The sequence below is a fragment of the Perissodus microlepis genome, chromosome 13, assembly GCF_051167445.1.
Source record: "Perissodus microlepis isolate ML-2025 ecotype Zambia chromosome 13, ASM5116744v1, whole genome shotgun sequence".
Taxonomy (NCBI): Eukaryota; Metazoa; Chordata; class Actinopteri; order Cichliformes; family Cichlidae; genus Perissodus; species Perissodus microlepis.
The window spans coordinates 15,658,671-15,802,849 of NC_140473.1; the positions used below are offsets into that span (position 1 = coordinate 15,658,671).

At 40.2% G+C, this 144,179-nt stretch overlaps 2 protein-coding genes across 3 annotated transcripts; both read left to right on the plus strand.

Annotated features, from left to right (window-relative positions):
- The first annotated feature begins 2,728 nt into the window (after positions 1–2,728).
- On the plus strand, positions 2,729–15,521 carry sfrp5 (secreted frizzled-related protein 5). The gene is made up of 3 exons (XM_084949054.1): positions 2,729–3,730; positions 10,672–10,749; positions 13,666–15,521. Exons 1-3 carry the CDS (start codon positions 3,175–3,177, stop codon positions 13,992–13,994), a joined length of 963 nt encoding a protein of 320 aa, XP_084805180.1. The 5' UTR covers positions 2,729–3,174; the 3' UTR covers positions 13,995–15,521.
- Positions 15,522–46,459: 30,938 nt separating this feature from the next.
- On the plus strand, positions 46,460–104,287 carry LOC146374926 (zinc finger matrin-type protein 4). 2 transcript variants are annotated; one of them, XM_084947912.1, is made up of 7 exons: positions 46,460–47,609; positions 63,785–63,901; positions 70,739–70,831; positions 78,408–78,585; positions 84,141–84,398; positions 90,633–90,729; positions 102,796–104,287. In XM_084947912.1, the coding sequence occupies exons 2-7, from the start codon at positions 63,791–63,793 to the stop codon at positions 102,815–102,817; spliced, it is 759 nt and encodes a 252-aa protein (XP_084804038.1). In that variant the 5' UTR covers positions 46,460–47,609; positions 63,785–63,790; the 3' UTR covers positions 102,818–104,287. The 2 variants fall into 2 exon arrangements, with proteins under 2 accessions (XP_084804038.1, XP_084804039.1); XM_084947913.1 differs by lacking the exon at positions 63,785–63,901 and having other exon boundaries at positions 46,538–47,609.
- The last annotated feature ends 39,892 nt before the right edge of the window (positions 104,288–144,179 follow it).

Consider the following 144,179-nt stretch of genomic DNA (forward strand, 5'->3'; position numbering starts at 1 on the left):
TCTTTGTTGTCGCTTTACAAGAGTAGGTTGAGTGTGTGTGTGTATGTGTGTGAGCATGGTGAGGAGAAGCGGGTTCATTCAAAACCTGTTACTGCACAGATAAAGTCTCCTCCGCTGATATTAGATTTACTTCTTGTTCACTGAAGTAAAATATTTTGCAGAGGAGCATCTGCTGAGAGGTTTGAATCTGTCTACTTTCTGCTCATTTCAATGCATGAATACATTTTTGAAAGGTTACGGAAAATCTGATGAATTACCCATGCTCTACAGCACTGAAAAACATTCTGGTAGACTTTTGAGCTTTTCTTTACTCAGCTGACTTGAGTATAAGTGACGTAACGCAGTACTGAACTTGGTTTGTTAAAGACACTCCCTGCACTTTTTGTTGCTTGTGTGCAGAGAAAGACATGCAAAATGCTGGCATGTCTGTTGTCTTTTACATCATCTCCTCCATCTTCTTGTGTGGTTTGGTATTCAAACTCTGCTTGGAGGGAATATCTGGGCGGCTAGCCACCTCACTCACTCTCAAGCCTTTCCTCTTTAGAATCACTGTGACACACACACACACAACCATCCATACCCACTACCACCATCTCCAAACAGACAGGCATACTCACACAATTGCCGAGACACTCTTTTCAAACCATGCTAAATCTTTCGGCCTAACAATGAAAGCTGGACCTAATCTTATAACCTCCGTCCAATCAGAAGGCTGGAAACTGAAGAGTGGAATTGATTGGTCGGTAGCCACAGGGGCCAGTTAGGGGAAAGAGAACAAGAGGAGACAACCATTGTTGATTGATTACCATGAAAGACACTTTTGTTACTGACTTGAAGGTAGGACACTGTGCTTGCATCGAGAGGAAACACTAGCAGGCCTAAAATAGGTCACCAGTGCGCTAACGTGCATACAAAATCCTTTACCAAGATAGTGAGGTATGCACAAGACCGTCCCACCACCCCTTGTTAAAAGAGTAAGGTCCACAGATCATTAGCTGGGAGCTACGTTGATTAGTTGTAGTGCAAAGGTTAGCAATCAGTACAGCATGTTGAAGGATGAAAGTGTTACTGCTGGGAAAGACACAGTGAGTCAAATAAGTCTTGGCTGTGAGGTTCTGAAAACAAAATAAGTGCTTTATGCTCACTCAACAATGCTTTTATTTATAATTTTCCTTCAAAAATGGCTACATCAGCTAACAACCATCTTATCTTTCTTCATTTGAAGGTTATGCAAACTGCAGATTTTGTTCGCTCTGTTGGCAGCTTTTCCAATCCACCGAAAAAAGTATCCGCACACACTAAGGGCGTACTAACAGGGATTTGAAGCGCAGCCCAGCATGATAAAGTTGAAACACATTCAACTCCATTGTTGAGTAAAAAACGATTTGATGGTGCAGTAATCTTCTTCAGTGCCCCGGGTTTGGTCATGATACTATAAAACTCTACGGGCTCTTGGACTTATTTTATTGATGTGCTTGGTTAACTGTTATTAAAACATGATTTTCTCTATTTCATATCATCTTATTGAATTAGATTCCAAGGACTCACTGCTGTTTCTGGAATTTTATCTTCCACCCTACAGGCGCAGAACAATACTGTTCCTGATTCCCATCCAAGTACACCACCAGCTGTTTGCAAAACACACATGCACACACTTTCCCGGTCCCCTTGTTTGTACTGCCACATACAGTTTGTTTACTTCGTTTTAGTCTCTCCACAATCCAGCCGCAGGATGATCTATATGGTGTCTTCACAATCCACATATATCTTGATATAGTACAGAAAACAGTCACTTTAAAATCATTTGTATTGGCCTGCATTTACAGTCTATTCACATGAGGAAAAGCATTAATGCGTGACGCAGATCAAATAGCAAATGCAGGAACACCCTCCAAGTGAGCCACTGATCCCACATCCTGTTCACAATGCTACAGGCTTTTGAATCTGAATGTGACCCTTCTAGGGAGTTTGCTCCAAAGATGAAGGCCCTCACTGTGTCAGTGGCACTGATAGAAAGAGACAGATATGCAGCGTGCCTCTTTTCACAGCCAACATACACATTAGCATAACTCCCTTGGCGCGGATAAACCACCTAGCCACCTGTAGTTGCACAACTCAGTAACCTCACTTCTCCCATGCTGGTGCCCTTTCCCCCCTCAACTTCATTCATATTCTCCTCCTGCATCTCTCACGTTTACAGTTATGCATGTGAATGTGTGCGCTTGTAAGTTTTCTCACTGCTGATGCCAGCCAAAGCTGCTGCCAGACTGTTTTGAGCTAATGAAGTGAGCGTGCTTGAATTGCAAGCACACATCCTTTGTTACACATAGAGCAATCTGCAGGGAGCCCGTAGAGTCTGTCTCTCACAAGTAAATGGAAGTGGGCTAAAGAGTTTAGAAATCCATCACAAAAGCAACATGAGTAAGAGGATGGCAGTGTCTTCTGGGTGTGTTTCCAACTAAAGAATCGTGTGCATATTCGAGAGATCAATATAAAAATGCAGCTGTAGAAACTTGCCACAGGCTGCTCTCTCTTTCTTTCCTGTTAAGCTCTTCTGGAGGAGGGCTTTTGGTGAAAATAAGGGGCAGAAGGAGTGTCCTGAGGGCCAGTGGGAGCCTCCCCCTGGGGTTGTGATTGGCTGGAGCTGTTCTGAGTGAGTCCAGGGGAGGCCAGTAGGAAGGTGAATGGTCTGGACGCCTGCTAGGGGGCAGGCAGCAGACGAGAGCAGCTACCACTGCCTCTTAAAACCTAGGTACTCCTCATTACAGACTGATAGACAGAGAGCAGGAGAGAGCTGGAGGCAGTTCTAGGAGAGCACCAGGGAAAGAAAGTGAGAAACTGTGAACAGGGAAAGTTAGGAAAAGTAAGAAGTCCTACTTGTAAGCTCACTCTTCCCTGACTGCTGCCTCCCCACTCCACTACCTGAGGCACATACACACACACACACAGGGAGGTGTTTCAGGGAGGCTTAGAGGGTCGACTCTCCAGGGAAGAAGGGAATTAAACACTTTTGTTTTCAATCTGCTGCGTTCATACTCAGGAGAAAAAAGGGATTACAGCTTTCACGCCTGCCCCCCCTTGTTTCTCTCTTCTCCTTGCATTTTGTCTTCACTGAGTTACTTTGGAGACTTTGGATATAACCTTCTTGAATTGTTGGTCTGAACTCGTAGAGGCATGGCAAATGGACAAAAGAGCCCCAGGTGGGCATTAACCCAGGGCTCCTTCAGCTTGGCACTGGGCCTGTCGCCCTTCTCCCTCCTCCTCCTCCTTACCGTCTCGGCCGCAGATGAGTATGACTACTACAGCTGGCAGTCGGACAACTTCCACAATGGCCGCTTCTACACCAAGCAGCCCCAGTGTCTGGACATACCAGCTGACCTGCGCCTGTGCCACAATGTGGGCTACAAGAAGATGAGGCTGCCCAACCTCCTGGACCATGAGACCATGCCCGAAGTTAAGCAGCAGGCAGGCAGTTGGGTGCCCCTCCTGGCCAAACGGTGCCATGCTGATACGCAGGTCTTCCTGTGCTCACTGTTTGCACCAGTGTGCCTAGACAGGCCCATCTACCCTTGCCGCTCACTGTGCGAGGCTGTCAGGGACAGCTGTGCTCCAGTGATGGAGACCTACGGCTTTCCCTGGCCGGAGATGCTGACCTGCGACAAGTTCCCCATTGATAACGACCTGTGCATCCCCATGCAGTTCACCGGGAACCATGCGACCCAGCCACCAGGTAGGCCACCTTCATTCATGCATGCTCATGCAAAATACAGTGAAGAGAAATGTCAATGAAATCATAACCAATTTTAATTTGCATAACTACTGAAGAGGCTACTGGTTAAAATTACAGCTTTTCCAGCAGCAAAAAGATAATCTGGTGATTTCCACAAAATGTAAATATAATGTTTTAGCAATCTCTTTAAAAAGATTTAATAATTCAATAAATACTCATTTAATAAATCTTTGAGATTTTTTGAAATAAAAAAGCAGTGTTTCAATATTCTGTCCTGGTATATTTGATAAGATCTAGTTGAAAACAAGAGATATATGAATGCGCATATGTTTTAAATTCGACAGAAGGAAAAGTTGCCCCGAAAAATATGTTGTGTTTTGCAGACGCAGGCGCTGAGATGAAAAACTCAGCAGAAAGTAAACGAGGAGATAAAGTTCTGAATTTTTCATTGTTTTCATAATATTACTTTAGCAAATGATCGTTCAAGTCCTTGCAATCGGATACACTGAGAGTCTGTAAACTGTGAGGATGAGAGAATCAGATGGCTTCCATACATTTCCACAATGACAGACAAGAGATTAAGTGGAAAACTAGCCAAAGGAGGTCAGCGAAAGAGACGGGAGCAGGAAGATGCTACAGGGGAAAGTCCTAAGTGGACAGTTGAGGACGGCTCTGGCCATCTACATATGCCTCAGGGAGGTACGGAGACAGACCAAGAGAGCCAGGAGACTTGGAGACTCCAGCAGCCAGATTGCGCATTGAGTTAAGATAGATGGACTGAAGGGGTATTAACTGAAAATTACACAGAGGCACATCCATGGACACACACCCTTATCAGTAGTCATCCATCTACAGCTAAACAGTCAAAGAGTGAATGAATCATGTTTTATTTCATGGTTTGCACAGAGTCAAATTACCAAATTAACCTTAGCTGGATGACACAAAGGACAAATATTTACCAAGGGTTTCTGAGAGTGATTTGATTCACAAAAATAGGAGAATATATTATTTTTCACAAGCAATGAGTAAGAGTATCAATTGTGAATAGTGGGACTGAGTGGGAACTAAATCCAAAGAGGTGTGCAAATGCCTGTGTGTATGTGTGTGTGTGCATGTGTGTGAGAAGCACAACTACTTAAGCAGCCTCTTCACAAAAGCAGTCAGTGCTGAGAGGGAGAGAGAGGGAGTTGATGAGAGTCTTTAGACAGTGGAGGGGGACAGTCCCCACTGTGTCCCAGTCTGCTCAGCCATTGTTGGGTCTGGCAGCCAGCAGGCCAATTAGCTAGAAGGCCAATTACTGAGTTCCCACTAATTAGTCGACATGACAGGACAAGAGACGCAGGCAGAGAATGGGAATCGCTAAAGTCTGATTGTCCCTGAGAGAGCAGAATGAAGAGGAGTGAAAGGAGAGGGAAGCAGGAGAGTAAAGACCGGCACACAGCGAATAAAAGAGGAGAAAAGCTGCTTCCTGCAGCATAAGAAGTGTTTGCCTCTGCTTTCAATGAGAACCTGAAGAAAACGGTTTAGATCCGGTTTAGAAAACGGTGCAGATCTCTTAACTATTCCTAGAATTAGATCTAAGTGTGCTGGAGGTGCTTTTAGTTACTGTGGTTGTGTGTGGGTTGGTGGTGGGGGCAGGTGCCTGTTGAGCCAAAGTCAATTAAAACTCTGTCCAAAATCAAAAACCCTCTTTAAATTTTTCATTTTTTTTATTTTTTACAAACTAAGCCTTAATTTATCTTTTATGTTAAGGACACTGAGTTTGTACGTGCTGAAAAATGCTATATAAATAAAATGGCCATTGCCATATTGCTCACATTACTTCACGATTTGCTTTCAACCATTTAATCTCATTTTTCATCTTCTTTCGTTTATGGTGAAAAGGTCTTTTTTTCACTTGAAATGTCCTTTCTGTTACTTGAGACGTTCTTTGACAGATAAACACATTTCCTAAAGCGCTGAAAACCAATCATTACAAAAACAATGTCAGTCAGTTGTGTGACATATCTTTCCTTTTTATCAATAATGGTCACAGCATACTGACATCTAAGTATCTAATCTGATTTGCAAAAAGCAGTGGGAAAAAGACCAGTGGAAGATTCTTGGGTGAATTAATGCAGTTCTGACTTTTTCCATTAGGGAAAATGGCCGTTCTGTTTTTGTAGGACTCGTATCAAGTATGTGACATTTTGGTTTGCGGAGTTATAATTCATTCTTCTACATGCACTTTGAGAAGGAGGCAACTTGACGTTCATCTGCCACCTCCCCAAACAGCCAACTGTTTGTTGATCCCATCTATTCAAATAATGATCAGAGGAGGATAGATTACAGAGGGTCCTGAAGAATCAGTGGAAATAAGGATTTTTAGTGTTAGGAAATTTTACATACAAAGAACAAAAGAAAAAATATGCTGATTTTAATTTTTAAAGAATAAAATGACACTCAAAAACAAAAATGAAATAACGGTAAAGTCAAATTTGGGTGTGTGCTTTTTTAGGCGTGTGCATGTGCGTATATTCTTGTGAGTGTTTCAAACTGAGAGTGAACCCATATCACTTCTAGCCCGGAGGCTCAGCCACTGACATTTCGCTAAGAACCAGAGATTCTCAGATGTGCCGATGAGGCCATCCCGAGGACAAGCTTTTGGCTTCTAATTCCGCACGGATGCACACCCGCACACACACACACAGACACACACACACACACACACACACACACACACATGAAAACACAGCCAGCAATAATAAAAAGGAATTTCAGCTAAGAGCTCTTAGAAGTGAGTTTCCCGGGAAGCTTCTATGTCACTGGAGGACACTGACGATTTTCTTTACATGGGATCGCATGAAGAATCTTGTGGTAATCAAGGTGAATCTTTGGGAGTTGGATCAATCACAAGAATTAGTATAGCTTTACTCGCTGGTCTCCCAGTCCGGGAGGCCCCGATGCTATCTGAGCTATTCTGCAATTACATGATATAGCACGGTTCGAGGACTCTTGTGGAAACTAACAGTACAGAGCAAGATTCACTTTCCACCTCTGTGTCACAGCCAAAACTGGCAGAAACTCACCACCACCTGAGCTCAGGTTTTGTGCTGGCACTTGTGCCTTTACGTACATGTGTGTGTGTGTGTGTGTGTGTGTGTGTGTGTGTGTGTGTGTGTGTGTGTGTGTGTGTGTGTGTGTGTGTGAAGAGCCCAAGGGGTGTGATTATGTGAAATACAAGTCTGTATATTATACCACAGAAGACAAGCTGACTGCTGACAAAAGAGGGCCCAGGCATCCCGGGAGCGGAAAAGGCCAGCCGAGCTCAGTCTGTCAGACAGGGAACAATTAATGCCACACCATCAACTACACCTCATTGTTTTAATGATGCCACTTTTAGCTGCTGTCAGCATCTGTAAATCAGTAGGCATGATTATCACAGACTGGATTCTGGTTTTGTTTCTTAGTTTTGTTTCTTAACTTAGTTTGCATGTTTGCACCAGAAACGAACACTCGAGATATGTGCATGCCAGTGAAATTGCATGGGAGGAAAGGTCTGTCCTTGCTGAAATCTGTGATGAAATGTGACTAGTGTGATTTACAACCACATTAAAAGAGACAGGCAGCACTGTCAGGACCCCAGCAGCACAACAGTCACTGCTCATATGAACTTGGTTACTATATGAAAAGGAAAATATGATCCAATGCTCTGGGTATGGAGCGCTGCCGAGGCGTTATGAGGATGTATTTTCTCTTCTGTGTAGGCTTCCTACAGATGCAAGGAGCATGCTGTGTTTTAGGGGCCCCCGTGGGTTCCCCGAGTCATGCTTTAGTCCTCCTCCGCCCCGCATTTCAACAGATGTTTGGCTCTCCGATGTAAATCACGCTGAATTTCATCTCCGGGATTGTACCATTTTATGTCATAAATGCTGCTGCTCATAACTTAAAAGACCCAAATGAGGCATGAGATAGTGACCGGCGCACATTCTTCTTATAAAAGTCGCTGTGGAGCTCGGGCAACGAGCAATAAGGTACAAGAAATGTCAGAGAACCAGATGACGGTGCTGTTAGATGTGGTCGTCAGATGTGTGAAGACACGTGTTTGTGTTTATTCAAAAGTGCGCATAAGAGAAAGAGGCACCGGCTGCATGTAACCTCTTGCATTTTTACCCAACTATAAAAATGATTCCAAGCGAATCAGTCAAATGAAACAAACATAAAATATGATTTGTAGTGTTTGTGATTTCAGCTGCATGTTTAAAGTAAGTTAATTAGGTTGTTAAATATCATGTGATGATAAGCGGTGTCTATTAGGAATTCACTGTGAACAGGCACGATGATTTGTGTTGTTGCCCAATAAATTTCATGCCAGAAAGCAATTTCCTAAGCTAAGTAAAACAAAATAAGAATGACTATGTCATTAAAGAGAACAGATATTCCTTTGCATTGGTACACGGTGCCACTGCTTTGTATTCCAAATTTATTTTGCAAATGAGTTTTCACTTTCATAAGTTTAATAGGTTTTTCTTGGAGATTTCTTTATAGACAAAAGACACTGCAGAAAGACTGAAATGTTATTAACCTCGGAGCTATGAGTAAGTGAAGTTTTGGAGAAGTTTCCCCCTCTTGCTGTGCACCATTTCCACCCTGGCTTGCTGTTTAAAGATTAACAGCAGGGCCTTCCACAAGACCTCCTCCCTACTCACCCCGTTCCCATTATCCCTTTCCTTTTATCCTCAATCATCAACTCCCAACCTCCTCATCCTCCACAGGTTCTGTAAGCTCTGTAAGACAGTAACATTTGTCATAATAAATTGGAACATTAAAATTTCTGTAATTAAGTTTATAACCCAGTAGGTAAATGCCAAAAGTAGCACACAAGAGGTGGTCAAGTCCAAAGTCAACCAGAGTGAGAGCAAGATTTTCACAATTTAATCGCATGGTAAAAAATTCTTCAGCTGCTTTGAGATGATGGCAAAAAATATATTAATGAGCTCAAAGTCAAAATATTTACTGAGCAGAAATGTGTCCAGGAAAAAAAGTACCAAGCCACGCAGCAGTGATTCCCATCAGAACATGACGGTGATTCCCTCGACAGAGACCGACGATGAGGGCAGTCGTCCCTTAAGTGATTTCTAAGCGCCATCCAAACGCTGGTTTTCGGTCCAAGCTCAACTAAGTTTCATGGAGGGACTTCTTTCTCCTGACACATGCTCTGGCATCAGCGCAACCGGGCCTTCTGCCAAAATACCACCCCTGTGAAACCAGAATGAATTACCACCGAGTCTGAATAAGACCGAACGGCTTCAAGGGAACCATTCAAGACGGACAAATCCAGAGAAGTTTTGTTGTCTCTTGTTCTGTGTCTGTGTGTGTGTTTCTGTGTGTGTGTTTTTCCATGCTTCTGTCCCAGTCTTCATGTCAGCACCAAACAATTAGAAGCCTGACCTTGCAGGCCTCACAGGTCTCCTGCCTATGAAAGCATGGGAACCCTCAGAGGAGAAAAAACTGGCAGTTGCTCTACAAGAACATGGCTCAGCTACCTCCAACACACACATAGGCAGACACACACATGCATAGACTCACTGGTGGTTAGGGGGTTCACCTCCCCATGACCCAAGCAGCGAAGCATGTTAAACTTTGACCCATCTCATTATCTGGCCAGACGCTGAGGTTTGGGCTGAGGTGATAACCTCTGAACCCTGACTTTTAACCCAGGGCCTGCACAGTGCAAGGAGAGGCGTGTCGTTTTGCATAGGTGTGTTTCTGGAAAGTGGGAGACACAGAAGGAAAGAGAAAGCACAGGGAACTCAGGGGGAATAACATATTTTGGATCTTGCAATGTGGGAATGTCAGAAAAACTAAACTCTCCTATAAGCAGTCATCTCGAGAAAAAAAAAGGCTGCTAACTCAGCAAAAGTTCTGCACTGTTTTCCCTTCATGTAGTCAAATTTATCCCCTAGGTGTATAGGTATGTTGTCAGGGCAATGCTTCTATACCACATCCTTCTCTCTGTGGCCCTTTCTAATATTATACTTTTTTTTTTTTTGCTCTCTGTTTGGTGGATGAGAGGCCTGATATTAGATGTGTAGAGCTGGAAATACTCTGGAAATACATGGAATCGAAGCAGTAATTGTTTTGATAATGTTTCATATCGAGGGGAAAATTACAAGGTGGTGTGTGTTCATGTATGTGTGTGTCAGAGAAGTCTCTGACGTTTTATAAATCCTATTAATTGAATGGCAAGGCCTTATTTGTCCATTTCAGCTATATACATATAAAAGTATGGGAACATGCAAAAAATACATAAAAAGGATTTTATGCAGGGCTTGTATTTCTTCCCTCATGTGCTCTGTCTCAACTGTGTGGGCAGACAACAACAACAACAATCACAAAGTCCCATATCAAACTTAGACAGGCCAAACACGCTCTTGAGTAAAGCATGCATGACCGTAAATTTTGAGTTAAAAATAAACTGAACTTGTTGCTTTGGTTTCCCCATCGCTCTTTCACAATGTGCGGTTGCTGTGTGGCCTAAGTGATGGCTACGTCTGTGTACTGAATCACTTTTTACCATGTTCAGCAGCTCCCGCCTCACCGTTTACCTTTCTGAACAGCCGAGACCACGCCTGCGCCACCAAAATATACAACGGGCCAGAATAAAAACATTTTCTCCAGTGTAATTGCAGGGCAAACATCAGTCAGCCTACTGGACTCTGCGTTCACTCAGCAGCAAATAGCCTCTGACAAGGGGGGGGGGCGGGGGGCGGCGGCAAATAAGTGCCTCAGAAGTGCTCAGGGCTTAACGATTTCATACTGACACAACTTTGGTTTTGCTCACTGCACTTGACCTCAACGCTGCCGTTAGATATGAGCTAATCTGGTCTTAAAAGCACCAAATGAAACGAGATTGAATACAGGTGACGACAAATTCTTCTTCCTTCTTTTTTTCCCCTCAGTGTCAAAGGTGTGCCCACCGTGTGACAATGAGCTGAAGAAAGACAACATCATGGAGCATTACTGTGCAAGTGACTTTGGTAAGTAGTAAAAAACTGAAAAACATAGTACCTGACTATGGATACAAACGGTCACTAGCATACAGCAGGGTTATGGAAACTTTCTTACCTATCTGCAGTCTGGTAAACTGGAGTTTGCGAGAGACTGACAACACAGCAGAAAAGTGCAATTGCTTTGTGTACAACAGTCAGCCAAGTACAAGAGTGCAAGCAAAACATTTCACCACGGTGTTGATTTGGATTTACAAGTCTGTTTCATGACGTAATAATAAAATCTGTTTTTTAATATTGTGTTGAAAAGTTGTAATAACAAACTAAAAAGTCAAAGCACTGTGTCCTTAAAAACTCCCATCAACATAAATGGCATGGACATAAATTTATAGCAAAATAGCAAAATCACCAAAAACGAAAGCTTAACTTTGAGCTGTCAGTGGTTACATAATATGAAGATTAACTGGTATTTACGCTATTTTCCTTTGATTATGAATTAAAAAGCACGTGCAACCACACAGAGAATCTCACCTGCACATCCCTGTTTCTCACTTCTGATCCTCCCTTCGGTTAAATCTTTATTGCAGCCGTTTCGCGTTAATTTCGCTGCTAGAATCGACTTTTTCTTCACATGAGCTGATAAATGACTTCATTTCGTAGCCCCAATTTCAAACTTTCCACTTTCCAGCCTTCGTGTTTCACAATAGTAATGACCTTAAGATGATGCCAGAGTATAATTATATAAATATTCTGTTATTTGAGTTCATCACAGCAGCTGAATTGTATACAGTGTTTACAGTTAATGATGAACTGCTGTCTATTTGCTCTGTTCCAAACACGTTAAGCACCAAATGAGGAATGGTGACAAAAAGTTGTGAAATTACAAAAGCATGTGTGGCCAGGATCATTTTTTTCTCTGCATATTTCATGTTTTCCGCAGAGGCGATGCCTGCAGTATAAAACAGTTTTACAAAATAACCACATGTACAAAAGAGCCAGAATATACAGAGCATGACCCATAATAAATGATAAAACCACATCCAACAACAACAAAACACGTCCGTGTGCACCTTCCTGACTCTCTGAGCCGCAACCAAAATGCAGACACGTCTCCTGTAATTCATCGTGACGTTACCAAATCAGGGATATTTATTTGTCTGATTAATTGCAGGATTATATATCTCAATCTTTTAACATGAGGTTGCTTCAGGAATCATAAAGGAAAACACAGATTCTTTCTGTTCATTAATATGAAACATGATTGCAGATAGCCGCAGAAAGACGTTTTATTGGCTCAGCCTTTATGTGGCTGGAGGACACAAGGGAATGCGTCGAAAAGATAAGTGTGACATATGGATTTGGAGATCAAGGAAGGAACAACTCTACAATGTTATTCTGTAGTGCGAGAGCTTGAGCTCATACCTCATGAATGCTGCTACCTATTCATCTTTGGACACTGTTTTTGCTACGGTCTGCTTTTCATGGGCGATCTCATGACATTTCTTACTGCACTATCCAGCTGCTGTACAAATGACAAGAGTCTTGTCTAGCCGACACCTTGTTGTTAGAGTAGATTGCTTGCTTCAGCTTGAAGAAAACCTGTTTCTCCTCAAAACGACGGCACACTCCTCACTCCCTCTCTTTCCAGCTGCTTCTACCTCTACGCCCTCCTCTGCTCACTTTAAAGAGAGCGACTTTGTATAAAGACGTGGGCACAGCTTGTCACAAAGATGCTGGCCAGGCAGCACAGAGGGCCCCACTGCATCACTTATGACTAAATATGACTGATTACGGGTGGGCATTTAAAGTGAAGCAGAGGGAGATGACTTATCCTCCGTACCTTTACTGAACACACGCCGTACATACACATGAATGCGGTCTTTCACAAAAACACACGCGGCTCAGGCATGTAGGCAGGCAAATACAGCGCATAAACACACTCTCGGCGAAGGAGCTGGATGTGAAACAGGATGTGAACAAGGGGCAACTCAATGCACACATTCCTTTTTGAACACGCTATCACTTCACATGCACTGTATACCTATCTGAGTGTACCGAGGGATGTTTATGCAACCATAGACAAGCAGGCGAGAAGTGAAATGGCGATCTTCCAGCAGGCCGGGGTACATAGCGATGCTTCATACCGACCCCATACCTTTGCCCGACCCGTGATAAATTTCACCTGTCAAAATTCTCACCCAGAGAATTCCTCTTTTGAATGTTTGGCAGTTCAATTTTAATCTCTCGCATATAAAAATATGAACTTATAAACAGAAGGTGCAATGGGAGATTCAAGTCAGTACTTCATTAGGCTGATAAACTTTGAGTTTGCTGTAACCAGATCCTACATGTAATAAAAACTGTGCACAGAGGTTCTCTGTTCTATATATGTTTTCGCAAAACACTGCACTGCAAGTGTGTAAACAATGACACAGGCAGGGCAGAATGACAACAGATGATAATGATTCCATGTAGCAATATTAATCTTATGCTGCAAGCAGTTTTTTAGACTTATCGATGTTGCCCTGAACCTGACTATAAATCTGACTTTGTCTGAGACTTGAAAGCAAAATCATTTAAGATGATTTTTGCTCAGGAATAGCCCAACAACAACAAAGAGAAGACTTGTGATTTATATTGCCAAAATATGTACACCAAATTCCAAAAAGATGTTGGACTGTGGAGTTTTTCCCGAGTCAGACATTCACAAGGATGCAGTTTTTGCACACTGCTCAGGAAAGTCTAAATGATGATACTCGGGGGAGGTGTAAAATAGCTACTGCTTTAGAACAGTACAGAGCTCAGTACTAGACTTCCAGAAGTTAAAAAAAAATACCACAGCTGCTTAAATAAGAGTGAATCACTGGGATCAGAGTGACACATTAAGACCTTTAGGGTTTTACTGAATAAAAATACATTTCAATATCTTCTTCTCTTCTCCTTTAGTCCTAAAGATGAAAATCAAGGAGGTGAAAAAGGAAAAGGGTGACCGGAAGCTGATTGCAGCACAAAAGAAGAAGAAAGTTCTGAAGCAGGGCGTGCTGAGGAAGAAGGACCTGAAGAAGCTGACCTTGTACATTAAAAATGGTGCCAACTGTCCGTGCGCCCAGCTGGACAGCCTGGGCTCCAACTTCCTCATCATGGGCCGCAAAGTGGACCAACAACTGCTTCTCACGTCCATTCACAAGTGGGACAAGAAGAGCAAGGAGCTCAAGGTCGCCATCAAATACATGAAGTCCCATCAGTGCCCCACCTACCACACCGTCTTCCAGTGACGTGCTTCACTGCAGTGTTCGCTGAACTTTCCACAACTTTGCTTTTCAGATTCAACCTTTGTTTCACTTAGATTATAGCAGTTATTTCACTAATGCATCCCTGAGTCATGGATCCTATAAAATCTTTTACCAGCCCCGAAGCTAAACACGAATCAGGTAGTTGTCCTTTTCTCCTTTGATGTTAGAGATCATTATTATTATTATTGGAGAGAGGAAAACTGCTTTTTAAATAAGTCAAGTCCCTCCCTTCCATAAAAAAAAAGACAATAAGAATGATTTCATATTGATTCACACCCTGGAATCTAATGTACTCTTCATTAATATGCTTGCCTATTCTGATATTATAGAATCACTTAAATCATATCCTAAAGCAATCTTCTTAGACATCAGCATTAAGAAATGGAAATTTAACTACTGGAAAGAAAACACGCTCGACGCTGTAGTGAAATGAAAATTATGGGAAGGTTTGTTTCTGTGCAAAAAGTGCTGAGAGCAATGAGAGAGTGAACGTATGTGGGTTGTGTGATGTACCAGTGCACACGCTGGCACAGTGCTCCAAGCAACAACATCAAAGCACAGAAATATTGATGATCCACTTAACTGCATGTTGTAAAAAGTAGGTAATTCAGACCAATACTAAATGCTTAGAAAACTGGGATTTGTTTTTTTTCTTATCCATGCTGGGAACGAAGACTGATGGAATGAGACAGACTGACTGATGCTTCCACTGACTTTGTACAGAACCATTTCTGTGGCCTGAAAGAGGGAAACTTGAATATTTTTTACTTTTTAATTTCGAAAGAGAATAAAGTTAGGGCAGTGAAGGCATCGTCTGGAAAACAAGTGGAGAATAAAAGAGAAAGAAAGAGAGAGAGACTCTGGACACAACCAACAATGTTGGATTCATAAGTCTCTTGTACTCGCTATTTTTCACTATCAGTCTTCAAATGTTTCTTTTCTTGTACTTTTTTTTTTTTAAATGCTTCAGTTAAACATCTATGGTATGAAAACAAAAAATCATACACAAAGAGCACCTGAATACACTGTTGCTGTAACAATGAGAGATTTTTTTTCTAACCTATTAACCTGTAAGTAGTTCTGTTACTGAAATAGATCTTTGTTTTACAGAAAAAGTTAATGAATAAAATATATTTTAAATTTTTATAAAGAACACCTGCTTGAAATGTCATGTTTCACATTTATTACCAATAAACCACAAAGTGTATATTCATGCCTAAAAAAATTATTTTCAGACTATCATCTGCATAAAATGTTCGACTGGTTTAAAAAAAAAAAAAAAAAGCATGTAAGTAACTAACACACTTGAATGAGGATGCTCAGTATTTTACGACTTCATTTATTTTTTTAACATTTTTCATATTAAACAGATACTTTTCTCACTGGCCAATTAGATGCAATAAAATGGGACGAATAGAAAAGGAAATTACTCTGATTTACACTTTTTAAATTTTTTAATCTACCACACCAACTGTCAAAGCATAAAATAAAGTTGACAAGTTGAAAATGTCTTGGTCTGATGTTTCTCAATGTTCACTGTAGGCTGTAAATCAAAAACAGTGATTTTTGTTTGTTGGTTTGGCCATCCTATTCTCTTATGATGTGTTTGACATAAAGCACACTGTCTATTTATCATTTAAATTCACATTCCAGCCAGAACCTCCTGGTTTAAAACAGAAGATTTTTCCACAAACAGTGACGTAGCTACTGCAGGATTGTGATTTAACTGCAACATAGCTGTAAAAACACTGCAAATATTCAACAATCTGCCTGAGATTGATTGCAGTCAGTCCCAGATCCAACCACAATTATTTGGAGACAGGTTTCCTTCCACCAGGCGACTCGTAATTACTCTGTGACTGAAAGTGGTCATCCAGAGTTTGTATTAAGTTTTGGAATTGGTCTCTGAAAGTGAAAACAAAAAACAAAACAGGGCAACCACAAATAGGTTCTCATCCTATTTTTACTATAGTGTGACTGAGCTATTAGTATAGCTCTTAGTACAACTGATTCACAATCTCAGTTTTACATCATTTAAAGCAAGTGAGTCAAAATAAGCAAATCTGTTTTGTTTTTTTGAATGGGGGTATTAGCCACTGAGACCCAAACAGTTTCGGTAACAAACTGACAGTTTGTTTGATTGTTTGTTTCCGCTGGTAAGGTGGACATTTAAACATGGAAGCTGATGTGGACTGGCTTGCTTGTGGGGCGAGTGGTCATTTGAGGAACAGGCTGGAGATTATTTTAGGTTACCAAAGGCAGTGTTACACACACTCAATATAAGCTGCAGCTTTTCCAAAAACATCAGGGGATAAGGATCGTGAAAGTGCGCATGGGCTGCCACACACCTTTATTTCTATTTGCAAAAGGAAACAAAGAAGTAAAATCTCATTTTTGCTCTGCTCTATTCCGAAACCTTTCAGATCCACACTGGGCCCTCAGCTCTAAGCAAAGCCTGGGCAACAAAGCCACTAGTATTTATTGACAGAGTGAAGGGGTGATGCAGATAGACAGCAGGCTGCGATGAAACTGACCAACTTTATCAAAACCATACATAGCTTGAACACTCCAGACACATACACTACTAATTTACTACAAAAAAAAAGAAAAAAAGATTTGGAATCTTTGTTCTCCAAAATGCAAAACGGATCAACTGTGACACTTTACAGTGTTTATTGTCTTCCACCCATATTTCCCGGAATGTGGAGAGTTTTGGAGGCTGTTTCAAGCGTAAACGCCAGTGGAGTGGCGACCTATTTCCAAGTGATCGTTGAGATAGAGCACAGTCTCTAGGCTGTGGAATGACAGAAACAGGATGGGACAGGCATATTGGGTAGAAATATGCTGGACAAGAGTTCCTTTACTGGAAACTTAATCAAAACCGATTAAAGACTGAGATAAAAGTTTAAATGCCATGAAGCTGAAGTGAGGAAGCCTTTGTTGGAAAGTGTTGACCTCTCCTTTAGAAGTGAATCAGCACACGTGCAGTAGATAAAATGTACCTTCAAAGAAAATGATGAGCAGCTTTCATTAATCAAGACGTAAGTTAAAGCAGGGGAAGGCGCAGAGGGAAGGTGGAAAAGGAGACAAGGGATAGCTTGGCTGAGTCCCAAAGACATCCATCAGCAGCTCCTCAAAGGTCACTTGTGTAGTTAATGAGGGCCTGATGAGGGAGCGACCAGTGACACACGTGGAAAATGCTCACATCCATTCAAAAGACACATATGTTGGGAATATGTAATAAGATGACCAACTTACATTGACATCCCTTGTTCTAATGAGGCCTCCATTCAAATACACTTGATTGGGTCCAGAAAAAAAATTGTGGAAAAAAATGGATCACCACACACGTGCGTGCCCACACATATACACACCATAGAAGAATGGCCACATTGTGTATTTTTATTGCAGAGTCCTGATAAGCACGACCATTTTTTTCAGTTAAATAGTGGCAGTCTGTTAGGCTGTCAATTGTAGGCACACATGTGCAAGCGTATCTTAGATCATGGCCCCTCACACCCTGTCATACAGTGTGCATTGCAAATTGATTTTCCTTTAAAAAAAAACCCAACATGTATATTTTTTAACATTTTCCAGCATCCACCCACTTGTTTTCTTTAGGCTGTTGATTTCCTGAGTTTTCACTAATTTCTTTTGACAAAACCCAGAGAGCTGGGTGTGATCGACTTACAACCACTTTTTCTTTCAAAATTTGAAAAAATATTTTGCATATGTGATAACGTTCATTTGGGAAATGAGCTTACAAAGCATGAATGTATGTGAAGTCAGTGGCTATTAAGTACTGACTCTTTTTTTTTTTTTAAATAATCCTAAAACTGTTTATTACTTAAACTTCATCTGATTTCTTTTTGAGTTATGGGCAATGAAAGAAAAAACCTCCATTGATCCAATACTCAGGGTGGGAGAGAGCTACAGGAAAGTTTGGATGGAAATCATCACTCTTCAATTTAACTGACAACAAAAAGACTCACATTAAATGCTCCTGGAGAACTGGGAACTGGCAACAAGAAACATTTTTTCTTAATAAAACAAAAAGACCATCCATTTTCTTAACCATTTATTCAATTTAGGGTTACAGGGGGGCTGGAGCCTGTCCCAGTTGTCATTGGGCAAAAGGTGGGTTACACCCACGCTCACATTCATACCTATGGCCAATTTAGAATCACAAATTACCCTAATATAATGTCTTTGGACTGTGAGAAAGCCAGACAGAGAGAACATGCAAGTTCAAACCAGGACCCTTCTTGCTGTAAAGCGAAAGTACTGAAAAATATCATTCACACCTGAAATTGTGTATTTACAAGAATAAGTCTCATACGCTCATATTTATCAGGACAATTATGAATAATCTCAATATTTGTTCAGGTTTTTAAAATTTTTTAAACAGAAACATGACGCAGACTCAAATATCCACTCTCAGACCAGTCAGCATATGAATGAACACGCACACGCTCACAGGTTAATCAAATTTGACTAGTCTGCCTGCAAAGAATGAGACCATTATATAACATCCTGGAGAGTCAGAATAATTTCTATTAGGTGCTGCATGCCTCCCTCTAACCACCACACAAGGTACCATTAAAACAGCATTAGACAGTAAGCCAACATCCTTCTGGTCTGAAGCACTAGACCACCTTTCTGCAGGAAGGGTGGACACACAGACTTGTTCTTTCATTTAGAAGAAGAGAGTGAGAGAGGGAGAGAATGGAATGGAAACAGCAGCGCTCTGACAGAAGCACTGCACTGTCTCAGAGCTCCGGCCTGCCTTGTTCAGTAAAATGCAATAAAGACGTAGCATGTTTTTGTTGTGTGATTGTGCATGTGCATAAATTTACTAAGAACATTTGTTTAAAAAGGCCTAGAGCAAGCCAATGAATCATTTTCTCCCTTTAATAAAGTCAAAGAAACTTTTTACATGTGGTCCTCCCAGTGAGAAGTCTGTTTTCCACAGCATTGTTCTTATTTACATGCATACTCGCTCATGCTAACACACCAGTTCCGTTTGCTGCACTCGTCATCATTTATGCGTCATTATTTAAAGGTGATCACGTTTGTTTACATGTACCGGGTCCCATTTTTCATAAAAAGATAAAACGTGTATTATAACTTTAGATAACTCATCTGACTGCATCTGTCTTGTTTTCCCTGTACGTGTTGCAACTCTTGAAGGTGTGACTGCTAAAAACAATCTGTCAGAAACATTCTGATCATTTAGTAGTTTCTTTCTTCTTTCGTCCTCCTTAATAGAAATGCCATCTGATGACAATGTATAGGGCTAATGCACATAGAAAACCCATAAAATAAAAGCACATTCACATATTTTAAACTGGTTAGAATACAAGAAGCCAACTACTTCTTAGCCATTCAACAGCAGTTCCTCTAAAGTGCTGACTGAATTTACACTTTAAAAAAAAACCTAACCAAAAATGTAGAATGTGAACAAGTGTGAGCGGCTTCTCCCACACTGACTCACCAACACAAAAATACTAATAAAATCACATTCACAACCTATCAGCTAGCCTGCAGCACAGGGATTACATCCACAGATCACACACATACACAACACTGACGTAGGAAAAAGAAAACAGGGGACAGGGACTTGGGAAAACAATGAGGGGGAAGACATGACTGGATAAGAAAACAACCAAGGTACTCTCAAGGGACTTTGGCAATCGGAAACAATCACATTGGCCTCAATGCCTCCTCTGCAGTGGAAAATGAATAAATTAATAGGTGGAGTAGAAGGCCTCCCATGGGCAGGGCCTTGACGCCATCTGTGAAGGCCATCAGTGTGTCCCAAACCTGCTGTTTCACTACTGAACCAACATGTCAGTCTGGAGATTTACTGCCACATGGAAAGCGCGCACATAAACACACGCCCACACACCGACACCCTCACACATACAAACATCAAAGAGGATCCACCCACAGGTGCAGCCAAACACGCATCCATGCGTATTTATACAAACTCTTGCCAGGATGCAATGGCTCAGACAAAACAAATATTGGCATAAACACATAAGCAGAAACTAATGCTCATGCTCTTCGAACGCCCACGTGCGTGCACAAACACTTGGCTGGAGTGGAGATTTACACCCGTTTGGAAAGACAAGCATCGGCCAATAAATAAATCTGTTTCCCTGGCGACCTGTTGACCCTCTGTGGCTCTCTTTTTTTTTTCACACGCACAACAGCAGAGGTCAAGGTCAGTCAGAAGGTCGGAGGGAGGTGAAAGTGTGTTGTTGAGTGTGTTTGTGTGTGGGGGGGTTGGAGGCTGACAAAACTGTGTGCAGAGTCAAAGCCCTCATTTGCAGCTGGGGGTTAGGAGCCCCCATGTTTTGGCAGCGAGGTCATGAACTCTGACCCCATCAGACCCTGAGAGACAAGGCAGTTTGGTCAGGTGGGACTGTGGCCACTAAATGACATAATCTCCCATCTCCCACTCGCCAGTCTCTTTTCAAACAGACCAGTGTGTCTCAGGGAGAGTGTCTTTGGGTGGCATACCACTATTGTGCAGTGAAAATAGTCCCTGGGTTATTGTTCACTCTGCTGTCGGGAGCTCTCCTTCTCTTCCTTAACGGACCTGAATCTGAGCAGACTTTTTACTGAATCGCTTGGTTAGAAAAAATCAATATAATCAGAACCAATCGTGAAAATAAATTGCCTAGTAAGATTTGGTTTCCTTAATAACTCTGGAAATGTTGGCGACATGTGTTGTCAGGCCAACTATGGGGAGGCTTGTGCGGTGTGTTGTGGTCCAAGATTTAAAAACTAATTAAAGGGTTTCAAATTGGAAGGCAGAAAATGAGCCATAACAGATGTCACTTTTAAAATGCAAAGAAATGAAAAGAGAAAGAACATGTACAGTGTAGTTTCCTTTTGATTTATAGGCAGACAAAGAACTTGGCAAATGGATTCCTTCACATTTGTCTTTCTGTAATCTTATGGAAACAATTGTGCAGTATGCACCATTCTAACAGAAAAGCTGGATTTACTTGCACAAGTGTTCTCATGGTAATCAGCTTTGTTGAGCATTGTTTCAGCTGTTTTAAACTCTACCTAACCCTGTTTTTGCATCTTATTAGGCTTTCGGTCCTTTGCTATATTTTCACTTCTTCTTATTTTCTTTTGCTTCTCTTTGCCCCGATGACAAGCCATATAATTAATGTTTTATTCACAGTCTTTTTGTATCACTTTTCTTTCAGTACTCTGAACTTCATAATATATCACAAAGACCTGGAAATCTTTGCCAGAAAATTTACAATAAAGTGTAAAGCGGTAAATATTCACACAAATCTGTTTTAACTGAGGTTCTTAAATGTTTCCCACTGCTATTTGTCCTTGGTGTGAATACAGACTGCAAAGCTTTAATCATCAAAATCTTTAAACTTCTGAATCCTTTCCATGAGCAGATCATTTGCCCAAAGAAAAAAATAGAAATCTTTACTTTCCCCCTGCTGCCTAAAACAATAACCCCACCAAATGTAGCTCGGTTTCAGAGAAATTGCTCTTCAGTGTTTGAAGTGTTTATGGACATTAACGGTCCAACATTTCAAAAGACCAGCACATGTTTGGCATAGTGGAGCACTTGGGTAAGCAGACAGAGCGTGCATCAATGGGAAAATGTTTCATCAGAAGAGCTGTGTTGTTTTATAGTGTGGGATATGAGGGTTGTGTGGTCTAGGTTGGGTGAGTACCCCAGGGATGTCAAAACATCAAGTGTCTAACCACAGCGACATCTAAGACGACCAATGAAAAACAGGTGTTTAAGTAGACGTCAGAGCTTCTTGGACACAAGCGCAGGTTTCAGATTTACAGATGTCATGCTCTCCTCTTGTCAGATCTGCTCCTTCATTTGATATATGCTGCTGGGATACAACTATTTTCTCCTCTGTCATTATCAATCAGTCTGTTAAGCATTTTCTTGACTGATCAGTGGCCTCATAAGTATTTCCCAAAAGCCAAACATGACATCTTCAAACTGCTTTTTTTTGTTGTTGTCCATTTTATGTTTTGTCGATTGAAATTGTGACATAAAAAACCAACTAATTTTAAATTTATAGCAAAACATTGAGCACCACTGCAAGACAGAATTATCTTGTTTTAATTAGTTAGTTACATGCGTGTCCATTTGACACTTTGGAGAGGCAAAGCGTGAACTTTGCTATTACAAGTTTTTAATGGGATACTGTGTTGGTAAAGTAGCATTTAGCTACTGACTCAAAACAATCATGATTTTTATTCTGTTGATAGAAAGACTATCAAAAGGAACTTTTTATATTATATTTTATTTTTGCTTCCTTTTCTGTGTCGTCGTGAATTTATCAGGGAAAGAAGCCATTATAAGGTCTCACATTAAGTTAGTAGGTTTAGTATCAGCAGCACCTAGCTACTATGTACCCTACTAACTTGTTTGAAGAGGTAAGACTTTATTTTCTAGTGGACTGTATGCATAGATAATGAAATAGTTAACCCGAAACCTTTTTATATGTTAAAAAACACACATACAGAAAGTATGCAGCCATGACATTCAAACAGTACAGGCACGCCATTCCGTTCTACCATGGAGGTTTTGTGGTCGTCTAGAGCAGTGGTTCCCAGATGGGGTGTGGCAAGTCCATTTGTGCCATGGGAGTTCATTACAATTATTGCATTACTATTGCAATATACAACTGCACAAAAACCCATAAATTGTTAATTTATTTCATAATTTAAAGTATTTATCAGTACTTTGTACACACACCTTTCCCCTCTAAGACCCATTTTTGGAAATGGAAACAAAATATCCTTTATGAGATGCTTGGGATACTTCAAACAGCACTGGATCTGTAACCAAAGCTGACAAGTCAGTGGAGGTAATGTAGTTGTGGCATGCTCGCAAAAAAAAAAAAAAAAATGTAGGTGTCAAGGTGCTAGGACCTTATACCTAGCATGACAAATGAGCTGTCAAAAATGCATTAGTCTGAAAAGAAAAAGGGATACGATGTCAGATAACGCAGGCTATTTTGCATAGATATGAATAGAGGTGTGCCATGAAATCTTGGCCCATCACCTTGTGCAACTTGGTAACACAAAGTTTAAAATCCCTAGTCTAAAAGGACAGATCAAGTGCCACATTCTTTACAAAAACGTTTTACATATAATCATTCATAAATCGCGTAAAACCTGCTTTCTCTGCATGACCTACTGGCAACCCCGCTCACATGTGGTAAAAATATGAAACAGCGGAACAGACTCTAAGAATGTCTACAGGTTTTATGTGTAGGTACAGTAAAGGCAAGTGCAGCTGAAAGCATTTATGTCAATCATATATAGCCGTGAATTCATTCCTCATGGGATTTCTTCAGTAACTTAAATGAGTTGCAAAAACACTGAACTCAACACATGGCATGTTACAATGTTCTTTATATCAAGTTTTAAAAAAAGAGCCATCAATCTCCTACAAGAAGCTGTGGAACACTTGAATCACCTTGAAGCACTTTAAATAAAGCCATCATATATAGACTGTATATGAAAGATGACTCTGAAAAGTTAGGCTAATGTTGAGCCCGCATTGTTCCTAATGGCTAGCAGGGGGCAACTCCTCTGATTGTCTTTTTACTATAAACACAGGGTAATAATTGCACTGCTGCTGGCATGATCTATGACCTCAGTAACACTTTCCCATATTTATGGTCTCAATCACTAGTTTCAAGTCTTATTTATTAAATGATGAAGTAAATTGCAGGCCTGTAAAATAAGTAGTGTAAAATAGATCATAAAGCACTTTGTGGTTTTCCTGTGATTGTTACTCATTACCAGTGTTACTCAGACCCATGTTTGTTATACATGGGTCCAAGAAACCAAGATGATTGTGTTTGAGGCTTCAGAATGAGACTACACAAACCAGTGGGATATCCTCAGTGGTGTTATGTCCATCTTTTAAATACAGTCTAAAGATTTCTCCTGTCGTATTCGCTGAGAGGGAACTACATTAAGGCACGCTGCACCACAAAATGTACAAGATGCAACAACTGCAACTGCAGGCGTTGGGCAGAACAAGAATAGGTTTATTATTCCTGTTAGTTCCTAGATCCTACATGTACAGTGGCTCATCTGCATGATCTACATGCTTATGGCTGCCTCACAGTGAAAACAGTTCAACCGCTACGAGTTTAAAGAAGCAGATACACGGTTATAATCTTGAGCTTGGTTGAAATCCTAGTTTATGACTTTCTAAATATTTTAACTTGTCTTGTTCTTGTCTTGTCTAAGTCTTGTTCTTTTTTCCTCCATGTTAAAAGCAACATGTGCTTTTAGAAATCATTAATAAAAAGCATAGAGATGATTTTATAGTTGTATTTTCTTATAAGTACTGTAAGGAAGAGCACAGTGGTCTGTGTAGTTGACGTGAAACCCTAGAAGGTGGTTTTGACCTTCAGCTATCTGAAAGAGCTTCCCTGGTTCTTTAATCATACTCTAAACAACCTCTGTCTCTGTCTGTCAACACCAGCTTATAAAGATGAAAAGTCATCACAGGACGACAGCACACACAAACATACACTCATTTTTGATTGTCTGCCCTGCCATCATTGGTTTCACTAGCATCTTGTTTTGCAATTAGTATATTTATAGTCTTGTCTCGTCCTGCTTTAGTTGTCAGCTTGTTTGTGTTCCCTGGCTGCCTCTGGTCATTGCCTGTGTTTTTTAGATGTTGTACGTTTCGTTATGTTTAGTATCCTGCCTCTGTTCATTCTCTGTGCTTCTCGTTGGCTTTTATTTATTTTTTATTATTGGATTCTGCACCGGCTTGCTCACTCAGTGTTTTTATTTCAGTAAAATTCATCTTCTGAAGCCTGTTTGTGTCCTGCATTGGTATCCTGTCTTTTCTCTCTCAGATATAACAGACTGGCACAATCAAAAGGGAGATTCCTAGCCTATGAATGTGTGCTGCCAGTAAAAGAGGGTTATCTGCTTTGGGTGCAGAACAAACACTGCCACCTCACTGCCTCACCCCTTCTTGTTCTGTATTATCCCTTAGACCCCTTTCCTGGAAACACAGCCCTCCCTTAATATACATTTATCAAATATCCCCATCCATCCTTACATTCTGACTCTGACCAGCTCTGACAAGCAACTTTCCTTTTATTCACCACTCAAAGGCTTGGATGAGCTGTACTTGCTGGATGTGTCACTGGTGCTACCAAGGGGACCGACCCTTTGCCTGGAAGGCACGGCGTCAGGTTTTAATCCAAGCCAAGACTCACCACTCAAAAATTCATGTGTAGTGACCCTATTCGTGTAAGTTTCACTCACATGAGCAGCTTCTGTCATATGCTTTGTTCTCTGTGTGCTAAGAGTTTGAATAGCATTATAAGGATCAGTTAAATCAACATATGCCCCATATACCCAAATGCAATTAACATGTGTTTAATCTCTGTCAAAGTTGTTTAAAATAGATGCAGCGTATGACACATGGATAAAGTTATTGCAGTGTACTGTTAGCGGTGAAAGCTCTTGTGATAAAAGTGGTGAAAGCATTGTTATAGACATACAAGTGTGATCTAAACCACATGAGCTGTTACAATGCCAAAACGTTTGGTTAAGTGACGAAAATGAATGAATTAGAGTCGGATGACTGATGAACTACACAGTGGGTGACATTTGCTGGCACCAGACTGCAATGCGAAGATGTTCATATTGAAACGGGTTTGCACTCTTAGAAACTGCAGCCCTAAATGAATGATTAATGCATACGTTGACTGCTGTCTGGTGTGTGCGTGTATCCTCAGGACACAGTTTACAGGAGACTATGATCCGTTTGATGCCAGTCCCGCACTGTGGTCCAGCCCAGTCTCTGCGCCCCTCATCTTCTCTTCCTCTCTTTCTGCCATTTCACTAGCTGTAGATCAACTGCTGGCAGCTCTGTTGGTGTAGAGGGACAAGTCAACAAACGAGCAGCTTCCTGTCCTGAACTCATCATACAACACTCAAACTGTGCTCCACTGGCTCATCCACACATGGACAGGAGTTTGCACACATACGTATGCATACTAGCAGCACAAATAAATACAAATGCCTGTAATTAGTCTCACGGTTACACTTGAAACACACAGAATTGTCATTGATATGTTTTTATCTATATTTACCCTGCACAAACATGACACAGTACCTCACTTCACAGCCAGCAGCTTGGCAGCTGCCTGATTTAATTTTTCAATGGCTTAGAATAGACCTTTACAAGTTTGCCCTATGCCAAAGCAAACACCAACACATTTTCACAACAACAACAAGAGCTCTGAGAGTCATTCACATCAGCCAGAGATTCCAGTAAAAGCCAGAGCTACTGTAACTGAGTCAGCTCCTAGCATGGGGATTCTCAAACACAAAAAACACAGCCATAGCTGTGCTTATCATCTGTTCCTCTACTTTCTTTGGTTTCTAAAATGTAGTACAGCCAAAGGAACAGCATATACAGGGAGTGCAGAATTATTAGGCAAGTTGTATTTTTGAGGAATAATGTTATTATTGAACAACAACCATGTTCTCAATGAACCCACAAAACTCATTAATATCAAAGCTGAATGTTTTTGGAAGTAGTTTTTAGTTTGTTTTTAGTTTTAGCTATTTTAGGGGGATATCTGTGTGTGCAGGTGACTATTACTGTGCATAATTATTAGGCAACTTAACAAAAAACAAATATATACCCATTTCAATTATTTATTTTTACCAGTGAAACCAATATAACATCTCCACATTCACAAATATACATTTCTGACATTCAAAAACAAAACAAAATCATGTTTTTCTTGAAGGATGCAGACTTCTTCCTGTACCACTGCTTGAAGAAGGTGTCTTCCAGAAACTGGCAGTAGGACTGGGAGTTGAGCTTGACTCCATCCTCAACCCGAAAAGGCCCCACAAGCTCATCTTTGATGATACCAGCCCAAACCAGTACTCCACCTCCACCTTGCTGGCGTCTGAGTCGGACTGGAGCTCTCTGCCCTTTACCAATCCAGCCACGGGTCCATCCATCTGGCCCATCAAGACTCACTCTCATATCATCAGTCCATAAAACCTTAGAAAAATCAGTCTTGAGATATTTCTTGGCCCAGTCTTGACGTTTCAGCTTGTGTGTCTTGTTCAGTGGTGGTCGTCTTTCAGCCTTTCTTACCTTGGCCATGTCTCTGAGTATTGCACACCTTGTGCTTTTGGGCACTCCAGTGATGTTGCAGCTCTGAAATATGGCCAAACTGGTGGCAAGTGGCATCTTGGCAGCTGCACGCTTGACTTTTCTCAGTTCATGGGCAGTTATTTTGCGCCTTGGTTTTTCCACACGCTTCTTGCGACCCTGTTGACTATTTTGAATGAAACGCTTGATTGTTCGATGATCACGCTTCAGAAGCTTTGCAATTTTGAGACTGCTGCATCCCTCTGCAAGATATCTCACTATTTTTGACTTTTCTGAGCCTGTCAAGTCCTTCTTTTGACCCATTTTGCCAAAGGAAAGGACGTTGCCTAATAATTATGCACACCTGATATAGGGTGCTGATGTCATTAGACCACACCCCTTCTCATTACAGCGATGCACATCACCTAATATGCTTAATTGGTAGTAGGCTTTCGAGCCTATACAGCTCGGAGTAAGACAACATGCATGAAGAGGATGAAGTGGACAAAATACTCATTTGCCTAATAATTCTGCACTCCCTGTAATATGGCATGTAAATATCTGGTGGATTTAACCAACTACCACTGTTCATATTTTATTAGCTAAGCCAAATGTTTGAGAGTTTCAAAGACTTTTTTTCAAGGATTAAAAACACTCACATAAGAAAAGGAACAGCATGCTTGAAGGGATGTGGATGTACCAATAAAAATCAAGTAATGATAAAGGCTGGTTGCAGGCTTCAAGAATGCAAAGTGGGTCACGTCTTTGTCAAAGGAACTACAGGGGAAGAAGAATGTGTGTATTCAGAAAGAGACGGGGACAGAATGGTTACAATAATTCATCCTGTCGCCCCAGAAAATGATGGCTTTACTGGCCACTTGTCAACAAGAAATGCCTTTGGAGAAGATACCGTATCAGAGCAGGGCAGTTATGCGTCTGTGTGTTGGTGTGTTATGACCGGTCATGGTCAATGGCAAATAGCAATCAATTAGGGTGTGTGCTGAGGTTTCTAGGTAAAGGTTCTTCCTCCTAGACAAGGTCAAAAACATCAGATGAAAATTGTCACAAAGTTTCATTTAATAATGTCATTTCCAACAAATAAATGGCTAAATGATGAAAATGTCTTTTATTCACTGAGACATGTGACTCAACTATTATTAAAGACTCCCATGTGGTGAGGCATTAAGACCTAACCTTGAAGAACAGCTTGCAGTGTGTCACCTGTGCATGTGTGTGTGAATGTGTGTGTGTGAGTAACAGCATGGGCCTCTCAGAGCACTAATGGCAGCTGATGATAGGCTGAGAAGAACAGCTCTTTGACTGATGAAAGCTGCTGCGACGCAGAAGCAGAGGAAGGGGTCAGATTGTGGTAGGGTGCACCGCAGCATATGCAAGATAACACTAATGACAGAGCTATTTCACTATTTACTGCTTGGCCAACACACTGACAAAGAAAAATAAAAGCCGCACCAATGACCAAATTAGATTATGGACTTGGAAACCTATTTTCCAAATGTGATAGATAGTGTCCTAAAATTAGAAAAGTTTTGACTACACAACAAATGGCTATTCTAGTATATTTGTGTTTTTGTCTAAATTATTTTGTGTGCGTTAAATAATTATGTAACATATATATAAACGTAAATGCATTAAGAGTCAGTAATAGACAGGTCTTAACCATAACATTTCAAATTTAAGACGCAAATACCCCCTGGAATGCTTTGGTCACCAAAGAAATGTACTTGGTTGCTGGAGCTTGCTAGTTATCAAAAATTCTTGTATGAATGTGTGTGTGAATGGGTGAAGCTGTATGAAGCACTTTGAGTGCAAGCACAAAAGCACTATGCAGAGACAAGTCCAATCACCAAAAAGCAAAACATTTGCTTTAAAGTCAAATGGTCTCTGTTTATGGTTTCTGTCACATATTTCACAGTTTGACCACACTTGATAAATTGTTTACAAGTGTTTGCAGACAAGTCAACATCTTTAATGCAACCAGTCAATCTGCAAGAAGATTTTCAGTGCAAGTCCATATACCTCTTTGCAACCTGCATCACTTACTGACCGGTTTTTGCCAAGAGGGGGGTCACTCACTGGTCTCTAGGCCTGAGTGACTGACTCTTAACACACTGTTTATGTCTGTGTTTTATCACAATGTGTGACCAGCAGTTTTGTGGTTGTTTTGTTAGTTTTTTAATAGACGAGTTTATTTAGAATCTGGTCTTTTCGGGTGTCAGTAGTCTTGAGGTAGATGCATGCCACTCTCTCATCATGTGTTTTAGATCCATGCCACCAGGGAGTGATGGCAAGCAGGATGGAACTGGTCAGACCATCAGGTCTTGCTGATCTCAAAAATATGTTAGGAGAATGGAAATAACATGAGGTATGCCATGGTGCATAGGCAAATCTAACCAACTGTTAACAGCAATGAATAAAAAACATTCTTAACTCTTATGGAAAAAATATTGTCATATCCAGATCTAGCATGACAAGAAGATTTGAATCATTTATCTTTGTAAGCAGTATTACAATATTACATGATAACCATTGTATCGTGATGGTGTGATTCTGCGATAATTGATAAATTGCAAGAAAAGATTATCTATGATACAACAGGATATAATTGAGAAGAAAAAAGAGCCACAATTTTTATTTGCTTGTTGCATTGTCTTTTTGCTGTATTGTATTGTATTGAATTATTTCAATACAGTATTTTTCATTCTTTCAATTAAGTTAATTAGCTCTTTGATGTGGTTTCTCGAATCTTCTATCATTTTTCCCAATGATTTTTTTGAATTTCTTATTTTAAATGCCAGTTATTAACTCCTGTTCACTTTATCTACATTTGTGATATTTAATGAATGATAAGCACCTCCATGAGGAGGTCTAATGGGAGAATATGTGGGGAGCTCATTCATGTTTACTAAAAATATCAATATAAGATAGTAGTGTATTGCTAAATATATCACGAGTGTAAATGATAAGATATCCATGAAATTATTATGTCTCACCCAAATTGTTTTCATTTTAGTGTAGCTTTTAAAAATTCTTTTTTGAGAACCTGATTCCAGAAAATACTTAACTTCTTGAAGCATGATGAGGGCGGCTGGAACAACGCTGTGACAAATGATGACTGACCTCATCAGCATCAAAGGCCAGCCAAGTCTCTACTGTATAGCCTAAGGCAGACTACTCAACAGTCTGGAGACAGCACTGAGGTGGTGCTATACATTCAATAGATAGCATCATACATCAAACAAACCCTGGAAATACAACCCTGCTCTTTGGCTGCAGTGGAAAGTGATCTGGTTTAAGCCCACACAAGGCTTTCCATGGAAAGCATGCATGTGGAATGTTTCAATATACTTCAACAGTTTCTATAACTGTGAACATCCAGCTTCAGCATGCGCTTCACAATCTCGCTGCACAATCAGCACCCTGAGCCTACGTATTGATTTTAAACTCATGCTACAAGGGTACACAGTAAAACAGGATCTGACAGCTGTTTCTTCTTTAAAATCAAAGGTCTAATGTACAACTGCTGCATGCCTGCTAGGAGTATTTTGAACATTCAATACTCCTTCACTCATTCCTTTGGTAAATAGTTGGAGGGTGTGTTAAAAGGGAGTAGGAGTTACACCCAAAATGAGGGAGAACGGGATGGTGGTCATCCCCTTGCTCAATCACACTTGATAAGGGCAAATTTGGATTTTATCTGATGTAAGAAAAATCAGCAATATAAACCTTGATGGTGTGTGGTACTGAAGACATGTACCACACACCACAGACAAACGTGCACACAATAAGTTGTAGATGCAAGAGGCACGGAGATGTTTAGAAATATAGAGCTGTGCACTCTAACCTCACTAATCTCACTTCAAACTCATTAAAGGTGATATACCGACCATCTATTATTGTCCACACAGAGAGAACTGTATACACTAGATGACAGCATACAGACGCTCACTTGAGTACAGTCTACATAGACAGCAGACAAAACTTGTAAGTATTATACAGGACATGGCACCGGGGAGCCCACACAGAGTCTTCTGCCCTCAGGCTGAGAGCAAAAGTAGCTTCCATGGTGAAAAGCTGTAATTGCAGCCTAAGTATGCAGCACAAACACAAACAATTTGGTCATATCCTGTACAGATAAAAACAAAGACAGGGGGAGGAAAGACACAAGAACATCTGATGCTGACAAGTCCACATGCTTTTACAGACATTAACGGAAGTGTTAACATTTTCAGACTGAAGACAAATAGGTATCTGATTGGTGACAGGACTGTTAGCAGAGTTATAAAAAGGGCAAGACAGAAGTAACAAGCAGAATGAAAGCAGGCATAAAGTTTGGAGAAGTGAGGGAGAAAGGGGTGCTTGGGGGTGAAAGAGAAATGGGAGGGAGAAGGGCAATGTCTGAGTTTAGGAGACCTAGGAATGTTAATCCTCTTTGTATGTCTCCCAGCAATGATTAAACTTTTCTAATATCAAGCATGACAAGAAAAAATGGGTCAGAAATGGGTCAGCTGTGGGAGAAGAGGAAAAAACAATGGCAAAGCTGGTGGTTATGCTTCGCAGCATTAGAGCTTTTTAAAAAAATCACACAATACAAAGCCGCAAGCAAGCTGGACTTATCTCTAGGCGTTTGTGCAGAGCATCAGAACCAAAGCCTGTTGGTAGCATGTTTCAGTTCCACTCGACTGGCTGTAGATCTGTCGTACAGTGGGCATGCATATTTGGACCATAAGTGAAACCAAGCTACCTTAATTAGTAAGCCATACCAGTTTATCACAATACCTGGGACAACATGACTTTAGAAATAGATCGTGCTTGCTGCTACTGTGTGGAAAATGCTTTAGATCTGGCAGGCTTAGCAGAGGAGTCACAGAGAACCACTTAGCAGCTACGCAAGGCTAATCAGAGGTGGGAGGTCACTAAAAAACTGTGTGTGCATAACCCCTGCGCTTCCTGGAAACTGTGCTCTCTGGAGAAGGATGAAGAGACGACGAGCACACATTTTCCACAGTTTGAGAATTCCCTGAGGCTCTGGGGACTGGATGTATCCCTCTCTTTCTTTTCACTTTTTTTTCCACTCACAGTCTTTCTTCCCCTCCTCTCACCACTTTCAATGAGCTGCATCATTACCAGCAGATTTAAAGGCAGGGCAGATGAAGAGCAGCACAGGAAAGTGAAAGGCAAGGGGTGGGTTAAGGGGGCATGTATGCGTCTGTTACGCACCGGTGTCAGCGGGGAGACAGATTGAAGAAGTATTTCCTTGCCTTTCAGAGGAAAGGCCCTCTCACAGCAGGGCTCAGACACCGTAAATCCTCCCTGATTTTTTTCCATGCCCTTCTCTCTCTATCTCTCTCCTTCTCTCTGAGCCCAAATTCTAGTTGTAGTGTCAAAAGGAACTGAATCATAATCCCCCCCTGCGTAGCACAGCATAGCAAGCCTCGCTTTCACACGGGCTATTCATCAGTGTCTGTGGTCACACACTTAACCGGCATTAACTTACAGTACAAGCCTGCCCAGTACCCAGAGCAGCCACACTGGACTCTTTCCTTTGATATGTCATTAAACTCTAACAGTGCTGTTTATCTCTGTGATTCTGCTGTGCATCATGTTAAGTATTACAAGCACTTTATTGCCTTTATTGTGAAATACCATAGACACCCACTTTCCCTTTCACACGCTTTCACTTGACTCTATATATATTCTTCCATCAAAAGCAGAGCAGCCCTGATCATTAACATTCTTACATTCAAGGGGAGTTTTATCACTCCAACCACACAAAGCAGCCCCTTCTTTGAAGCTGAGTTATGGACAGCGTCAGATGAGCAAAAACAGTTGAATCTGGCTATTTGAGAAGGAAAAGGGCCACTGTGTATCTGCTGAGTACGTGACAGAAGGATTTACACCCTCACCACTGGACCGGTTCACTCATCAGGTCATACACGTTCCTCAGATTCTTTGCTCTGCAGGGGAAACCCACTGCATGAACCCCTCCACCCCCACAACAGATAAAATCACACATACGGACACATAAGACATTTTAGCACGCAAAAAAAAAGCTTTATCTGTAAACATAGCCGGTATTTATTTATCCTGCACATGACTGCCCTCTTCTGGCCTTTTAACCTTGAATTGAATGGCTTAAAGTGTTTTCCTTTATTAAATTAAGGGAAGTTTGGAATTACTGATGTCGTTTTTTGCAATAAATTACTATTCATCTCTGTGATTTTTGCACTAAAAATCAAAAGATTTTAAAAATTGTGATAGGTAACTCCATATTTTGTCAGTTCAGCTCATTTCAGTTTTATTCACATGACACCAATTCACAGCTGTTGCCTTAAGATCCTTTACATTGTACGCTATAGACCCTAAAATATTAAACAAAAAAAAAATCAAAGTTAAGAAACAATAGTGATTTATCACATACTGGGCCTTGGTGCAGCCCCTCAGTTCCTCTTCCTTCCTTCTCATTAGCTCTTCCTTGCAAACAAAAGACTTGAACATCATGTGAGTTGGGACTGTTATGTTAAGAGCCAAAGCGGTGTGCCTGAGATATTTAAGAATAGCTTCTGTCTTTGACTTCTATCCCTAGCATCCTCTGTAGCGCCAACATTCTGCATGTCCTCCTTCACCACATCCATGAATCTTCTCAGTGGACTTCCTCTTTTCCCTTCCACCTGGCAGCTTGGTCTTCAACATCTGTCTGTACTCTATTCCCTATACTCCTCCATAATTTCAGCCTTGCCTCTCTAACACTGGCTCCAAATCATTCAACCTAGGCTCTCCCTCTGATGTACTCATTTCTAATCCAGTCCATCCTGGTTACTCCAAATGAAAATCTGAGTATCTTTGCCACCTCCAGCTCAACCTCCAAGTTTTTTTTGCAAGGGCCACCATCTTCGAACCATACATTATAGCAAGTTTCAGTACTGTCTTGTAAACTCTCTCACTCTTTGACAGCAGTTGAAAAACTGAGCAATTAAAGCAGTCGAAAGCCTGAGTTTTTGGCTCCCATGGATTTCTTGCACCTACTCTGACCTCATTATTCGAATCTCTGGCAATATTTAATATGGCCATCCATCACTGTAACAGTATATATATGACAGAATGTAGGAAATGTATAATAGGTCCACTTAAAGCTCAAGTGGACCTATTATTAAAGCTCAGATAATGTAATAGAAATGTGTGCATCACAGAAAACTTATTTTTCCCTGTTGCTTGCGAGAGACCCCGTGTGCTCTGCCAAACAGGGCCTTTTCTCCATTTCTAACAAGAAAGGTTTGATTTTAAAATTTTTCCTCTCTTGTCTGCCATCAGGAGGCACGGAGGAGCTAATGTAATAACTCACAAAATATGTTTTATTTCAATAACGCAACTGTGCTCCAGGCTAGGGTGCTTTTGAAAACTCACCTAATACAATTTTCCTCCAGAACCAGTTGTCTTAGTGTGCTTTTTGTCTCGTACTATGTTTTACTCACGAAAATAGCACCTTTTCATACAACATGTCTACTTGATGTTCCTTTTCTTTCTTTAAATGTATTTATCACTTGGGACTACACAGAGCATGTATGCTTTTGAATGACATGTTCAGTAATATGTAAAATACCATTCAAGGTGTACATAAAAGGTCATTTACTAAGTCTTCTGTTTGCCTTTTTGTCTTTCTTTTAACTTCCCTCCCCCTCTCAGGAACCCGAAGAAGCAGAGAGGGTCCCATGTATTCTTTCATCCATCCCCAGACTCACATTCCCTGAATAAGCACTCTCCAAAACACTGCTAGTTGCCATGGCAGTGCTAACAGCATAAGTAAATAACAGAGAGGGGAATAATATCCTTAGAGCTCAAGAGTGTTAAATGTGGTGGTGGACATTAAAGTATGTGCATGTGTCTGTTTTTGCCACTGTAGTGCCCCTTGGGAGAGCTGCCTGTTAGCATCACTGTAGTCTGTGCAAACACACACTGACATCCCAACTTGCCACACACAAACCCATGCATGTCTCATCCTTGACTCCACCACAAATGGTCATTTACTTGGTGTCAATGTTAAGCAGATGTGCACCACTGAACCACATGCACTCATTACTGTAATTGCGTGTTTCCGGATGTCTGTTTACAGAATGGCTACTTGTTATTCTGAAATAAACCACATCTACTGTCTCTAACTCTTAATCCTGTTTAGTCTCACACACGCGCATGCAAACACGCAGGTAAAGCCTGTTTAGTCTGGTTATGGTATTTCCCCTCTAATTTCCTCTAAATGCGACGTCACGTTAAATGAAAGCAGCTCAGATGGTCCAGTTGCACAAAGCACGTTAAGAGTATGAGTCAGGTAGATAGATACTAATTACAAATCACATAAACAACTGCACACACAAACACGCTTGAAGATTGACGATGATTGTTATCTGACTGACCCCTATTGAAATTTCATCAGATGACACGTTTGTAATAAAATGGTGAAGAAGTGACGTGGTGGATGTTCAGATATGTATTCATACACACAAACACATGCATTTGTTGCTTGTCGGGTCCCTCATTAAAAACGCTGTACTGTAATTCTGGCTGGGATTGGTCTAAAACATCAACACCAACAAAAAAAAAAAAACCACACCCATGTTCCCTGTCTCTCTCTCGCCTTCTTTCTCTTTACCTCTCTATCTGACCCAGCTCCACTGAAGCAGCTAAATGCCAATTAGACACTGATGAAAGACATGAACAGAGGAATTTGCTTACTGAAAGTTTAATCCTTACTTGTCCAATGTTCACTGTGGGTTCCCTGTTGAATGGTCAGTTTCTGATCATGTACACATAGTACATGCATGCACTTATATCAGTGTATGGTATTTGTGCATGGTACAATGTTTGCCACATCACAGGTGCAGACTGTATGTGCACTGGCTTTCTTATATAAAGTCACTGACTAACTGCAGCACTGCAGAGGAAAACAAAAATCGCTCTGGTCTTTTAGGGATTTAACTCATTTGTGATGCAGCGGTGTCAAATACCAGGTTTCATCTGAAATAGTCTCTGATTCAGTTTGGCCTACTTACCATACTTTTTATTTTAGATCTCTTAATCTCGTCAGTTTTCTGAAGTCTCAGTTCTTATGCCAGCCACTCTTAAGTGTACATTAATATAATATATTGTGAGAATGCCAGCTTCATCAAAGCACTGAAAAGACGATACAGAGCACCTTCAAAAGATTTGGGGCTTTTGCTGTGAGACAAATTCCTGAAGAAAAGCTTAGAGATCAAAAAGTTTTCTTTATATACAAGAAGTGAATTATCAACTGAAGCTAAATACTGTGCAAACCTTTTCATATTGGGTGTTTTGGACGGCACCTATTTTTTTTTCTTCTGAGCTGCCATGCATGTTTTTCTTTCCATGTTGGATATGAAATGCAACAGAGAGAAAAGGCTTGAAATTAAGTTAACTAGTTCCTTGGTTACTACTTGGTAGCTTAAACACAACCCATAAAACACACCTCAGTGCACTTTACAGACACATAAAGCATGTTTTGTATACAAACTGGACCACTTCAATGACAAAACTACCCACTTCCTCCTGAAAAAGAAGTGGCACCGTGGTCTACCTTGATTATACACATACTGTATGTATGATATATAACCCTGCGCAGCACTCACTTCTGACCCCATAAGAACCCTCGGGCAGGTAAAACTGGCCCTCCATTATGTGCCTAATTATCCGGAATCCACATCTGGAGCTAACCGAGCCCTCCGGGCCTGAGGTGACCCAAAGTGTAGCCCGTCATGGTCAACACATGCTGCAGGAGAAAAGCTAAAGCACCTGGGTTCAGGATACCCGGGCTCAAAGCCTCCAGATGAATGATACAGCACAGAGTGAAGCTTCAGTCTGCACCTTAAATGCTCTTCTCGGATTGGTAACATTTTAATGATCCATCTGCACCTTATAAATCACGTGTAAAATTCATGTCAAACCCTCCCTCTCCCTGTCTGTTCATTTAGAATGTGTTACTGTTTTACAGACAGAAGAATGGCAAGGACATTTTCTCTAAGCGTTTCTGTGTGTGTGGTCGTATGTGACTGTATGCACTGGCCTGCCATACATATTGAATATATATGTGTACCTTGGGAACTTCTTGGCTATAAGTGTTTATGATTATTCGTTATCTAAAAAACTGACTGAGCATTACCAACGTGAGTAAGGCTTGTGTCCGCCTCAGCACCTCATAAATCTCCTTCCCCACCCTGTCCCTGCCTGATGACACATTTCTGTGTCTCACTAAGTATCTTGCTCCAAAAGGATACTTGTTCCAAATGCCACGTCATTAAGGGACACATTTATATATACAGCATCCCCACACAGAGACACACACACAGGACATGCCAAGTCATTAGTGCAGAGAGGTGCACAATACAAAAAAAAGTTGTCCCACAGTTACAGGAAAGAGTGAACAGACAAATGGGTCTTTCTGCTACGCTAGTGAGGAAACAAGGAGAACAGCTTCAGAGGAGCAGATGTGAAGCAACAGGATGCAGAGGAGCAACCACAGAGACACAGTGCTGTGATGTGATGGCGTGGCCAGCAGTCTTCTGCGTGATGGATCTCCAGTTGTGATTAAACAAACAGCCTGTTATCAGAAGCTGTAACGGCTGTAAAGTGCAGTCCCAAAGTCTTTTCCCCTGTTTACTTTACATTCACACTCTCTTAAGAGACATCACTAAAACAGAGAAAAACAACACTACCGATCTCTGCACCATCTGATATTTCCCCCAGAAACTGTGTGTCCATCTGAGAGACATAAATCACTGCCACTAGACCTAGTGAGTGAGCGCCAAACACAAGAGAGCCACCTTGGCACAGCAGTCAATCATGTTTTGGCAAAACACACCAGAAGTGGAGAAGAAAAATGTAGGAAATGATGGATATCGAATTAGTGGAATAACAGTCTTCACACTCACAGACACATACACCACAAAATACACAAATGGTATAGGCCTCACAGGTAATTCTCCTTGATGACTTCGACAAGTCACCACTTCCATTTTTCTTGGACTGTCTGTTTAAACACTTGCAGTGTAATATAAAATTTTATGTTTGTTCAGGCCAAACTGGAACAAGGTAAGAAGTGTGCACAGCAGATTCCAGTGTGCGCAGCAGACTGGAGTACCCTCGCAGAGTGATATTGTCACATTTATTAATGCGCGAGGAGTGACGGGAGGAAAAAAGACTGAGTATTTTGACTTAAAATCATTTTTAAATACACCTGCCCAGAACAGATTTGGGTTTGCACTCAGATCGGTCCAGGGTTCACTTCACAAATTGTTCTGCATGTCTAAGACATTTCTCCATATCAGATTTTCTTCATTTCCCCCCACTTCCTTGGGTCAAAAATACTTGACAAGCAAGTTGATCCTGTCATTAACATAGAATAACTGCTTCTGCTTAAAGCTTTAAGCAAATTTTAACCTATAGGTCAGATTTATAGCTAAATTTGTCTGAGACTGCATTTTCTGTAGAGACAGATGCAAGATTGGCCTGATAATAATATCAGTAAATAGAAGTCTATTATAGACATCTATGATAACTGGCGATGTATGAAATTTTACAGACCATACAAAAAACCAAGTCTGTAATAATTTAGAACTGGTGCCGTCAGACTTCCACTGACTCTCAACGCTGTCTGCAGCACATGAGATGGTGGTGCACGGCTGCACGGTGAATTATCAAGTTTGTGCAATATATTTCTCATAAATAAATGCATTTAAAGTTAATCCATTTCCTCTGCTTTCTTTGTCTTTTGTCCTTTTGAAGCCTGATATAACTCTAAAAAGTATTTGTTCCAGCTGTGCATTGCTTCAAGACGCACAAAGAACCATATTTCACTGAAATAAACATTGCATACTATCCCACATAAACCAGTGTCCAAGCCTTGGAACATTGCCATGTGAAGGTTTAAATCTCTTCTGACTCAGTTAATCTTGAAGCTTTTCAGAAAATACCACATTTGTCCCGAGTTCCTTTGGTCGAAACGTGTCTAACATTTTGAGGTTTGCGAAAAACATGTTTGTTTTGTTTCTTCTTCTTTTTTCCCCTCTCTCTTAATCAAATCAAGTCCAGATGCGAAAGGAAGCATCATGTGCGTTCAGCTTATTGACACAGTTTTGAGACTTAGACTGTTTGGCTGTAATGTCCAAATGAATTTGGCAGCAAACACAAAAACAGGAAACAAGCCCTTATTCTGCAGGGATGAGTGTCCAACAGCTATAATGCGCCTGTGAATAAACTGTATTTGTTGGTATGTTCTTATTGTTGGTTTTAAGTGCAACTGAGGAGAAGGGTCACAGTGTAAAGTTTCACTTTCACCCAGGCTGCTCTGCTCTAAGTCTCCAGTAGACTGTAATCCTATCATCTGCTAGAACGACGAACTGCCGGAGACGAATTGTCAAGGTACAGTTCAAAACCCCAACAAATATGCAGTAACACCGCACACACATGCACACAGTCACCAGCACAAATACATGGATGCAACTACACAGAGACCCCGCGGCATACGGTCTCTGTTAATGTTTTTGTTCAGTTACAACCACGAAACCATGAGTTCAGTCTTGTTAGCGGGAAAGCTGAGTCCCTTTTGTTCAGAAGAAAGAGAATAATGGCTTGTTGGAAAGGGTTACCATGATTTACTGTCAAGCCAGTGGTTGTTACAGATTTCTGGGGATTTAGAATAAAGCCATTTGAGGATCATGTCATTGTTCAGAGTGGCATGGATACACGGGGAATGGAAATTCACAGAGATTAGGTACAACTTGTGGTTAGGCATGTTTGGAAAAGATGATGGTGAGATTAATCTACAAATACATCTGTAGGTGTGTCTATTTACATTCTGAGCCATGCAAACACATGGATTTCAGTGCATGTGAATAAATTGTGCATTGTACAACCTCAGTACAGCTTAAATATCCCAGAGAGATCTAGATAAGACCTGGATGTGCAAAGGGAAATGTTTCAATTGGGAAGTCCAAAGGTAGAAAGTGGGGGCTGAAAGGATTAAAATGTCCCCACTTCCTCAGCAAGAGGGGAACCAGATCATGAGTCACACAGATTGTTGGTCAAGGAGCAAAGTACTTTACATGGCTGGGAACGTCAGTGATGCATTGCAAAAACATGCTCTTCAACCGGTATGGCAAAGAAGACATACCACAGTGCACACAGAATGTAAATACCTACATGCACTGTAAGATAATTAAGAATGATCTGGGTATAGATACACAGACGAGCATACACGCACACACACAAACCCAGGCACAGGGAGATGCACAGCGACTGAACGCAACCGTCTAAATTCCAAGGAGACATGTGTAATGAGGGCTGAGTCATTTGGATGTAATTATAGGCAACCAAGTGGAAAAGATGAAGTAAATCAACTCAAAGTGATTTCAGTATAGAAAAACTCAATTCCGCTGTGTAAACTCAGTTTGCCATAAATTGAATTAATGTTGGTTTAAATGGAAGCGCTCGGCCTATTGTGTGTCATAAAACATTGCTGAGGTTTTGACTTAACTCCCTCTGTCTCTCTTACTCTTGTACTCTAATTTGTCTTTCCTCTAATCTCAGCTCAGCCAGCATGAAGTGAAACTGCAGCTCTCTAGCGCCATCTTGTGTTCTCTAATTACCCCTACAACAGTTGAGACTGTCCTCTGCACTTGTTTTGAATGATTACATTTTTGGGGTTGGGGCACAAGTATAAAAAACTGAATGCAGTTCAATACAACATCTGTGCTACAAATGATAAACTTTCATTTTCTTTTGGTAATCTTAAAAATGTGACAATGCTGGTTTCCTGTTGCTTACATTTTTTTATATTTACATATCTCTTGCGCACCGATGCCTTCTTGTTCCAGTAGCCCACTTCTTGTCAGGGTGTCCTGGTTCCTCAACACCTGAAGCGGACCTTGTTGATCCGGGCGACGTCCGAGCCGGCATGCCTTCATATTTATCTGTCTCGCTCATGTCTCCGGTAGGCTCACTTAGCATGGGGGGTCTAGCTTTAGGACCCTTACTGGATACAGACACCCCAGGCGGGAATCGAACTTGCGCTCCAAAGGCATGTAGTCTTACCTTACCGGGGAATTTTAAAAAAAACATTATATATATATATATATATATATATATATATATAAAGTGGCCATTAAATACAAATTCATGAAAGCAAAAGGTTTAATAGAGAAATGAACTTGAAGTTTTAATTTCTGTGACAAAAGCATCTACAGACGCTTTCACACTTGTCACATGTACTTAGCGTGAACGTGCTCTTGGGCAAATGCCAATCAAGATCCGTGTTTGCTGGGCTGTGAGCACAGCAAACACGGAGGGCCCTCGTGGAATCTGATTATGACAGTTTGAGCAGAAGCATGCACATGAGTAGCCTGCTGGAGGTCATTTTGCAGGACTTTGGGAATGTTCCTCCCAACACGGAGAAGCAGATACCTCTCCTCCTGAGATTAGTGGGACACAAAGAAAGACTTCTTGCAACAGCATTTATGCATCTGCAGTTTTGGGCAACCTGAATGAGCTGAATAAGTATGACCTCATGGTACCAGCTGTGACAAACACACGCACAAAGTAAAACTAGAGAAAAATGAGTCTGGAACGATAAGGAGACAGCAATGATCTCTCCCGTTGCTTCTCCAGTGCACTTGTTGTCACCTTCATTTGCACCAAAGCGGGTCGAATTGATTCACAATGGTTTATGCTTCCTAAATCGACAGATTGATGTCACTGAAGTTTGATTTTGTGTTATACTGTGATGACTGAGTTTTCCCTTAATGTTTTTGAGCATTGCAATTTATATGTATATGTATTTGTATAAGCATTTTCCCCCACAGACACTGGTATAAAAAATCAATCTTACACGCATTTCATACATTTTTACAACAAGTTGAGCCCGAAAGAGTGAAACAAAGAAAGGCAAATGATAAAAAGAAGAAATAACAAAACAATCCGTTTGTCATAAGCTCCATTTTTTGCTTCATTTTCTTTGTTTTTAAGCAACTCTGCCCACATTATTATGAAGAATTTTCCTCTTGTAAATCATGTGCAATTTGGGATTATGTGTGTACTAAATCTTTACAGAATGTTCCTGTTATTGTTGTTATCGATAACTGTGGTTCTGTAAATACTAACCATCTGCTTTACTTGCACGAACTGATATTTGTTTGTTTTATTTTGTCTCTTATTTATAGTCCAGCTCTTTTCTTTATGATTGAACAAGGAAGTGAATCAAAGACACGTTTCTTTTTCACTTTTCTCTTCTTAGTGTGCGTTTTTGATATTTGGTAAATTTTGGCTTCTTTACAGTTGTCCTACTTGCAATTTGTAGTAACTCGTGAAACAAACAGTGATTTTACATGCAATTGAAGATTGAAGATTACATGCAATTCAAGATGGCTGAGATTCATTAAAGAGGGTCGCGAATTACCTAAAAATCTTGCAAAAACGTTGCACATGTACATTTAGATTTCGGAGTGAATCTACACAGAGTTTTATGGCACATGGAGATTAACCCCCTCTGGGGACAAGTCATACGATAAATGTCAGAAAATTAACAGGATTGTAGGAAAAAAATACACTAAAAATTATATATATCACATATATGTTCACATGTTCATCATAACATTGGGAAGTGAGTGATTATTTTCAGGTGAAAACCACTAATGCAGTGTGAGAGCTTTTAGTGTAAGGCATGTGAACCCTCACTGTACTCATTTTTCCTCTAGATGGAGACAGCTACCAACTACACACTAGACTGATAGAAGGACACAGCATTTGCAGCACCACAGGACTTATTAAAAATGTGTGAAGGTCAACAAAAGCCATTGTTCTCTAACTGCAGCACACCAGTCATTATATTCTAATCAGCATTACATAAGCTGTAACTCCAGATTTGTGCTTGTTATTTCATCAAAGAGCACAAAAACAAGGAAGAAAATGAGGAAATTCACTTAGAGAGCTGTGGGAGGCTATAAAATGAGCAGCGTTGGTATTTTATAAAAACAAATATGACAGAAATTGATTCACAAGAGTCCAGCTAATTTGTTTTTCACACATCAGGTTCGTGACAGAATCTCATGCATATTCTAGACCATTACAAATACAGCTCTTGGCATCTGATGACAAGTATCGGGTCTGTACACTGGGGCTGACATAGATCTGTCTGTCACCTCACAGTAAATCATTTTCACACACTCGGAGGTCACACGTGTTCGGTGATGGGTTTTGAGGAGAAAAGCCGAATATTAAGTGGAATAAATAAACGGGTAGAGCTGACGGTGAAAACACTTGTAATATTTGCCTTAGAGGCAAAAATGGGGCTTCATCTTTGAATCGCTTTTAACAGGTTTGTTGGTAAAAGGAATAAGACACCAATCACAAAGATAAATCTGTAGTGGAGCCGACTTTGTAGATATCAATTACTTTTCTGTTCTCACTCCATCTTCCCATCCCAGTGTTCAGGGTGGTGACAAGATCATGTTAATTTTGATTTAGCTTCCTCTGTACACCCTCAGTGTCAGCTGTCCTCTATATATGGCTTTTTGTAAGCGATCCAAGCTGTAAGTGTACGAGCTGCTGATGCTCCTGAAATTAAATATCTCTCTCTCCCTGGATTTGCTCTCACCTGTTGCCAATAAACACCTTATTGGAGAGAACATCGGACCTTTATTTGCCAGTATCTTCTTAGTTTTACATTCACTTAACTCCTTACACACACGGGCACGCTGCACATTCAAGCTTCTATTGATGCATTTCTGCATCTCTGACCCGTGGTCTACAAACAGCCATATCACTTTTTCAAATTCTTTGGGGACCACAATTCTTGGAGCTGGCTTCACTCCTTTTTTCTTTTTCCAGATATAATGGGCAATCCACCCTGCTCGGCTTGCCACCAACTGGCAGCGCCAGCAGGCTGCCCCCAGACCTTGGAACGGTATCAAGCAGACCGGGCCAGTATCCTAGCAGCCAAAACCCAACAGATGCACCACACTGAAGACAACATCACAAAATCAGTGGACTTACATTTAGAATGTTCTCCCTCACACATAAACACACTCATATTCTGAGCTAAATATAAACACTGCCTCAGCAAGGGAGTTAGCAGATGAGTGGAAATAAAATCTGGTGTCTCAGTTTAATCTCTGCTGTTTTCTGTTTGTCCTTGCAGGTGCTTCGCTGTTTTATAAAAAAAAAAGAAAAAAGAAAATAAAAAGCTTCATTTGTTTAGATGAGGGTTTTACTGTATGGTTGAAAAGGTCAGAGTCAATAATGATAGTATCACAACTTCGTCTCAGATATTCAATGAAAAAGAAGATACTTTTTGCTTGCTTTAAAAGGGCATTGCAGTACACCTGTATTAATCCATGGTACCCTCAGGAACTTCCTCAGGACTGATTTACATGTGTGTGTTATATTTAATCCACTCTTTGAGGCCACAGCAAAGAGATTATTTCCAGTGCATAAGCTTCTCCTCGAGTCACAATGATCCACATCCACCACAACTGTTCTATATGATCAAAGATCTGCACAAAATCATTGAAATAAGTGAATTAAGAGTGCAGTTACATCGTGATTGATTTGTGATTGAATTGCTTTGTATTTATGTCTCTCTTGTTTCACCTGAAAAGCAAAAACAGAAAGACAGTTTCAGAATTCACTTCATCTCAGAGCTGACCAGTGCCACTTAGCGAGGACATCCTTGCACGGCAATATGTCGTGAAATCCCTTTTGCTTGTCACTTCAACACAAACTCTTCCCAAGCACTGCTTACTTTGTCTGCTTTGCGGCAGTCTAATAGTGGATTCATTTGGGCTTATAAATGCTGTAAAACTCTGACAACAAACATCGATCTTGCAGTTTAATGAGAAATAACATGGGACAGACCCCTCTATCATCGCTCCCTCCCTCTCTTTAGCACCCCGGCTCTTTCTAACAAATTCATGTGCACACTTTCTTTTCTTGGCATTAAAGCACCTGGCAATCAAAAGAACGACAAATTCCCTGCTTCGTGCAGCCGTGTCAGCAGGCATCAGCTGCTGATGCATTTTACCTGAGAAAATTAGCCCAAGGCAAAAATGCACATTATGTTAGGAAAATGATTTTACTGTCAAGGAAAGTCACAGAAAGTTGCACACAAACACAGAAAGAGAGGCACATCCTGTCCTCTTTCTACAGACCAGTGCTGACACTATACGTCCTCGGGCCTGCCTTAGCTGGTGGTTTGATAAATTGGCCCTTTCATCTCGTCAATGTGCATTGTGTCAGTGGGTTTGTGTGTATTTGAATCTGTGAGTGCATGCATTCGTATGTGTGTGTGTGTGTATGTGTATGCACGTCTGCCTGGGTACATTGTCTGAGCTGTGAAGTGTTTGGCTTCCTCACTGAGGGCTGCTGTCACAGCCTCTGAAAGCGTGTAATAGGCGCCCATTCTGCCGGAATGAATACACATCCATACACTAGTGAGAAAATGTGGCATTTCAAAAAGACTCGGGATAATCGAACAGAAAAATTATAAAAAAGAAAGGATAGGGGGGGCATGGCAATGTCATTCTTTTCAGCTAAGCTCTAAATTTGGTGCATGATTGCTTTGGGAACTGTTTGCAGGCCACAGTGAATTAATGCCATTTCTAATAGATCAAGAGCCGGGGGGGGGTTTCTGTTGTTGGCTGTGGTAAACATTTTGGCTTCAGATACTGGGTTCCTGTGAGTTTCACTGGGATTCACGACTGTGTTAAATTGCCTCGGTTTGATTGGGGTTCAAAGGTAACGGTTTGTTTATTCAGATTACACTTCAAAATAATTCCTCTTGAAACATTGAGTTCATTTGCAGCAATTTGTTTTTTCTTTTTCTTATTTTTTCTGAGATAATCATTTTATGGACTCTGTGGCTGAGGGAAAAAAAAAAAAAAAACCTGTTCACAGAGGAAAAGTCACACTGGTTCTATGTTTTGCAGGTCTGCAGGATGTCAACCCACCTAAACAGTTGCATCAGTGGACGGTGAGCAATATAACAAAAGACTGACATCCCTGTTATTTTTTTTATTTTATTTTTTTACCTCACGGCATTTAGATTTAGAGGACCATTCTGGGTTGAAGAGAACAAACTTTTTAACATAGAGCGTGCTGCTTCATCTCAAACTCTATTGGTAGATGAGTAGATGCACGTCTCAAAATCTCACCATTGTCGCTGCAAATGTGGCAAACATGCATATAGAAGCCCAGCTGCACAGGTCGTCAGCAGAAAAGTAAAGGTGGATGAAAGAGATTATTATGCTATGAGTTGTGTGTTTTCTGATTCTTTGCAGGTGTAAGTGTTTGCAGCACCCAGAGCCCTAACAAACCTTTAAAAGTTATCATTCAGATGCATTTCTTGGTAAGTAGTACATTTTGTATACTTTTTTCCTCTTGAAAATGAAAAAAAAAATCTGGATAACTTTTCTCCCAAACGAGCACAGTGGAACTATTCATGACTAGTCTTGTAAGTGTTACATCAACGCATTGATTTAGCCTACAAATGGAATTTGCAGTCTGGTGGTTTGTTTGACAGAGAGGCCTGGGATGAAGTCAAATTCCCAGCCTTGATTACGGTTTCGGGGCACCTCTGCACATGAACCCTATGGTTCTTCTGAGTGCTTGATGAAGACCACACAGCTGGAAACTACACAACATCTTCTCAACAAGACAGTAACAGTGCATGATATGCCTTATAATGAAATGGTGGGGATTAAAAAGTGAGTGTGAGCAGAGACGCGTTAGTTTGTAAAGGGGGGTCATGGAAACAGAGCATCGATATTACAGTGACTGGAATGACAGGGAACCTGGGTGCTCTCTCGGTTATGCTCGTGTAATATGACATGCGTGTGGGTGCGAAGACCTACTCACTCGACCAGTGCTCCCACTCACTCACTCTACAAATCGAGCGTTCCGTGTATCACTCACACGCTGCGTGAGCCAGAGCGCTTTCTGTCTCTCATTCATCCCAGTGAAGGCTGCTCACACTTTTTTCTTCTTCTCTGTCCCCCTCTCGCTTACTTCAAGCTGGGATAGCTCGCTTTGTGTGTGTGTGTGTTTTCTCTCCCTCTATTTGTTTCCTCTCCGCGGTGCCTTTCGCGCGGAGTAGTGGTGGATGATATCAACAGAGCTTCGTTCCTTCTTACCTCCGCGATACCGAGGATTGGAGAGGAGTCGCTAGGGGATAAGCGCATCACGACAGACGGCGGCGCGAGGGAGTTTTTCTTGGAGGGGGACATCGCAGCTTAAGACGAGGAACAAATCAAACAGCTACACTGGGAGGACTGGCGCTAAGTTTTGACGGATTTCGCGGTGCAGGTGCGCAGGTGCATCGGGTTCGCGGAGAGGAGTCAGTACCTCTGCTGAAGGTGAGCGATGGACTCTAAACTCCACCGTCGCTATGTCCCCCCATCAGTTTGTTCATTGGATGACTTGTTGTATTGATTGGCCTTGTTTGATTTGTGTTGTAGAATACCTAAGTTTTTACACCACTCAGAGCATCACGTGGAATTGCTGGGATACTCATCGTCGGTTTGGGGAAAACCTTTGCAAACTTTGTTTTTGTTCTCTAACTGTAGGCAAACCAGAAACGTGGTATCAGTGTATGTTGACGTACAGCCATGCTGCTGCATGGTGTCACAGGTTTTCATCTAATGCTCATAACATCTTTCTTAGCTGCTTTATTATTTTAAAAAAAAGCAGCACTTTGAGTTATTTATTATTCATTCATCCACTGGGGCCATCTCTGAGTGTGTTGAACATGATAAGTTAAACTGATGTGGAGAAATCTGATTTGGGTCTGCAGCTAAAAAATTGTTTTCATTGCCGGTTAATCTAGGTTGTTAATTTATTTCTCTGATCTACAAAATATCAGAAAAGCCGTCAGTCACAGGATGACAGAGTCTAAACATTTGCAATCTAAAGAGTGGAGTGACACAAAGAGAGCAGATGCAACAACATGAAACCAGAGAACAGATGGACTGCTGGTTAAATGACTTTAATGAACAGTGCATTGCTGAAATAGTTTTAGAATAATTTTCTTATTGGAATGATTTAAACATCCCAGGTCGAGTTCACTTTTCAGTTAAGTTACAGAAAGTTGAGCTTGAGTTTAAATTGTGTGCAGGAAATTTTCTCATTCTGAAACTGTTCAAAGCATCTGGTCCACATTCAATGACTTCCTGTGAAACATGAAAATGAGACGCGTCGGATGTAATATGGATTAGTTTTGATGCTGCTTCACTGCTCCATATCCATTCTCATTTAGAGCACTCTTGTTGCTAGCATCTGTCACTTTGGGAGGAATGGCCAGTCAGCTTGATACCGGGTGTCTGTAGCAGAGTGATAAGAGCTTATGGTCTTTTCAGGCATTCACCTACCCGTCAACAGGACAGACACACACATACAGACACACATAAACAGCACAGGCTTTCCTTAAAAATCCCTCACTTAAGCACGATGTGATGAAATATGAATTTGGACAATTACACTTACTAATATCACATGCGGCCATCATCTCAGTGTCCTTTTCAGTCTTTTGTTTTGTCCCTAAAATGAGCATATATGACTTCCACTGAGTGTCACTGGTTCGGTTTTTCCCACATTTGCCTCAACTGTCCGAACAGCACTGAACCTTCATGCTCTGTTTACATGGAGTTACACTATCGATCACAAGTCATCGCAAGTGATCTTCAGTCCTACACTGTGATCGATTCAGCCAGCGCTGACTTTTACTGTACTTTAGGTCAGTGCAGCAGGAAGGCAGGCAGGCGGGCTGGGTCTCTGAGCACTGGAACGGAAAAGAAAAACACCCTCTGAAGGCAACAACTAACTAATCGTTCATATCACTGTGAAATTTGTTAAATAATTACAGTAAAAGGTTCCCAGTTCCAAAATATGAGAGCTAAAGCAGATGAATTATTGCAAAGTGCCAGTTTATGGACATAGATTTAACAAAAAGTATCTGAGAGGATTTAAAGTACATAGAGTGCTAAATCATCTACCTCTGCTTTACAACATATTCATTTATTTACAATGCTAAATAGGTTTTATGCTTTACATTCTATTGTATTCTTCTCTTTCGGGTTTATGAAGAGTATAATGGCTCATTTAACGTATTGTTATTGACGCGAATAGAATTGTTCCAGCTATTTGTGCCAGTTCCCTCTATGATGAACAACAGAGTTCATAGTCTAATTAAAGTTTTTAAATCACCCTTCAAAAAATAAAGCAAATTAACAGGCATGCTCATTATGCCACACATTATGCCGTGCCGTTGTTCTTCCCAATTCTGAGGCGTCTGGAAGTATGGTAGCCTATTTCATTCTCCCCCTCGCTTTCTCTCTGAGCCTCTCTGGTGAAGAATCTGATTAACCAACTGGCATAATTCACTCTGTCCTAAAGGAACAAATGGAAGAGCAATGTTGTTCTTGAAGAATGGCCCCTTTTTCCTTTCTAAATATAAATAAAACATATGAAGGAAAAGACACAAACGCTGACACACACACACAGAGTCCGAGGGCAATAACTGAAGCTGTGATGCTCTTGAAAGACGCTGCAGCTTCATTACTTTCTTTAATAGGACAATGATTGATTGAGTGTGTGCGTATGTACATGCATGTATATGTGTGTTTATCTTCCCGGGTGTGCGATTGCTCCATTTTCTTTAGGATTGATAGAGCATCATGTGTAGGTGTGCGTCTTTGTGTGTATGTTTTCCTCTCAGAGTGCTCCATAGCAACAGGCAGCATATCTTCTTCAAATATCTTTTTCTCAGTCACTGTGAGCCCTGACCTTACTGCTCACTGTGTGCTGTCTTTGCACGGGTGCATCTGCTTCTGTGTTAATAAGTGTACGTGCAAGAGAGACCATGTACAGTACATCAGTGTGTGGGCCATTTGGCCTCTCATTAATAGCAGCATAGTAAGTAATATGGACTCGCTCGCTCTGACTGTCTACACAATCAAGATATATGAGTCCGTCTCATAGCAGCATCAATGCATTGCCAACTAGAGCTTTTTGTTCTCCTTTTTCTCTCAAACAAAGTAGATATCATCAAAACTATACAATACTGACATTCATTTGTAATGCTTTGAACAAGTGGCAGTTTATCATTTTTAGCCTTTTTTATGTATCTCTCAAAGGAAACAAGAGCGACATCTCAAATATACATCTTGACACGGTTGTCGTGTTGTGTTAATATCGGGGTTAGACTAATAACTGGTTACGTATTTCATATCCGGGCATAGCAGCTCTTTAGAAATCAATTTTCTTTTGCTCCATCACCGTGTTAGGAAACTGGCCTGCTGCCAGATAGGGAGGGAACATGGGGAGGAGAGGGGAATATTGTGGGTGCATTAGTGAATGAGCAAAGAAAAAAAAATGCTTATCAGATGTAGAATTCATGCTTTTGCTTTTTATTTCTTTTTCAGACTCAGTTCTCAAAAACACACTCACACCAAAAGGAACAGATGCAAGTCGAAGAAGCAAAGACACTTTATACAGGCTATTTATATAGGCTAGGTGCTGCAAGGTCATGCCCTATTTACTTCATGCCAGTGTGTGTCTCTGTGTGTATACATCTGTTTGTGTGATGCACAGCATGTTTTTTACATTCAGTCATATCAGTGTCACATTGCTTTGTGAGGACGTATGTGTGGCCATCCATGCACACACAGCGTGAACACAGTGCTGCAAGTGTGCTAACTTTGTCGATAGCAGTACAATGTTCATGTGGAGGCTGTACAAACCCATATACCTATAACCTTGCTGCTCTATAAAAGAATCAGTGCTGTACTCTATTGAAAATATTTCTCAAACGCAAAATAAAAACCAGCTTTTCATTTTTAATTGGATTCCCAAACTCACACGAGGTGCAACTGCAAAGTTCCATAACTCCGCTTGATTTAAAGTAGGTCAATCTCCCATTCAAGGTCATCTCTTGTTGCAGGGCTGCACCGCTCCCAGCTGTTATTCTTTGATCACTGCCTGCAGCCCTGTTCTGATCTGATCACATCTATAAATTAACCATCAAAGTGACACAGAGAGAAAACGACTTCTCTGGTCAAACTTACCTAGCTTTTATATGAAGGATCACCACTGATGTTTAAGCTAGGTCTCTGGCTTTGACCCAAAACCAAAACACTCACTCCAAAAATGCCATGGAAGTGAGTGTTTATTAACGTTTAATGCTTTACCCCCTGAAAGCTTGCTTGACCCCTGAAGCTCTTTTTTCAACTGAGCAGATTCTGTCATATTTCAGGCCTATTTAGTTAGCAAGTGTGATCTCTGCCTGTGGAGTTTGACTTGGAAAAAAACCTGGAAACAATTCTATTGCTCATATATCCACATCTTTATTGGCACATACTGAAGTGTCAAAACATGTGGATATCTGGATTGAATGAATACCTGCCATAGGGGGAGAGGCGGGTTACACTCTGGCCAGGTTGCAACTCTGTTGCAGGGCTAACACAGAGATATACATATGGGCAATTTAGAATCACCAACTCAGCCTAACCTAACCCCACTAACTGCATGCAAGCCAGAATACCTAGATGAAACACATGCAGACACAGGGAGAACAGAAAGCAAGAAAGACCTTGTTGTGAGGCAACAGTCCTAACCACTGTGTCATCATGCTGCCTTGTAGAGGAAAGCATTATTTTAAAAGTTACAGAATGTTTAAGTTTTCTTAAAATGGCTTAAAGTTTTAGTTGCTTTCTTGTCTGGTTAATTTCAACATGGAGTTTATTCCCTTTGTTTCAGGAGTTGAGCTAGTTGCAGTAATCAATCTCATTAATTGCTTCCCTGATCTTGGAGCTGCAGCTGATGGAAGTACAATTCTCAAACAAACACCCAAGGGCCAAGCAAGCTCTAACAGTCAAGCCCAGAAATCTCTATTTGTACTGAAATTTAAAAAAAAAAAAAAAAAAAAAAAAAAAAAAAAGCACCCTGAAAAAAAAATCTCCACAGTGCAAAATTTATACAAAATTAATTGTCAAATTGGAAGTTGCAGGCAGCATCCTTTATCACAACTGCAGTTACCAGCTCTCTGCGCATACACTGGCAATTAGTGGTGTACAGTATTTGTACACTTTAATGTTGCATCAGATAATATTGCCTGCTGACATGCAAGAGTAAAATTGTCACGCAAATGTAACATCAATGGGTTTGTCACTTCAGCTTGCATTCACACACTTTACACAGACACACATTACACACATATATAAAACAGAAGCCCTGTGACTGACAGATGATCGTACCATGATGTCTTTGTAACGTCCTCTGAGGATGTAAATAGAAAATCAACTCTCAGCTGTATTGTACTGTATCTACTCACACACCTGCTTCATAGTCAGACATGCGATAAGAAGACATGCGGTTATTTAACTGAATGATGCTGTGGGATAATCTGTATGTATTGATGCTTCTGTGAATTTTGAAGCTAAACAAGCTTGTTTTAGTAATTAGAAAGAGCGATTGGCAATTAGCTTTATGAAATCATGTCAGCGTTATGTGGCTTGTGTCGTTTTAGTTGTTCCACTAAATTTTATGCCCGATTAATTTTTTACTTCTGTGTCTTTCCAGTATGTTCTCGTATTGTGTGCATCTCCCTCCTGCTTGGTCTCAAATGTATATCTTTCGCATTGAGGTGCATGTTGCCTCTTGGGAAATCTGTCTGCTTGCTCACTTCTGCTCTAATCTGCTTGTATAATATGGTTTCTATGTGGAAAAAAAGGAACAATATTATTCCTGTATGACTTTTTGTTTGGGCTTGGGAAAATATATTCATGAAAATACTGACTTATCTTTAGTGCCTTGATCCCACTTCCATTCACTGCCTGTCAGAACGGGTCTCTGTGTGTATAGCTGCTGCCATAATGTACACTGAGACAACCATTAAAAGCCAAAATCCTTGCAGCATGTTCCTTTGTACAAAGTTCCTCTCCACTTTCGTGCTTATATTGGATCTTCAGACTGTTCTTTGATGTCAGATAGTTTTTTGGGGGGTGTGCCATCCAAATACCAAGTCTGCATTTTGTCAAAAGTTGTTTTACCTTTTTCAAAAAGAGATTTTAAAATGAAAACATGTCCAGAAAGTCCCATAACATAGAAAAAGAACATCTGGCCAAAAGGGGGCAAACTATATAAGCATATAAAAGGAAAATCCAATCAGTTGCTAATGAAACTGGTAAACTCCAACAGTTTTGTTGCTTTCTAACATGGCATTTCCCATATGTTAACGTAACTTAACAGCCCCCATTCAAATTTCAGGCTGCCTTCGGTCTCCCACCATTAACTCAGTTTGCCTAGAAGTCTGGTACTGAATACACACACACAGGCAGAGAGACACTACGCGGAAATGTGAGCTGTTAAACTGCAAACCTAACTTTGCCCAGGATAATGGTCTTCTTTCTCCCTCTAATGAGCCCATATTATGGCCTAAAGGGTTAGATCTGTTATTAATACCATTAACAACTAATGGTCCACTGAGAGAGATTTTCAGAGATAAAACTAACAGAGTACCCTCATGAATACAAGGGTCTCATCAAGCCAGAGAGGTTATAAAATATAAATGCATTGATAAATAGAGATGACTAATAGACACTTTCACTTATGGAAAATCAGACACACACAAAACACAAAAGCACCACTGAAGCATTTGATCTATTCAATCCACACCAGTACCGATCTGCCTTCAGTATCACTGCCTTCAGAACCAGTCTGTCTCTCAGAAGTACAGAGGAGCTGAAAGGAGAGCGTTCAGATAAACTGTCTTCACCAAGCTGACTGACAGCATAAATATTCTTAATGGAAACAGTAAAATGAAGCAATAAACAGTGTTTATAGATTTAGTCGTTTCATTGATCGCTTTGTATTGACAGCAAAGCCAGAAAACAGGTGCATAATCAGAGTCTAAACTCTAGTAGTCTGTGTGGATTGGTGCATTTAATAGAAGTAAATATCTATGTACCAGTCTACCTTAAAAAACTGAATATCATCAGATGCATCTTACCTGTGCGAACTGTGCTTTCATCTGAAAATGCCTCTTTTTAGATTTAAAAGAATTTTGTATTTCATTTGGAAATCGGGGTCCCAGAAACTGGAGGAAGGATTGAGAGGCACAGAATCCAAAGTGTTTGAAGTCCAATGTGAAGTTTCCACAGTCTATGATGATTTGGGCTGCCATGGCATCTGCTGGTGTTGGTGGTGGTTGGCTCACTGTGTTAGACAGCAGCCCATATTGTGTATTCTGCTAAAAAAGACATAACGCCAAAACCATAAACATTGTAAAAAGGCTCAGTGATTCTAATGAGAATGAAATCAGCTACAGCTACCTGAGCTGCCAGCCATCTGTCAAAGCTGCCAAACCCCTGATAAGTTACACTGAAAAATTCTTGTGCGCTGCACAATAGACGTAATTGAGTCTGTATGCTAAAGGCTGACTAATCAGGAAAATGTGTTTTTACAATTTTGTTTCGTTTCTGTTAAGCTTATTTTGTTAAGTCACTATTACTGTTATTATTACTATTATAATGATCATCTCCTTGGCTGGGATAAGCTCAGAATTCACATATACATCCATCTCAAATATTACATAAAATACCAGTATATACCTCTCAGACAAATGTGAGTCTCCAACTTTAAGTTTCACTCAAATTCATTCCAGTAGTAAGGTGCATAATACTGCAGCTTATCTCCTCTTCTCTCCCAAGAATGGATAAGTCGAGCCTACACCATCTTTCATGAATAATCCCTGCCCTAAAGGGCATATTTCCACCACTGGGAGAGAAAAGAGGCAAATGAGATGAAGATAAGAGACAGTGAGATAAAAAGCATACTGTGACTGTCTTTGACTAACAGTATCAGAATTAGGGATGAGATTGGTTGTACCATGTGAGTGATTACACACTCGTTGTTTTCCAAAATAAGTGGCCAAAAATGGTGCTGCAATCAGTATTTATGTCATTTAAAATTTTTTAAACAGTTGATGTTATGAAATTTCTTACTTTAACATTGCAGTGGCAGTTGTCAAGCAGTCACGATTGTTGTGCGTTTATATTGTGTGCTCTTTGGTCATGGCTGACAGAGAAGATTGTTTTAAAAGTGTGGTATTTTCTTTAATTAATGAACAAAAAATTAAAATGAATTAAAAAAGGAAAGAAAAAAAGTCAAAGATTATGTGCATGCAAACAGTGTAATACCTACAGGGTCAACATTCAATTCAATTCAATTCAAATCAATTTATATATTGCCCATTTACAACAACAGTTGCCTCAGGCCGCTTTATATCATAAGATAAAGACTCTACATAACACAGAGAAAAACAGAGAAAACCCCAACAATTAGATGACACTCTACGAGCAAGCGAAAACTCCCTTTTATCAGGAAGAAACCTCCAGCAGAACCAGGCTCAGAGGAAGCAGCCGTCTGCCATGACTGGCTGGGGTTGAGGGTAGGAGGACAGGACCTGGAAGACAGCCAGAGATTAATAATAAGTAATGATTAAAATCCTGACATTTTATAAATCTAGAGCAGTCCAGCTTTTTTGACTTATACAGCAAACTGGCTGAAGTACTGACCTCGGTTCAAGGTGACATTCACTCCTCAGTCATTATAGAAGGAAACTCGGACAAGAAGTATAGCATCTCAGAGCTGTCACCAAGGTTATTGTGAGAAGATTTCAGGACTTGACGGGGCGATTGTCGCTCAGATTCGCAACGCAAATTGATGTGTGAGAACTGTAAAATGTATTAAAAAGCACAAATGCACAGAAAAAATGCAGACATAAACTTAGAAGATCACACAGCCAATTTTGGAATAAAGCATTGTTGATTTTCTTTCTGCATCGCAATCACACACTCTCTTCTTTTACTTCTTGGTTGAACTTGTTGAATTTAACTCTGGGGAACAGACGGGACCTCTGTTTCCATATCTTAAGCTTTTGGCTTTATTTTTTTTAATTTGACAGCAAATCCATGTGCCTGTACCCACGCTGTATTTGAGGTTGTGTACGTATGCAGTTTGCAGTATTTAACAAGAATAGTACAAAGCAAGCTCCTGCAGTGCAAACAGAATGAATGTGTATTTGGATTCAGACTCTGGCTTCAGCTCCTTTGAAGACTTTGTTCCCTCAGTCTATTACCTTTGATTGCTACTGTACAAAGGGGAGGGTTATGAATCTTGGAGTGTGTGTGCGTGTGTTTGTGCGTGTTTGTGTGTGTGTAGGGGTTTGACAAAGGGAAGACAGTGTTGGGAAAGATTACATTACCAGGCGTGAAACAAGAAAAAAACTGTAATGTGGAACATCAAAGTGACACGCCACAGCGCCTTTGCGATATAGGGTTCCATATTATTAACCTCCAACCCTTGCTCTTGTCATTGCGGCTTGTGACACATTCGACAGGTCATTGGCTCACAGGCTGATGTCAACATTTCAACGTCCATATGCATAATTTGACAGTTAAATGAGGGGAGCACTTTATTTTGAATGAGATAGAAGCTGTATGAAAATGTGAGCACAGAAAATGGAAGAGGAGGAGAGACAGTCCAGTTCACAGCAGCTACCCCCTGATGGAACATAAATGAATAAACTGAGAAATGGGGGAAGGGAAGATAGGATCTTGTAAAAAAAGTCTCAGTTTTTTTCTTTTTCACCCTCTAAGTTCATCTTAAGGACACATTTTACCAATAAAGGCGTGCTGTCAGGCTATAAAAAAATGTATCTGTGATAGGAGTAGTGTCTCTAAAGTTCCCCACTGGGCAAACACTTGATGCTATATGTTTGTCTACAGTAGGGTAGGGCTTTTGTTTATTACACTATTACACTACATCTAGTTGCAAGTAATATTACAAACTAATTAATATTCTAAGCTTATGTGACAAAAAACAGCCCCACTAGCTGCATTTATTAGAAAGAACAAAAAGTTCCTTCTATTCCAAGGCCAGCTATTTCATGAAGAGTGGGCCAGAGGCTGAGATTCTAAGGAAGTTTCAAAGTTCACATCGATGTTAAATACTTGATGTGGTCTTAAAAGAGCGTTCCCTTTTGTCTTTATATTCCTTCCGATGAAGACGGAAGGTTTGTGCATGTGCCGGCTAAGACTCATTTACTTTTTAGAATTCTGTCCAATTGAGTTTGGAGGTTTTTTCATTTTTAACTGGAGATGCTGTTTTTGTTTTCTGTCTTCACTTTAACTCTTAAAGACTTTTAACTTTCTTTCACATTTTAATTCTGAGCCTTGTTTTTGCTCTCATACACTATATTGCCAAAAGTATTGCCTAGTCTGCCTTCACACACATATGAACTTGAGTGACATCCAATTCTCAACCTATAGTGTTTAATGTGACGGTAGACCATGCTTTGCGCTATAACAGCTTCAACTCTTCCAAGAAGGCTTTCCACAAGGTTTAGGAGTGTGTTTATGGGATTTTTTCTTACCATTCTTAAGAAGCTTATTATTGGGGTCAGGCAATGATGTTGGATGAAAAGGCCTGGCTCACTCTAATTCTTCTCAAGGGTGTTCTATATGGTTGAGGTCAGGACCCTGTGCAGGCCAGTCAAGTTCTTCCACACCAAACTTGCTCATCCATGTCTTTATGGACCTTGCAACAACCCCACACCATAATCCCTATTCACCAAACTTTACACTTGGCACAATGCAGTCAGACAAATACTGTTTCAAATCCAGACTCGTCGATCTGAAGGCCACACTAAGTCTGGAGGTTTGTGCTGATTGTTTATATGAGATGTTCATAGAAGCAGTCTACCTAGGTGCTTGATTTTATACATCTGTGGCCATGGAAGTGATTATAACACCTGAATTCAATGATTTGGATGGAGGAGTGAATACTTTTGGCAATGTAGTGTACTTTTCTCAAACCTTGTGTGCTACCCCATCAGGTTCCAAGCTCTTCACATCTATTGCTCTACCAGACCCTTCGAACCCCTGTCCACATCTGCATGGGTATTCTGAAACACATCTTTTCTATGTGTTTTGGCCTTTGGTCCACACATTCATTGCATTTTAGGTGACTAAGAGTTTTTGAAAGGTTCCATCTTGGACAAAGAAAATGAAGATTTTCTCTTGAAATATCAAGCCAGAGAGGTTATAAAATATAAATGCATTGATAAATAGAGATGACTAATAGACACTTTCACTTATGGAAAATCAGACACACACAAAACACAAAAGCACCACTGAAGCATTTGATCTATTCAATCCACACCAGTACCGATCTGCCTTCAGTATCACTGCCTTCAGAACAAATTAACTGATCTTCTCCATAGTATAATACAAAGCCAACAACACAAAGCAAAGGTGAAAATCAGCACAAAGACAGTGATTCTACTTCAGAAACACGAAGAGGTAGAAAACAGCGGCTGCAGCCTGACTGCTCATCAGTTTTTTAACTGTTGAAATTCAGGGCCTGGCTGCTGGGCTGAGGTAGGCATTTACTTAGTTTTAACATCACTCTGGGTTCCTGGCCAGCATCCTGTCTGTGCAGATGCTGTGTCAATCAGCAATATTCTTCACTCTCATTGGTAGTTGATACAGTGGCTAGCTTGTTGAGAATGTCACAGAATGTCATTCCCTTTCATGGTTACAGCAAATCACTTCCAGTGTGTATCTAGCTTCATTAAATCATCTGACAACTTCACATCAGAACCTTTTCTCTAGAATGTCACAATGAGATTTCCATTGTGTAGGAGGACCAGGCCTCAAGGGCTGGTGTCCTGCAGTATTTAGATGTGTCCTTGATCCAACAGCTGATTTAAATGGTTAAATCGCCTCCTCAACATGTCTTGACGTTTTCCAGACTGGTAATGAACTAATCATTTGATTCAGGTGTGTTGACCCAGGGTGATATCTAAAACCTGCAGGACACCGGCCCTTGAGGCCTGGAGTTCCCCACCCCTGTCCTACACCAAAGCAATAAAAAGGAAGGCAAATACATTTCCTGTGTAGTAGCATGACTTTATACTTGTAGGACAGAACAGGTAGATTGTGAATAGGTAGACTTCTAAAAGGACAATTATTGGTGTTATCAAATGTACAACCTTTTGTTGCTCCCATCCCAACTATTTTTTAAATGTGTTGCAGCCATTGAATTAAAATTACTTTATCTTTTTCTTATTTCTATATTTTTCAGGGTTCTATAGTAAATACAAACTAGAGTAACCATTGTCATTCTGAAATCATTTTATTTTGTTTTTATTTATATTTTGCAGTCTCCAAACTTTTTTGGAATTAGGGTTATATATTGAATTTTGGTTTAATAAGTAAAATGACTGTGAAACAGTACTGTTACAGAATTTTCAACACTTTATTTATTTATTTATTGGACAAAGTCACTGCAAGTCTATGAAAAGCCACTAAATGAGTTAAGTTTGCAACAATGAGGTGAACTGAAGCATAATGATTAGTACAACGAGTCCTTTATGAGCCCTAATATACCCTTTTTTGCTGATATGGTGGCATTTAGATGATGTGATTCTGTCACTAATAACACTTTTTCAGGAGCAAGTCTGAAAAATGGCATGTTTCATTTAAGTTATCACTGAAACTGTATGCACTATTAGCGACCTTCTGGTGCAAGTGTAAGCCAAATAATTACTTTCTAAATTGCATTTCTGTCTGTTCATGTCAATTCATGGAGAGAAAACTCTAAAATGCAAGCTCTATATGGAAAGTTTTGGCAGTACAACAGTTGCTGTCCTTCAGCTACAGCATGCCTTTGTTTTGCTGTGCTGGTGCTGCCAGAAATTACCACACTTTCCCCTTTTCCTGCTGATGCAGAGTTAGTGGCCAATCTAGAATCACCTCCACCCATCCTATATTGGGCACCAGCACCGTATTAGTGTTTGTTGGAGCTCTTTTAAACAATATTGATTAAAAACGACAAAATTATAATGTTACTGTGCATTTTTAAGTCAAAATTGAAATAGTTAAAAGTGAATTACAAATTATATTGCAATTGTTATTGCTTTTGTAAGTGTTATTGGCTCATGCACATACAAGTTGAGAACAGTTAAGTCCTTAATGACTGTATGAATTAATTGGGTTGCAGCAATAATTCATACCATTCATCACACACCAAAAAATAAGTCATGGATCCTAACTGCAAATGATCAGTTCTTTGACGTAAGAGTCTATTAATGAACTTCCCCAAGTTTGCAAGTTTGGCAGGAAATCCATGTGTTCACACTATTTTAGTTACCAAACGGTTTTATTACTAAGAAGTAGCTCATTAAGAAAATAGCTTTTCTGGGCTTGACTGTACAACAGCTTCACTCCCACTCCCCTTCTATTTAAAAACTCTCTTTATTTGTCACAAGTGATCACGTTGTCTGCAATGACTTCTGCATGCATCCAAGTGAAAAAAAAGGTTCTAAATTAAACTAACAAGACACAATCAAAAGATGAGCTGAAAGTAAACTTTCCACTGATACTAAATATAACACATATATAATACATGCCCTGTGGTTCAAATTGATACTAAAGCAGGAAGAGCGCATCTATTTAACCCTCCTGCTGCCTCCCCAACCTTTTTTTTCCTCTTTCCTTCCATCTTCAATTAGGTATCCCACTATCTGTCTCTCCATCTTTTCGCTTCATTGGGTCTGCCATTCTATTAATCTTGCTAACAGATTGCCTCTATTAATTAGTCTACATCCCCCATCTTGCATGTAATATTCAGAGGTAATTGAGATATTAGGAAGATAAGGATATTTCTGCAGTCACAATCATTTTTAATTAGCCTAAAGATTAAAAGATAGACTCGTTTCCGCCTGGCTGACGTCCAGGCTGGCAGTGCAAGGTCTTTTCCTGTCACAAATTTATAGGAGGTTGCAAATTTTGCTGCAAATTTAATGTGTCAGTTTCCAAGATATATCTGTTCCATCATGCCTCATAGAACACTTCACGTTGTGGAGGTAATAATGCAGCTAGGCCTCCAGACAAAACAAGTTTACAGCTTGTCATCTGTGGCATATGAGATTGAATATTGTGCCTCTCAAGCATGTATAACTTACTGAACACAAGTAAAGACGATAGTAAATTCTGTTACTGTAAATCAAATGCAGTGCCTTTTCATTTTAACGTGCATTATGTGGGTCTCACTGCAGCTTCAATTAGATAATGAAAGAAATGTCCATACAGCGTGTCTGCCGTTAATTGGAAGGTCCAGGGTGCACTAAACAGACAAGATGAACAGACAGGAGTAATTACCACTAACTGTGTGTGTGTGTGTGTGTGTGTGTGTGTGTGTGTGTGTGTGTGTGTGTGTGTGTGTGTGAGTGTTGTGCAAACATATTGGCTAAATGGAATTAAACACTAGGTGTGAAACAAAGAATACCAATTCATTTTCCCTGCTGACACGTGGAGTACATTTTGTCTGATCTCATTACAAATGTTGTAATTCTCAAGATACACAAAAGGCCCTATTCTTTCAAAATTACCAGAGCTGACCTCGGCAGGATCCTTGTACTTCGTAGCTGTGAAAGACTTTGCCTCTGCAAGCCCTCCGACCTGCCACTTCCTTTGCGAAAGGACCTCAGATGGTTTTAATGGCTTTGGTTTGTTCACTATTCCCTACAGACCAGTTACTCACTCTTAACATGTCAGAGCGGTGCCTATAGGGCGCACATAATGAAGAGAATAGAAAATTGAACATAAGACCCCAGAGCAGATCATTAAGCTGTTTCTATTATTGTACTCTGTATATAAGCAAAGCACTGTACTAGGCTTCGAGCCATCACTCCCGGTAGGATGCTCATGTTTCTGTGGTTTAAGTGGTTCCCAGCGCTCACCAGGTATAAACACACCTTTTCTCACAGGGAAATGTTACTGGAAACAGGTTCACAGAGATGTTACAACATTATTACTTTCCTTCCAATGTTCAAAACTTCCTGGGAGTTTCAGTTGCTTACAGCATTTCCATTACATACACTACTGCTTATTATGGTTGGCACAGCTGAAATCTCCACAAGTTGCACTTTCTAAATGGCACAAAGCAGACTAAGATGAATATAGTAAAATCTAAGTTTAGCAGTCTAAGATAGCGCGTTAATTTAGCTCATGTCTGTGGCAAAGGCAGTAGAAATACAAGCACGAGAATAAAAAGAAAGCATGGTTCCAAATATCTATCGTAAACAAGTCATTAGAAGCCAGGCTTAATGATTATTACCCTATTATTAAGTACCATAAGTGTTATGTACTTAGGTTGGGTGTCTAATTAAAAGGTAGAAAAACTGTGTATTGTGAATTTTACTGAACCATGCAAACTCTCACTGAGGTTGGTTCACAATATGATCGGGATATTAATAAATAAAAACTTCACCCAGAGTAAAAATTCTGCCCAAATAATTTGGGGTAAATTAATGCGCACATTTTAAGACTACATCTATGATGTCACAAACTCATTAATGTCTAAAATAAAGTCGTGACTCATTTGTACTTCCCTGTTCACATTTGTGCAAAGAAGCAGACATTTGTGCTTCATTATTTCTGAAGTCATCACATTCTCATTTGTCTGGCCTGTAATGCTAATAAAAATAAAAGCAAAGGGTAGTCAAAAAGGTTTTTTCTTGTTTTTTTGGTGGGTTTTTTTTTTTTTGCATAAATGTCCACTAACTATATGCAAACAAATCCATACTATGGTATTTAATTTCTAAAGAAAACAGTGCAGAGTTATAGTTATTGTAATAAAACTAATAACAGTAAACACATATGATATCAGAAAATGAACAACAACACTGTATTTTTATGGTCTGTTATATATGGTTATATTTTGTCTCTAAAATACTGTAAGTAATTTTAAGAGTCCTTTAAAATGCCAAATTCTGACATTACATGGAAAACATGTATGAGCTTATCAACCTTAAACGCTGAGATAACTGTGATAGCTGAGCCAGCATGGTGAGGCTTGGATTTAAAAATTTAAATCTTCTGATCCAGATCTGAAAGAAAAACTTACATTACTGGTTTTATTACCAGGTTTGATTTATTCAATTAAAATAAAATATACCTCAAATCAGGAATTTGTTAAGATTAGGGCGAAAGTAAATCACTTTAGTAAATCACATTCTTGTTTTTGAGTATTTGCACTTTTGATATTTAAAAAAGTCAGGAACCAATTCTGTTTTTTCTGCTGTGTCTGTCATCAATAAAACCATATCTAAGTAAGCTTTTGCTCTCAACATCATGTTAGAGCTTACTGAATAATTTTTAAAAAGTTTATTACTAAGTAAAATGCAGAAAACTCGAGCAAGAGCCTCAGGCCATTGTTTCCAAGTCTAGAGCCAAAATCCATGAGAAGATGTTCTGACAGAGAGGATCAACATATTTTAGGCTGCACTGTCATAATGAATCTGTCATTCTGAAGGAAAAACGATTTCTAAATTGAGATATTTGCATGCTCATGCATCTCAAACACACACAGTAAGGTTCACTGACATTTTATTCCGTCCTGCATTTTAATCATATTCATATTTGCATATGTTTGGGTGTGTGTGTGTGTGTGTGTGTGTGTGTGTTTGTAGTCTCAGATGAAGATGAAGTCTGCGGGCGTTGTGGATGGAGGCTTGTTCACAGAGAGCTATTGTAACATCTGCAATGCCCAGCTCATCTCCGAGTCCCAGCGCACCGCTCACTATGAGGTGAGTCCATCTCCTCTGCTCAGTTTCTGAGGTATTTTCTCATATTATTCCAGAATAAACATGTGTTCAACAACTGAAGAAGACACAAAGTTCTTATGCATAAAGCAAGCCAAAATGTTGCAACATTTACTGCATTTTCAGGCAGATTCCTGCGTGGTACATTTTGCAAATGCCTTATTTGTACCAATTTCTGCTTGTGGCGTTCAAAATAGTGCTCATCCATTAAACATAGTATTAATGCAGCACGGTAATGTTAGTTACTTGCACAACAACAAATGTGCACACACAGTTTTTATTTTAATGTAGTATAGCTTTCAGCAGACTCTCTCAGAGTAATTTATTGGATGGCCATTCAGCCCTTGCATTATTTAACTAGAATAAATAATGTGTGTTTGTGCATGTGAATGTGTGCTTGCGTGAGTGTACTGCATTAAAGTCGTACTTAATTACAAGATACAATTGGGATTAACAAGCAGACTAACGAGGGTGAGGCCCTTATCTAGGCAGACTAAAGCAAGGGCGATGATGGTGTGTACGGTAGGTTTCTGCATAGATGTGCACCTACAGTACGTCATTCACTTGTCAGTAATCTATTTCTGTCCCTCCCGAGCCTGACAAAAACACACAGCCTTGAGTAGAGCAGATGAATAGGCAAGCTGAGTCATTGCATTTCATCAGTTCCAAAAGGTCTCTGTAGAGGTTAGCAGATCAAGGAGACAAGGAAACAAATAATTTGCAAGCAGGAATATTTTTGAATAGAGGGGCAAAGATGGGCAAATTTACTAGGAGCACATTTCAAAATCAAAAATAATTTCTCATTTCCGACCAAAAGAAAACAAAATGTCAGAAGTCCCACAGTTGTTCTTCAAACATCCCTAAATGTCTCACTTAACCAATTCATGCATCCTCTTTTGAGTTGAGATCATTTATATGTATTAAATTGTTGAAGTTCAGGTAGTTGCTTCAGCTTGGACTAATTAAAATGGACTTAACTAATGAACAAAATCCAGGTCAATATCAGGCTGTCTTTAGCCAATTAGGGGTGTTGCTGTTGGTCAATAGGACCATCAAATGCATTATGTTCCAGCGCTCGAAGGTTAAACCAAAGGCTGAACAAACCCAGGTGTGTGACCTGTCTGTCAACTATAAGCCCAGCATGTGCCCCTTTGTTTCAGTCACAGTCAGTGGTTCTGTCTGCTGTATCAATAAGTGAATTCCTCACCTTCTTGAGCGTCTATCCTGAGATGCTCATTTCCTTCAGCCCTTCCTTTAATTTATAGCAACTCTATCTTGACACACGTAACACGTCTGTTCTCAGTCTTCACCCTCTGCTGCAATGCCAAAATATCAAAGTGCCCTCCACTCTTGTAGAGGTACTTCTACTCTATCTTCCCAGGGCCTGTCAGTTCAACAACATAAACATAGCGATTAAAACATGACCAGATGACCAGGTCTGGTCTCAGACTAGAAATGTCAGTTTCACTTGGTAAGAATCTGGCACATCAATCAGTATTGACCTACCTTTACTTAAGTTGCCAGTGTTTGAGTGCTTTAGGTTTTAGCACCTTATATGAAAGGTTTTAACACTGCTTTGTGTGTTAGGGCATTGAGGGCCATTGCACCACCTCTTATTTTATCTTCAGTTTCATTTCTCACACACTTAAGCATTTGATTGTAAAGGTTATAAGAAAGATATATTTAAGCACTTCATTAAGTCCCTTTAAGTAAGCCTCCTTTTCTCAGTTCCACTTTTTTTCACAGTGCAGTGTCTTTTGCATGTCTGCCTACTTTTTTTTGACCACATGCTCCTCCATCATCACCACCAGCCATCATGGTCTTTTTCTTGGTTTCATTCTTTTTCATAGCCTTTTCCCCCTCTGCTTTGTTCAGAGGGGAAATTTCCATCAGCTGCCACTGACACTGACAAGTATGTCCTTTTTATTGGAGTTGAATAGAGACAACTCTAGCATTATCTTGGCACATTTTTATTCTTCCGTAGCATAAGACAGTGTATGTGTGATGGCTTTATTCACTGTTTGATGAGACACTTCTCTAATTGTGAGCCAATTAATACTGCTTTCCATTTTGAGATGTCCTACATGTGATTCAAAACACTTTTCAAAGATTCAAGATTCTTTTGCTTACACATATACAGTGTTGGGCAATTTACTTTGAAAAAGTAATTAATTATAGTTACTAGTTACTTCTTCAAAAAAGTAACTGAGTTAGTAACTGAGTTACAAGATTCTAAAAGTAATTAATTACTTGAAAAGTGACTATTACGTTACTTTAAAAAAAATGTTTAACCCTCTGGGCTCCAGGGTATAATTGGCCATTTTTAAACACTTTTGATTTTCCCTCCACATTTTCCCTCTAAAAACTATTTACTTTGCCTTGTTTGGTATCATTCTTTTCAGCACAACCCCACGTTTCTGAATTTACAGTTATGTTTTCATTTTGACATACTGTATTAACACAATTGATCTGAAATCAGACAAAAAACATAAAATCCGAGTAGAAAAAGTTATATTTTTTAACAATCACAAACATGTTTATTGAATCGTATTTCATAACTTTATATGCAAATATAAATTTTACAATTTTAAAATCATATGCATTGCTTTGTTTGCATGCAGTTTTGCAAACAAAGTTATTTGCAGCTATTTACCTTTTACCCTCTTTTTTTATAACCATTTCAAACTATTTATATAACAATCAGGTGTTCTGCATTCAATATGTACGTACTCACTCTCTCTCTTTTTCTGCTGTCGTTCTCTCTCTCTCTGTCTCTCTCCCTCTCTCTCGCCATCACTCATAAAAATTTCCCCCTCTTCCTAAACATCCAAATGTCATGTTGCCATATCATTTTTGGATTGGTTGACATGGTGCATTTTTCCACCAATACGAAACTAAGTTTTTTTGTTTTGTTTTTTTATTTTTTGCTCATAAGCAGAGAGTGCTTGCTAGCGCTGTCCTTAGATGTTAGACGAGACGAAACTGTTGAGGAAAACACGCCGCATATATATTGTTTATCATCTACATCATGGTTTTACGTGGCCTATCAACACAATTTAAAAACTGGTATATATCACCTTGTTGCCTTGTCATCTTGAAGTGGTCATGTGATTGGCTTACCGTGACTACTTTAATCTTCCTCAGTCAAAAACAGCAGCACTCATGCGATTGTTTTGCCCCCTTAGCTCCAGGTGTTGTGCCAAAAAGTGATCGTGATTACCGTCCGTGGGAGCGCGCGCAGCTGCTTAAAGCTATAGCACCCAGATTACTTACGTAGACAGCTACTTCCGTGCAACTGATATAAGATGCGGTAAGCTGAACACAGCTTCAACTGTCTGTTTGTTGAAAAAAAGTAACGCGACCGCACCACATTTTCTTGTTAGTAACGGCAACGGCGTTGTAACGATAGGAATCGTAATTAGTTAGATTACTCGTTACTGAAAAAAGTAACGCCGTTAGTAACGCCGTTACTTGTAACGCCGTAATTCCCATCGCTACACATATATAACTGTGCCATGCCTAACATTGCAAGTTCAACCATGGAATGGCCAAAGCATCTCTGACATATCAGGACATGAATATAAGACCTAGGAATGTCCTTTGCTGTCTGGCACTGGCACAGTTAGTTGCAGAATGGGCCTCCATCGATCAGGCTTGTTCAGGCACATCACAAGTGTTCTCAGCCCAGATTAGGATCTGTAGAGTTTGGAGGCTGGATCAACATCTGGGGCTTATCATCTTCCATAAACCATTCCAATTAGTTTTTCCAGAGTGGTAGGAAGGTTTTTAAGTGTTCTGGTGGCACAGTGCTTCTCTGCAACTATGTTTACTTTAGTGGTTTCAATCTTGGGGCTGATTTCTGCCCATGTCACTCCTGGCCATATCACAGCTCTAAATGCCTTTGTGGGAGACATTTTTATGTAGCTGTCTCCAGCCCTGTCTATCTCCTCCAACTTCATTTTACACTCAGAGAAACAGGGGAAGACAACACAGAGAGACATGGATAGTCCATTAGAGAAGGGCGAGCACGGAGGGTTAGTGCAGGGTCACCATGGTGACATGAAGTCCTGCTTTTAGCCCATATCCCAAAGCCATCAACTACATGACCATTTATACACCTATGAACACAAGACACACACAGGCACTGACAAAATGCATCAACAGTAGTCTGACAAGTGAAGAGACGTGAGTTCGTGGTCGGGTTCTTCTCCTCAGGGCCAAGAATCCAATCAAAGCACTGGAGCATCAACTACAATGCCTTGTCATTTACTTTCATATCATATGGATATGATGTCATATAGATTAAAAAGTTTGGCAGATAAAAGCATTTGACAAATATTTTTACTTTGATCTAATCACATTAATCTCTCATTAATCCAAAAATTCCACATTTTTTGTTCTTGACGCATTTCATTATCACCGTCTTTACTTGTGTGCCTGCACTTGGTTGAACAATCTGTGTTTGCTGCATATGGAGTAGTAAAGGTGTAATCTTTCTGATCGTGTCAACACTGAAAAAATAATGGCAGCCCTAGAATTTATAGATAATCATATACGTTATATAGTAGGAAGGAATGAAAACCAGAGCATGGCAGTAAAATTATGTGTATGGAAGGAAGATAGCAGTGTCAACCAAGATAGCATTGTCAAAACACATACACACTCTGTAATCTTTACCCTGCAGTGTTTCGGGGGATTTTCATTGTCCCGCATTAAAGTGACAGTTAGCAGCTTCAAGGACGGCTCACTGTCCTTTCATGTAAACACCACTCTGGCTTATTACAGCTTATATTGGTTATACCCTTAAGTACAGTAATAAATGCAGACAAAGAAACACAAGCTTAGGTGTAGCGAGAATAACATATTAGTAGCCAGAACAAAATAGTCAAGCGCAGCAGTAAAATCTACAGTCAATTAAGAGGTGAGTCTCAGATAATGATGGGGAGCGTGTGTGCTGCATATTCCTGCAAATATCCACAGCAAAAGCCTTGAAATGAAAGGTTTCTTTCCACTGAAATGGCTTCTACTGTCATTTGAAATGGTTACATGACAAGCATATTTTGAATTATAACCTCCTTGTGGCTGAACATTGGCTAAAATGTCATACGTATCATGTAATAATTCGTTTTTCTAGGGTTGTTAAATACCTGTTTACAGTTTCTTTGCTCTTGTTGTGTTTGTTCATGTTTATGCTAGTGAAGCTTTGACAGCAGGAGTGCAGTACGTAGCCCGATTGATTACTGTCCTTGTGTTAGCACAGTTGGATTTGTGTAAACTAATTCACTGCTTATTGAAAAAAAATACAAGTAAATGAAATAAAAAAGTAAAAGAACCTTCGATGAATAGTGTTTTAGGAGAGAATGATTGCCTCCTACAGTATTTTATATTCAGGTTAACACAATAAAGTAAGAAGAGCAAATTGAATTGTTTTGGAGTGCACCTTGTTTAGAGCAGAACAGAAGGAAATACAAGAAAAATGAACGCTGCAAGCAGCAGTGATCATGTCCTTGCACCATGGTGCATGTTGGGGTTATAGACAATACAGATGGACATAGGCATTTCAAGGTGGTATGTTTGAAGCAGGGATTTCGGAGTGCCCCTTGTGTAGCGCTGGAACCCAGTCACGATGTGTTTCATCCATTTCATAGGCTGGTTTGCCTGCAATAATACCAAAATCTTTACTACATGGTGTCTGTTGCACAAGATTGATTTACCTTTGCCCTGAGAGACTATGACGGTGACTCAGTATCAACATTTAGATATCTCCAGACCTGGTCTCTAGACACTGTTAATTTCCTTGTGCTTATGCTTGACATTTACCGTGTCCACAAAACAGAAAAGCTGAGTATCGCCAAGAAGTTTTTAATTACATCTGAGGTTACCAGGTTTCATGAATTTTCCCACCTACTGTGACCCACTTTTCTTTTTTTTTTATATATCCATCATTAGGGTCTGAAAGTTCTTCTAAACACATTTGTCATGCAAATTGTGTAATGGACATGTCGGCCTACAGTGTCCATTTCATGCTTTGCCTCTCCAAAACATGAAATGTACACACATGCAGAAGTTGCAGTAAGATGCGGTAACAGCAGAGAGAGAGATTTTATTTCAAGCCAAGATGAAAATAATCATGGAAAAGCATTTAAACAGACATTATTAACACATTTACATGTAAGTATATATTAGCTGTCAAGCTTAACCGTGTCTGGTGATTAAGGACCCTGGAATGTACTTCATACGTATTTCCCTCACTATCGCCCTCTGCTGGTCATGCAACTTCTGCATGTGTCAATTTTATGTTTTCAAGAGGCAAAGTGTGAAATGGCCACAGTGGACTGGCTTGTCTAGTACACACGATACTGGGTTGCAATTGAGGTGGATATGGATAGCCTGTCAAAAGGAGTATATCAAAGTATAAAGCTTGTCATTTCATGTTGCCACACGGTGGAGTTATACCTATCGCTAAATATTAGCATGCGATTTCTTCTCTCCGATATAAAAGTCTTTCCTCACTTCCAACATTTAGCACTTCACAGTGTTCAATGTGTGCAGATCAAGCAAAGAGTCTTCAGTCCTCTACCAATAACACACTTCTCCACATCTTAGTCAGGGATCCACAAAGCTAAGGCAGGCCCAGTCCATTAGTCACCTGGCCAGGAGCAAAATGTTTACTAGCATCATCAGCTGAAAGAAAGATAAAAGCTTGCAGGGAGTTGCTGAGATAGAGTGACAGTCAATGATTTTTTTCCACTTGGCACAGTTGATAAAAAAAAAACTCACTTCCTAGTTGACCCTCTGTTTCTCTCTTTCTCTCTCTGCCAGAGCAAGAAACATGCCAACAAGGTACGTCTGTTCTACATGCTTCATCCTGAAGATGGAGGACCACCTTCCAAAAGACTGAGGCCAGATAATCCAGTATGCTTCCACTCACTGTTTGCATGTGTCCGTGTGTCCGTGTGTGTGTGTGTGTGTGTGTGTGTGTGTGTGTGTGTATCTACCTCTGTGCAAATATATAAAATATAAACCTAAAATGTATATCACTCCAAACTTTTTACATGTATGTAAAAATGTATTAAATATTTACTGATGAACTAAATAAGTTGAAAGAATTTTCTGCATTGCAGTTAAATGAAAACTCTAGTATGAATAAAGGCATTTATTTTGAATGTCCTTTATCACATGTGTATGACAAAAACCTAAGTTTTTGATTAGCTTTAGTCTAATCCTTTGCTAGGCTCGTCCACTTTCATCCTTAACCATTGTGTCCAAGCGCTCATGGGAATGTTTGATCTCTTGTATGCAGTTGTGGGCTATAATTCTCCCAAGAGAGGTTATGCCTGCTTCTGGTCACATTTAGTGAAGGCAGACAGCGCCAAGCAGCTCTGTATCTGACTATTGCAGGCCATAGCAAAGGAGGTCAGTGCATTACCAATGTTTGTGTGTCTGTGTGCATGTGCAGTCGGAAAGCCATTGTGTCCCTGTTTCTAGAGCCCCATTCTGTAACTGTGGCAAATGCTGAGATGGCATTTGTACCCTACATTGAATTGTTGGGCTTCAAACATTAAGTATAACTGCTATTTTGGTAATGATTAATTTGTGTGTGTGCGTGTGTGTGTGTGTAATTGACTATTGTGTAAAGGAAGATTTACAATATTACATTGGGTGTCCCAATTATCTGGCTCGTCCCATGTGGCATAAAATATACACTCACACACTAAAAACACATACTGTGCACACTGTGAGGACACAGCTGGTGGAAAAATAAAGGTTTTAAAACTAACTGACAAATATGGCAATTCCAGAGAGAGAGAGAGAGAGGTGAAGAGGGTGAAAGTCTCTAAAGTTTTCAGAAAATAAATCCAGCGAGACTAAAACGTAAAAACAGACCTGGATTAACAGTTTCAAGCCCTAGAGCTTGAGCAACCAAGTGGTGGTGTGCTGGTATGCTTCTCGACAGACTTACGTTATTTGGTCCATGGACTGGTTTGTTCCCCCACTGTTTACCTTCACATGAGCCATGATCATTTTACACCATTTCCTTTATCCTTCTATGCAGAGTCTTTCTTTTCCCAATGATTTAATTTTAAGAAGCATTCTTTTAGATCAAATGTAGATCAGTAGATCAATCCAAAACTATGAGATTTCAAATACACTCTTTAGGATCTGTTATCTAAACTGTCAGAAGGTTGAAGAAGTTTATAGGCTCCTGTTTATTTTTTTATAAATATTGCCTACTTTCTACACACGTGTCAGAAATAGCTGTGTGACAATATTTTGAAAAGGAAATTGAAATTAAGAAAAACTAACTATGATTTGGTTTGTAATGAAAGATGAAAGACCGAGCAGCGACAGTGACTAAGCAGCGACTCCGTGGCAACCACCGGTCTCTAGGGAATGGCAAGTGGTTGCTAGAGATTGCTGACTGTTGTTTAGTAAAATCGGTTGCACAAAGCTTGCTGCACACACAAAAAAACCTCCCTGTGACTGCTTTTGTTACTTGCCGATTTGCATTGGTAGACTCCAGCTTGTCTGCAAATACTTGCCAAATACTGGTGCACTAGTGAAACGGAAAAGTAGAAAGCAAACTGGAACCACAAGGAGGTTTTGGGTGCAGCTCCAAATACTTCTTTGTGATCAATTTTACCTAGAGACTGTCAATTTGACTCACAAACCAGTCAGGGATAGTACATTTTTCCCTAGTGGCCTGTGGTTTCAATAGGGTCATTAGTTAGTCTCTAGGACTGTGTGACCTCGGCCTCACTCAACCAATGGAACCATAGTTCACAACAAAAGTTGTAAAAAGGTAACGCATAACACTGCAGACACTCATAATATAATATGTCAAAGGCTTATGGGTACACACACACACACATACTGTGGATGTATTCACACCTGCGTCTCCATCTGTCTCTCTAAAAACCAAATAAGACATGACTCAGCCCACTGTGGATTTCACCTCATATTGGACACTAAACACACATAAATAGGCTGTGTGCACAAAGACACACACATCCCACATCTGCTATACTGTAACCTACTGTGAGTGCCACAGCTAGCACTTTGTTCATAACCTTTCACGCAGAGATCTGACATTGATTATTTGACAAGGCGGGAAAACTGATGTAAGATGAGCAGAGATTAATTTCATTTCCCGAGGTGAAACTGTCAGCATTCAATTCGGAATAAACTTTTCTTCTTTCATCTCTTTCATCTTTCTTTTTCCCAGGGGAAGCGTTGCACGTCTTTTCTCTAGACTTCATCTCAATGTTTTTTCCCTCCTGTTTTGTGCTGATTGACATGGTGCAGTCCAATGGGAACTGCAGAAAATGCTTTCCCCCCCCTTTTTTTTTTTTGCAGAGTGATTGAAATGTCAGTGTAAAATGCCATGCTTTAAGGTTTTTGTGCTTGTGTGTACAGGTGAAAGTTTTTGTCACAGAACAAACAGAGAAAGTAGGTCGTCAAGGTGCTCTCAGATGAAAGAGGAGACATGATGCATTTTTCTGCCCTATTCTCCACCCTGTTCTCTCTCTCCATCTGTGCAGTTTTTCACTTGCGCAAAGGGCAAGACAGAAGAAAAAAACGTTTTTTTCTTCACCTTTTATTCTCCTCTACTGCTGTACTTTCACTGTGACTACTTCTAATTTACACTTTCAGAGCATCCTCGAGCTCTAAATGAGAGCTCTGTTTCCCTGAGCTGCTCCACGAGTATATTTAGCAATGTTTCCCACAGCGCCCCAACACAGAACAGTGGGGAGAAGTGAGGAGGAGCAGAAAAAAGAAAAACAGAAGGAGAGGAAGATAAACACAGCTAATTAGGAATCTATTGTTAGGTGCGTGAGCAGATTGAAGCCACCCAAACAAAAATGAAAAAGAAAAAACAAAATCTGCGATACAGACGTCACTGTCAGGCAGCGGACAAACAGGCATACGTGCGGCATGTGCAAACAAAAAACACACACAACAATTAGGTCGCATGCAAATCGGTCTCAACAGATGCGCGAGGTGCGACAGGTAGAGACAGCGAGGTGTGGAAAACAGAGAGAAACACAGTAATGAGTGATGGCAGAGATTTAGAAATCAAAAACGAAGAAAGCGAAAAGGTGACGACTTTCCGCACGATGGAGGAAAAACAGTGAGTCAGAGATGCTATTTAGTGTTTGAAGTGGTTTGGTAGAGTGGCAGCTGTAATGAGCTGACAATTATTCATATGTCAGTCACCCACACATGCTTCAGATTGTTTAAAACATTCCCCGCACTGTCACTAAATCCCTGGTGTAACATCTTTGATTTTTTTTTCGAGTAGATGCTTCTTTGTGTTTCAGTTCCATCTCTGTCGACTGCTTCACTTACTTTTTAGTGTTTGTTGTGACGGGTTAGACTGCTGCAGACTGCCACAGAGAAACAGCTCAGGCTTTTTGTCCTGAGTCAAAAACTGGAAAAACAAAACAAAAACCACAAAACACACAAGGATGGGACATCAGCCTATTGCAGTTTATCTTCCTCCTTCTGGTACAACAAGATCTTAGTAGAACAAGAGCTCAACACCACTGCCCAAGGAAGGAAAAGGTATAGGGAGTATGTGAGGGGGAAGTGGAAAAGCAGAACAATGGGACAAATAGCGAAGGAGATGAGAGGAGGCACAAAAACTGAGAGGCAGTGGGGAAGATATGGTAATGAGGAAGGAGGGGAAATGTAGGCAAGAAGGAAAGATGGAGTAAGAGAAAAAAGTTTCCTAGAGAAGAGAAGAAAAGAGAAGAGGAGACTTGTCCTTACAGAGTCTCTGTCGCCCCATGCTGCAATCATGAATAAAAAACACTGGATAAATATTGATAAGCTGTTTTTTACTTTACATACAACAAAATCAAAATGGCAAATACACATTAGACAGTGCTGCATGTGCTAATAAAGAAACCAAGATACTAATAAAAATCCCATATCAGTTTCTAGAAAGCTTAAAATTCCATTATTGAAATATCAGCTGATATTCTTTGCTAACAGTGCTTTCCAATAAGATTTTTAGAGCTTATTTAGCAACTTACTGTTGTCAAATAGTCCACAAGCTTCTTCTGCTCAGCTGCAATGCTTAGTCTGCTCCATATGGTGCAGATAATGGTTTGAGTCTTAGTCTAACCTGATTTGTTGGAAAAACTGTGTGATGACACTGTTTCTAAAATATGCTCCATTAATTTAAAAAATAAAAAATAAAAAATTGTATAACTAATACCGTTAGTGTGTTCAGTACCGTAAATAATACAGAGTTCAATATTGGCGGATGATATTGGCAGAGCAAGATAACAGTGTATCTCTAATGCTAATGGTGATGGAGGGGGGAGGTCTGGGACAGTTCATAGCAAGCCTTTAACATGATCACAGCAGGGAGAGTCAGTGAAGAGGAGAGGAGGCGAGGCGGGAGGAGAGAAGAAGAAGGAGGAGAGGCGGTTGCGCGGGCCTGCCAATACAGATAAATATTTCATCCCACAACACACAGAGTCACTGAGACTGGAGCCCAGAGGGGGAGAGAGGATGGAGGGAGGCAAAGAGATATAGAAAAAAGCTAAGAGTGAAGGCAAGGCAGAGAGACAAAAAAGTAAGAGAAGAAGGAGCGAGAGAGAGAGATAGGACAGCTGAGAGACAAAGCTAAGCCTGCAAGGTAAAGGTGTCCTTAACTCTCACATCCAGTGTCCCTGATGCTAACCAGAGCTGACATAAGGCACACATGCAGACACACAAACACACGCACCGCGTGCACCCACATACTCAGATATGGTGTCTCAGACACATTTCTATTATTGTACTCTCACCAAGAGTGAGGTCTCTCTCTCCTCCAACCCGAATTAACACCTGGACTAAAATGTGCGCTGGTGTGAAAAGAAAAAGAAAGAAAGCCCGGATGAACAGACAGAAGGTGGAGGTTCAATGCGAAGAGTTCAAGGAAGACATAGAAACGTTGCTATAACAGCCTCCAGTCGTGTGGCAAGGGCTATCCGCAAATTCTAGCACCTGGATTTGACTCGTTTGAGATGCTAAAGCATTAGCAGAACTAGAGACTAATGCGTAGACACTGTCTACAGCTGTTTCTTTAAAGTGTCCTTTGTAAAAGTGGACAGCGATGAATACAAGGGTAAGATAAGACTATGAAGGCACATTAAAAACAGATCACTCAAACCACTTACCAGTGTTGTCTGGGGGGCATCCTTCTAAGTGCATGGGTCCTGATGCTTCCCAGCAAACATGTAACAGAAAGAAATCGATATACAATTCTTGTCTTGTCTTAAAATGTTTTGCTTTCTTTGCACTAACGAATTCTTTGCTCTTGACCAGTGTTGGTCAAGTTACTTGAAAAAAGTAATCAGTAATTAATTACTGATTACTTCCCCAAAAAAGTAATCGCGTTACTTTACTGATTACTTATTTTCAAAAGTAATTAATTACTTAGTTACTTTTTAAAAACATGATTTACAACCTGAATAGGTAATAAAGCGATAGATCTTTAAGCCCAATTCTACTTTTTCTACATAATCCATCATACAAAATGTAATCAAATTGAAAAGTCCCTTTTTAAAACTTGTTTTATTAGTTTTAATCTTTTAACTTTATGCATCAAGCAAAAAATTTAATTATATGCAACATTCTCTGTCTGGAAGAAATTTGTTTAATATTTAAACCTATTTTCTGCACATTCCAGCACATAAAATATATATATATATTTTTTTTTGTGTTTACACTCACTCTTTCAGATGCAAGTAAAACATAGCAGAAAATAAATAAAGTCAAAGACTAGCGGTCCTTTTGCTCTATTTTCACCTGTAAAGCAGGAGTGGGGTAGGCGGAGGTTTACTCTGGTGCAGGTGTGCCGCAGCGGTCAGTGGAAGAATCCGCGAGTTTCTCTGTGAGTTTCCCATTACGTCGTAGCGCACTCGGTGCTTGCTTGGAAGTTTAGGGGGTTTTTTCGCTATAAAAAGAAGTTTTCTTCCCACGCACAAGGGACACTAATGTTTTTGTCACTTTTTATGGAATCAAACTCAAAATAAGGTCAGTACTTCCATGCTTTAAACGCTGCATGCTCACACTCTCTCCCGCACTGGATATATGATCCACTGTTGATCTGCACACAGCTGTTGTCACGAATGTCGCTTACGTCACTGTCATGAGACATTCTTGCAAAAAAATCACGGTTTTAGTAACGCAGTAACGCAGCGTTCCTACGGGAAAGTAACGGTAATTGAATTACCGTTTTTGCAATAGTAATCCCTTACTTTACTCGTTACTTGAAAAAAGTAATCGGATTACATTAACGCGTTACTTGACTGGCAAATAATGAAAGTAGTAATAGTGTGTAGGGACCCTTTGACCTAATCTAGTTAAAGCGGAATGAAAATGGTTAGTTGGACAGCTTGGATATGAGAGATAAAGAGGTCTCCTCTGCTGACTTGTAATTCAGTCGTGCGAGCTCCATTTTTAGGTTGATTTAAGGCACGGAGCTGATTTTAACAGGTCATTGACATAGTGAAACAAGAAGGTACCTTTCTCAAAGCTTACACACACATATATATATATATATATATATATATATATATATATATATATATATATATATAAACCATAAAGACTTCTAATGACAGTGTCTCTGTTTCTGGAATATCAGATATTACTCTGACCTGTCCCTGTTCTATGTCCCTGTTAAAATATGTATCGATAGAGAGAGAGAGAGATACCACAAAGACTGACATTGACAGTTATTTGCAGCATATGTCATATGTGTGATATGCTGCACATTCTAGTAGGCTTTAAAGTGTTTCTGAGTGTTCAGGACAAGGCTCAAAGTAAAGTACATGCGTGCATCTATTACTCATCCTGTGAGTACATAAATGTATCGTCACAGTCCCTCTGTGTGGATTGGTTTAAGGTTGAGGCTAGGCTAGGTTAGATTTAGGGCAAGACTGGGGTTAGGCAAATGTTTATTGCCTAACCGCAAGTCAGTATACTTCATGATGGATGAAAGAATGACTGTGTGTGTGGTTGCATGTTTGTGTCAATCAGGCGGTTGGTTGGTCTTTTTGTTTGTATTCTCTCTCTTCCGTAGGGAGCAACTCTCCCTCATCATTAGTAATGAACCAGCTGCGGTGAAAGGCCGAAGCCACAATCTCAGCCCAGAGAGACAGATGAATATTTGATTAGTCCTCTCTTTGCCTTCATGTGTGCACGTGTGTGTGTGAGTGTGTGTGTGTATGTGTGTGTGAGAGGAAGTGAGAGAGAAAAAGCCCAGTGAGGTCAGTGTAAAGTCTACATCTTTCCATTCCCCCCCCCCCCCTCTTGTTTTTCTCACTTTTACCTCTCCCTGCCTTTTTTCACACCATTCCCTTCGTCATCAGCCTACACCTCTCCACTCACTATACTCTCCTGTACTTTGATTTATTTTTCTCTCTCAACACCTCTCTTCACCCTTCTGACACTTTCTTTTACCATTTCTCTTCCTCTGTTTCTGCTATAGGACTGTGCAGAGACAGAAGTGGACAGGAACAAGTGCTGTACCCTGTGTAACATGTTCTTCACCTCTGCAATTGTGGCACAGTCCCACTACCAGGGCAAAACCCATGCCAAGAGAGTCCGCCTGGTGCTGGGGGAGCCACCCAGTGTACCCACAGCCATAGCCAACCCCACAAACACAGGTATCGCACACAGTCTAGTTGTTATATTGACCTGTGTTAGACTTTTACATAAAGATTAAACTCAGATATTTAACTTAACGTACTAAAGCTGTGCAGCAGTTTGCAAATGGTGTAGTAAGGCACGCTAGTGTGCCTTTGAGCCAAATCCTGGTGTGTTGTGAGATTTTATGACAACCATAGTTATAAATGAAGGGAACTCCAGTCTCATTTTGCAGTTGCTGGACGGTGGGATTTATCCGTGTGTGATACATCAAAGGCCCTGAATGACACCAAGGAAGTTAATAAGGGGAAAAAACACATTTTCTTGTGTTGAGTAACTACCTATCACTGCAGAAGACACACAACTTTTAGAAATGAGAAAAAAAAACTGTCAGCAGACACTATCACAAAAGCTGCATGTCTCTTGGCTACAGAGGTGTCAACACTATTCAAATGCATCACCTGTGAGAAGTTTGCTAATGCTAAGAAATTGCCAGGCAAGATAAAGAGGCTCTTGGAAACCAAACAACCATTCTGACAGAAACGCAGCCCATTTCAAAAGCTTGCTGGATTTGAACCACATGCAGCAGGGACTTTTGTTGTCTGATAGTTGGAAAGGGGCAAGGCATATGGTAGTGGACAGGCAAGTCTTGCAAAAAAAGAAAATTACATGTCAGAGGTCCAGATGCAGCAAATAGATTGTCAAAAGTGAGAATAAAATCGAAAAAAGATGTGCCCGACAACACAGAAGCTGTTTTGCACAGATATGAACACGGGCATGCCTTGAAATATTGGCTTGCCTCAAAAAGTTTAAAAAAACCACAGTCACAGTGCTTTGTTTCTGTTACAGCAGTCACAGCAGCAGAAGAAGTCAAGGCAGTGTCCAAATATTCTTTGAGCTTCGGACAGCAAAGTAAAAAGAGCATTAAACTGTTCCTTTAAGGAACAAACAGCAGACACAGCTCTGCTCTTGGTCACAGGTTGTTTTTGGTGGATCTCTGCTCTCTTTGCCTCATCCTCCATCTTTCTTTACTGTTGTTGATGAGAGACAAAGCCCCTTCCAGCAGTCAACAGACTACCAGCTACCAGCTAACAAGCTAGCTAGCTAACATGCCCTAGCTAACATGCTTCTGTCATGCGCTCATTGTTGCTATATTACTGTGCAAAACCCTTGAGCCAGTCCTTATTTCTTTTTCTGTGAAACATTGGCTGATTTTTCACTCATTTTCATAATGTTTTTGTTGTTTTCTGTTTTATTTTGTTATTTGATTGTTTAAGCTGACTCATTCAAGCATTAAAAAACTGCTGTGTACTTAGTAAAAATGAAAGGAAAATAGTCTCTTTAGTCACTTTGGTATTAGCACTCTTTTTCAAAAATCACCAACAAGATGCATCCCAAATAGCTATTTTCTGAAAGGTTGGCATATTTTGGCAAAAAAAATCAAAGGAAACTAGACAAGTTGAATAACAAAAGAAGAAGTCTATGAAACCATCTAATGCAGATGAACCATATCTCAAGTCATGTCCATAAGAAACAGGAAAGAATCAAGCAAAGATCTGACAGAGGAACTGAGAGATGTGTTTGGCACTTCAGTTAAACCATCTAATATTCACTGTCAACAAGCATTTATTAGGAAGGGAAACAAGGATAAAATGCTGTGGTATTAAAGTAGGTAGAACTGGACTGAAAATCGGTGTTAAGTTGTCTTTTGTAGTCATAAATCCAAATTTTGAATGGATTAAAAACATGCTGGAGGCTCTGTCATTGTTTGGTGCTGCATTTCACCAGTGGGGTTGGGGTTCTTGTCAAAACTTCTGGCATTATTAATATAGAACAAATCTGCCAGGATTTGATCTACTATTACCATCATGAAAATTACAACAATTTTTGAGTTTAGCAATGATCCCAAACCCATCACACAACATTGTTGAAACAGTGAGGGATTGTCTTGACAGCAAATAGAATAAAACGCAGCCAAGATCCGAAGATCTTTGGATGTCCTTTAACAATTCTCAAGAAGTATTCATGAAGACTACTTAAAGAAATTACAGCAAAGCGTGCCTTCAGGCTGTGTTTTAAAATAAAGGTCATCATACCAAATGTTGACTTACAAGCTTGTTAGAATAGTCCAAACTCAGTTTTTTGCCTTATTTGCATTTATGTTTGCACATATATCAACAATTCACTGCACCTCTTCCCCATTTTCCTAGGAAAATATAAAGAAGTAAGGGATAGCTCAAGGCTTTTGCACACTGCTGTTGGTTACAAAAACCCTCTTTAAAATATACAATGCTGATATCGATTGATTTGGTAAGAGAAGTGATCCTGATGAGTGCAGAGGTGTTCCAAAAGCCCAGCTCTGTGAGCACAGTGCAAAAACATGTTCTGTCCTGATGGTGTTTTTTGTGGCAACAACTTTAAATGCTGTCAATGGTGAGCTTCACAGGATGCTGTCTCTCCACGTGGGCTCTTATACATGTCTATGTTTCAAAATTTGACAGTTTGAATCATTAATTGTTGGCTTATATTCTTTTTTACATCATATGATTAGAACCTTGAATCAGAAGTGTTAACTTTATTCTGGTTAATAATATAACACATTTAAAGCTCTTAGACCGCTACACTAGGCATTTTGTCTCTTTAGCATTTAAAAGGTATGTTAAAAATTCCTTTCAATCATGAAATCTCAACCAGACTATTTGATGCACCAGTATAGCATTCATTCTTTCAATCATTCAGCAATACATAACAGACAGAACACAATCTATTATTCTTCCATGCTAAGCTATGCATCTATAAGTTCTCATTCCTGATCTTAACACAAAAAGCCTGTCGTCACTAGAGACCATAACTCAGTTGTCAAATAGACTCTCACCTCTGCTCGTATACATCCCCTCTTTGTGACATGTTTTACTGAACTGAGAACTATTTTTACTTCAAAGGCTTTATTTTTTTTATCTGAAGTGGATTTGGACAGCTTTAGTGATGGTTCAGTCAAAACTACTAGCCTGGGATTCAGGGGGAAATGTGTTTGAAAATGGCAACATGCCAGAGGCCCAAGAAGTAAAACTTAGCAGATGAGGCACACAGAGAGACATTAATTTATAAAGGTCTCCTGATTAGTAAAATGTGTTTTTTATCAAATCAAGACATCTGCTGATTGATATTTTTTTTTGTTGAAGCACAAGATTGTTCAAGATTAGTGTGTTTTTAAGTGTCTGTGCTGCTAAGTTGACTCCAGGGGAGCTTTACATAATGTGATTCAAATTGGATTCAAAGGGGAAACTCACACAGCTATAAAGGCACAATCGCTACAAAATGGAGTGTTATAATCAAGCCCCTGAGTGACTTTTGCTAAACTCTGGCCTACTTTTGGGAAAAGTGTCACTTCTGTACAGGCACTGTCGTGCAGTTTGCTTCGTTTTGTGACAGTAGGACCTGAAGGAAAAGAAACAAGAGAACAAGAAGAGAGAAAGAGTGACCTGGGAGAGAAGAAGAGGATTTCAGGAGAGATTAGAGTCAAAAAGCACCCTTCATGATCATTCCGAGATGAGCGCGCCACAGAAGATGCACAGCCAAGCTGACAGGCTTGAGCACACATGGACATAGAAACACACACATGCACGCACAATCATTATTAGAAAAACACAGAGGCAGGATGACTGACGCAGGCACTCATGGCATTCACTTGCATCTCAGGACACTTGGACACTAACAAACACACTAACGCATATTCCCACAAACATACAACACAGTGAGGTTAGAAATAGTAGAGTCTGTGTGTGTTGGAGAAGCCTTTGAGCGGTGGAGAGCAGAGATCGTACCTGCGCTCCCTCCCCGATGCGCATCACATCCCCATACACTTCAACCCAACACCTCTTCCTCCAGAACACACACTATCGTGCACACTGCCTATGCCCCACTCTGTGAAAAACACTTATTTCTGCTCCACTGTGCAGAGATCACAGTCAGGAGAGGAGAAGTGGTGGTGCATCAAGGGATAGAGAGGAGAAAAAACATCACAGGGTCTCTCCCTGTTGCTGCTCATCACATGCAGTTCCGTAGAGCTGTCAGAACCGAGGAGTGTCATTTACGCACTGGCACACGCAAGCACACATGAATGCTACACCGGAGATTTGATGATGGACTTGCCTTTGAGCTTTGAGCAATAAAATAAAATGACAGTAAGAGAGTTGCAGGGTTGAGTTTTGAAAGTGAGACGATGGCAAACACAAGCAAAGGGAATGTGAGTGGGTGTGGTTGGTGAGATGAACAGAGACACAGCCATAGATACAGTAACTATGTGAACAGAGCCTGAAGACACATCAAGGTATGAGGAGCCAATCAGCTCAAAGGGCTGGAGTCAATCCGGCGCAGGCCCCCACACTAAAAAAGACACATAAACGAACCCACCTCACACCCGTGGTCACTGGTCAAGGATTCATGCGGGCATTTGTTAGCAGTGAGACGATGGTTGTTGTGAAAGAAGTGATATGACTCATCTGAGCTTCAAAGCATGTGTGAGTGGGCTTTTGTTTGTGATATAAAATGTGAACTAAACGTGCGGCATCGGGGCTGTGTACTCACAGTCAGTATAACTCAAGAGTCATTGACACATTGTGGATGGCAAATCGGCACATTTGGACATGCCATCTGGCACTGTAAGCTTTCTCACGCAATTTGGCTGTGGACATAACCCCCTCCCTACCATCCCTTCTCAGGATGATTTGTTTGGTACACATACTGTACCTTACACATGCAAGCAGCTTATTCTGGAGCTTCTTTCACACACACACACACACATGCACGCGCACACATATACAAGACTTCACACATTTTCTTAAGCGTGGCTTACACATTCTGTCCGCCACCCAAACACCCACATTCACACACAGACACACGAGTAGCCACACGCATGTACGCAGTTTTCGCTGTGAGAGCTACAACCCCGTCCTGTGGACATGTCCGTGCCTGTTGGCTATTAATGGGCAATCACCATGGTAACCAGTGCCATGTCATGAGTAGCAGGTCACCTGGAAATCTGCCGTTTCTTTCTTTTTTTTTTTTTTTATTCCCTTGCAGAAGAGAGGAGAGGAGAGATGGTACAGGTTGAAAAAAAAAAAAAGATAAAACAGGAAGGTTCAGAAGCCAGTCTCTAGCACTTGCAGACTGGACCCCGGAGTGCAGATGGCCTCCTTCCAGCCCTCATCTATGCTCCACATATGTGGCTCACAGCAATCCATTTGCTCTTTGCTCTCAGCCTTGATGAGTACAATCTGATTACGGAGTTTTTAAATGTAAATGTGGTTTTTCAAGCATGTATTTGAGAATTCATGTGTCTGCGAAGAGTATGTGCGTGAGAATCTGTGCAAATGCATCAAATTTTCATGTTAACGAGTTTCATGAAAATATTTTCATTTCATGTAATTTTCACATTAGAGCTTGATTTGCATTTGAATTCATGTTAATATCCTCCCTCCCTCACTCTCCCTTTCCTTATCCTGTTCTCATTTCCTTCTACAGTATCTTACCCTTGACTTGTCTCTAACTCCTATCTTTTCACTTCTGCTTCCAGATTCCTCCCCTTCCACCCCACTGCCCACAGACCCCGCGTCGTGTCCCCCTCCTCCACCTGCCCTACCCTGGCCCATGGCGGTGGTCAGTGGAAATGGTGGGAGAGAGGCTGGGAAATATTGCTGTCTGTGTGGAGCCTGGTTCAACAACCCTCTGATGGCCCAGCAGCATTACGAGGGCAAGAAACACCGCAGGAATGCAGCCAGGGCACGCCTCCTGGAGCAGCTAGCAGGCAGTCTGGATGCCACAGAGAGCACAGGTCAGCCTCTTGGACCCAATCCCAGCAAAAGTGGCAAGTGAAAGGCAGCAGGGGTGTTACGACTTTGTCAGAGGAAAGACGATAAGTGGGAGTGCAAGATGCTGCAAGATGTGCAGCAGTGAATGAGGATTCATGAAATGCTGATATGCCTTTCAGTGTGGGGGTACATATCATATGTTAAACTGAGGTAAGGCAAACCAGTTATTCATTGATAAATTTAGCACCATCAGCACTACTTAGTGTTGAGATCTCAGCTTACATGCATTTGGATAAAAACATGGCAGTGTTTTTGCAAGGATTAGCCAAAGCTTCTTCTTTAAGTCAACTACCTCTACATTCCTACTGCTGGTATCTGTCTCACTAAGGGTCACAACACAACAGTATATGTCAAAAGCTGTATGTGAAGTCTCCTGGCACATTGCAAAAAGCATACTTAAGAGATAATGCAGTGCAGAGCAGAGAAGGCTCAACAGGTGAAATCCACCACATTACATGCATGCATATTTATGTGTGTGATGATTCACACAAAATGACACATGAAATGGTCAAACATTAGTAAATTAAACGAGTAAATGTGGAGATAATGGGGCAATGATTCCAACACTCACACAAATATTTCTAACAGATGGGTACTTTAATTGAATTATGAATAGCATTTGGCACAGAAACCACTTTCCCTTCTCGGGTTCTTAGGAGTGATATCATCCAATATCACCAAACATTATCCTACTTCAGCAAAGGAGTCCAACATGCATTCACGAGTGCCACACGACACCTCTACCGCACACATACAAGTTTGACGCATGCTCGTACCACACAGCACACAGCCTGTGACAAACATAAATCCACTTGTGAAGCCGTAGCAGTACCATCCGCTGCATGCTCCAGGTGCCATGACACAAATCATCATCTCAAGAAGCCAATCATATTAAAAGCATGAGTCATGTTGCCGCCTACACTGGCTCAGAGGCTTTAAGTGGTGTCATGTTAGATATCATCCCCCCATTCACATACTGTGACCCAGATCCCACAGACTCCAAATTTCATAATGTAACCATGGAAAACATTTTTTTATTTAATTAGAATTTTGTTTATTTTTAAGACACTCGTCCTCATTGAAGAGCAAGGCTGCACTGTAAAATCTTTTAACTGCCCTTGAACAGGAGATGTTTAACGGGTCGAAGTTTTCTAAGTGAGCTTGCTGTTGCCGTGATTTATTATACGTGCCGTCATTCATGTGTTTGTTCCAAGGCCTTTAGTCTGGAACGCTTTGTTCACTACAGCGCAGCTCCATTGTTTGTACTCGTTTGTTCTTGAGTTAGATGAATTTCCATTGGTCCGAGATTCTCACGTCAGATTGGCTTTTTATCACCACTTAAGGTGTGAAGTCACAGGTGTATCAAGTGTAATCGCAGTGGGAGGGTCGAACAGGAGGTGGCAGCTGAACTAAGCAAAATACGCACAGGAGGGGGAGGAGAAAGGAGGAATTTGGCTTCTGCCAAGCACAGATTCATCTATGTCCTTTTGTCCTCATTTTCCCTTTGTGGAATAGTTTTCTCTTTACGTTCGTTTTATCTCTTTCCCACCCCCTTCCTTCTGCCATACTCAGTCTTTGTTTTGGTTAGGTTGTGTCTAAATGTGTGTGTTTGTGTAAACCACTGTGGCGTCCAATCTGGCATCATGTCTCATCTGTCATCCTTATTATCTCCCCCACAAGGCACAGGTGAATTATTTGCACGCCAATATTCTCTTACTCTCCAAACTATGGCTACAGAGTCTGCCTACTGTGTTTTCTTGTTGTGTCCTATTGATGATATTGACCTTTACTTGTGTTGTCTCATCCCCCTGTGGCCATGAACGAAACTTATCATAAGACCTCTTGACATTTAAACACATGCAGGTTCTTATTTTTTTATATGTATTTCTCTGGTTTAATTGCACAGACGGGACACAAGCAAGAATGTCGTGACTTTCCACAGCTAGGTGCCAGGCGAAATCCTTGGAGATGGATTACAGTGGTGGACAAGGGAGTAGCTACTGACGAGGGATGGGGCCCGGCTGACTCGGCTGTGTCTTTACATAAATCATGACAGGGGGAGAAACCCCTTAAGACAGAGCCAGCGCATTGTCTCTGCTCTCTGGAGACTCCGAAGAGAATTAGAAGCAGTGAGATAAGCGTCTAGGAATGGAGAGTGTGTCTGCGTATGTGTGTGTGCAGGACCCAAGAGAGGGTGAAGCACTAAAGCCGAGAGAAAATTGTGTGTAATTGATGACTGTGCCAGAGTTGTGAGACGGAGCTGACCTCCTCTCCCACTTACTGTGACACAGTCACACATCAGAATTACATGCAGAAACACATAATACCAGCTCGCTCTGGGAATTAAAAACAGTTTATCTAACAAAGCAGTAAATTTACCGAAAACCAATATATACTTTTAGGCTTTTTTAAGTATTCTTTGAGGATATATTTCCTCAGTTATGTTAAAAGTACCCAAAAGGTCTTATTTAACCCGATAAAATGGGCTCAAATAATAGTGTTATGTGGAAAAGTGACTCATACTGAAGAACATGGAAAATTATCACTCAGCTCCATTCGGCAGCGTGCAGCATTTTAACATTTTTTCAGCTCTTTGTTGTTGTTTAACAGTGCAACTGGCACATCTTTCTTTAGGCTCATCACCCTTGACGGTGTCATTTCTAGCAGCAGCAAGCAGCTGTTCTCACCAGTGATAAACCAACTACCTGTCCAGCAACACATCATGTGAAGTAAGCAGCTCCCTAGTGAATGTAGTGGAGCATTTAGCAGCTAAAGACCTGTGTATTTCCCTCTGGAGTTATTATCGACCAAAAGCTCAGTTAAAGACAGGAAAATAAAGTGAAATGTTGGACTATGAAACACTAGAGATGAGAGAAAGATGCCACTAAATGCATTCCTGTTTCCATTTCTTTTGCCCATTTCTATTGGTAAATCAATTATACCAATAATAATTATTATTGTGTCTTTCAAAAGTTTTACTGAACGACTCTGGCAATAATCCCCAAATCCATGAACTTCATCTTAATAAGCTACCTTTAAGAATTATTAGTTGCTTACAGTGAAGAAACTAGAAAACTAGAAAAATCTAAGAGAATCTGGAAATCCTTTTTTAAAAGCAATAGTTCACAAAGATAGTTTCCGCGCCTGGTAATTTTTTCTTTGTCTGAAACAGATGGTCTCTCCAATTACTGTCACACTGGCTGCAAAAAAATAATTAGTCTCTCTCTAAGTCCTTCAAAGTTTGCTGGTAAAATTCCACTTGGATTTAATCTGACTCTCACCCAAATCTCAACCCCTCTCTTCTATGGTATTTGCGATATATTCCTTTGAGAGGCTCTGTCAAGTATTTGCTGCAGACTGTTAGTTTTGATTGCATCTCAATGGGCTCTTCTTGGATTCAGTTCATTTTTAATCTTGCAAAGCGCATGGTAAACTAAAGCACAAAGGCTCTGGGGTAGTAAGCGCTCCATAAACTAATATCCTACAAGAAGCATGAATAACATTACACGTGAATACCCTACAGTGAGTGCAAATTAGAGGAAACTCTACCTTGAATTTATCCATATGAAACTTGATGTTCAATAGTTGTACAAGGCCCATTTCCCTCCCTCTTTGTCTTCAAACAATCCCACCGTTCACCAAAAGTGTGTGCAAAACACTAGATTTCACAACTGCTAGTGCTAACCGCTACCTGAAATCCCTCTGAGCCTCTCACATAAAAAGGAGCTGCAGTCAGAGCTTGGCAAGCGCATGGTATTGGAACGAGCCACAAATATCATGCTCCAAATGGGTCATTAATGTTGCTTGAGTTGGGACATAGTGAAAAAGCTGAAAGCTAAAATTCATCACACACTGAAACTGCAGCAGGATGTTGAATTTTGCTGCAACAAGACTCTTGAAACAAACATAATTTTCCCAATTTTCTAAGCACAAAATGTAGCTCATTACTTTTTTGACAACCGTTTAGGCATCTCCACACCAGGGGTGCCAGCAATGCCAGAAGGCTCTGTACGTTAAACGACAGCCACAAACAGCTCCACACCCACTGCCTTAGCGCTTCTCACCCCCTCTTTTCTCTCTTCTTGGCATATCTTCTTGTGTAATTAACAAGGCTTAGAACTCCCTCACAAATACTGCTCATGCTTGCAAAAAAACCCTACATTCACAACCCTGAGCCACGTGCTGTCCCTACCGTTGCACACGCACTTTCCCTGCGTGTAATTAACATGGATTAGGGCACAGTGTGGTCTTATGCCAGAACTGCTTTATTAACCAAAACACGTTATCTGTGCATGTGTATATGTTTATGCGTGTGTTTACAAAAGGCTGGTGCTGACACAAACTGCAGCATATTGTATATCTCTGCTACACGGGCAGTCAGTGTGGAGGTGACATCAATCAGGCTAAAAGCAGGAAAGCTGCCTTTGTCTGCGAACGTGTACACATGCACATGTAACACACTTCATAATCACACATAAAAGAATAGACCTCTTTATGTAATCCTTGCAGCAGTATAGAATTACGGGGAAGAGAGAGGAAAGAAGAAAGAGAGACTTATCTTTCCTTTCTTTCTAAATTATCGCTTCTCCAATTAATAGCCTTTTCATTTAGAGAGAACAGAAGTAATGACATTTTGGCAGTGGAAGATGTGCCGGCTCTCTTTTTTCCCACTCTCTCTGTCTCTCTTTCACACACACATACACACAGAATTAGTTATTAGCTCCTAATAGTTGCAAAAATATCAACATTTAAGCCAAGACAGCAGTTGCTTCAGGCAACTAATTCAGTCCTGGCTTTCTTGTAAATGACTGCTTATCCTTAATCACCCCTGAAAGAGACTAAGGGACTCTTGAGGCAACAGGGAGTAGATATGCCACATTATGCAGCTCTAGCCTAAACGACCTCCCACCACTCCTAACTATATTACAACTTCATCTCCCAGTGTACTTCACCAATTACCGCTACGAAAGGTCAAAAGGTGATGGAATACTAAGACAAGTCATAAATCTCAAGGACGATAATGACAGCAGCGAAAAGGGCATGTACACACAAGCAGGCACACCCCAATTTTTAGTTGCACCGCATAACTAAAGTTTCACACCCATTGTCAGAAAATTACAATTTAAAAAAGGACAAACTGAGAGGGAGAGGCTTCAAGCCGTTAATTTTTGACTTGTTTTTGGCATACAACCCCGAAGTGTCAAGGCAGATTTTTCTTTTTCCGATGGAAGTAAAGTTCTGCAGTGACGGCTCTGCAGTGTGCAAATAGTGAGAAAACAAAAATAGCTTTTCATTGTATCTCTAACAGGGGAAACACGGGCAATTATAGCGTGTTGCTGATTACCCAGAGAGATCATTTCCTCTGCTTCCTTTTATGAAAAAGAAAGACGATTTTAAAATCGGTGCTCTAGTTACCACGGGACGTTATTTTGGGGCTTGGATACACATTTTTTTGTGGTCATTAAACCCCAGCATGAATGCTACATCAATGCTGCAGTGTAATAAATCATTATCCATTCCCTCCTCTGTTTAAAACATCGTATTATTCTCTGGATATTTCCTCTCTTTCACTCGCTTCTTCTACCTAATCCCCATCTCCGCACCACCAAATCTCCCTTCTCCCCACTCCATGAGTATCTCCAAATTCATCTATCTATTTTTGGGTGTTCATCGCGACCACCTGCAAACCCTCTAATTAGTTAACATCTGTGTCTGAGCTGCACCAACTCAAGCTTCCATTCACCAACACAATACAACTGTGCATGCACACAAAGCAGACATGCACACATCCCACTGTGCTGTTCGTTTCTGATTCCTAGAGTCCAAATTCTTCTGCGGTACCCGCCTTTCTAGTGCAAGTTTTAAAAAGGAACCCCTCACACACACACAGGCACTAAAAAGAAGCGGGCACTGATCCAAGGATCTAAAAATGTAACTGGTTTTCTGCTAATGATCAGTCTAATCAAATCTCTTTCCAGATGCACTCTAATTAGGAAAATTACCCAGCACTACTGAGGGTAAAAATTAGACTGTTACTTAGTGTCAGTACAGATTTTTATTGTTGCTCATGTTGGGCTCACTACTACTAGCTGGTGATCCAAATGATGATGATGGTGATGACAGCTTTTAGGGATTGTTATAATACATACTTACAGAAAGTGACTTACAGTAACTATAGTATGTTTATGTCTCTCTAGGGCTGCGAAGTAGTTACTCTTGCAGTGTCTGCAGTGTGGTCCTCAACTCCATTGAGCAGTATCATGCACACCTCCAGGGCTCCAAGCACCAGAACAAGTGAGTACAACAACATACAGCAGATTTATACTTCTGTGTTAACTCTACATCTTAATGACATGGCATGCACTTCCTTGGATAAGCAACTACACTTTGCCATCAATGCAGCCTCCACGGGTATAAAGATCTATAAAGATTCACTGTGCAAGTATATTTCAGGCATTATTTTAAAATGTCATAGTCATTTTCGGCTTTTAATGATTTCTTTGAACTGTTCTTTTTCCAGCTCAAAGTCCAGTGCTAATACTTTCAAGCAGAAAATACGCATTTTTACAATTGTTTGGTGTCTGATTTTCCCATTTGTAAAAGTTGTTATATGAAACTATATTACAGTTTGTAGTTATACATTATCAAGAGCGTGGCAACTCTGACTCACATGTGAGTGCTGTTCAGTTAATACATTTTATTTAACGTTTGTATTTCACTTTCCAAAGTTAGCATTCCAGTTAAAGATACTTTCAAGCTAAATGTTGCCTCCTTATTCAGAAGCAGGTCACTACAGTGGATTGTTATACTTCCTGATACATCCCAAAGGTTGTGGCTTGCTAACCAAGAGCTAACTAGCCAGCATAGGCTGACAACTCTCAATTTCTACCCTCTTATCCAAATATGGTTACATTTGATTTGTAAAAGCAAGACAAATGCAATGCAAATACAATTAGATTCAGAACAGAAACCACAAACTAATGGGTGACATCATACACTTTCTATGCTCATGTTTATTACAAATTAATAAAAGTCTTGACTTGAAATAAAAATAGAAAACAACATAGATTTAATGACAAGAGCTGACTTGTGTTGTAAATGCCTAAGAACTGACGTTCACTTATTTACATTACTTTTACTTTACCATGCTGTGTGAGGAAAACCATTTGGGGCTGTATTTATCACTGTCACAAAATATACTATAAAATAGTTCCAACATTAGAAGCGGTATGTTGTTTCAAAGAGTAAGGACTGATGGTTCCATTAGTTTCTGTTTTATCGGATGTATATGTGAGTAAAATGAAATATAATGAAAGTTCCAGCAGATTTGAGAATTGCAAAAATAACAATGTGGAATTTATTAAAATGAGTCTTTCACAATTAGGCTTGGGTCATTACTGATTTTAGAAAATCCCAAGGAATCACAGCCGGTGTGTGAGAAATTATATCCACCCGCAGGATGAGACTGTGATATGGAACCGTTACATTTCATGCGTTTGCCATGAGATAGCTGTCAGCATGGTTATAGGCAGGTTAATGGTGCTCGTCTGTGTGCGTGCATGCATCTGTCTGTATTTAAAGGAATACAGTGTAAATTAAGTCTTTTATGAATGTATTTGTCAGATAAAAGGGCGCTCGAGGATATTATATTGTTAGTGCAGCTTTCTGCTGTTTTGTTTTTCTTTTGTTAGAAATTTGAAGCTTTTTTTATTTTTTGGTATTTAACTACCCTAGAGCGTATAGCTGTCTGGGCTGCACAGACTAAACTTCTGTAAGCAAGTTAACTCTTAGAGACTGGTGGGTGTAGTGAGAAAAGCAGCAGCAGCTATAACAAGGATGAGAAAGGCAGCGAGAGAAAGAAGTGAGAAAAACAGAAAGCAAAGATTTTCTTTAATCCATGAAAAAATATGTATTCGGTTGTAAGCATAAAGAGCAGATGATGCTCTGTATGTTTATCATGAGAAACATCAAGCCTGTTCTGCCAGCTTTAAAGATTATACAGTGTGAGGACACTTTAAAATAATTGACATATGTTTTACCATTGCCTGCACAGTTACTTTGCTTAACTAAGTCACACTATGGAAAACAGTGGTGAAAAAATTGGTGCAATGAGCTTGCAGTCTCGTTGCCTTTGAAATAGTTGCGTTAAAAATGGGTCCAGGTCTGTGACAACTGGCAGTCAGTTGCCATCTTCAAAGCAAGTTGCAGCGATGAAACTCCAATAAGATGGTATCAGTCTGCTACCATCAGTATGAGATTAAATGGGGTCAAGTTGGCAAATGCATGTAATCGGTTTGTGATAATAAGGCGATTAACTATGATAAATTGGCAAAAATTGTAAATCTGTTGCCTTCTGCATGCACAAAAATTCACATTAACTACTTACTGCAACAACCAGTTTTTCCTTTGTTGTAGTGACACTAAAAGGCGCATTTTCAGACGGTGTTACATTTCAAATAAAGTCTTCATGCAATTTCTGATTTTTCATTTGGATGATTCAGGCAAAAATGTTATAAAAACCAGTGGATGTTAACCAGAACCCACCCTTAACCCTAGAAATCTCACTAATCATCTGATGGCTGTTTAAAAAAAGGAGAAAGTGTGTCTACAAGTCAGGCACAGAGATAGAGGCAAAGTTTAACCACATTTTTTTCCTACCCACAGTGCTGTCTGGCCCTACTGTGATTTACTGAGATGCAAAGAAGCTTCTCACAGCGGTACAAATAGTATCTGATGTACTAATCAGAGGCTTGTGTGATTTGAAAATGAGAATTAGCAGGTCCCGTTTTGTAGTTGTTGAACTTTCATGACAAGTTCGGGTAATAACCTTGAGTAACTCCATGATTACATTTCAGAAGAGATGCTACTCACTCGGAGGAAAAAGTATTTTTTTAATACTTGGTGGTAAGACTGAGGGTCACAGAAGTGATTTCAGAAGTCACTGTTCATTTACTTCCACATACCAGTAAGCAAGGTAACTCAATCTAGTCAACCTTGATAAGAGCATAAGCTAAACTCCTGACATGTGCAATTGTTGAGTTGTATAATGTCTCTGTCCAGAGACGGTAAATCATGGGGAACCAGTGGCTCATAACTCTCTCCTTCTGTCAGTTTTACTGTCACAAAGCAGAGAAGCGGGCAGACACACTGGAAGAGTCATACTTAGGAGAGAGAATGAGAGAGTAAGCAAGACAGATAGGTACTAGAGAGACAGCACGCACCACAGACACCGAGAGACAGATGGGACGAGAGATGCAAACAGACACGTTACGTTTGGGACAGAGGAAAAAGAAATAAAACGGGTATACAAGACACGACAAAAGGCTAATAAGGAGGGACAGACAGACATACAGCAATGAAGTAATACAGACAGAAAGATGCAGAGTAAAACAAAATCACAACAGAGTAAATCTCCTTAAACTGAACTGAAAGGTGGGACCAGAGATATGTGGAGCAAATATATAGTGGACAGTGAGATGAACCCATTGTTGCAGACAGCTGTGAGGTTTTACTGCTTAAGATGGAGGTGATGGATTTACAAGGCATGATAGATGAGCCACTGAGGGAGAGGTACCAGGACGATTTACAGGGAAACCACTGAAAGGTCACTGAACAGAAACAGAGGAAGTCCCTCACACATTTTATCTGACAGGCTTCCAGGAAGGTTGTCAGAAACATAGTTTGCTGGATATGTCTGCAGAGTTCGTCTTTAGTCGTTTCTTTTAGAACAAAGGCATTTACTCAGGTTTGTTCAAAACATTAGGGCATAAAGTTTATAATGCAATAAGTGCTTTAATCCTATAGGCATGAAAAAAATCTCTCATAAGACACCGTGTAGTCCTGTGAAAAAACCCACGATTTATTAGCAGCAGTAACTTGAAATAATAATTTTCTGTATGATTTTATCCACGTCTCACATCGTTGTGGAGGAATTTTGTCCCACTCTTCTTTACAGCTTTGATTTGTTTAATTGAAGTTTGTGGACATTCATTAGTACACAGTTCTCTTAAGTTTCCGCCACAGTATTATACATTGGCTAGTTTGCTTGGGAGCACTGTCCTGTTGTATGTACCCAATTTTGGCCAAGCTTTATCTGTCAGATGGATTGCCTCATATTTACCTCTAAATTACTTTGTTATTCAGGGGAATTCATGGTGTACACAGAGACTGCAAATTGTCCAGGTCCTCTGTCTAAAAAATAAACCCCAATCATCACTGCTTCACCACTGCGTTTCACAGTTGGCATGAGGTAGTCGTGCTAATATGCTGTGTTTGATTTTCACCAAGCATCTTCACTTTGGTCTTGTCTGTTCAAAAGACATTGTTCCAGAAGTTCTGTGCTTTGCTTACCTAAGGCGCGCTGCCATGTCCTTTTTGGACAGAAGAGGCTTTAAACTGACAGCCCTACCAAACAAGCCATACTTATTCAGTCTTCTTGTAACGTACTGTCATAAGGTTTAACATTTATCATGTTAACTGATGCCTGAACAGTCTGAGATGCCACTCTTGGGTTTTCTTTAAGTATTGCTGTGAATTTGCTGGAACATCCACTCCTGGAGAAATTGTAGCACTGTGCTACAAACACACACCTAAATGCTCCAGAGCAGCAAAGTACCCCTGACTTTATAGAGGTGTTCAAACTTGCTGATAATCACTCAATCATATGATTGGCAGGATCAGGCTCCAGTGTGTGTACGTGTGTGTGCGCGTGTGTGTAGTTCAACAGAAGAAGTGTAGCGGCTTGACCATTTATAATGCAAAAATATTCGAAATTACCATCTTCTGTTTTTTTTATTGCTATCGTTTAAAGTATGCAAAAGTCCACGAGAGGGCCTTTATAGCACAAGCAATTTAAAAGTGTGACAGCTGTGAGCCCTTGTGGCGTTATTGCGTGCACATGCTAAATTCTGAAGTCTATGAAAGCAAAAACTGGTACTGTAAAAAGAGTCCTGCCAGCTCTGTTGCACTGCTGTTATCGATCCTCTGGGAAACAGAGAACAAGACCGAAGGTTCCACCTCATCAGTCTCACTTCCTCTGCCTTCACCCAGTCACTCAGATGAAACAGAAAACAGCCGTGTGTGTGTGTGTGTGTGAAACCAATAAATCTCTGATACGCACATCTTCTAACTGTTTCTACATCAGCACGCTTACCATTTTAGCCTTCGCAATAAAAGTGTAGCATCAGGTTTGGGTATGATAGAAAATATTCCACTTTCACATTTTATTGTGCTAAAAACATTTGAAAAGTATTTTCCTGCTGACATAAAAGTGCAAACGCAGTTCTATGCACACACCAAGGCTGCAGCACGAATAAAAGACCAGACAACTTCTAAGGAATTGCTAGTTTAGATATGAATGAGGGCAGTGCGTTTTTTTTCCTTTGGTTTAGTTGGTTTTGTTGGCTGGCTGGCACATGGCTTGAGTACAAATGTTTTTACCAAGTCTGTTTCCTTTAAAAAACAAGCTGTCAAGATGAAATGTCTTTTATATTTTTGTGCATCCCCTCGACCCCAAAAAGGAGGAGCGGATGGATGTGTGTTGAAATATGAAAAACCACGTGCAAAGGAAGCTTCTATGATTGTTCCTTTCACAAGACTGGATGGACAAGACTTTGGCAAACTTATGTGCAATCTTACACCCTAAGTTTAAATCTGTGTGTGTGTGTGTGTGTGTGTGTGTGTGTGTGTGTGTGTGTGTGTGTGTGTGTGTGTGTGTGTGTGTAATGTATGTGTGTTATTTCACACTCAGGATGAGCTTTGGCTATTGTAAGGAGCTTTCCAAAAAACACGGCTGACAGCGGCAGGGGATTAGCTCTCACCGAAGAAACATCCATGAAAAATGCATGTGTGCTTCTGCGTCTGTTTCTGGGGAGTTTGTGTACGAGCGTGTGCTGTTTGGCATTAGGAATGTGTCACCATAAAACAACAAGAGATTTCTGTATTCTTTAAACAGCTGGATGCATCAACCTGCCAGCTCTGCTTATCAGTACTGCCTGTTTCATACACAGTTAGCTGCAGGTCAGTTGAAATGCTGCAGAGTCCAAGCAGTTGCTTCAGACTGGCTGTTGTAATTGGACCTGTACAGGATGATAACAGCAGAGATATAACTTGATAAACTGGATGGAAGGCTTCCACACCTTACAGTATGTTGCAATTAAATTGATGCACCAAGCTGGCCAGCTGATAGAGACACAAGTAGGCAGCAGACAGAACCGAAACAGACAGATGAGCATTAGATCCCCGTGTTGGTTTCTAACTCGACTACTGCGTGCTAATGGCTAAGTAGAAAAAAGTGAAAATTAAAGAAGGAACATAAGGCCATCAGCCGACAAAAGCTGAGCTGGGATTTTTTTGCAGCCCTACTGCTGTGTAAAAATCTGGGAAGTCTTCGCATGATGGGAAGCAGCTCCCAGCAGAGACTGCAAGCCTGCACTCATAGCATGGGTAATATGAGATCAACTTTTAAAAGTTCTATGCAACTTTTTGCCCCACAACAAAAAAAACAATCATTTTGATGGCTGACATACAACACAAGTTAATCTAATGCAGATGTAGCCTGTATATGCTACAAATACAAAGCCGACTGAATTAATAACTAGGATGTAAAAATAAAGAAATAGTTTGTTGTGAAGTGTGCAGGAGGAACTGAGTAGTCTCCCATCCTGAGCAGGTCTGGTTGTACGGCTTCTTTGGATTGCTGCCAATTAGCAGCAGGGTGAACGGACTGGACGGTTTTCCATGAAGAAGCAGGAGTCAGCTACTTTTGAATCTTGGTCCAGATGTGCCGGTACACAGACACACTATAGTATTTATCAGTTATTTACTCTACGGGTATAACTTCCTGTTTACTGTGAACTGTTTGTCAAGGATTTGCACTAGAAACACTAATTTTTTTCCCACAAAGTTATCAATTGCAAGAAACAGCCGAATACACCAACACTAATGTGTCATATTTACCCTTTTATAATTGGAATTGCATTACCTCCATACAAATATTGCATTATTTACAGTTTCCATAAAAGAGATTTTATATTACCCAGAAAGTAAACATAAATAAAATTCACTATGATGGGTTTCAGGGCTGTCAAAATTGGCAAAAAATCATATTTTTAATCTTTAATTGTTTTATTTTACATCCATTAAGTTAGCTCATGTATTTAATTGCTTTACTCTTAGTATTAACTATTATTTATTTATAAAAAAACTTCCAGGAAAGGTTAGAGCCAGATAACTGTTTTGAGTTTACACCTTTTACCTTCAGTTCCTCAGCTTATGTTCTCTAATTAAAGCCAGCTAAATTATTCACTGCTCTCTCTCTCTGTGTCTTTACTCCTGCTGAGATGTGTCTGAAGGCTGGAGCAGTGAGAGCTGCATTAGGTGTGCACCAACACAGTATGTGCTGTTGCAGGTGGATAGCACTCAGTTAACAAGCCAGAAACTTTGCCTCTATCTCATTTTTTTATATTTTTATTATATATTTTAACGTGTTTTTCACAATTAAATGTCTGTCTTTTTAAATATTAATTAGTTCCTATAATCAAATCTAGAATATTAATCAACAGTACTACTTTGAGTGGTTTGGGCTTGCAAAACTTCTATCAAAGAACTCATAATTGACATAAAGACTACCTTAAAGGCTTTTTTAAGGCTATTTTCCAGTAAATATAAAGCATACTGACAGATCCAGATAAGATACTATGTGTGTAAAGATACACTGAAAGTAAAAAGTAAACAAAGAAAGGTCACTAATTACCTACTTGGAACCCACAAGTGAAAACCAAGTGCAGTAGAGTGTATTTCACTTGATGTGAGCTGTCAGTATGGTTATAATATATACTTATTCTCTGACCAATGACACTGCCTGAACTTTAACTGCCCATTTAATATTGTTTCCATTCACATCACCCACTAGGTTTGCATGGCCTTTGCTTTCTGGGCGCTTTGTTTTGATATATTTCGACCTCCGGCTTGCTTTAATGTGTGTTTATGTGCACTGTGTGTACTTTTGTATGATGATGCTGATGTTGCCGTAGGCCCCAGAGGTATGATGGTGAGGTCTGGGACAATCCATTTAGCCTACTCACCCTGGTAATTATTTAGCGTCAGAGAACACAGACACAAAATAGACTAATTCACATTTAAAAGGGAAAGGCTCAGAGAGAGGGTGGCAACGACAGTTGGAGATTACAGTGCTTATTGTAAGATAAATCCCATGCAAATGTCGACCTGCTAATAGGCCAGGCTTGCTATATGCATGCATGTGTAATAGCCCCAGCAATGTGTGTGTGCATCCTCTCACTGCTTGAGGCGAGGAAAAGGTTAATTCAGGATTCATCGGTTGGCTCTCGTCTCACATGCCCCCTCTGTCACACTTGAACACACACACACTCAGAGGTAGGCTCATGCCTTGGGCTCTTTTCATCTCCCCCAAAGGTATTTGTCCTTGTCTTCCCTTACACCTTTCACCCGAAAATCAGACAAACAGGCAGACTTTGTATGCAAGCACACACACACGTACACACAAGCTTACGCATACACCGCCCTGGGTGTTGCTGTCCGTTAACTTAATAAGGTAAGGGTGAGTTTTATTTATTTGATTTTTATTTTTTTAGGGTGGTGGTTTGTGTTGGGGGATGGGGTTAGCCGGATCATGCGTGAACCATGACTCACATCGCTGCTCCCTTTGCAACTGCCGCTGCTGAACTGTATACCTGACACGCAAAAACACACACACGCATCCAAAGCGTGCCAAGGTGACCTTCACATCCTCACTAACACCTCCCGCGGACACACAGGCTCGTGCACTCCTTCTGCCCTCTTTCGCACACACATTCTCATCCTCATATATCTTACATCCCACATGTGTGGCCCTGGGAGAGATTATTGGATTAGTTTATTTATTAACAACCCCATCCACTCACAGACCGTGACCTTTATTTGTACCCCTTCCTCAGCTTCACCTTCTAGTGTCCTGCTGCTTTTCTTGGCTCTGTCATCTTTCTAACCTTCATCGTTCTATTCCTCACCACGTAACACCTTGCTCATACACTGGACTAATAAAAGTATGGCAGGGCTTTTTTCAAGGATAGTCATCACCACTAAAATGTTTTCTTGACTGGATTAAATTGATTCAATCATAATAAATATTTTTTGTTAAGTAAACGTTAAAAAGAAACAGGAAAGCGCTTACAAATTTACTATGTCAAAAGTACTCAATGTAAAAGTTGAATGCATTATGCAAAAGGGAGGAACATGTTGGGTGTTTGTGTATTCACTACACGCTCAGCAGATCCCTCGACCATGTTGCTCTATAGAAACAGACCCGCCAAGGGACATTTTCCAAACAACATGATAAATAACCTGGTAATTAATGGAAGCTGGGACCTGCAAGTTCAAACATATTATTGAGCAAACATAGTATACAGACCTGAATTTAAACGCAATTACAATTCCCTCACATTTACCCAGGGAAAATTTCAAACCATAATATAAATCCTAGAAACCATTCACAGCCTTTACTTTACTTAATTATTTTATGGAAAATAAAGCTCCCTGAATCTGTTATTACACTGCCCTTTATGAAATTGCTTTATACTTACAATAAATAAATAAATAAATAAAGTATGCCACTGGCCTTCAAGCATCAGGGGAAAAAGCTCCTTGAGTAAAAAATATATATGTACCTCTCGCACCATGAGATGTGATAGAATTGCTCAAACATGCTGTAGTGTGTATCAATTATTTATTGTACAGGCGTGACTTCCCTTAGAAGTTATTGTGAAATGTTTGGCACAGATTTGCGCACTGCATGCACAAATCTTTTCAAAAAAGATTTTTTTTTTAAAAAAAAGGCTGCGCTCCATATTGCATTATTAAACAACTGGAGACATGCCCTTCACATGGAAGTCACAAGAAAACTGTGAAACAGGATGTTTTGACCTTGTGCAGCACTGAACATGTTAAAGGTGCTAGCAACATTATTGTGCGTTCATATGAAAACCAACTGTAAAAGCTTATTGTGGATTTGCTGTAGTACATATTTGTGCCACCAGGTGGAGCCTGTCACTGTTGATGAAGTTAAAAGGTGTACCTGCTAACAGGTTGTAAATTGTAAAACACGTGAGTCTTCCTGGTAGTGAAGAAAAAAAACATTGTCTGCTTAACTGTACCAGTCTAATGATTTATTTAACACAAAGATTTAAAAAAATCTGGTAGCTCGTTTAGCCAACTACCTGAGGCTGAAGCTAACAACCAATGAACTTATGCGATAGCAAGGTGAGTTCGTCTGTCCCTCCACAGAATGATTGGTCAGATGTTAGCAAAATGGCATTTATACTGGTTTTGACTTTTTAATGAATTGTGATTCTCATTAGTTTGTGCAATGCAGCCAACCAACAATAAAATGTATCACTGTCTTTCTGTACTTGACACATTAAAATAACCTGTAACCTGTGATGTATCATCGGCCGGATAAACATTGTCATCATTAACGGTATTAATGCTCTGGATCAAGAAAGAATGTCAAACATATGCTGATGGAACCTCCTAAAATATGAAGATTGCTTGAATAAATATCAGTCCACATCTGAGTGGTCGCAAGAATCAATAAATGTAAACTAATTAGAATCAACCGTAAACTATAAACCTGATGTTAAATGAAGAAGTGATGCTACACAGTGGTGAGCATGGTCCTTTGAGACGTGTTCCTGCCATCAAATTCAAAATGGGTATTATTTATTTATTCAGAATAAATTGTTTATGCTGTATTTAAATGGCTGCATTTTGTTTTGTTCAGCGTCCCAAGTGCTTGGATTGGGATTTGTAATGGTCAAAACAAAAATCTCTGGATAAAATTATTTGTTTAGATAATTGCTTTGTGTATCAATAACACCTTTTGTGTATGATGTTTACATATTTATGTAGAATGTACAAAGAATTTGGAATCAGGCCCTTTTTTTCTATCAGCTTACATCATTCTGTTGACTTTCTTTGACCCCTTCTTCTACCCCACAGTGTTTTCGCTCTGCCCCTCCCACCTTGTTGCCCTCCCGCCCCTCCTTGCTGCTACCTGTCCCCTCAGAGAGAACAATACTAGCTACCAGAGTCGTGCCCTCCACTCTTCAGAGAATCTAACGTGCTAGATGAATCCTGACAGACCAGACAGGGTGTAGAGGCCACTGTTTTAACAGCCATTACCGGAATAGGTGCTGACAGCTATGGTGCCCATGAATCCTCTCTCTTTCTCTCACTCCATTTCAGCTGGCAACGTGTGTGTGTGTTTCTGTGTGAGCGGAGGAGATGCTGGGTGGGTGGGTACAACAGCCCAATTAGGACAGGAATGACAGTTTAACAAGGACTGAGCTGAAAATGGTGGAATTTGTTGTGGTTTTCAGGGGACACGTTGTCAGACTCAGACTGATACAGACGTATGAAGCCAAACATCTCATTTTCACTTGACTTTTATCTCAGTTTGTGGAAGTTTAGCTCATACTGGAGAGAAAACCTCTCAAAACAGCATCATGAAAGTTAAAAGGCACCTCAAACTGACGTGAGGAACAATTACACAACGGCGTCGCCGAGATGAAGGAAGTGTTGCGCATTATTGTTGAGATTTCTGTTATGACATTTAGAAAAGTGAAATACCAAGCACTCATTTCATTTTCTCAAGATCAGCTGTGGGATTTCTCAAGAATTTAGTCCTTTGAACACCCTGCCCTAAAAATGCCTACTCAGTTAGGTGTGTGTTGCGTGGCGTGATCTTCAATCCGATTTATCTCCTTGTTTTAATTAAATGCGGCATGTTTGCCGCCGCACTTGCTTTGTTTTGTGGCGATAAAGCCGCAGAATGCAGCCGCAGCAGCCGTCATCGTGAAAAACAATCAGCGGTTCAAGATAAAGGCCAAATCCACAGTAATTACCGCACCTTAAACATGAGGGTTTATGCTCGTATCTTTCCTCTTTGTTTCAATTTGGAGTATAGCCAGATAGAAGGCTGCTGTAATTATGAGAAGATTGTGAAACCGGATTATTGGTTAATGCTTTACATAAAGTCGAGCTGTCACTCCCGGTAAAAGGGAATTCTTTTCAGTGCAGCAGATAATACGATATAATAACAGCAATGCAAGGTTACAATGTCTCGTTATATTACAAATGACGACTGCGCTATATGAAAAACGGCGTGAGACGCGGATTTACAGGTAAATTAAATTGCTTCCACGGGACCAAACATATCAGACACTAAAATATCTTTCGCCCCATGGGCTTGATATTCCCTGTGGTTAAAGAGCCCTGTCTTGTCGGATCTGCCTATGTCAGAGACAGAACACGACTAACAAATTCTTTTCTGTGTTTTGTTTTCAGCCTGAAGCAACACCAGCAGTAAGTCAGAGAGACAGGCCACTCTGGAAAGAAGAAGTGATGAAGACAGAGATTATTGGAATAAACAACTTCCGAAAAGAGGACTTGTCTTAGTATGCGAGAGTATGCGAAAGTCGTGCAGTGCAACTTCAGTATGCGTGTGTTTGTGTATATAGCCTATATGTGTGTCATAGGCACTTATGCACACATCTGCAGTACGAGTGCGTGGGTCATTGTGAGTGTGTTAATTTCTATCTTTGATCAAAAAATAATATATCTTTGAGATCTATTCAGCACCTTCAACGAGCTCTAAACACCGGCGGCCGTCAGAAGACCTGCGGCTGCGTATTGCCATGTAATTCCAGTGTGAACCACAATCCTGAAATTGAAATGATGTCAGTGCATTGCTCGGAGTGGTGAAAACCATGACAATGATCGTCACAGAACAGCAGTTACAGTAACCATGTAACTAGCAGTCCCCCGCCCCCAAGTGCTCTGACCGTGAACCAAGTCTGACCAGAATCTTGTGTTTCAACGTGTATTTAATATGCAGTGATGCTGACGGTGCCGTGAGCGCGGCTCACTTTCAGACCACTTGAGACCTACTCAGGCCCAGACTTTCAAGGACAAGAAACTTCCCGATGACCTCAGCCATTGCAGATTGCATGAATTTCCATAATTTCAAAAAGCTCTTGGTTTGAATCTAGTGTTGTCTACCAATTGCGGATGTGCCACTTTGAAACCCATTTTCACATATGCCAAAATAATCAAAACCTGAAGATTAAAAGGGAGAGAAAAGTAGCAAAGAAACTATTGAACTTCTGCTCTGAAGAGGGTCTGTGCAACTCTGTGAATCATCTACTGCTCAAAACATTCCCATAGCACTAAATACTGATGTCAGATGCAGTCTGGAGGTGATAAAAAAAAATCTTTCTGAGAAGGGCAACATGTAGATATGTTTTTTATTTTTCTGTTACTGCCAGAATAAAGAAACTTCACACTCATGTAGCAGCCACTGTACAATACAACTGGGGTGTAATTCAATGCATGCAAAGTGTAGAACATTGCATTCACTTGCCTTCTTGAAACCTACTTCTTGCGCATTTTGGTAATAGCGCTGCTTTGTAGTGATAGCTAGGTAATGAATTAATGCACATGCTTGTACCTGAACAAAGAAATCACCTTTTAGTGCTGAACTGCCTTCATCTCAACATCTTACCAATTCATCAAAAAAATAAAGAGGAGAGCCTTTTTAGATATTAGTCCAGTAACCACTGCACAACAACCTCATTCGTAAGTGTCTTCAGGCTGAAAAGTGTATTTCAACAATGGTCTGTAGCACCACAAGAAGACGTGCTCCACTTTCCCATGCTGGCACATCACGTTGGCTATGAGCAGGGGAAAAGACTGAGAAATACAGCAGTCAATGCAAAGCTACCCTCTGTTTGTTCTTGTTGGTCATTTGTAAACACATTAAAATGTTGTTGCTTTTCTATTTTGCTTATTTCGCGGTGAAGAGAGTGAACTACATATTACTTGATTAGAAACTATTTTTCTTCCGCAGATATATGGTTGAGATATATGGTTTTTATGCAATCGTGCTAATAGTAACAACCATACAATGTGGGTTTGAAGTGAAATAGTTCAACAAAGCAAAAAAAGCGGTTTGTGTAAATAAAGCAGTAGCGACAGGTGAAGTTCGTGTTTTTAGTAGTACAGAATTTTTGTATTCATAGTGTTTATCTCCACTGAGCCACAGATGATAAGGGAAATGTTTCTTATATTATTGAAAAATACAAATATGTTGGCACTGGGATGAGAGGCTTTTGTTGGGTCATGTTTTTCATAGATAAACGTAAGTGAAAATAAAGTAATGGTGACTCAAAGAGTCGGCGATGATGGACCAAAACTCTGTGTTTGGAAGCCAGTGAGTCATCACATTCATTTAGAGGGATTCTGATAGCCGTCATTTTCGTGAGGAAAACTGCAGTCGCTATAAAGACAGTCCCTGCAGAGAAACATCTGAAATGCCAGTGGATTCCTAAAGCTGCCAAAACAACAAAGTGGGACTACAAACCGCTGGATATTTTTATACCATAACAAAACCACAAAAACAAGAAGTCTGTTTTTTGCTTGTCGATGTGCATCATGACTGTTCTGATGACTATTTACACTGACTTCATTCTTTCAAACACTAGTGCATTCACAATAGGAGTGATGTCTGTGTGTGACGATATCACAGTCTGTGCAGACGATGACTGCGCCATGAGTCACATATTTTAGCAGATGTTACATAATATATGACAGAGATGTATCTATGGGTAGGAACTGTGTGATATGATGCTTGCGGGTGGGTGTCTGTGAATCTATCAACTGTGGAAGCCTTGCTGCGAGCTATGCAGCCTGAGCACATTTGTAAACACACACGATGATGAATACAATGGTACCTACAGTATATCTATTTTCTCTTGCAAAAACCACAAGTGTGTATTCCTTTTTCTGACTGTGTGTGCCACCATGAATACGTCTGAAATCTCCACTTACTTAAGCATTCATCTGTTATCACACTGCTTAACTTCACAATTTGCAGTAACAAATAAGACCTCAGTCAGACAGCCCTGGAAACTGGTTGGCAACCCAGTTGCCAGGGAAAACTGTATTCCCCAACCAGCTGGGGAGTGGTTGCCTGCTGTAACTAGCTGAAATCTGTTGCAAAACGCACACATCACTGAAAAAACCTCCTTGTGATTGCTTTGGTTGCTCGCACATTGCTCCGGTCAACCATAGTTTGCATGGAGACTTGTGTTGTCTGCAAACACTCTTTGAAATTTGAAAGCATGACACAAACTGTTAACAGACCTTTCACCTTCAAAGTGAAAGTTGTACCGTAGCCTTGCAACCGACACCTTTCAAAATCTGCAACTTTTTCAAAGAGCGTCACACTTTCACTGGGAGAGCAGTTAGTGCTTGGTTGTAGACCAACAGGCAATATTTCCACACTACAGCCTACTGCTGATCAAACCAATTGCAAGGACCACCTACCATTGCAAGTAAGTTTTCGATGCAGCACTATATAAGTCTTTATAACCAGTTTTGCCTAGTGACTTCCAGGAGCAACCTGAGACCCGGTCAGGGAATTCACATTTTTCCATAGGATTCGAAGCTTGCCAGGCTAACTGGTCACTAACCAGTCTCCAGGGCTGTTGATTGGGGCTTTAGCAATCGATTTCACAGACAGCCAGCAACCACTCACCAACAAATTGGGGAATACACACTTTTCCTTAGCGACAGATAGTTGCCTGTGGCCTATAGGCCTGAGTGACAGATCTAAATCATTTAGTTTATCGACAAATCTCATCACTTTCTTTGCCACTTCCTTCTCCAAACTGACTTTTTATATGCTCCTTAGACAAATTATAATACAGCACATGAGACAAAGACAAAGGTGCTGTGTCGTTTTATACACAGAAATAATTGTAGTTGAAATTGTGGGTCAAAGGCATTATTCCTTATACTGCAAAATCTGACTCTGAAAAGAATTTCTATATTAATAGTCACATTGATAATGATTCTACTAAATTCATACAGGTTTAGAAAAGTAGAAAAATTCAAGAACTAATTAAAGATTTTATTCATTCCTAGTGGGATAGTTTACTATCATTTACTATCATTAGTGTTTCTTTATTATTTATTTATTTATTTTTCAGGAATTAAACCATGTTCTCGCAAAATGGTATCTGCTGAAATATCAGCTTTTACTTTATGGCTATAAATTACACCAACCATAACCAATCTACAGATCAACACATCATGCAGATTTAGCTGATGTCGTTATTCCTGCCAGACTGCTGGAGGCTCTTATAAATACACAAGCTGTTATACCTGTATGTTCACCATGGTGACGGCTCATTATTAAAGTAGGAAGCATGTGAAAAGGGAAAAAATTCATGGCCGGGGACTGAACACTGTGTGTTTGTCATTTGTGTGTGTGTGTTTGGAATAAAAGCAGAAAATGCTGGAAGGTTTTGTATGAAAACGAGTCGAAGGGAAACAAACAGCCTTAAAGTTTGGTTCCCAAAATAGTTTATGTAGATTCGGAGTAACAGAGGAGGAAAGTCTGGGTGGGGTGTGCCAAGAGCAACCTCACAAGCACACACAGATGCTTTCTTTACACTTTTATTTAAATAAATGAGCATAATAACATGCTGAGTGGAGTGAGGCTGAGCTGCAGGAAATCTTTATCATATATTGTTGTAATTTTCTTCCTAGAAACCAAATTGTTATTCCAAGCAAAAAGGAAAGAAAAAGAAGAAAACTGAACACTAATTGCATAAAAACAAGTGCAAGAGAAAGGGAGAAGAGGAAGCAGCAGGTGGGAGAGAGTATCAGTGTAAACAGCAGCCGCTGAGCACTAGTAATGGTGCGATGTAGTCAACAGGAGATGAGCTAAATAAAATATTAATTCTGGTATTATGTCATTTGCACTGCACCACCCAACCTCTGTGTACTAGTCAGTGGGTATGAGAATACTAGGCCATCGCTCCACTTAGGCAGCAGTAGGGTATGCTATCTGAGCTCATCCATATTCATGACCCTATCACTGTAACCCCATGTTCTACTGGGAGGGGTCTTTGAAAAGGAAATCTTTTCACTGTAGGTGCAGTTCACAGCTCGCTTTCTTCTAGTCCTGCCATGACCCGGCATCACCGTGGAGTTTACGCTGAATTAACTGCAGTAATCAACTTAAAAGACATCAAGGGATATCAGTGAGTCACACTGATGGTACCCAGCGATTTTACAGTTATCTCTCTGCGACAGCCCATTATGAGAAGCATGTGTTGAAAATGTCACAATAAAGATTTGGTACGTCTCCAGCTGACATTTTAAAGGACATGTGTGGCACAGGGTGTGAACAAAGCTAAATCCTACACTGAGTCCATGAGTGTGTACCGACACCACGTCTTAAATTTGCAAAGGGGCTGAATCTAAAAAGGCAGACTTTCAGGGGAGATTGTTCTAAACTTTTCTTTGATTTGACAATATTTTATTTTCTTGAAGAATAACAATGCCTGCCTTGTTGAAAAGGTTATGCTGACTGAAACCAGAGTGAATTTAATTATTAAAACCTCTTAGCGAGGACAGACAATAAAACATTTAATAAATAATAAAAGAGTTTTTGTTTTCTCTTCTTACACAAATACATCAGTACAAAATTAGACATCTAACCTACATATTTCACCAAATCAAAGGCAGACTTGGACTTTCTCCCATTTTATCATGTTACATGCTGTGCCTATGCACACTAGCTGTCAGCTGTGATGATGTGAACCCCAGACAGCCCAGGAGCAACAGATTTCCACTCTGGTGCTCTGCTCCATGCATCAGGCTGTTGTACTTATAGCCTGTCAGAGCCTCCCTGTCTAAAAATCATCCTAGCTGTTACAATATTGAGCCCACAGCCTCTGCTGGTATCTGAGACAGCACCTCATAGGCTGTGGGTAACAGCCAGACACATATGCAGCAGGCTAAACTGAAAGCATCTGCATTAAAACCAGACAACTAATGATAATGTGATAATTCTTAAAGGCAGAAATGAGTGTTATCTTGCAGCAATGACCAATCTGTCCAGGCTGACTTATTCTAAATGGGCAACAGGCAGCCCTTAGACCATGTCCACATTAACTGTCCCTTTAAAGGTCAGAGCAGTTGGGATACACGACAAGGATAATCATGCATACATAAACGGAAGAACATTTAATAAAATGTACAGTTCTGGATGAGTCACAGTTGCAAACCTTCCAATCCATTTTCTATCCACGCTGCAGGGGCAGCAGTGTAAGGACAGACGCCCACACTGCCCTCCTCCAGCTGTTTTGGAGGACCACTGAGGTGTTCCCAAACCACCGGAGAAACATCATTTCTCCAGCATATCCTGGCTCTCCTCTCAGTTAAACAACCCCCCAAAAAACCACTTCACCTTGGAGCCTTCCGGGAAACTTCCTCGCCTGATAATCAAACCACCTTCTTTTGATGTGGAGGAATATAGTGGCTGTTACTCTCCCAAATAATCAAGGTCCTCAATCTAAGGGAGAGACCAGACACCCTTCAGAGGAAGCTCATTTCCTCCATCTGCACTCTCATTCCATCGGTCACTACCCACAGCTCGTTGCTATAGATAAGGTTGGGAATGTAAATTGACCTGTAAATCAGCAGCTTCACTTTGATGCTCTCTCTTCACCACCTTCTGCTCTCACTCGTAAACAAGAACCGGAAAGGTTTGAAGCACTCCGCCTCCGGCAGTGACTAACTCCAAAACCAGAGTGGGCACCCATTTCCCACTGAGAACCCTAGCTCCATATTTGTAGGTGCTAATTCTCAGTCACAGATTAAGGCTTTTAATACAAAAACAATCAGAGAGCACAGCTCTCCCTAAAGAGCAAGGGCTTTACTAAAACTTTGATGTTTTATGTTTTTGCTACAATGTGATGACATCAGCTTGTTATGGCATCATCATGCCACTATAGGGCTTCATATTTAAAAAGTGTGTTGTACAGCTCTCTCCATGCCCTTTCATATGATATTTTACAATATCGTTTATTGATTTTTTTTTCTCACTTTAACCTTGGGTGCTAACAATGAAGATCAAGGTATACTGGTTAGCCAAACTAGAAACTAATCTCCCCTAAGGAACGATATATTTTTGTGACATTTGAAGACGATCCATAAAAAATTGTGAGTAACATGTGGCGTGACCTTGACCTGATTTTCACCTAAATTAAATCAGCGTGACCTCTAGTTAATATGTACACACAAAAAATCTGAAAATGATATCTTGAAGACCTCGGACTGCTAACATTTAGACATACAAATGGCATGTGTGCCATTTCAGTGTCGTTTACAACATTACTTGGTTATTTAAGGATGTGAGTAAGAATTTCAAATTAATTGAGTTGTGCTCAATTCTAACACTTCAAGAGATTTTTTGTTCTTCTTTTATCATTTATTATTATTAATATTCTGTTAGTTAGTGTCTTTTTCAGACAAAGACAGAAAAATTTAACATCTGGACACCATTTGTGGTCCGGGATGAAATCAAAAATCAAGATTACTACTAAAATGTCAAGTGCCAGATATCACAAAACCTCAAAAAGTGTGGGAAATGAGCCAGAAGGACTGTGGTTAATGATAATATTCTCTTAAGTGCATGAGTCATCATTCAGTAACCCACCTCCACCCCACTTCCCTTGTTGATAAGGCGAAATGAACTTTGAGTACAACCCAAGTGTTTACATCAATGCGCCTGTTGCGAAGTTGTGTCCCATCTGCCTTTGCGAGTGAGGCCAATTGCTACATAATAATGAAATTATATCAGGGGTAATGCTGACAGATTGCCTCAGTGCTTTTAACCTTGTTTTAAGCCAAGACAAAAGGCTGTGGCTCCAGTCAAGCAGAGATATTGTTTTGGCTTCTGTTATAATCCAAATCTGTCTCTTGCTGTTTTTCAAATGGAGAAGCTTCGCCAAGTGCCAAACAATTCTTCGGTAAAAGCTTTTTGTTGTTCCTGCTCTGTGGCCGGCCAGAGCATCTCCAATTAAAACTGATCTGACACATTCACTGTTTTAGCCCTGAAACACATACACTTTGGGAGTTGTGCTCCTGTATGTAAAATAAGTGTGCGCCAGTGTTCCCAGCAAATTAATATGCATGTGTGCACAGATAACGTTTATTTACTTCCCTTTTTTGCATATTTCTTTGCTTATTTTTTGTCTCCCTGAGTATCTGCGCGACAGATTTATGTGAATGTTTTGGCAAATAGTATATGCTTTGTGCATGGGCCCTAAAATTCATTAAAAGCTGCTCACTCAATCTAAAAGCTGTTTTACCATCAGGGAGACTTTTATGACAAATCAATCTTGTTCCTAGTAAGTCGTCCAATTTAAATAAAATAGGCACAGAATGCAGACGAGCCGACATCTGGTTCAAATAAATACTGAAACTTACCACCTACCAAAGCTAATTTACCTGACACACTTGGTCTTTTTTTCTCTTTTAGTTACATTAAATCAAAGGAACTAAGTTTAGAAATGTTACAGGGATGGCCCACAATACCTTCCAGACACTTCCAAACTAGGCTGTACATAAACTGGGCCAGTAAGGCAGCATTTGGCCTAATACAGTATGTATCTGGGCCTCGACTCAGGAGGGGGACAGACAGTGCAATAAGTCTGTCAGCTGACGGCTACATCTGATAACCCCCTCCCGTGACTGCTGTCATCTCAACATCCTGTTCCCAGCCTGCAGAGCGTACTCCAAACCAGGGATCTCAATCTGTAACCAGCATGCAGACATAAACACACATACATCCACAGGCAGCCTGTCTGCAGCTGAAATTATGGGTTGTCAAAGCCTAGTCAGAAGCCCCTTTCCCAACTAAACATCCTTTTATGTTCCTTTTGTAATAAATGGAGAATCAGTAACCAATAATAGGTTTTAAACACAGCTATGTTGGATTTTTTTTTTTTCATTTTACTGACAAAAATAAGTTGAAAACAGAAAAATAAAATTTTTCTTAACATATTTGCATCTTCTGGAGCTGCTTCAGCGTCGTGGTGAGGCAGTTCCGTTAGATGCCGTTTAATTTTATCGTCAGTTATCAGTAAGTTAACAGTGAGCAGGGTGGTTTGAAAGAAAATCAAACAATCAGCTGATTTTAGTTCATATGCTCAGAGGAGGAGATAATGACATTACTTTTATTTACATTGAATAAAAGGACAAGAAAAAGTTCAAACTGCCTACAGGGAAAAAAGGATTATACTGAGAGCAGGACTTCAGCTCTTTGTATTAGCATTAGCAATTAGCCCAGTGCTAAATATATTTCACATCTCTGTACTTATCTTTCCACAGTTGGCACAAATTATGCCCAAGGTATCAGCGTATACCTTTCTGTTTGTGGTTACTATGCAACAAAATGGGTAAAATGTCAGACAAATCAAAGAAAAAAAGATCCTTGAGCAAAAACACAAAAGAAATCCTCAGTTTCAATTAACAGTTTCAGTTAAGCAGAAAATTACCTTACAATCCTGAACACAGATCAAATAAAAGGTGTGCATGGAAATAGAACAGGGCACCAGCTTTATCAGCAATTTGCAAATGTGTGAGAGACACCGTAGAAGGAGCCTTGAAACAAAAGCCACACTTTTCAAACGTGGGGAATTATACAACTTTTAATTTTACAGTTTTTCCCCTAATTTGAACAGTGATCTTGAACATTTGAAACCAAAGCAGAACTGTGAAATATTCATGACAGCCTACGTGTTCACTTTGCTAACAAGACCCTGATAAATGCAAATTTACTGAGAAGGATTTGCAAAGAACTTGCCATATCTATATAGTATATATATATAGATATATAGTATATATCTATATAGTTTAGTGCACAAATCAAAGTAAAAAAAAATAAGGTCATTGTTTTATGATGCGGAGTCCAAAAAACTAAAACAAGGACAGGGACAGAGGACCCTAACCAACAAGAGACAACAGGCAGTGTGAGGACTAGGGTTATATATAAACACACTAAGAATAGATTGAATACCAAGACACAGGTGGGAGCAGGACAAAGTTGAACACACCCAGCAGGTAAAAAGAAAGAGGCTGAAAGACACTCACAAAGGAAGTAAAAAGAGCAGGAAGTAAAACTAGAACAAAGACAGTTGTTACTAAAACATGAGGACACAGCAACATGAAAACAAACACTTAAAAACAGAGACAGGGAAACACAGGAGGCACAGGAAGACAACTAAACGCAAAGTGGCACAACAAAAATCAACAAAGAAATGGGAATATGATATTATCATGTTTTGAATTCGATATTTATATAATATTTATTTATTTAAATTTAAACGCTACACTTCCTACTCTATTTATCAAATTTAGTTACCCCAACATAAAAGCTTAACGTCTGCACAAGCCGAGTGTCTCATCGACCTTACTGTTGGTACCTTATGTTATGACTGCAACAACAATGAGCATCAGTTATGAAACTGCATATTCATATTGTCACTATTAGAGAGACTGTTGCACAATCCCAACCACTGAAATGCAAATGAGGACAGCAGGAGACAGTGAAGAACAGAAACCTTCCTTGTCATCACTCATCAATTTAACATACGAGTACAGAAGATTTCACAGCACAGCTGTTAGTATTAACTTGACTAACTTTGGTTGGTTTAATCTGAACAAAGGCACACATTAAAACAATAGAAGGCCTAAATGCAGGGAGAGCAGCAAGACCCCACCCACCCCCACCCACACACACACACACCAGAGAAGAGATAAATGACAACGGTCATGACAGTGATTAAGTAAGAAATAGCATGCACTGACTAAAATCTGCTTCAATAACACATACTTGACTTGACAAGAGCATGCAAATAAGGGAATGAGTTAAAACATCAGCTGATTTGGCCCGGCACGGATATTGGCTGATCTGTGGAAGCTGTTGGCTGACCTTGCCTCTGTAGGAATCCTAATGTAACATTATGATCTATATTTTGAATTTCACAAATATAACTGTATAGCACAGATACAACTGAGAGGGACTGTTTGACGTAAAGGATTTGCCAAGGAGACTTTATTTGTCCTCACTCTCTCAGGCGGTTTGTCTCTTGCTAGTAAAGCGACGCAAACACATGCAGTGTAAGTATAGAAGTGTTAAGGATTATATCACACCGAGGAAATGCGTAGCTGAAAAATTATTTTAAGTTCAGGCTTCCGAGAGGCAAGTCAGTCTGGAAAAGACAAAAACATACCAGAGCTCGCACAATGCAACACAACCGAGGCTATAAGCATTAGAGCAAAGCTTTAGTGGGCAGGAAAAGGGACATGTGGGAGTTTGGAAGATGGGAAAGGGATGTTAAATAGTTTGCATTGAATTTCACAACAGAGTTAAATAAATATGTTTATTAAAAAACATTAATATTCATTCAGAAACTCAAAGCACTGGATCAGCAAGCATGTCTGTCAAAAGCCTACCTAAACCCATTATGTGGAATATGCTATTGTAAAAATATATTCACATAAGTTATTACAGTTTCTCGTGGAAGCCTTTTACTATATACAGTTTATGTATTTAAGGCCTTGAGAGTTGCACGAGATGAATAATTGAACACTGAAATGACTGAACTCCAGTAAACCTCTAACAATGAATAACCAATCTCCCTGTTTAAATAAGAATATTTATGAGTCTTGGCCTTAATCAGGCACTGTTGTGTAAGAGAACCGGATCAGATGGGGCTTAATGCAAAGCCATTAGAACACTAAAACGCACTTAGCCTTCATTAGAGGAGGAACAAGTAGGAAGTGGCTGCACCGTAAGCAGATTCATCTTTTGTGCTGGGAAATGTAAAAGGCCGGGGAGTTAACTGTTAGCTGTACACGAGCAATATGTAATCTTTTAGGTCACAAAGCAGAGGGCGGCCGTCATCGCGATCACTGTGGGATATAAAAAGAAAAAAATAACACCACAAGGTTTTGAAGAGGCTGATATATATCTCAGATCCCTTGGGTGGATGACGTCAAACCGCCTAAAATCTGCGTCTGTTTTGACGCTTGTACGACGGCAGTTGACAGCGTGCACATGTGAGTCAGAGGCTTTACTTCTTCATAACAAATCACGACAAGGAAACTGATCCTCTTAATCCAAACAAACATGCAGAGAATAAGCCAAACTGACTGTTTAAAAAGATTTTAAAAATGTGAACTGATACAAATGCTCTGGCACTGACGGCATGTCACACAACCCTATACGCGCTCCATTACAGCTGTCACCTTTCTAAGTGAAAACATCGTCTAGATTTAGAGTAGACTAAAGCCTGCACACATCGTTGTGCGGGTGTCACGATTACCTCACTGTGCAAAGCTGTAACAAGGTCACGCCGACCTTGAACAACAGCTGCATTAACATCAAAGTTGAAATGACTGATCACCTGCGACTGACTTTAAATCCTCATCTAATACAACAGAGCTGTTGCGGCTCGCCAAGGGCGACATGTTTATCTAATTACAACCTCTTTTCAGTTCATAAAGGACTAATTGCAGACATCTTTTGCCAATTAGACATTTTCATTTAAAGGTAACTGTTTGCCAACAAGCAGTAAACGGATGCATTCATTTGAAAATGAAACCAGAGGCTCGTTATCCAGACTTTACAAACGCATCGCCATCTGAAAATCAGCATTAAATAGCGAACTCCAATCAGCGTCTGAGTCATGGCTTAGTTAAGATTCAGATCACACAGTTGTGGGAAATTGCATCATAGCTGCATGTGTGACAGGTGACAGAGCAGCGCTGAGAAGAGACACAGGGGCAAACGGGGACAGCAGAGGAACTGTCAGCAATTGGACCGGTTACCCTGTGGGTACAAATAGCAGCGAGGGTGAGAAGGGAAAGGAAAGTGTGTTTTTTTTTCACCGTTTCAGCCACACACAGGTTTTCTATTAGATGATAGATGACACGCTTCACACCCTGCACATTGCAGATATCACTCAGCATAGCCCTTGCTTCCTCCTCCCTCCCTTCTCCCTCACCTCTCCATCTGGCAACTGCCTCATCCCAATTTTACCCCTTCCCTCCACCACCAGCACCGCCACCGCCTCACCCCCACATACCGCCATACATTGTCTATTTGTCTGTCAGCGTGACTTCCTTTCCAGAACTGAAGTTCTAGCCAGGTATGTTAATGAAGTTAATCGGATTTTCCCCTCAAGGAAAGCAGCACAACTTTCACAAAGTTCCCAGTTAATTTTACCTTAATTCAATCTGCAGTTTCCCATCTTCCTCTGCTCTGTGTATGTGTGCGTGCACGCGTAAGACCAACGGTGTGTGAATGTTTGTGTCTATGCATTTGGAGGCATTTGTCTTCCCAAGCCACATTTACCAGCCGTTTGGCAGAAATTAGCTATAACAATATTAGCCAATGTCCCTCCGCGTCTGCTGCGAGGAAAAATGTGGGACAGAATTAGCTGCAAGTTTGCCTCTTGTTTATCTCCTGGTTGTGATCCAACTCTCCTGACAAATACAGCAGCTTAAGTGTAGACAAAGACCACTCTAAAAGACTGCATAAGTGCTGACAAAGATACTGGATGGGAAACTTGAATTTAATGCCACAGAAGTACTACTCAAGGCATCAGAAATCCTAAATACGAGGCACTTGTCTTATCATTCATTAACAACGTGGATCAGGTGTCACAGGTTTGCGGTGACACAGTGGTATTCCTTGCTAAGAGTGGATCATGTGGCCCTGAAAACAAAACAAAAAACTGCTTCCTTCATAACATTGACGTACCATGGTCCTTCATCCTTGGCACCTGCTGTGTGGAAGTGTGAATATGACTGAGGCAGTACTCTATTTACCACAGAGTTTATAAGCACTAGGAGGCCTCTCCATTTTTATTCTCCCCAGACAGTGGCCGTGCCGTGCTGTTTCCGCACTGTCTCCTCCTTAGTCTGAATGCCACCGCTGTCAATCAACCTCCTCACCTCCCCCCGAGCTACCTTAGGGACTCTTCTAATGAGGTGTGTGTTGGCATTATGGCACAAAAAGCTGCCTGTGAAACTGTTTCATACAAGGGCATCCATTACCCCATCCATGTGTGTGCCAAGAGAAAACAAAGACCAGTAGAAACATTATTTAAGCAATTCATAAGCTATAAACAATGTTTTTCTGCTGCTGCTGCAAAACAACAAGAAAAGGCATTACTGTGTACAAGTAGTGAGCCCTTTTGTCACTTATAAATCCCTCAATGCCCTTACCCCTCAGTACCTGTCTGACTTTATTCCCCCATACAAACAGTTTTGGGTGCTACAGTCCTCAGCTGTGGGTCTTCTTTCAGTCCCTTGTAGCCAACTTCCATACCTCTATGGTATTCCTACCCTTTGGAACTCTCTCCCATCTGAGGTTCGCAGTGCCCCATCACTGGCCTCTTTTAAGAAACTCACCTTTCTAACAAAGCATTCAACTTTTAGTCTTTGTGCACATTTATATATATATTTTTAATTTATACTCCTTTGTAAAGCATCTTTGGGTTTCTTGAAAGGTGGTATACAAATCTAAGTCATGACTGAGCCACCACTCATGTCTTTATATGTTGCAAGAAAATATGTGCAGAAGTTTATTGATACATTTGCAGAGTTTCTTCAGTCCCGATTAGCTTGAACGTCAGTATTTGGTATACCTCAACATTACTGAAGCAGTGCGCGATCATCTTGGCAGACAATAGAAGAAAAGGAAGCCAACATCCAAAGAAGAGACTGGATGTCCTTCAAGAAAACTGGAGAAGACATGAGAAAAACTTATCTAAGAGAGCTCAGGCTGTGTTTCTCTGGGGAGTCCAGTCTATGACTGATAGTTTTCCATTGTGTGTTTTTGTACCCAGTTATACTTTTACTGCATTGGCAGTTTGTTTGGGATCACTGCTTAGCTGAAAAATGAAGCTGTTGCCAATCGGACGTTTCCAGATTGTATTGTCTGCTGGATCAAGATCTGACTGTATTTTTCTGTCATAATTACATCAATTCTGACAAGATGCCTGACACCACTGACTGAAATGTAGAATGAAACCATAACACTCACTGTCTTAGGTCTTTCTTGATGAGCCGTAGTAAATGAAACATTTTTGAAAACTGAGTTTTTATTGAACCTTAAAAAGAACCTTAAAATAATAAATTAATTCAATATTAATTTGAATATATTGTTTTCATCTGTATCATATTTGCTATTTCCAGTATTTTTGTCATTTATTGCTCTTTTTCCGGGGGGGGGGGGGGGGGGGGGGGGGGGGGGGGAGCTGCTTATTCTCAAAAACTCATGTATCAAATATGATACATTTGGCTTTTATTCTGCTGAATTCTTTCCTATTTCTTAAGGTCATGACATTCAGATACTGTTCATCTGCTCCAGATCGTTTTTCAGGGGCAGCTACTTCTTTTGTCCTTCACTTGTCCAGCTTCCTCAAGTTTTTAGGGCACGCTGGACGCCATGCTGATTTCTGGCTCTCCGGGAGTCAGGTTGATGGTGCAAAATTACAATGTTGAGCATGTCAAACTTCATTTTTCTTGGGCATGTTTCAAAAAGCCTGCTACTTTAAAAAAAAGTGACAAGTCCAGCTACTTGTCAAGACTTGCAATACCGGAACTTCAGAACAGTTTTCCAAAGTTCATATTTTTTCAACAAAGATCTTCCTTAGAGAAATATTTAACTTTTTACAGGATAAACCCTCGTCATTAAACAAAATGCCACTTCAGTGTGATGGGTCTTTTTAGGACTTTATTTTGTCTTAGGAAACTTTGTATGCCAGATCTTGATGGCAAACAGCTGAACTGGAAATTTCATGGACAGATTTTAGATACTAAAAAAGGATTGAAATCTGGTATCCAACTCTGCACACTGTTGGTAAATTTTCACCCAAATGTTAATTTGGGGTGAAAAGTTACTGTTGACAAAATTTTGAGAGACTTGACTTGGAGTTTGTATGATTTTTTACAGCAACAAATAGTATGACAATAGTGCCAGCTGTCTGCATTCCAGAAATACCCAAAAGCAAGGCTCCCAATAAATAATGGACACTCTGGTTTCCTCAAATACACACAAACAATGAGATATACAGTCAAAGAGCATTTGCTGACACATTGTTAACCTGGTTCCCTTTTTTCCCCCTTACACATTCAAACACGTACTGCTACGCAGCTTCCATGCATGCGTTCTCTCACACACTAAACTGCATCTGAAGGTGGTCGATCAGACATTTAATTGTCCTCCAGTGCTGACAAAGGCCTCTCACTAGTGGAGACAGACAAGTTGCTTTTATCGACTGGTTTCCAGAGGGTCCTGGCAGCTATTATAGCAGCAATGAGTGTCTGGCCCAGTCAATAGACTTTCTATTAGTGGACTGCTCCCTCAGCTCCACACCAGAACACACAGGGAGCTTGAGAGAGAGAAGGGACGAGAGACTCGGAAGCTCTGTGGAGGTTTGAAAGGAGCAGCGAATCCCCCCTGTGGAAAATGTATTTGGTTGGAGCAAGTAGACCAGAAGTAGATCAATAAGGAAAATAAGCAGAAGCACCAGGATCAGACATTAGAGACATGATGCTATAAGTTGCCTAACGCACGTGCATGTGGAAACACTGATTCTTCTGTTATTGACACATTTCTAAAAGATGCGTTTTATTTACACACAGAGCAGTGAAAGGTAGTGATGACTAACCTTAGCTCTTATACTGTATATAGCACACAGTATGTGAATGTGATGGGAAAGCTTCAATGACCTTGGCCCTGCTTGCCTGAGGCAGATTTAGACTGATCTAGATGAGCTGCAAGGTAGTCATGCTGTTTCGCTCTAACAGAGGGAGTAATAGCCAAAGCAAACACCTTCATCCATCTCTGAGCTTTTCATGTAATACCACCTATTATGAATGATGCTACACTGCTTAAACAGACCAAGATTAAGCACAGAGAAGAGCAAATCAAAAAGAAGAAAGGCAACGGGTTGTGTTGGCTACTGGCTTTTAAATAAAGACATATGTTTTCACTGAAATACTGGCACTCTGCCTCTTACCCAATTTGATTTTAGTCTTTGACCTCACAGATTATCAGATAAATCATTTAGTGTAATACACAGCTGTGAACAGCAGCCATTGACTCTGTTGATACTGTTACAGGCATAGTTGAAAAAGTAAACAATAAAGTCTACAGGAATATTTGTGATATTATACCTTACCTGCTCTGCTATATTGGCTTAAAACACATGATGAATGAGATCAAACATATCTAGACAACATAAAAACATATATGTAGTCAATAAGGAAGCAATAGTATTATTTATTCTTTTTTAAGTCACTTGGCTTAAAGTTGCCCTTTTTTAGTCTTCAGTTTCAGTATTTATTTACCCTCAACTGACATTTTGGGCAGGTTTTTATTTCAGACCCTGTTATTTCAGCCATAATTCTTTTTCAATCCATGGGGCTACAATTTAATTAGTTAGGTTTTACCATCAAAAGGTCAGTCCCCACAGCAGACATTTTTGTCTAGTTGCAGTGGTGGAGGGAGGACCCAAGTGGAAAACACAGGGGCTGATTAAATAAATAGAAAATAAGCCGGTATAGGCAGAAAAAAAATCCATAGTCCAAAAATGAAACAAAAACAGAAGCCTGTAATACAAAGCAGGATTTGGACTTCCATCCAAGGTTAAGCCTGGGTCTTCAGTATTGGAAATGCTGTTTACTGCTTAACAGGGTACACTGCCATGACAACTGATGCAGCACCTAACCTGCAATGGAGCAGGTTATGTTCAAGATTAGAGATCAACAGGCAAAAAAACCCAATACTGACCATTAAGGTCTCCAGAAAATGTCACTAATCACGGAGTATCCCTCTGTATCCTCTATACTTGGATAGTAAAAGGTTAGTGTTTTTAAATAGGATCTAAAGTCTTTGTCATATTTGAGCCCTGGATTCAGACTCGAGACACCAAAGGGAGCCTTAAAAGATTTATTGAAAGGCAACCGGTTCTTAAATATTGAGCAAGTGTGAAACTTGAGACTTTGGTTTTAAAGCAGCAGAGACATAGCTTGGAGCACTGTGGAGTAGGAGAAGTCAGATTAGCTAATGCCAAGGTGGGTATAAATTTTATAGTAAAAGGCAGAGTTCAAGTTTAACAGTCTTACTCGGAGGTGTGACTTAGACTCAGGAGGGGTCTTCAGAAGACAGAAAAGTTTCTGGAAAAGGTGAGTGGTGCAGAGTTTCAGGTAATGTCCTTCTCATTAAAGCTAGATTCCAGAGGTAGGTGGCTTTTGGTGTATGCAGATTTCCTCGGAGCTGCAGCAAGATATGAGCTGACGATGTAACTGAAACACCAGAGGCACCTGATTACCACCATGATAGCAAAGACAATCAGCAAGAGATCTGCTGCATAACCAGCCATCCTGGTCAACCTATCGAGTTCATTTCACTTTGATCTGCAGACAAACTGAACTGATTTTCCTGTCTCCTTTATCAGGCTGTGGGACAGTAAATTGGTCTATTTTAAAGTTTTATGCGTCACCATACTCAGTCTCAAACACCACTGAGGCAGCAGCTGTAACAGTAAAAACTAAAATGATTTCTTACACACATCTAAATATTAATTTAAAGTAATAACTAGTGTAATCCATCAGATTCCCCCGTGTCTTAATGCTAGCACTCTGGTTCTCATTACTATGTCAACTTACACAGTCATCATTTTTTCACAACTTTCTTTCCCAGCTTCAAACAGTCTAAACCTTATTATTATAGAAGGTCTTTTCCAGTCTTACTAACCAAAATGTACATATTTATATGTAAATATAAATATGTACATATTTAATACTAAAGTACTCTACAGTGCTATTCCTATTACCGACAGTTATATCTTCCTTTGTAAAATCAGCCGCAGTGTTTTCAGTGCACTTACCCAGATCTGTGATTGGTCAAATGCTGCTTATGCCACATATTTCATGCGAGGACACTTGTCGCTAGATTGACAAACCCTGAGGTGACTTATTGAGTTGATAACTGCCTTGATATAACTGCTTATCTTGATTGAGGGTTGGGGGTTACTGAACTTGCCCCTTTGTGCCAGGAAACTGCGTAAACAAGGAAGCACAGCAGATGAAGTGATGTGACAAAGAGTGATAGGGAAAGTAGGAATATATGTTATTAATTAGACAAAATGAGAATGAGCTGAATACAGTTGAAAGCAGTCAAATGAGGGTATGGAGGTAATCACAAAGGATGGAAAACAGAAACATTTCAGAAAATCAACTGTCCAAAGACTGAAATACTAAAAACAAAGTCAGAGGGAGAGGAACAGAGAAAGCACACGAAGTGAAGAACCGATCCATCACGGTTCACAGGTTATTCTAATGTGTGATGTACAAAAAGAAAGTGATGAGTTTTCTTGTCATTGGATATTTTCATTTCACAAACTAATGAGCTAAATTCCACTGAGAACACCAAATGTGACCTTGACCTTGAGCACAGTTTAGCTGAAGATCCATTAGTGGATCACGGTGTGCTAGTTTGATTCAATTCTAAACAGTATTGCAACAACTGGATCAGACAGAAGGCCAAATATTGTTCAAGGTGACAGCACAGACCTTTTTCCTACAAATAACATCCAAAAGAATATGTATGAAAGTATGTCCTACTTTATCTATCATGTTCAACATCTCTTTGTGACTCTGCAACTCTCAAACAGTACCTGCCAGTGGGGTTACTCTGCCACTGTTTTATACTTCAGTGATGCCGGCTCGTGTGGGCTGATCATGTTAGAGTTGGATCTCTTTGATCCTGAAGAGACTTCAGAACTGGTTGTCTATACAAGGATTGGTAGAGCATAACATTGGTTGGCAGCTTGCCTAGGCTGATCTGAGACTGATCAGTCTGACACCAATTATGACTGAAAAACTGAAAACCAATCATTCGATCTTATTGTAACATGTAAAAATATCTTCTGTGAACAAGTCATTTCTATATTAGTAAGCAGCCTCACTTTGCTCCTTCGTGTGTGTGTGTGCGTGTGTGTGTGTGTGTGTGTGTGTGTGTGTGTGTGTGTACTTTAGGATCATCCACATAAATATAGGAAGCAAAGCAGTATGTAAACTGAAAAAGACTGAAAAAGCTTTCTAAAAATGGAACTGAGTCATTTTTTGCAACAAGGAGGCCAAACAGACTCAAATGTAACAGCTAAATGGAGAATTACAAAGTCCGTGACTTGTGACTAAAACTTGGAAAGGATACTGATAGAGAATAGATGTTAACATTTGGAGAAGTGGAGAGAGGCTGAATCATTATGAGACTGCTGTCTCTAGGAGGCCTCTTGATCTTGTGTTCAAGGCAGATGACCAAAGTCTGACCATACTTTCAGTCAGTAGACATAAAATGAAATGAGGGGATTGAAATACAAAGGAACAGACTGCTGCATCTTAGTGCTCCTTCTTTTGTATGCTTCTCTGGACAAAGCAGGAAACACACTGAGATATGTCACCAAAAACATTTTGACAAAAGCCCAGTTATGTTTATTTTTCACTTACTAATGCAGAGTCCGCCCTAGTGCAGGATGTAGAAGTTCGCAGTACTCTTGAGTTTGATGTAATTACAATGAATATTCATTTTCTTTCAGAAGATGTTATTGTTTATTTTAGTATAATCCGAGGGGGCAGCAGCATGCCTGAACACAAGGGCAAACTAAACAGGAGCAAAATTAGGAAAGACATAGAAGAGGAAGCTTTCGCTTTAGCTGGAATTTGTTGCGACAGTCACCAAGAGCTCAAATGCTTTTCACAAAGAGCTGCACACAGGACTAAAAAAAAGACTCTCTCCAAAATGTTATGCGGGCATTTGTCTACCATCTACCGCTCCAGTGTGAAACTAAAAGCCCACTGAAACCTGTGAAATAATGCTTGGATCCACAATGTTTATTTACTGCCTCAAAAGCTAGTGATATTAAAAAGAAGCACATTAAATAATTCACATAGCCTCCGCCGAGCAGCCAGTTCAGTTTGTCTGTTTGTTTGTTAGCACGAATACTCAAAAGGTTAAGGACAGCATGAAAGCATAAAACTTTAAAGACTTTCTTTCACCAGACTTTGCATCAGCCCAAACAAATCATAGCAATAAAGGGAAAAGAGAAAAAAACAAGCCTGATTTCATCAGACTAAACAATGCAGGTTTAAAAACACCCTCAGTGTTTTCTATGGACATTGTGTACTGGCTTTTATTTCAACTACTGATATGAAATTCTAAATAACCAAGAGGTGGAGAGCATTGGCTTCAGTGGTTGCAGGATCTCTACCCTGCTTTTTGTAGATGGAGTGATTTTGTTGTCTTCATCAAGCCCTGACCTGCTGCTTACACTGAGCAGGTTTAAAGGAGAGTATGAAGCAGCAAGGATGAAAATTAGGACCTCTGAGTTTAAGGCCCAACTTCTTAGCCAAAAAGCTGCTTCCCCAGGTGGAGGTATAAAAGTATCTTGGGATCTTGAACATGAGTGAGGGGAGAGTGTAGTGGGAGATTGACAGATGGATTGGCGCAACATCTGCACTGATGCAGACACTGGATTTGTCTGTTAAGGTGAAGAGAGCTGAGTGTTAAAGCTAAGCTGTCAGCTTGCCAGTCCATCTGCATTCCTACCCTCACCTGTAGCCACAAGCTCTAATTAATAATACAAATGCTGCAAATGAGCGTCTTCTGATGAGTTACTGGGCTCTCACTTGGAGAAAGAATGAGTAACTTGGCTATATGGAAAGGAGTCAGAGTAGAGCTGATACTCCACATTGAAAGGAACTTTTTAGAGCATGTCCAACTGGAAGGAGGCGATGGAGCAAATTAAGGACACACTGGTGATAGTACTGCCTTGTGCCTTCAGAGGTGGCCGGGGAGAGGGAAGTCTGGGTGTTTATTTAGAGTGCTGCCACGGATGGACTTCAACATGTGCTGTGTTTTGTGCTACTGATGTAGAACCATCCTTAGTTTAGGGCAGCGGTCCCCAATCCCCGGGCGTCGTACCGGTACCGGTCCGTGAGAGTAGAGGCTCAGGTGTGAAATGTATGGTTTTCAGGGTTTTTATTGGTTTTCAGCGTTATTTTGTTATCGTTTTTATCGTTAACTCGGTTTTCCTGGGTCTTTTCACGTGTGTTATGAATAAAGTCTTCTTTTTTTCGGTACCGGTACTAGTTTTATTTTGTTGTATTTATCTGCGACACCTTAAAGGCCGGTCCATGAGAATATTGTCGGGCATAAACCGGTCCGTGGCACAAAAAAGGTTGGGGACCGCTGGTTTAGGGGGTCTGTCTGGTTCTCTAAATCATGACAATTAGATGGATAATGTTAGTTCATGTCTATTTCTTTTTTATATTATTCAGTTTTGTGATGTACATGGATTAACTCTGGTCTCCAAGAGGCAAACATAGCCACTGTAATTTACTGAGGAAATTGGTACCATGCTTAATCAGCACAGTACCACCTGGACCGATGAGAATCAAAGAGAAGCCTACATGGAAAATGAAAACACAGTTGGATATCATGGTACCTTACACTCGAGAAGGGCTGAAGAATGTAATTTTGACCTATGACTGTTAAAATATCAGATCTCGCTATTCAGATGGAATTTTCACAACCATTCACAGGAATGTCTCACACCGTTTCAAAGCCTTAAAAAAGATCAGCTATACATTTTCTGCAGAAGTGAACACTTACTGATTACTACGTATATTAAAAACTGTGTTGCAGATTCTTATTTTTTAAAAGCGTCCAAACTCTTATGCTCTTTCCCCTTCTTTGTCAGATAAACACACACTTTCATTCCACAGTTACTTATTCACAGTGTGTGCATATTCCTGCAGGCAAACGTATTAACAGCATCCTTCTGACAGCTTAATCATGCGTTCAGAAATGTGACAGACTCAAATTTTAGGGACAAGCCGGGAACACTGACTTCACAGGACTTTTTAGCATGCCAGTTCCTTATGCTTCATTAATAAATGCACTTTACACTCACACATTATGCAGACACTTCTAACCCTCACGCATTATGTGTCTTGTCATTTCATGGATGTTTGAGTCTTCTCATCTGTAGGTGGTTTAGGGCTGTGGGATGGACTTTTTTTTTTTCAACTACAAGATTGTCATGGCCAGTAATGATAACATTGGGATATCTAGAGAACATCAGAAATAATGTAGACTGTGCAAGTACCTACAGAGCATATAAAGGGATTTAAAACATTCAAAAGGTTCAACTGTAAAAAGAAGAATTCACTATGTTCTTGTGAATGAGGCAAATGATTAAAAAATAGATTGGCTAAATCAATATGAACAAATGTCACTGATAAATGCAATACTCCAGTTGTACAAAAAATATCATAAAGCCAGAAAAAGACGACCAAACTGCAGCGACTCAAGCAAATCTTCCAAAACCTGCAGACAAACCTGTGAGTCAAGGCCCAGGGCACAGCTGTGCATTAGTTTATGAGCACAAAGAGAGGACATGAGACACAAGACTGTAGCTGACATTAACTGATTCATCATACACATTTTAACGTGACATCAATTTATTTTTTAAATATCACAGTTATCAATATTACAACACTGCTTTATTTTTAGCACCACAGATTCAACAAGCTGCTGGAAACATCTCTCAGAGATTTTGGTGCACATTGGCATGATAGCATACATTAGTTCCTAATGATTTATCAGTTGCATGTCCATGATGCAAATCTGCTTCACCACACCAGACCTGATCTGCTGGACTGAGATCTGGTAACTGTGGATGACTCATAAGTACGCTGAAGTCACTGTCATGCTCAAGAAACAAGTTTGAGATCATTTGACTTTTGTGACATGGGACATTATCCTGCTGGAAGCAGCCATCAGATGATGGGTACACTGTGGTCATGAAAGGATGGGCATGGTCACCAATACAACAATACCGAGACAGGCTGTGGTGTTTAACAATGCTCAATTGGTACAAAGGGATCCAAGCCAAGAAAATATCACTTACACCATTACAACACTACACCCGTTTGAACTATTGATCCGAGGCTGGGTGTTTTCTTGTTGTGTACACTGAATTCTGGCCATACTACTTGAATGTTAAAGCAGAAATTGAGACTAACAGACCAGGCAATGTTTTTCCAATCCTCTGTTGTCCAATTTTCTGAGCCTGTGTCAACTGTAGCCTCGGTTTCCTGTTCTTAGCTGACAGGAGATGCACTTGGTGTAATGCTGTAGCCCATCTGCTTCACTGTTAAACGTGCTGTGTATTCAGAGATGCTCTTCTGCACACATTGGTTGTAATGAGTGGTTATTTGAGTTGCTATTACCCGCCCTATCAGTTCAAAGTAGTCTGGCCATTCTTCTCTAACATCTGCAATCAAGAAAGCATTTTTTCACAGAGAACTGCTGTTCACTGGATATTTTCCCTTTTTTGGACCATTCTACATTGGCATGGGGAAAAGTTTCTGAAGTACTCAGATCTAACCATCTGGCACCAACCATATTCCACATTCAAGGTCACCGAAATCACCCTTCTTCCTCATTCTGATGATTAGTTTGAATTTCATCTAGACGATGTCTATGCGCATAACTGCATTGAGTTGACGCTACATTATTGGCATATTAGATATTTGCATTACAAATACAGTTAAACGATTGTAACCAATTCTGTATACCACTACTGCTGTTGGCAACATGATAAATAGACCAAAACAATAAAACAGGCCTTGTGTGTTCTGAAACAAATATCCACATTTAAGAAAATACACTTGGATAAAGTAAAGACCAGCATCATGTTTAAAGCAAAAATATTTTTAGCAGTTTTATGATGACATACACAGGTGATTTGTTTGTGACCTAATTTTCTCAGTTTTTAACTTAGCTGCTTTAGAAAGTGACTTGAAATAAATTCTAATAGCAACTAAATTATGCAGGGTTGTGGATGCCGGACCAGTCCCAGCAGGCTCCTGGGTGAGTGAATACACCCTGAACTAATCCCAAGTATTACATAGAGTTTACCTAATTTGCATGAGATGGCAATATTGCTCCCACATATAAAGCCCCCAGCTAGGCAGTGGCTTTTATTAACCTAGAACCTAATCTGTCAGGTAGCAGTGTCGTCATCAGTGCAGGCAGGTACAGTGTTCACGCTGAAAGTAGGGCTGTTCAATTAATCAAACTTTAATTTCAGTTACAATTTTAGCTTCCAACGACAAACCAGAAATAAAGGGGCGCATGACTGATGTATGCAATTTTGCTTTATGTTCGGCCATTTGATAAACATGAATGTCTATTATGTTTAAGTTATTAAAAACCCAAGTTAACCAAGCTGTACAGTAATTTTGTTACAAAGCTTTGGCTCAGTGGCGCCCTCTGTGTCTGTATTGTATCATAAGCTATGTTGCTGTGTGTCTTGTTGATGATGTTGATACACTGGCATCTCTGACAGAGGATTCTCCATCACCAGATTAAACCGACCAAGATTCGCAGTAAATAATATTTACAGTTACTCTTAATAATATTTCAAAAAGCTGACATCAGATTAATTGTCATGCTCAGTATTTCTAATATAATTTTGTTAGCCACTATGGACACGAGGGACAAGAAAGCCCTGTTTGATTGTTCACATGGGCACCTGATTATTTTTATATAAGACAAAAATTTAAAAACTGCAGATATGTCCTTTGATCCAGCTGAGAACATCCTGTCACCTGCGGGCTCCATTATGGTCAGTCTCACCTGCTCCTGCTGCGTCATATCCATTCATGTGCTTGAAAAAGATGTGAACAGAGCAGCACAGCTGTCTCTGGCTAATGAGACAGCTGAGCCCACCCACTCCTCGATCATATTCACTATCACTGATTAAACACCATGACAACAGAAAGTTCTTAATATAACATAAAAGAGTGCCCAAGTCTGCTGGGTGTCAGGAAAAGGAGTGTAGATGATAACACGCTTTATAAGAAAACAAAGGCAAAGGGAGTGCATATTTACTTCCGTTGTGTAGGATCAGAGAGGCCTTTCTTGGGCTCAACTGTGACCACAGCACAGCTTACAACTCTGAGAGGGCGAGTACCCATTGCTAAACGTAAATCCCACCTCAGCAGCTCAGCCGCTCTCTCATTATGGGACACTAGGGGCTGTTGAGCCCTGCGGAGGAAAGTTGAGGGGGTGACCGTTGTGGGCGTGGGGGTAATCCTTGTGCTTTTGAGCCAATTTCCAAAACTCAGTTTGGTGTGGCAAAGAGATGGGGACACTGTAGGCATTTGTGCAGGAATTTGCAATCGACGTGGGGGGGGAAAGAGAGCAGGGACGCATACAGAGGGTTGGAAGAAGGTTGAAGCATGCAGAAGAGAGAGAATCGTGGAGACGTGAAAGAAAGGAAGGATGAGGCATTAGACAGATGGAGGGGAGAAAGATATGAAAAGTGCACGTGCCAGTGCATGTGAAGCGTGTCCATCTATGCTCACTTGCCTGCTCCAGTGTGTATGTGCACCAGACTGACTAAGCCTCCCTTTATTTGCTGTAAGGATTAGGGGGACAGCACCGACACATGCGCATTCTCAGGCTTAACGCGGTGCCAGACTCTGAGGCACACTCACAAGGGGGGGTGTGAACATAAGCACACGGCTGCAGAAAATGACGAGCACAGTCTCTGACTCTTGTTGAAGGCTCCACCATGAAGACAACGACAGTTTATTACACGATGTGGTAAATTTTGAATGCCAGTACATAATGCTGATATCTCAAGAGGGCTGTTATCCGATTAGGAATTGTTTGGTTACTGGTCTGAAGCGATCCCACTAAGATAGGACCATTTTAGGCTCCGTTTTTACTCAATGTTTGGTTACATTTAAGCCCCAGAATGACTTGGCAAGCGTTATAAAAGATATTACAGCTAGGCTTAAAACCAACACTTTTAAAACATTAACCAATAAGCTCGAGTTCTGTTTGATGTTCTTTTCAAAAAGTGATGACTCCAGCACACTTTCAGGCAACTGCTAAATGTTGCATAACCTTAAAAACGTAGTAAACTCCTCTCTTTACGGGAGGACAGTCTGAAAATTTCATATCTCTAATTTCTGAAAATGGGTACTGCTGAACAAACTTTCGTCCATCATCTCTAGTAGCTTATGCGTTACCCTCAGGTGGAGCTGTGTGCTACTGCTTCACCCAGTATGGTCATGCAGGTCAAACACTATCATACCAATTCCCCAGGTTTGAGTAGCTGCTAATCTCAGCTGGCTCGGGACTGGATTATCCAATTAAAAAACCCTGACCCCTGAAATGACCCACTCAGCACTAAGCACAGGGGTGTATACTACTGTCACTGTGAGAGATAAGAGGAACAGGATTGGATTTGGGGGTAACAGGTAGATATGGGAAAGATTTTTAGTAATTACTTTCTGCACAAAGCTGGAGATAAAATGGATGAAACTGCACCTAAATTTGTTTTATAGGGAGGATTATTTTTCTTTCAATCTCTTAAACAGTGTCTTAGCTTTTACTTAAAAGCTACACACTCACTGGGTGCATTATACTGTTAACAGCACCCCTAAATCCTCTTAGTTTTAAAACTTCACATTTAAGTTTGAGCTGACATAATTTGGCGATTAATCCATTGGTCCACTGATAGAAAATTAAGCTGCGAGTATTTTTGCTAACTCCGAGTCAACCACCCACCAATCATCCAGTTTTAGTAGTTGTTTTGTTTAATGAAAACGTGGTACTGGAATGATTAATTGAACATCTGTGCTTGTGTTGTCTGTGGTATTTTCATTTCTGGATATTTCTTAGTTTTGCATTGCTGGTCAGATGAGACAGAAACATTTTAACAAAGCAACAGAGGCATTAAGAAAGATTTTTTTGTGGACCAAACTTGTTTAATCCAAATAATTGAGAGAATAATGAGTAATCAATGCTGGAAACAACTGTTTAACTGACTAAGAAAAAAAACTGTACTCACTGCCCATTTTATTAGGTACTCTTTGCTACTACTGCTTTGCCTTTTGCCTTCAGGTCTGAAGAAAGCAGTGTGAGATTATCTTAGCTTTGTTGCATGGTACACTATAATGTTTGAAGCCTATGGTGGATCTCCTTCTTCTTCATCTTTTGGCTCCTCCCTTTAAGGGTCACCACAGCAGGCCATCAGCCTCCCACCCTACCTCCTGTCTTTTTGTTGGCAGACTCCAAACTGTACATCATAGGAGGTCTCCTACCTTCTTGTAAACCTTACCTTTGGTAACCTTGCAAAACCTTACCAAGATTCACCATGTTGTGCATTCAGAGATGCTTTTCTGCATACCATTGTTGAATGGTTATTTGAGTTAGTCTCGCATTCCTGTCAGCTCTAAGCATTTTCACCCAGACATTCTCTGTAAACCCTAGACATGGCTATACTGCAAATGCACTCCAGTTTCAATCATGTGATTGCCTGATAGTATTAACAAGCTGTTGAACAGCTGTACCTAATAAAGTGTTCAGTAAATGTATTCAGTTATCAAGAAAAAAGTTTATAAAGTTTGGCTTAACTTGCTTACCTGTCCTAACTGTAAATGGATGTTATGTCATGGGCCTGAATCTAGAAGCTATGCATTCCTTTTTTATGGTAAAGTTTCTTCTTGGATGAAGTCGTTCCACAAGGGAAGTGACTGAAAAAAAACCTAACACATACCATCCAATCAATATGTCTGTAAACCATGAACATTTATAAACTTCTCTTTATCATTGGAAGTTAGCTAACTTATTTGTCCTGATTTTTTAAATTCCATCTCTTCTTTTTAGTAGACAGCTTCAGTCATATCTGCACTCGCTGATTTAATCAGAGGAAATTGTCTTCATTTTAATAATCAAAAACCAATTTCAGAGGCTTCCAAGAGATTCCCAGACAGGCTGCTGCCTGGCTTCAGCATGCACTGATGTTTGTTTACTGTATTCACTTCAGAGTGCAAGAAATTCCCTGTCAGTCATCACAGAGACAGAGACACACAAAAAACTCACACATTGCCTTCACATAAACACAAATTTGTGTCCCTGACCTATATATGGATAATTTGGCAATGCTGCAACTCTCCCACTTAAGATTCCAAACACACCCAGCCTCTTTTTCTGTCTCCTCGAGCAACAATGTCACTGTTTGTAAAATCTATTCTGATATTAGATGTTAGGCATACACAGTACCTTCTTCAGTATCACCACTACGGTTCATTGCTTCTTCTACAGTCCTGTGCTGTTTCTTGTCTGTACAAGGTATACTACTGTTTAGAAAAACTAGGCTTTTTTCATTTCTCTAATTCGTGCCTCTTCGTCTCAACCATCCTCCTCCCTGTGACCCAGAAATTAACCTCAGTGTGCCATGTTGGAGGATGTCTCAATTCTTAAAATGCATTTGAAGGACAGAGGACAGAGGAAGCCTGCCAGAGGAGCTATAATTGAGGATGCACAGGTGTATCCTTGGCAGAAGTGCTTTTACCTTCCAAATATAAAACAGGAGAGGTTGACTGGAATATACACATCATGGCAAGACTTTTTATTCATATGTTGTTGCAGTTACTCAAAACCCCACCTCACACAGACTTAGAGACTGTGCTGCAACCCCCCTGGGAACCCCACACCCTTCCGACCTCCAGCAACCGCTCAATGATTAAATTCAATTCTTAATTCATTGGGTGCTTGGCATTGGGGAATGGACATTTCACCATAACAGAAGACGGTCCCCCAGGAGTCAAAAGGTCAGTGTGACCGAGGCTTAAGATGATCAAACTTTCTGCCCTTTGCCATGTGTATGCGTGCGCATTACATCTTGTCACATTGCACCATGTTGTGAGCTGAAAAGAAATGCAGCTCTAACATTTAAAAAATACCAAACCCACATTACACCTGAGATGATAAATAAAGAAGTAGTTGGGCTAAAACGCAATAATTAATGTTGTGACAAACTTTAGAAATTTAGATCGCTTTATAATGGGCTACCAAAAAGGACGCCTGTTAAATGTTTAAATGTTTGTTGCCTCGATTCCTCATGCTTTTTGTCATCATGCCTCCTCTGTTGCATCTTTGGTGGGAAATGCAAAGTGGAGTCGAGGACAGAGCTTAAAGAAATGAGAAAGGAACATCCTGAATCCACATACCCCAAAAACTCTAGTCTGTATACAAGTTAGAAAGAGTAGAGTCCTGTGAAGTTCTGTGTGCCCCTTTGAGAGTCCTTTTTTGTCTATTTAATCAAACAAATTGCAATATTACATAAAGATAACCTGAGTAATTACAAAATGCTGTTTTTTAGGTGATGATTTCATGTTTTAAGGGAACAAAGATATGCAAACCTACCTGGCCCTGGCTCTAAGTAAAAAAGCAATTGCCCATAAAGCTAATAACTGGTTGTGTTATCCTTGGCAGCAAAAACTGCAATCAAGTGTTCAAGTGGCATAAATATCGCTCCGGGGGAATTTTGGTCCACACTGGAAAGTTTTCAAGCATGAACATTCTGTTTAAGGTCATATCAAAGCATCTGAATCAGAGTTAAGTCCAAACTTTGATTAGGCATCTTGCTGATCATGAAGACAGAGACAAGGCAAACTTTCCTTCAAACTTTCCCATGGATGTCATGAATCATGAACTCTGACCTTAACTAGGCAAGTGTGATCTGCAAGTCTTTAGATTTTGCTCTGGGGTTTTTTTGTTTTGTGAACTCCTGGATGAGTCGTCAGTGGCTTTGTTTCCCTTAATAGAATCATTATTTAAAAACTTCTTTTTGTGTTTAAACAGATGATTTTGATCTAACATTAAAATTTATGTGTTGATCTGAAACGTGTGACAAATATGAATAAAAATAAGGAATCGGGAAAGGGGTAAATAGTTTTTCACCTCACCGCATCTTTAATTTTTTTTAAATACAAAATATCTGATGTCCACTGATTTAAATACAAATTGCAAGGCAGAAGAAACACGCAAACATCCGTCAACACTGCACAATGACCATAGCAATTCATAATTTTTCATTTGTTTGACTTTATGAATGAAAACCCTCACTGTGATAAAATGGCACTAACCTGCAGACTAGTTTCCAATATCCAATGTTTCCTCCAGCATGTGAATGCAAGATAACAAAAGTAGCTAAGAAAATGTTACAATAGAAATCCAGAACAGAGATCATCATTACACTCTCATCAGCTGCTCTTACTGGCCAACATGACAATACTGAAGTGTTTGGATGGTTAATCACATGTTACTTCAAACACAATTTTGTTTCACTTTTCTTGTGTTATAAATCAAGTGAACCCCTTTTCTGCACAGTGATAGACTTTAGCCCCTTCCCAAAAGTCCAAACAAACACTGTTTAGTTTTTCTCAAGCCAAGATGACAAGAAGAAAGGCTTTTGCCAGCAAGCCTATCAAGAGGAAGTAAAAATCATAGTGTGTCCAAAGGCGATGCTGCAAAGGGATTATTAACAGCTGTCTGCTGCATGCCCTCTTTTGTCTCAGCATCACTAAAGGTATCTCACCGAGTCTACTTTCAGCAGTGCCCAGTGACAGGAGGCTAGGTATTCATGCAAAGTCTCTAGAGCAGGGATGTCAAACTCACTTCACATCCTGGGTCACGTACTGCCCACTTTGATCTTAAGTGGACCAGACCAGTAAAACTCCCCTTTCTGTCACTACACATTTAATCCCTGACATATCTTAATATAAGAAAAACAAATGCAAACTCACAGCATGTCTCGGTTTTTCTACAACATAAAGAAATGCTATTGTAGTAAATGAAAGAAATCTGTCAGCACTACTCCTTTGGTTTAAATTGTAAGAAAGATATATGTCGTGTTGGCAGCTCATTGCCCAGACTGTCTTGTAATCATAAAACAGAAAGGTTTTGTTGAATTCACAGAACTTCGTTTTTATTATTGTACACAACAGATAGTAGATAGTGGGGAAAAAAAACTGAATTATGTCTGTTATTTAATTGTTTCTTTATTACTGAATCATTTTGGTGTAGTGGACATAGACATGGGCAACACGTTCTCACTCCCAAAGCGTAACATTTTTTTTTTTTTTTAACATTTTATGCTAGGTGACAAATTGTCCGTATATTACGCTTCCGGGCGCCCAACACATCCCTATATTATGAGATCGGAAAAATTAAGAAACATGAGAACCGTTTGGAATGAGCGTTTGTTTTACTTAAATCGCTTTGGAAAACACTATCTAACGTCATTAAATTGCTGGTTAAATTGGTCACCTTTTGCGATCCTCAGGAACGCCGCGGGACAAATCGTCACTATTTTACACCTTGGGAGCAGTGTTGGTCAAGTCAGTAACTAATTACTGATTACTTCCCCAAAAAAGTAATCCCGTTACTTTACTGATTACTTATTTTCAAAAGTAATTAATTACTTAGTTACTTAGTTACTTTTTAAAAACACGATTTACAACCTGAATAGGTGATAAGGCAAAAGATTTTTCAGCCCAATTCTACTTTTTCTGCATAATCCATCATACAAAATGTAATCAAATGGAAAAGTCTCTTTTTAAAACTTGTTTTATTAGTTTTAATCTTTTGCATCAAGCAAAAATTTAATTATATGCAACATTCTCTGACTGGAAGAAATTTGTATAATATACAAACCTATTTTCTGCACATTCCAGCACATAAAATAAAAAATTTTTTTGTGTTTACACTCAGTCTTTCAAATAGATGCAAGTAAAACGCAGCAGAAAATAAATAAAATCAAAGACTAGCGGTCCTTTTGCTCTATTTTCACCTGTAAAGCAGGGGTAGGGTAGGCGGAGGTTTGCCCTGGTGCAGGTGTGCCGCAGCGGTCAGTTGAAGAATCCGCAAGTTTCTCTGTGAATTTCCCATTAGTCGTAGCGCACTCGGTGCTTGCTTGGAAGTTTAGGGGTTTTTTTCGCTGTAAAAAGAAGTTTTCTTCCCACGCACAATTCACTTTTTATGGAATCAAACTCAAAGTAAGGTCAGTACCTCCACACTTTAAACGCTGCACGCTCATACTCTCTCCCGCATTCGATATATTATCCATTGTTGATCTGCACACAGCTGTTGTCACCAACGTCGCACTCGCTTACGTCACTGTCATGAGACATTCTCGCAAAAAAAATCACGGTTTTAGTAACGCAGTAACGCAGCGTTCCTACGGGAAAGTAACGGTAATCTAATTACCGTTTTTGCAATAGTAATCCCTTACTTTACTTGTTACTTGAAAAAAGTAATCGGATTACAGTAACACGTTACTTGTAACGCATTACTGCCCATCTCTGCCCGGGAGTGAGAATGCGCAGTTGAAAGTCCAACATTTATACACTCTTTCACATTTTCCAAAGCCGTCCAATGGGCCAGGTTTGAGTGTTTGCCAAGCTGATTCTGGGCCTCGTGCCTTATGTTTGACATCCCTTTTCAAAAGGCACAACGGTCTGCCGCCACCTGGCTCTGTGTTGCTCCCCATCTACACCTTCACACTGAAAGCAGTGGAGGTTGCAGCCAGCTCATCCTGACATGCCACATTATTAAAATAGAAATACAAGTTTATGATCTTGAAAAGAGAAGTAGCTGTGCAAAAGGTACGCAGAGGTGCTGCCAGCGCCCAGGCCTGTACATCATGTAAGAGTGAACAAGTTAAATGTGTGTATGGGACTGTGTCTCTGATGCAAGCCAGATGCAACCGTAGCAGTGAAGCTTCCTTTTTATCAAGGTATATGCTGACTTTGTGTCGCACAACTTCTTGCATCAAAGATGAGCCAAGGAAAACAGGCGTCTGAGCAGATAAGGATGGGAACCAAGCTGGAATAAAGGAGAGCAAAAAAAGGAAAAAGAAATCTGGTATTTTTCCTATGATGGATAGCTTAACCTCCTGCTGTCATGGCTGCCAATTTTAGAAGCACAGTACAAATACATTTTTGCTTCATCCTCAATGTCATGCAGCTGCACCTTTATAATAAAACTGGCTTTTGAAATCAGCTCGCATAAAATATAAAAGTTTCAGAATCTCTTATTACGAAGCCGAGCGAAAAAAAAACCAAAATGTTTATTCCTCAATGATCTTCATTGGCCTTGATTTTAATATTTAGAATAGTGAACAAATCCAGCCAATCCACATATAAGGTAATAAGTGCAATAACTCAAATAAAAATTAATAAATAAACAGATAAAGGACTCACATAATCAAGAGGAGCATTGAAAGATTCTATAAAGCTGTTCTGAGTACAATAAATTCTGCATTGTCACAGCAAAATGAAGTGCTACAGTAATTAGCTATATGAGCTTAATCCATCAGGTTGTTGCAGTATTAACCAGGCAGGAGAGGTGTGCTTGCATGTAGTGCTGTAGTTCACACTGTGAACAAAGTGAACGACTTATCATCCCACTACTATACAGCAATTTGGCTGGACAAAGCTGGTACCAAAATAAGAGGCAGTCAGTGGAAGAAAGCCTTGTTTTGCCCTCCAGGTGGGCGTTCCTGCCATGATGTAACATCACGGGAAAACTATAAATTGCTTTCAACCACTGGTGACAAGTGAAGGATTCCTTCCAGCAATACTTCAGCCATTACTGACTCTTTGAAGGTCACACCACTCGGAATGAGCTTTGGCCTCATCACAAAGGCCCCAAATAAAGACTGAAGTTATGGTTTCTTTATTTTTGGGGTCAATGCTTTTTATGAGCACAGGTTTTTGGCCCGGAGAGAAAGAGAAGCAGTTGGTGGATGGGGAACAAAGGAACAGCAGAACAAATGAATAAGAAGACCTGAATAATTTAATTTGGAGAGCAGAAATGTCATCTCAATTAGACCGTGAGATGAACTCAGCACCTCGCATGCACATGCATACACACACACTACATGGGGGGAATAGAAGTCACTTCAGTTGCAGGAATAGACGAAACCATGAACAGAGAGGAGAGAAAGACACAGAGGGAGCCATCTGCCTCTTGCATTAGTGCATTAGGAGCTGCGGACTTGCTCCAAGAGTGCAGTGCTTGAAGATGAAACAAACCTCGCTCAGTCTTCACTCTCAGCTCAGCTTACTGTCCAAATCAGCAGAGACACGCTTACATAAAATTGTGTACACAACACACACACATACCTATGAAATAAGACCTGTAAATGCATGTCCACCCAAGTAATAAGCCTCTCGCTGACAGCTCAGAAGCCACATTTACACCATCTCAGTCTTCCTCCATCGCTCCCTGGCTGGCCGAGCTTGATGCAGTATATTTAGTAAGAGGGATGAGAAGAGCAGCAGAGGATGAATCCTCTGATTAATGCATCTCTCATCCCCACTCTAATCCCTGGTTCAAGCACCTGTCAAAACAGGAACTTTCACATGCACTTGTGAAAATCTCCACTTAAATTGCACGTTTGAGTTGCATGAAGGCCACAGCAAAACTTACTCAACCAATATATTTGGTTACACACAAAAAACACACACAATTAGGCCTAAGATTAAAGGCTTTGTAGTGCAGAGAAAGAGATAGCAAGGATTCCCTTGTTGGGGTAAGAGAGTTCAAATCCAACTTGTGGATGGATGATCTGTGTTTTATAAAACCTGGTGCATTTCCGCTTTATGAGTAAGTACTGCCATGTTTACTTATTCCACACCTTCTGCACTAACCCCTGTGAAGGATCCTGTGTAAGCACGGGGCAAATCCCCAGCTCTGGGGCAGATTAGGCAGATTACGTTACCACCTTGACGGAGAGTTGCAGGAAATCTGAGGCATTCCCATGGCGGTGTATAAGTCATGTCAGCCCTGACCTAGCACAAGCTTTAGTCTGTCAGCCACACATAAACCATGGCCTGGCATCCCAACAAGAAACACTGACGAGGACTATCAAGCTTCTGACATGGCTCAAGAGAAGAAGGCATATACTGGCAAGCCAGCAGGGGTACAGATTGTTTTCATTATTTTGTTGGATTAACAAATCAAGAGGAACTAAGTATACATGACTACATTTCCCCATTCCCAACCCAGGGTTATCAGGGTATCTTTCTGGGTAAATTTCAGAGCTCCCACACATCTACCCAGATATCAGGCTCTCATAATTGGATAGTGGTCCAGTGTGTATAACATGTCAGATTGAAAAGGAGCCCGGGGAATGTTTTCATTCAAAATGAGGACTCAAAATGCAGACATGACAGGGAATAGCAGGTAGGTGGTAAAACAAGCAACTTTAATGAATGAAAATGTGGTTACAGAATGAAGAAAATGACTAACAAAAGTCGCCACAGGCAACTGATCCAAAAAAAATCAGTCAGTCCTGCAGAACAGAAGAGACTTGTAAACAAAAGGGAACAGAAATGACAAAGACTGAGGAAGAACACACAGACTACATACACCAACAAGGGAGACAAAGGTAATAAGGAACTCAATCAAACAAACAAAAAAGAAGGAAAGTAAAAACACCAGAGCGCACATGAGGAACTAAACTTCAAAATAAAGCACGGAAAATAATTTAATGCAGAAAAGAGGTAGATGAGGGAGACTCAAGAGGCACACGAAAAGTCATAAAGACATGAAGAATATTTGAACTGACATTCAAAAACACAAAGTAAGAGAAAAACTAACAATAATAACAGAAACCAGAGAATTACAAAGTCTGTTTACTTGAAAATCCCTAAAAGCTTACCAGGATAACTGCATACACTAACATACTTCTCAAAACAAATACACATCATTGTTTTTGCCATAAAACAATAAAGTTATTCTAAATCAGCTGGTTCCCACAGTGCTGGAGGTATTTCACTGAGACAAAGGGGCAGGATGATTAGGCATTGATCTCCTGACACCATCCTTAGATGGATATTGATAAAATTTTACTGATACCATTGTTATTATCCATTCTGCTTATAGGTGCCATTCTTTATTGATTACTTATATTGATCCCTTTTGTGGGGGAAAAAAAGTAGGCGTCTACAGGCATCAACATCTATTGATGTTAACTGTGAAAACTGAAGAGAGGAGAAAACTGGCTTGCATGTGACTCGTGTGCATCAGCGCCATAAATATGGGTTTGATTGACAGGTTCTCACCCCACCTCCCAACTCTTACCCCGCGCAGCTCGTTGTTAAAGATGGTTGCCGTAAAAACAGTTTTCCATGCTAGGCATAATAAACTGAATAGTCTCATCACACAAAGGATGAAAATTAAGGTTTTCAGTCCCTCTAACTTGGCTATCCTTGGCGATGAAGAGAAGAGACGAATGACAAGGAATTTCCAGAACTTCTGTTTTGTGTTTTTTTTTTCCAGATGTTAGACCATGCGTGATGTGTTTTAAGGAGAAGGAGGGAGTGAGAATAGATGGGGGGCGGGGGGGTTCTATGACTAAAAACAAGTCCCAAGGCCTCTCCAGATGCTTCATCTGAATAAACCAGTCTTTTTAATCAATAAATCATCTACGCTCTCTGAAGAGGACTGAGGCTGCACAATCCAAGATAAATACGCACACATTCATATATACGCTTGCATATAAACACATTCAGACTCTTGAAAGAGTGAGAAAGAAAGAAATACAGACTGACAAAAAGAAAGACAACTGTTTTTATCTTGTTAAAGGCCTTTAGGATAAAGCAAGCCTCTATTCACATGACTGGAAACTGTGAATGCGAGAGTATGTCCTCAAAGGGAATAATTTTCCTCAAATGGTTTTAATGCTAATTAAAATTTTGAAGATAGCTGAACAATATACTGTGTTAATTACTGCTTAAATTTGCATGAAATCACACAAACGGGTTGATTTTGTAATTTGATCAGCTGGAGTACATGATAATAGATGTGGCAGGCCTTTAGCTGGATATTGATACTACGTGCGGTTCTGATTTGGTCGTTTCACTTCTGTGCTGTGTTGGGCTTCCCACACCACATGTCAGCACCTGTGTTGGTTACTACCATAGTTTGGTGAAAGCCAACAGTAAACAAAGGTATTTCATACCAGCGCCTACAGCTTTTTGCTGTGTGTTTGCAATACGTTATCTATTTAACCACACACTGCGGTCAGGTGAGCTGACACAAGTGAACACTGATGCAGACACTGATGCCTTTCCTATTGGCTTCTCTGTCTCGCCCCCTCTTGTGTTGCGTTCAGTGTAAAAACTTTACTGAACTTGGGGTAACATAATGTGTTGTCAATTCAATCAATAGTATTTTACTGCAGCTGTCTCTTGTTAGTGCCACATACAATGCACATGTCTAGTATACTGTCTATGATAGCAGTGAGATGTATTCTGATTGTCCCAATGGACAATGATTTAGCTTGTTTTACATTAGAGTAATATTATCATCAAGAGGCTAATGAGCCTGAAAAGAAAGCGACTGGACTTCTTTATGTTTCTTGAAGATGTTTCACCTCTCAGAGGTGAAGACCTGAAGAAGCTCTTTCTAACCCTTTCTAAAACCAAACGGTGGTGAGATCCCTTCCTATTGAGGTCAGGTGAGGCAAGGTCTTAGGTACAAGCACTTGGGTTTAAATACCTGGGACTCTCAACCATTTAGTTTTAAAACTAAAGAAGCTTCTTAGATGAGAGGTGAAAAGGGTGAGAACCTTCTGTCATAAAGATTAGATTCATACATCTATCATCTTCTTCTGTATCCAGTTCAGGGTTGCAAGGCAGGTGGAGCCTTTCCCAGCTGTCCTGGGTAAACAGCAGGGTACACCCTGGAAAGACAACCATTCACACCTAGGGTCACTTTAGAATCACCACTTAACCTAACCCTATGTATGTCTCTGGACTGTGGCGTACTAGGAGATTCATTCATCTCCTGGGAAAAAGACACAGGGTGAACATGCAAAGTCCACACAGAAAGGGCCCGGACCAGTGCTAACCAGAGATGGAAGTAACGCGTTACTGTAATCCGATTACTTTTTTCAAGTAACGAGTAAAGTAAGGGATTACTATTGCAAAAACGGTAATTAGATTACCGTTACTTTCCCGTAGGAACGCTGCGTTACTGCGTTACTAAAACTGTGATTTTTTGCCAGAATGTCTCATAACAGTGAGGTAAGCCAGTGCGACGTTCGTGAAAACAGCTGTGTGCAGATCAACAATGGATAACATATGGAGTGCGAGAGAGAGTATGAGCGTGCAGCGTTTAAAGCGTGGAAGTACTGACCTTATTTTGAGTTTGATTCCATAAAAAGTGACAAAAACATTAGTGTCCGTTGTGCGTGGGAAGAAAACTTCTTTTTACACCGAAAAAAACCCTAAACTTCCAAGCAAGCACCGAGTGCGCTACGACGTAATGGGAAATTCACAGAGAAACTCGCGGATTCTTCCACTGACCGCTGCGGCACACCTGCACCAGGGTAAACCTCCGCCTACCCTACTCCTGCTTTACAGGTGAAAATAGAGCAAAAGGACCGCTAGTCTTTGATTTTATTTATTTTCTGCTGTGTTTTACTTGCATCTATTTGAAAGAGTGAGTGTAAACACAAAAAATATTATTTTATGTGCTGGAATGTGCAGAAAATAGGTTTAAATATTAAACAAATTTCTTCCAGTCAGAGAATGTTGCATATAATTAAATTTTTGCTTGATGCATAAAGTTAAAAGATTAAAACTAATAAAACAAGTTTTAAAAAGAGACTTTTCCATTTGATTACATTTTGTATGCTGGATTATGTAGAAAAAGTAGAATTGGGCTGAAAGATCTATCGCTTTATCACCTATTCAGGTTGTAAATCGTGTTTTTAAAAAGTAACTAAGTAACTAAGTCATTAATTACTTTTGAAAATAAGTAATCAGTAAAGTAACGCGATTACTTTTTTGGGGAAGTAATCAGTAATTAGTTACTGATTACTTTTTTCAAGTAACTTGACCAACACTGGTGCTAACCAACACACCACCCCTACTGTATATAGGATTCATATTAACTTTTATCAGCCTCAGTATAGTTTGATTTTGGCATCCATGCACATATCTGACACTTGTTACACCAGCATGTTAATACACATATGCATGCTTACACTTCTTCACACTTTAACTGATATGCATGTGGGTCATTGCACATTACAAAACCAGAAAAAGGCACAAAAATGAATAAAAATGGATAAATCTGATTGATCTTTTATTTCATTTTTAATTAACAGAGAAACTTCTGCTCTGTTAATTAACTGTGCTGTTTCTTTGCAAACAGGTACAGCAGAGCATACCCTTTTTTATTTCTTCTTATCTACTGTACACGATGCACACATGGCAAGCATAATCTACACAACATAATCTACATTTAGGTTTTCATCCACGGCTAATTTGAGGCAGCTTGTCTGACCATCTGGTTTGTTGCCTTTTAGTATTCTTTGCATCACTGCAGCAGCACACAGCAAATTGCCCTGCAACTTAATTAAAGCAACTTGTTTAACTTATCTGCAAAACGGCAATATGTTGATTGCAGTTTTTATTTTTTCTAAACTCGTTAGGTCTTTTTTCCCAGAGGGCATTTAAGCTTATCGTATAGACGAGCGATCCGATCCTTTTCCCTAAGTCCCATTAAGAAATGACAGGGTCACAGTGAGCAAGCGTGCAAAATATCAGGACCCTGAAACTAAAGCAGCTAAATGCGATTCAGTCATTATTATTTTATTTTAGACAGCTGTGCTTTTCCTGTCACGAAATGTTGTCTTTTGTGGAAAAAACTGGTTTGACTGACAGTTGCCACGGGCAAAGGCAGAATTTCTGAACTTCAGCAACAAAACAAACCAGAAGGTATAAACCTGCCAAGAGCTTCTCAAAAGTTATAGCTGCTTGTTTATTTATATTTCACAGTTAGTTGCAAAAAATTACCCGTTTGTTCAGATTTTTTTTTTAAAGATTATTAGTTAATCCTCCTTTTATGTTCGTTTCTCAGGTACAGCAATGATGTTCTTGGGTCAGTTTGACCCAGTGCATGTTTAGTTGTTGTTTATATCTCATTATTAACTCCTTTACCAACTATTTCATTCACTATTTAACGCAGTGGTGTTCTTTACCTGTCAAAGATCGTGGTTCACGAAGGATATATTACTCATTTTTCATTAAAAAAAATGTACATTAAAACTTTTTTTAACGGGCAAAGGAAAGACTTACTCATCCATATGACATTTTTTTATTTATTAAAAAAAAAAAAATTTAATGGAGTAATAATAGCTGAAAACATCTCTCTCCCGTCTGACAAGGCAAGTTTCTAGTGGCACAACCTATTGCTCTGCCTGTCTCTGAATCCCACAGAACAGCTGTTGAGTTATCCTGTGACTTATAGACCACACGAGTGACAAAATATACATTTACATGCAAATTTACCCATGTAAAAGCATTTTATGCAGCACCTTTCAACTCTCTCCAGAAAGTTAGCCGTCTGTTTAGAGTCATCTTTCCAAGAATGATTTTCTGTATTGAGTTTGGCACGACCAGCTCAAAAGCTGACCTGACGTCTGTCACATGAGTCGCTGCCATTCTAGTGGCACAGTGTTTGTGATGTTTTGTGCATACAGATTTCCCTGTATGGTTGAGAATTAAAATATCATAAAAATATGATAAATGCTTATTTTACCTACTTTTACCTACTTTATTAAAAACAAAATAACAAAGTAGGTGATGGATGTAGAAGATTGTAAACACTTCATTTGATTCATTAGAAAAAATACTCAAAAGCACTTACAATGCTTACATGTATCACCAGCCCATACAGCAGCAGCTTCATGACTTCACAGTTCTTTCGCATTTCATTAACCTTCAGTTTGTCAGCTGGGATGGCGCCAAGTCTTTGCTACTTGCCGTCACAGAGATTTCGCCAAAAGCGCTGGAGGAACAATAGAAAGACGGGAGGAGGAGACAGACAGTTCGAATGGGAACGG

What these genes read in the sequence shown, in the direction of transcription:
- sfrp5 (XM_084949054.1), top strand. Translation starts at nt 3,175, where the DNA reads ATGGCAAATGGACAAAAGAGCCCCAGGTGGGCATTAACCCAGGGCTCC. An exon ending in CCATGCGACCCAGCCACCAG is followed by an intron (nt 3,731 to 10,671) that starts GTAGGCCACCTT and finishes TTTTCCCCTCAG; the next exon opens with TGTCAAAGGTGTGCCCACCG. An exon ending in TTACTGTGCAAGTGACTTTG is followed by an intron (nt 10,750 to 13,665) that starts GTAAGTAGTAAA and finishes CTTCTCCTTTAG; the next exon opens with TCCTAAAGATGAAAATCAAG.
- LOC146374926 (XM_084947912.1), top strand. Translation starts at nt 63,791, where the DNA reads ATGAAGATGAAGTCTGCGGGCGTTGTGGATGGAGGCTTGTTCACAGAG. An exon ending in GACTGAGGCCAGATAATCCA is followed by an intron (nt 70,832 to 78,407) that starts GTATGCTTCCAC and finishes TTTCTGCTATAG; the next exon opens with GACTGTGCAGAGACAGAAGT. An exon ending in GGATGCCACAGAGAGCACAG is followed by an intron (nt 84,399 to 90,632) that starts GTCAGCCTCTTG and finishes ATGTCTCTCTAG; the next exon opens with GGCTGCGAAGTAGTTACTCT.